General features: G+C 44.7%; 2 protein-coding genes across 2 annotated transcripts in view; both read left to right on the forward strand.

Moving 5' to 3' along the window:
- Nucleotides 1–4837: 4837 nt before the first annotated feature.
- Nucleotides 4838–95990, forward strand: LOC311244091 (helicase ARIP4-like; the record flags this gene model as incomplete). The annotated part of the gene is given in 25 exon segments (XM_084333502.1): nucleotides 4838–4937; nucleotides 40842–41067; nucleotides 43912–44045; nucleotides 46729–46899; nucleotides 59093–59319; nucleotides 60578–60760; nucleotides 62548–62681; nucleotides 65471–65667; nucleotides 66653–66856; nucleotides 67217–67355; nucleotides 67852–68029; nucleotides 70499–70708; nucleotides 73891–74009; nucleotides 77003–77127; nucleotides 77783–77882; nucleotides 83326–83531; nucleotides 84107–84282; nucleotides 89977–90173; nucleotides 93344–93546; nucleotides 94426–94511; nucleotide 94635; nucleotides 94638–94730; nucleotides 94872–95213; nucleotides 95216–95314; nucleotides 95317–95990. Coding segments are annotated over 25 exon segments (4458 nt in total). The 5' UTR covers nucleotides 4838–4903.
- Nucleotides 95991–143082: 47092 nt separating this feature from the next.
- tmem115 (transmembrane protein 115) overlaps nucleotides 143083–144179 on the forward strand; it is a 20212-nt gene continuing 19115 nt past the window's right edge. The window contains exon 1 of the mRNA XM_084333911.1: nucleotides 143083–144179. This exon is cut by the window's right edge and continues 459 nt beyond it. Within this exon, the coding sequence (XP_084190037.1) occupies nucleotides 144147–144179 (33 nt within the window). The 5' untranslated portion in view covers nucleotides 143083–144146.

Genomic DNA, 144179 nt, shown 5'->3' on the forward strand with positions numbered 1-144179 from the left:
GCAGCATTGCAAACCATTTGAGGCCCTGGGACTGTACTGTGCTAATACATTCAGCAGTATAGATCAGTTCTCCGTTGTCTGAGCTCTCTGCTCCTCGTGGTGTATCCTCTACGATATGCACTTTTTTTACTCTACTCATTTTGCCCCCTGCCTGGCATACTTTTGCAAAATGATTTGCAACACCACAGGACCTGCATGCTTTGCCATATGCTGGGCACTGATCTCTGCCTCTCTTGTGATTAATACCACAGTATTTACAGTCAATGAGCAAATTTGTCACCTCATGTCTCGTTGTAGAGCTCTCCTGAGCTCTGTATCGCCGTTGCATTTATTGTGTCCATTTGTATTCCGTCTATCGTCCTCATATTACATACAGACAAATCAATGTTGAATTCAGATGCGTAGTGCATTGTTGATGTTTTTCTATTGATTAAAACCGGGACAATTTGGTAGTGAAAGTTGAAAAACAGGACATATTAGCATTGTACAGATATTTGTCGGGACCATGGACACAAAGCTTGAAACCGTGACAAACCAGGACATTGGTAGGGCTGTCTTAAATACTTCGAAGCTTCGAAGCTTCGTTCGATGGCACAAGCTTCGAACATAAAAAAAAAATCGAAGTTTAAAAAAAAATCAAAAAGATAAAAAAATAAATCTAAATATTTTTTTTTCAATAATTTTTTTTTTTACTTCGATTTGTTTGTGTGTGTGTGTGTGAGAACTACCCATCCCAGTTAGGACAGCCGAATCAAGTCCAATCTTTCGCCGTCGACTAAAGACTCACTTCTTCAACCATTATCTGAAATGATAAAAAAAAAAAAAAAAAAAAGAGGGGGAAAAAAAAATCTAACCGTGACTAACCTTACTGTCATGCACTTTTCCTAATAAACTAACCTACACTGTAACACGCAACACTTTGATAAACATTGTTACTCAGCTGATGGAGTTGTACCCTTCTTGCTGTCTTGTCGTACAGAACTTGTAAGTCGCTTTGGATAAAAGCGTCAGCTAAATGAGTGTGTGTGTGGGTGTGGGGGTGTGGGTGTGTGGGTGTGTGTGTGTGGGTGGGTGGGTGGGGGGCCATTGGGTGGGGCCGGGGGACAAATACACTGGAAGAAAGCTCAGCACTGCCCAAATTATATCATCACTATTGCCTGTTTGAAGGATATCATCCTCAAATACATATACACCTACATGCCTTGTAGAATTCCACACATAAGAAAGAAAGATACTGGGATGAATAAACAAAATAGGAAATAAAATTTAGATAAGGTGCTACTGAGATGTTTTGGTGAGTTCTTTGTTTTTTTGTGGAAGTTGTCCTTCTTAAAAATGCATGAACATTCACTGATAATTGGTCTGTAGTGGAGTCTACAAGGTCTACATTGCCGGACCATGTAGAATCCGGACCTTGTAGACTGACATAATTCTGTGCATAGTTTAATCTACACAGGCCATATTTCAAATAATCAAAATCTTACTTCATTCATCTTAAACATTCTTGATTTGGGGGATTGGTAGTTCCCATGAAATCTGAAGTTCTTCAAACGACAACAGCGATCCACCTTGAATTAAATCACACAGCCGAGTGAAACCTTGTTGGCTCAGTCACGAAAGGGGCTACTTAATTAATTAATCCAACCCACTTTATTTATAGAGCACATTTAAAAACAACAAAGTTTATGAAAGTGCTGTACAAGTCCCACAACATAAGATAAAAAAAAAAAAAAAAAAATCGAAGCTTCGAATTAAAATCGAAGCTCGGCCCCGAAGCTTCGATTGCAAAAAAAAGCTTCAAAGGTCAGCCCTAGACATTGGCCACGTAGGCTAACTGGTGCTAGACTCTTAGCCTTTAGGGCTACAGTAACCGGTGCTAGACTCTTAGCCTTTGGGGCTACAGTAACCGGTGCTAGACTCTTAGCCTTTGGGGCTACAGTAACCGGTGCTAGACTCTTAGCCTTTGGGGCTACAGTAACCGGTGCTAGACTCTTAGACTTTGTGGCTACAGTAACCGGTGCTAGCGGACAGCTGACCAAGCGAATACTGACTCATAACGTTACCCGAGACGTGAGCGATTCGACTCACGCTCACGGCAATGAATCGGCTCTTATGAACGAGTCGCTCGTGACCGACACATCACTAGTTACCCCGTTTCCAACGTTAAGTCGAGTTCATTCATACTACACTAGTACAGTGGTTCCCAAAGTCGGGGTCGCGACCCAAAGGTGGGCCGCGAGCAGCCACGGGTGGGCCGCGAGATGATTTAAATTTTTTTTTTTTTAATTATAAATATATTATTTTTTAAATTTTAAATTTTTTTTATTTAAATTTTTTTTGTCAGGCCACTGAACTTAGAAGCAGGCCAGGACAGTGTTTCTAGTTGTATTCTAAAATTCTATTCTATTGTATTCTAAAATGTGACTATGGTTTTATATTAACTTAAATAAATAAACAAAAACGAAAAATCTACTTATTTCAACGAACATTTCAAACTAAATAACAGATTATGCACATAAAACGCTAAAAACAACCGAAGCAACAATAGTATTTTAATGAGGCTATTATTATTATCATTATTATTTTGCAACAAGTTAGCCCTCTCATAAATAGCACATATAAATGAATAACTAACTTGAACTAACTTAATAGGATTGAAGTGATATTTGGCATAAAAAATCGGTCGCCTGGCAAAAAAAAAAAAAAGCCAGACGATGTGCATTGGGCCGCGGCTCTCTGACGCCTTATTTTCTGGGCCCTGGCCTGAAAAGTTTGGGAACCCCTGCACTAGTACACGTATGATCAATCCAATAATGAACACATATATATCTTGTCATTTTAAACAAGTTACCATTCATTCATTCATCCATTATGCGTCACCTGCGGTGAAATTAAATGTTATAGTTCAGTTAGAGAGAGAGAGAGAGAGAGAGAGAGAGAGAGAGAGAGAGAGAGAGAATTAACTCACTTTGTTTAGTTGAAACGTGGTCCAGGGGGGCTTGATAAAGTGTATATGTCCAGACTGCATCCAGCTAGCCAAATAGCTTCTTGTTAGCCACCACAACACAAGTACTGTGACGACGAGCTGTGTCTTTGCCCATTTCCGCATCGAACAGCCTGCAAACTACCTGGCGTTCTATCGCCCTGCTCTAAGACAAACTCTAACCTTACCCAACTTTGAAAGAGTGCCTAAGCTTAACCGTCGCAAGAACTTGCCTAACCTTAACCAACTTCAAAGAGTAACTAGCCTAACCACTGTAGAATCTGGCGTCGGCCAATCAGAGAGCGTCTCCGAGAAATGCGGCTAGAGCGTCTCCGAGAAATGCAGCTACGGAAAGTATAGACGCTGCTTGCTTAGATGATATAGATCGCTTGAAAACGCGCCCGGCTTCCATCATATTACATCATATTTCAACGCACAGTGCGTTACGTGCGTTGACCTATTTGATTGGCTGCGAGGATACAGCGATGAAACCAGTGCACGCCCTGCTGTGCGCGATATGTCTCGCCCCGGCCTGAGAGGTAGTTACTAGTGACTTCCTGTTAATCCTGTGAATGAAAAACTATTATTTATATTTGATATATTAACGTTATATTGTGCATTGGAAACACAAACATACTTAAAATGAGTAAATATTATTCATTTTAAACATGTTTATTTTATTTCTAGGGCTCAAAAAAAAGATTTTCTTCTTCTCTCTTTTAACCAGGGAGGGCGGCGCTCTAGCGCCCACTATCGGCCGGCCGCCACTGACGTGTGCATTTTTATTTTAATTTAGTTTTTTTTGGGGGTCGCCGATTTACATTTTGTCTCTGCGCTTGACCCATCCTGGGAGCAGACACCAGGACCAATCAGAGTGCTCCTGTCCGTCTTCTTCAGGGACGCAACAGCGGTCTGTTCTGCATGTTTTTCCATTGGGTTTATCTCTTTTTCTGGAGGGGAAACCCTTGCGAGCCACGGGGAGAACATGCAAACTCCACACAGAAAGGCCCGGGAGATACCCCACCTGGGTACCTGGCAACGAACCCAGGACCTTTTTGCTGTGAGGTGACAGTGTTAACCACTACACCACTGAGAATGAGTAATAACAATAACTAATTTCTTAAATTGTTAACAATTACCAATCCTGGGTTTTATTAACTTTTTTTTATTTTTTTATTTGTATCAACATTGTGAGAAGAGTGACTTTCAGAGTTACCATAAATAATCCTTCAGCTTTTCAAGGTCTGTGAGTGAGGAGACCTCTTATCTGCTTGACCCGGCATATCTGTGAACATATTCTTTCCTCCTGCCTTCCCAGAAACGGCCCCCGTCCCAGACTATACCCTTTACATGCACTTCTCTATCTCAAGTCTGCTTTCTGTGTGTGGGTGTCTGTCTGTGTGTTATGGAAGAGGGTTACTGGGGAATGAGAGCGAGCCTCGACGCTGAAAAAGCTCAGTCTGTGGGAGCCCCCCTCAGTGGGCCCCGCCTACAGCATGAGAGGTTATGTAAGATTTTCAGCTGCCAACCCGCCTGTCCGATACCTCTGCCTCTATCCACGTTGTTACTGCTGAGAGAAGCAAGAGTCCACCAGACAGGCAGGCAGTTGGTCAGTGAGGCAGTAGAATATACAACAGCAGATAAAAATTGAGGGAGCGGTTAAGAAGCAAAGGAAAGGATAGATAGAAACAGTTGTTTGTCTTTTTGAAGCTTCGAGAGGAGCTTTATCGGTGGGAGTTCAGTCGAGGTGCCGGCAGGAGCCCCCCCCCCCCCCCCCCCCCTCTCGCAACAGCAACAAATAAAGTGGGATATAGAGCAAGAAACAGAGAGAGAGATAAGAGGGAGAGAGAGAAAACAGGGCAGAAGTGTAGCCTCTCTTCGATCCCCTCGAACGATCCGCAAACGGACGCTGCGGTAACCATGCTTCTCCTGGACGAGTCGGAGACCTTCGCAGGTACGTGACATCTTCACCTGAACCTGGGTTGGCATGAAGACTCCTAGGAGTCACATTTTTACCAGTAGAACAGGGCAGAGAGAGACGGAGAGAGGGAGACGGAGAGATGTTCATAGAGAGATGGGGAGAGAGACGGACATAGACGGGGGAAAAGAGAAAGAGAAAAGACACTAGAAAAATGCTCTCTTTTATTTTGTAAGGGGATTCTAGGAGAGATTGAGGGTAGAGGCTCGTCTTGTTGGTGTATCTGGGATGCCTTGTGGGGAACAGGTAGGCTGCATTCACAAGTTCTTAAGTCGGACATGTGTGTATTGCATCGTGATTCGTGACAGATGATACATTATGCTAACATCTCCTCATTGGAGATAGAAAAAAGATGGAATGAAAGAGAGAGGTATTCAGAGGAATGAAGGGAGAGAGAGAGACTGAACATGGATTGGGTAATAAATGAAAGTATGAATGTTGAGCGGTGATGTTGAACGGCAGTTAAGTTGTTTAATGCCTTGTGTAATGCCCGCTCTCTGCCCAGTTATGTATGCATAGAGTCCACACCAGTCATCTCACTCTCTCTCTCTGTCTTATCGACCTTCTCCCCTCTTTCTCATGCTAATAAGCATGCCGTTTAACCAACCTGTTTTTCATTGATTTATTCGCTTTTTTATCTTTCATCAGTTCTGTCTCTCTCTTTCATGTTCACTCCTTTGCCCCGGCAGCCCCTCTCTCCCCCTGTCTCCCGTTTTTTCATTTGATGTCTCGGCTCTGATTGGCTGTTACTACGGTTACCTAAATCAATGCCTGGGTGTGATTGGTGGTTTACGCGGGATTAGACCGTGCCAGTGGTATGAGTTGTCTGGTCCACAGGGCATGTAGAGGTGGCGGCACTAGACCACTAGGTTACCGGGAAATATGTGTGTAAGAGAGAGAGAGGGGGGGAGAGAGAGAGCTGTCTGTGTGCGGCTTGGATGGATGGTGTACCTCTCTTTCCATCCCTCTAGTATTTCTCTCTCTCTAGTCTTTCTCTCTCTCTCTCTCTCTCTCTCTAGTCTTTCTCTCTCTCTCTCTATCTCTCTCTCTCTCTCTCTCTCTCTCTCTCTCAGTTTGCTTCATAGCATGGTCCATGGTGGTGTACTTCTCTTTCTCTCCCCGTTTCTCGCTCTCTTACTCTGTTTATCTCTGCCCCTCTCTCTCCCCCTCTTTCCCCCCTTTCTCTCCATTTTTTGAAAATGCACTTGATGGTTGCCGTGGTGATCAAAGTGAAATGTGTGTTGCTACTAGTAAGTGTTCCATCACAGTGACATTACCTGCCCTGTCAGAAGAAGAGAGTGGGACATTGTGTTCTCTCCCTCCCTCCATCTCTGTCTCTCCCCCTCCTCTCTCCATCATATGCTGTAGTTTGTGCATGGCTATATGTGTATAATAAGGGCGTACGTGTGTCAGTGTCTTATCAGCTCATTGTCGACCACTTTATGGACAGAACTAGAATTATACTGTATTTCAATAGATCGCCATGGTACACCGCAACGTATCCATTCTATTTGTTGCAATTCTACAAACGGCAGTGGGTCGGAAAAGTTCTATTTTCGCTCTGCTCTGCCCTTCGACCTCCGTGATAACGGTGCACGGTAGTCTGTTCTGCACAGTCTAGTTCAATGAGTGACTGTATATAACCGTCCCACCACAGTGCTGCTCTGTTGACTCTAGCTCTGTGTCCTCGCCACAGTGCTGCTCTGTTGACTCTAGCTCTGTGTCCTCACCACAGTGCTGCTCTGTTGACTAGCTCTGTGTCCTCGCCACAGTGCTGCTCTGTTGACTCTAGCTCTGTGTCCTCGCCACAGTGCTGCTCTGTTGACTAGCTCTGTGTCCTCGCCACAGTGCTGCTCTGTTGACTCTAGCTCTGTGTCCTCGCCACAGTGCTGCTCTGTTGACTCTAGTTCTGTGTCCTCGCCACAGTGCTGCTCTGTTGACTCTAGCTCTGTGTCCTCGCCACAGTGCTGCTCTGTTGACTCTAGCTCTGTGTCCTCGCCACAGTGCTGTTCTGTTGACTCTAGCTCTGTGTCCTCGCCACAGTGCTGCTCTGTTGACTCTAGCTGTGTGTCCTCGCCACAGTGCTGCTCTGTTGACTCTAGTTCTGTGTCCTCGCCACAGTGCTGCTCTGTTGACTCTAGCTCTGTGTCCTCGCCACAGTGCTGCTCTGTTGACTCTAGCTCTGTGTCCTCGCCACAGTGCTGCTCTGTTGACTCTAGCTCTGTGTCCTCGCCGCAGTGCTGCTCTGTTGACTCTAGCTCTGTGTCCTCGCCGCAGTGCTGCTCTGTTGACTCTAGCTCTGTGTCCTCGCCGCAGTGCTGCTCTGTTGACTCTAGCTCTGTGTCCTCGCCACAGTGCTGCTCTGTTGACTCTAGCTCTGTGTCCTCGCCACAGTGCTGCTCTGTTGACTCTAGCTCTGTGTCCTCGCCACAGTGCTGCTCTGTTGACTCTAGCTCTGTGTCCTCGCCACAGTGCTGCTCTGTTGACTCTAGCTCTGTGTCCTCGCCACAGTGCTGCTCTGTTGACTCTAGCTCTGTGTCCTCGCCACAGTGCTGCTCTGTTGACTCTAGCTCTGTGTCCTCGCCACAGTGCTGCTCTGTTGACTCTAGCTCTGTGTCCTCGCCACAGTGCTGCTCTGTTGACTCTAGCTGTGTGTCCTCGCCACAGTGCTGCTCTGTTGACTCTAGCTCTGTGTCCTCGCCACAGTGCTGTTCTGTTGACTCTAGCTCTGTGTCCTCGCCACAGTGCTGTTCTGTTGACTCTAGCTCTGTGTCCTCGCCACAGTGCTGCTCTGTTGACTCTAGCTCTGTGTCCTCGCCACAGTGCTGCTCTGTTGACTCTAGCTCTGTGTCCTCGCCGCAGCGCTACAGGGGCACATGGTTCTGCAGCTGCTTCCGTAAAGGATGCTGGCTCGTGGGCTACAGGAGCCACATGGCTCTCATGCTCTCGCTTCTCTCGCTCTCCATATTTGATTCTCCTTCCCTCTCGGTCTGTCTCTCTTTCTCTCTCTCTCCTTCCCTCTCGGTCTGTCTCTCTTTCTCTCTCTCTCCTTCCCTCTCGGTCTGTCTCTTTCTCTCTCTCTTCTTCCCTCTCGGTCTGTCTCTCTTTCTCTCTCTCTTCTTCCCTCTCGGTCTGTCTCTCTTTCTCTCTATATCATTCCCTCTCTGTCTGTGTCTCTCATTTGCTCTCTTTCTCTCTCAGTTTCCCCCATTATCTCTCCCTCTCTGTCTCTCTCTCTCTCCTTCCCTCTCTGTCTGTCTCTCTCTCCTTCCCTCTCTATCTCTCTTCCCTCTCTGTTTGTCTATCTCTCTCCTTCCCGCATTCTCCCTCTTCCCTCTCTCTCCCTGCCTCCCCATTTCTCTCTCTTCCTCCCTCCCCCTTTATCTCTAGCCCTCTCTCCCCAATATCTTTATCTCTCTCTCCTTCCCTCTCTGTCTCTCTGTCTATCTGTCTCTCTCTCAATTCAATTCAAATGGCTTTATTGGCATGATGCAACTTGTACATCTCTCTATCTCTATCTATATCTCCCTCTCGTCCTCTCATTCCCTCTGTCTCTTTCTCTATCCTTGTATGTCTGTCTGTTTGCCTCTCTTTCTCTCCCTGTTTCCCAGTATAACTACCGTTCTCTCTCCCTCTCTGTCTGTATCTCTCTTTCCATCTATGTCTATCTCTCATTCCCTCATTCTCTCCATCCCTCTCTCCCCTCCGTCTCTCTCTCTCTCTCTCTCTCTCTCTCTCTCTCTCTCTCTCTCTCTCTCTCTCTCTCTCTCTCTCTCTCTCTCTCTCTTCGACTGGTCAATGGAGAGGGGCCGCTTACATAACATCCGCCTCTGGCTGTTACACAACCCGCATGTTCAGGAGAATCATACGTCCCGCACATACACGCAAAATCAATTTCATGCACATCTAATAGCTATATCACCAACGCACATACAGGGAAGACTGTTACACATTCTCAAATTAGTGCAGGTTGGCTATAGGTTGTCTTGGTCATGAGTTTCCAGGTTGGCTATAGATTGTCTTGGTCAGGGGTTCCCACTCACTACCCACTTTCAAAACCTCTCTCAAGGGACACCTACGGGAGACTGCAATTCAACACTGGCCCCTGTAAATATCCTAACCCAATCATTCCAACCCCCTCCAATGTACAGTCATTTACCTAGTATGGTTTTGTCAATAGTTCAATGTACAATTGTGTTTGTTTGTACAGTGTCTCCTCCCCCCCCCCCCCTCAATGTACAGTGTTACTTGTTTATACAGTGTGCCCCCCGCCCCCCCCCCCCCCCCCCCCCCCAACCACCTCCAATGTAAATTACCCAGTATGGTTGTCAATATCCCAATGTACCCAACCCCCCCCACCCAACCTCCAATGTACAGTTTCTACGTCAAATGTATATACTCCCTTTTCTTGACTCCTTCTGTATCACAAACAGTACTGTATTTGCAAATCTGGTATGTCATAAATGTATAGATGTAGCAGTACTGACTATCTGTATGTCATGTATGTCATATATGTCTATATGAATTGAAAATGGGGGACCCTGATGGAAACAAGACAAACGTCTTTCTCAGGTCTGCATCCCCTTAACAATTGTATGTATTGAGCCGTACTGTATTGTACCCATTCTGCAATCTGTTAAATAAAGTTTTCATTCATTCATTCATTCATTCATTCATTCATTCATTCCCTGCTGGGACCCACCGGTTGGCACCCTGAACCATTGTTTGAAAAACATTGAGCTTAGGCTACATAGTAGGCTAATAACAGCCTATTCTAGTCTAGCAGGTGCTGGTATAGACGTATAATATATATGACATATATGACATATAATGACATTTTTTGACTAGATATACGGTATATCTGGACAAAAATGTCATAGATGACTGAAAATCAACATTACTAGTCTATACCAGCACCTGCTAGACTAGAATAGGCTGTTATTAGCCTACTATGTAGCCTAAGCTACTGATTATAAATGCACAACACTGTGCAATATTACACTTACTGTAGACTTCTGTATATTTGTACTGTATTCCTTTTACTGTATATTTAATTCTATCTTATCATTCTCACAACACAACACCCCCTCTAATGCCCCTCTAATGGAACATTCCAGGTGGATGACGCATTGCGTCACACTCCGTGGCCAATCTGCGCATGTGCATGGGGAAATCGATGCTTAAAAACGGTCTTTTTCGCTGCCAATTTAGTTCTGATCGATTAGGAATGTCTCGCGCCGTGTTCAGGAGACTCAGGCGCATACAAGTCTATTCGATCATGTCTCTAGCACCCCCACAGCCGTATCTGCAATCACTTAATGTCAAGGCTCTCATCCACATTCATTCATTTGACCCCCCCGCAATCTCCTCCCCGATTTCAATGTAACGCGGAAGTGTAGTGGTCTATACCTCTGAGCTGTCTCTTCTAACTGTCCTTGAATTTACACCTCTGAGCGAGCGAGCGACAGAAACCACACTGGACTAAACCAAATTATAAGAAAACAAAAAGAAAACTATCTGACACATTGGAAAGAATCAACCTAAAACCAGAGCAAATTGGAATGCTATTTGGCCCTAAACAGAAAATACCTGAGCACTGTGACTGACCCAAAACTAAGGAGATCCTTGACTAGGTAGACTCAGCGAGCACAGCCTAGCCATCGAGAAAGGCCTCCATAGGCAGACCTGGCTCCCAAGAGAAGACAGACTGTGCACCGACCACTGCACACAAGAAGAGGTGGAAACCGAGCTCCACTTCTTAACAACCAGTGCCCACTATACCAATACATTAGAGACATATACTTCCCACAAATTGCAAACACCCAAAAAGACTTCAAAAACATGACAAATAACGCAAAACTCCCATACCTACTGGGTGGAATTGAACAATGTGCAAACACAGCAGCAAGATTTGTGAGCTGCTGTGACAAGAAAAGGATTACAGAATACAACCACCATAAAGACTGTCAATCACACACAAAATTCCTTCTGTACTGATTTCTTCTGATTTCTGTTTGATTGTTTTGTCTTGTTTGTTTTAACACTGACTTTGGCTATGTAAACGTATGTTTCCCATGACAATAAAGCCCCTTTGAATTGAAGGAGAGAGAGAGAGCGAGAGAGATAGCTATTAGAGCTGCTTTATTAGAGCATTGCAGATGTGTTATGAAACTTTGCTCTGTGTGTGTGTGTCTGTCTGCCCACTGTTCTCGAAGTAGAACAGAGCAGAGGGCATAGCAAATAATTAGAGGAGGGTGTGTGGTGGGGGGGGGGAGGGAGAGAGAGAGATAGCATGATGGGGAAATAGCAAAGAGAGAGAACAGGGGAGGTAGAGTGAGAGAACCGTAGAGGTAGAGTGAGAGAGGCGGAGAGGTAGGGATGGCAGGAGAGGTAGATGAGAGGAAAGGTGAAGTGAACAGTCTGTTTCTAGGCCAGTATATCACAGCGGCTGAAGACGGAAGAGAAGAGAAGAGAAGAGAAGAGAAGCGAAGAGAAGAGAAGAGAAGAGAAGAGAAGAGAAGAGAAGAGAAGGAGACACGCCTCCCCATCATAGGGAACGTCTAAGGAACGATCCTTCCACCAGCTATAGTAGTCAGGTTACGTAAGCCAGGCTTGCAGCAGCTCTACATGTTCAGAGTACCGTCCAACTGGCATGTGAACAAGCTCCCAGACACTCCTTCAGAGATTAGCGACTGAACACCCCCACGCAGAAATATCAAACTGTAAATATTGTTGTGGAAAAGGTTCACACCTTCGTCTTCGCTTCATGTCTGGCATGCTTGTTTTGGTTGATGTATTAGTTTATTTCCTTATAGGTTTACAACAAAATTATTTTTGGGCTACAGGGATATGATGAGGGTGGGTCACGGAGGAGGTGAGAGAGTATATATATATAAGAGGTGAGAGAGTATATATAAGAGGTGAGAGAGTATATATAAGAGGTGAGAGTATAAGAGGTGAGAGTATATACACACGAGGTGAGAGTATATATATAAGAGGTGAGAGAGTATATATACGAGGTGAGAGAGTATATATAAGAGGTGAGAGTATAAATATATATGAGGTGAGAGTATATAAGAAGTAAGAGAGTATACAGTATATAAGAGGTGAGAGATAAGAGGTGAGAGTATATATATAAGAGGTGAGAGTATATATATAAGAGGTGAGCGTATATATATAAGAGGTGAGAGTATATATAAGAGGTGAGAGTATATATATAACTCAAAGAAGTAAGAGAGTATACAGTATATAAGAGGTGAGAGATAAGAGGCGAGAGTATATATATATAAGAGGTGAGAGATAAGAGGCGAGAGTATATATATAAGAGGTGAGAGTATATATAAGAGGTGAGAGTATATATATATAAGAAGTAAGAGAGTATACAGTATATAAGAGGTGAGAGATAAGAGGCGAGTATATATATAAGAGGTGAGAGAAACAACGAATCCAAAATGTCAATGTGGTTAGAAGTGGTGGAGAGAATAAAAGCTAGCTTATAATGGTAGTGTCTGGTTAGGAGTGAGGGATAATGGAGGTACTATCCAAGGAGGGGTCCGGGAGGGGGGGGGTTCGAGCTGGAGCATATGTGTGTAGGGTTTTAGATAATAGGTATTAGGGGTATATCCTATATAAGACAATTAACTAAAATGTGATTTCATTGGATGTGCACTGTCAACTAGGGCTGGGCGATATGACGATATTATATAAATATCGGGTACAGTTCATTAACGATACACTTTTTAACATATCGTGGATATCGTGATGTTTTGCCCAAGAGGCTTGTGTCGCGTCGTTATTATCATTTTCGGCCTTTCGGTTTTCGGCCAACTGTTTCCTATTTTCGGTATCGGTTTCGGCCAAGAATTTCCCATTCAGTGCATCCCTACTAAAATGATCAGACATTTAGTTGACTAGAACTAAATAATAAATGAAGATGACTAAATATGATGAAATGAAAAAGGAGCACTTGACACATGACTAAGACTAAAACTAAAATGAAAATAGCTGCCAAAATTAACACTGGTGTGTAAAATGGCTGGTGTGAATCTGGCATTAGCTCTGATGACCACTCTGTTAGCGCAAGACAGGTGGAACATAATACTGTTAGTGTTGGCAGGGAGAGGGAGAGGGAGAGGGAGAGGGAGAGGAGAGAGAGAGAAGAGAGAGAGAGAGAGAGAGAGAGAGAGAGAGAGAGAGAGAGAGAGAGAGAGAGAGAGAGAGAGAGAGAGAGAGAGAGAGAGAGAGAGAGAGAGAGAGAGAGAGAGAGAGAGAGAGAGAGAGAGAGAGAGTGAGAGAGAGAGAGGAGAGAGAGAGAGAGAGAGAGAGAGAGAGAGAGAGAGAGAGGAGAGGAGAGAGAGTGAGAGAGAGAGAGAGAGAGAGAGAGAGAGAGAGAGAGATGCGAGTTTAAACGTTAGCCCTACATGTTTTATTCAGAAACGTCAATGGAATATGGAGGCGCCGAGGTGGATGAACTGGTAGTAGCCTCGCGTTCTAAGGGTTAGCATTGCAGCTAGCGTAATTGAGCTAATAAGGCACTGGATTCATACAGTAGCTAGATAGCTAGCGTCGCGTTGAAGATGACGTTACGGCGCCCCAGCTACACTGACGGGGGGGGGGGGGGGGGGGGGTACCGTCTTTATATCTATCTATGGGGGGTACTACCGAGCCGAGTAAGTACCGTGCAGACTAGGGCTGACCTTTGATTTTTTTTTGGAATTCGAAGCTCCGGGGGCCGAGATTCGATTTTAATTCGATGCTTCGAAAAAGAAAAAAATAATATTCTTTTATTAATATATGCTTTTTTTTCTTTTTTTTATGTTGTGGGACTTGTACAGCACTTTGTTCAACTTAGTCAGTGCTGTAAAGTTTAAACCTTTTTAAATCTTAGACAAACTAAACACTTTGCTTTCATGAAATATTGTAAGCCGTCATTTGAGGCTTTATAAAAGCAGCACAATGAACACAAATCTGTCAGTGCCGAGTCCGACCTCATCTTAAATAACAAACAGCATTGCTTGTTGTAGTTAACAAAGAGAGGCAGAGTTGATTTTACAAAAAAAAATTAAGAAATCATATTTTTTATTTGAATTATTTTTACATAATCAAATTTTATTTTCATAAATCTAAGCTATCAAATCTCCCGTGATTTTATATTACTATATATTAAAAGTATAGGCGGACCATTCCTCGGTTACATGATTATTATTTTCTCACAGTAGTGTGTGTATTTTTGGCTAAAGTGGATAGAAAACAGTACTGTGCAAAAGTCTTAGGCACCCAAGAGTTTTTATATAAATTGTCTTAGATGTTAATAAATGTTTTTCTGTATTACTGTCAGTAGACTACTCTTTTAGAAACGTTTAATTACATTATTTTTTAAAGCATCTTCATGGTTTAATGCAGACATATGTTGCAGGGACTATTTTAATCGTCATGTTGGCGTGACTGTATGCTTCAAAGGGTTAAATTAAGCATTTTTAAGGGCTTTAGAGGAAATGTCAAAATATCGTGATGTACATCGTGTATCGTAACATAGCCAAAAAATATCATGATATCATTTAGAGGCCATATCGCCCAGCCCTAGTTGCTTGCCTGAAACTATTATTTCCAAATCAAAGGTATATACCATATAGATGTGTCTTCACAAAGTCATCGGGGGGGGGGGGGGGGTTTACAAAGCTGCGATCGTTACCAAAAACAAGTTTTAGGTTCGGTAAAATAGACCTAAAAGGCGGCTGGGTGGCGCAGCGGAGATTGCGCTCGTCACCAATGCGAGAGACTCCGGTCTCGAATCCAGGTATCAGCATTGCCTCCGGCTTGGGCCAGCCGTCATACTAACTCGTTTGGCTGAGTTAGTGGGAGGGAAGTCGTGGGTGGTAATCTGGCGTTGTGGACAGCGACTCCTACAGGTCAGGTCTGGGCGCCTGCACAGCAAAAGACAGGAAGTGGTGAAGGCAGCGTGACCTCCCACACGTTACACTTCACCAATGAGAGTCCGCGCTGCCAGGTGAAAAGAGAGCCGATGGCTGTCTCTGCATGTGTCGGAGGAAGCATGTGGTAGACCTCAGGGCTCCCTAGACCGACCAGTAGGGGGCACAACGACCAGGTAGGGGAGGGGGGAATTGGCATAACGACTAAATTGGGATGGGAGGAAAAACATGACTAAATATGATGAAAACGAAAAAGGAGCACTTGACACATGACTAAAACTAAAATGAAAATAGCTGCCAAAATTAACACTGGTGTGTAAAATGGCTGGTGTGAATCTGGCATTAGCTCTGATGACCACTCTGTTAGCGCAAGACAGGTGGAACATAATACTATTAGTGTTGGCAGGGGAAGAGAGAGAGAGAGAGAGAGAGCGAGAGAGAGAGAGCGAGAGAGAGAGCGAGAGAGAGAGAGAGAGCGAGAGAGAGAGAGAGAGAGAGAGCGAGAGCGATGCGAGTTTAAACGTTAGCCCTACATGTTTTATTCAGAAACGTCAATGGAATATGGAGGCGCCGAGGTGGATGAACTGGTAGTAGCCTCGCGTTCTAAGGGTTAGCATTGCAGCTAGCGTAATTGAGCTAATAAGGCACTGGATTCATACAGTGGGTGGTAATCTGGCGTTGTGGACAGCGACTCCTACAGGTCAGGTCTGGGCGCCTGCACAGCAAAAGACAGGAAGTGGTGAAGGCAGCGTGACCTCCCACACGTTACACTTCACCAATGAGAGTCCGCGCTGCCAGGTGAAAAGAGAGCCGATGGCTGTCTCTGCATGTGTCGGAGGAAGCATGTGGTAGACCTCAGGGCTCCCTAGACCGACCAGTAGGGGGCACAACGACCAGGTAGGGGAGGGGGGAATTGGCATAACGACTAAATTGGGATGGGAGGAAAAACATGGAGAAAAAGAGAATCAGGCAGAGAAAAAGAGGATTAAACAAAACAAAAAAATAGACCTAAAATAGAACTTACCTTTGTAAGAAGGTACACCAAAATGAATAATCCCAGTAGTTCCATCGCGATCGTCATTACCGGTGTGCATTGGGTCTGGCTAGAATACGGAAAACAATAGGTTTCAGGCGAGCAAATCTGCGACAGATGGCTGTGTGTACTGCTTCACTTTGAGGGGGAGGGGATTCCTGCAGCCAGAGGCACTGAGACACTTTAGAGACCCAGTTCAAAAGGTAGGTGATACTGCCACCTGTCGAGATTCGATCGCCATTGCAATTTTTACGTAGGCAGCGGTGCCAGGGAGACACAGGCAGGTCCGCGCGAGTGTTTAGAATAGGGAAAATCGAAGAAAGAAAAAAAAAATTATCAAAACCCGAGAAATCTCGCGTTTGGCGCTCACCCGTTGGATTCGAAACACGAGAAATCTCGGGTTTGGCGCAGAAAGAGTTAAAGGCGAATGCCACCCGTTTTCAATACTCTCACCTCACACACCCCCTTACATTGGACAATGTGCATTTACCTTAATTCATTGATCTATTTTACTGCTGTTACCTTTTTTATCAATTAACCTTGTTGTGTGCTGTATTTAGGTCGGAATATATTATAATGTCAGGTTATTTAACAATTGGGTCATGGTTAAAAATAAGCATATAGTTGGACGGTTTCACATGCGCCCTCTGGTATTCTGTTCTGTAAGCGGAGCCGCCTTCATGTCGGTCCGTCAGTCAAATGATAATTACAGAACCTTATCCAGCACTGTGCTGAATGTTCTCATTGTCTAGGAGGCAGAGCCGATGGAGGCTCTCACATAAGCAGAATGTGTACATAACTGTGCAGTATTATGTGTTCCAAGCAGCTCTGTGCCACTCCAGACCACGTGTCATATGATCTCTAGTTGACTCGGGACAGGGCTGATCCCAACGCTCCTGAGCTTCAGCCGCTGCCTAGTCCACGTCACAGTATCTCATCGAACGCTTAGTTTTATTTGTTTTTGGTTGTGTTGTTTTGGGGGGGGGGGTTACATTAGAAATAGCTTCTGGAAATAATAATTACAATAATCCAACATCACGTTATTCCATGAGAATTACTACCAAAGCTTCTGAGCCCTAAATGTGGTAATTGACCTATCGCAAGCTCCGCCCGCTCTCTTTTCTTGATCCTCCAATCACAACTGTCTCTTCCCTCGGACAAGCTTTGTTTGTGATCGAGGAGAGTGAGAGGAGAGGAGCAGATGGAGGAGGAGGAGGAGAGAGGACCAGCAAGGGTGGAGGAGGAGGAGGAGGAAGAGACTGTTAGGAGGAAGGAGAGGAGGGGAAGAGGTGTGATGAAACATGAGGAGGCAGAGGAATAATGGAGAGACAGAAAAGTGAGATTACTGAGATTAGATGGTGGTAAGAGGAGGAGGAGAAGGAGGGAGGGAGGGTGGGTGGATATTTGGAGGCTATTCTCGGCCCTTGCTCCACCATGGTGGAAAGAACTTCCCACCACAGTCAGGACAGCCGAAACCCGCCCAATTTTCGGTTGTCAACTAAAAACGCATTTCTTCAATCAATGTCTGAAATGAGAAAAATAAAAAAAAAGGAATAAATAAATACTAATCTTGTACGGTCTTCCACTAGTATGCACTCTGCTACTAAGGAATCTACCTTGCCTATATTACTACTACTACTATTACCTACTATGCTAATATGCACTCAAGTCTGTAGCACTCAAGTTCGACACTGTTTGACGAACAATCTTACTGACCCTTAGCTGCCAGAGTTGTACCCTTCCTGCTGACCTGTTGTACACAACTTGTAGAGTCGCTTTGGATAAAAGCGTCGGCTAAATGACTAAATGTAAATGGAAGCTGTTAAGAGTCAGCCAGACGTAGAGGTCTGAGCATTGCTGTCAGGAACTGTAATTACGTCCTTCCCTCCAGCGGAGGCTCGTTCCTTTGTCTTCCCCTCCTTCAGTAGTACCGGCAGATAGCTGTGAAAGAGAGAGAAAGAAATTAGAGACTTAACTTGCGGTGCACTGAATGGAGTTGTGTTCTAAGTGTCGTCGGTGCAGAGCTATGTGGCGGAACAGGCACGCCAGTGTTTTGTAGAGACACTGAAGCGCGTGTCTCGCGCTGTGGATGAGGAAGCGCAGGCCGCGGGGCTTTGAGACGGGTCAGCTGTGGATGAGGAAGCGCAGGCCGCGGGGCTTTGAGACGGGTCAGCTGTGGATGAGGAGGGGCTTTGAGACGGGTCAGCTGTGGATGAGGAAGCGCAGGCCGCGGGGCTTTGAGACGGGTCAGCTGTGGATGAGGAAGCGCAGGCCGCGGGGCTTTGAGACGGGTCAGCTGTGGATGAGGAAGCGCAGGCCGCAGGGCTTTGAGACGGGTCAGCTGTGGATGAGGGGAAGCGCAGGCCGCAGGGCTTTGAGACGGGTCAGCTGTGGATGAGGAAGCGCAGGCCGCGGGGCTTTGAGACGGGTCAGCTGTGGATGAGGAAGCGCAGGCCGTGGGGCTTTGAGACGGGTCAGCTGTGGATGAGGAAGCGCAGGCCGCGGGGCTTTGAGACGGGTCAGCTGTGGATGAGGAAGCGCAGGCCGTGGGGCTTTGAGACGGGTCAGCTGTGGATGAGGGGAAGCGCAGGCCGCAGGGCTTTGAGACGGTTCAGTTCCACTGAAGCGCTCTGTAGAGGTGTGTGCTCCATTTCAAGCATCCGATATGTAGAATGGAATAGAATACACATCTGTGTAGAATAGAATGCATACAGATAGATCTATGGATTCGCAAGACACCCCCTCTCGGATTAGGTAATAGTGTGTGACATGGAGTTTTCATCAAAGACCGTAAACACACACTCACACTATCGAGCCTAATTTGTTTAGAGGGAGGGAGAGAGGGAGGAGGGAGAAAGAGGGAGAGAGATGCATTTTCTGCACTTCTTCCAATCTGTAGGTCAGTCACTCGCAGACACTGAAAACAGGAAACCAGGATGAACAGATTAAGAGGATGGAGGTGGAGAAATTGGCATGTCAGTGAAAGACGCACACACAGAGGTGCCTTATTCCAGGTTATATAACAAGGGATCAGCAGGGCAGGGGACAGAATTGTCAACAGCCTGGTATGTGTCTGTGTGTCTGTGTGTCTGTGTGTGTGCGTGTGTGTGTGTGTGTGTGCGTGTGCGCGCGCGTGTGTGTAGCTGCTACCGTACACTGCTCCAGGTATGTAGGTCAGAACCGGAGATCTCGTATTTCCTGTGTGTATAGTGTGTACACGTATTGACCTGGAAAAGAAGTCTGCACTCATTGCTCCCGACTCGCACTCTGTGGTCTTTTGACCTCGGGTGTATTTTTTATCTGTGAGACCCAGTGAAATTTTCCTTTTTATCTTTTTCAAAGTGAACCCTGTAGCCTTGAGTCATATACTACACCAGAGCCTGTTGAACGTAGAGGAAAACACAAGGAGTAGCTGGACAAAGGTCCAGGTCCAAAATAAGTAATTTTTGGTCAGGAGACAATAAGACGGTGGTTTAATACGTGGTGGGGGAGGGTACAGACGTGGCACACCGGGGACCATCTCCTGTTTATTACCAATGGAGGAACTCCACGACGTGTCTCTGGAGGAGAACAATATTCAGATTAGATTAGATTAGTCGAACTCGAATTAGACTGATTTAAAAAAAAAAATCTTGGCAAACTCGTTGTTGAGCTTTCGGAGAGACTTGTTAGTTTCGACTGATCTTTCCCTCCCAAGACCATATACATGTTTAATGTGTGAACATATCCCACATCCCATAAGTGCCCAACCATCAGTCAGTGTCGAATGTACATTTCACAACGTCAGGGAATCATTGCACCAGCGTCGGCCTCGAGGCGAATTGTCTGATGAATGAATTCCAATGTTGTTATCTTTTCAGCAACCGGAAGGGGAAGGTGCAAGGAGAGACTGGCAAGCGCTAGACTGTTCCGCTTTGTCTATTCACCGCCACCTTCCAATTATGATTATTGGATTTTTCTTTCTTTGTCTGTTCACCTTCCAATTCATGGAATGAGAAAGAATAGGCCGCAGCGGATGCTAGAGATGCTTACAGCTGCACTTCTATATCGAGTACTTTAGACTCTCTGTGTTGTATAATTCACTAGACAAGTTCAAGGTTTGTTTTATTTGTCACATAAGGTAGAGGTAGAGACGTAGTCCAAATCTTTTTAGTAATGATGAATAGATCATATATGGTGTGTAGTGTTAAAAATACTTTGTTAGTCGATTTGTATTTTTTTTTTAGTTATTTCCTGAAAGATAATAAGCACATCTCTGGTAAGCACACAATTTATTAAAACAAAAATAAATAGTCCGTCTGCATTATTTTCACGAGGAAAATGTGAAATCAATTAGTCTACACATTTTATTGACTATTCCTCAATTTAAGATTTTCCTTAGCCCTACTTCCTGGCCAAATCTCCAACCAGGTCCCTGACATCAACGCCACCTAATCGTTCCTCTCCTTAATTGGCTGATGGCAGTCCTGGTCTCCTGAGCCTTTCAGCCACTGTATGTGTGTTGTCGTGTACATGGTGCCAGTGAACGGCAGCCTTTGAGCTCACGTAAGACCAAGGTTGGGTGCTGCTACACATGATGATGATGAATAGTTTATTTTCTGTCTTTGTTTACAGATAAATCAAAAACACACATGTGTGGACTTTCAAAAGGAAAATAAAAAAATTAAAAATCACAAATGTACATATTCAAAGTAAGCTCACACACAAAATCCAAACTCAATGACCGAAAAAAGGAATAGGCTGAAGCACATGCTCAGGGGAGGAAACAAACTTTTTGGCTTACCAGCCAACTGGCGAGTACCGTATATGATTTTTTTACCAGCCAAACTGATTTTTTACCAGCCATAAATAAATCGCTAATTGTGATAATTACTTCTTTGTATGTCTTTGTCTAAATTGATTTTCAATCATAGTAATAATCACACGTGTCTCTACTCTTTAAAATATTTATTACCATAAAACATTAATAAGTGTCTCTACTCTTCACAATATTAGCATAAAACATATATTAATCACACCGTCTCTACTCTTCAAAATATTAGGATATCACATATTAACATGAAGAGGGAACTATTCTGGACTGGGTTGGGCTGAACTGGGCAGTGAAAGATGCTGGGCTGGACTGGGTTGGGCAGGGAAAGTTGGGCTGGTCTAGGCTGGACTGGGCTGGGCAGTGAAAGAACCAAGCATTTCACTGGAATGTAATAGCTAAATAAAACAACTTGAACTTGACTTGTTACATTTGCACTCTGGTTGGATGCCAAACGTATTCTGGTTGTACTGTACTTGTGCTGTATGATGACAATACATTGGAATCGAATCTCATGACAACGCTAGGGGTTCAGCAGGTGTATTCTGAATGACAAGTATGACAACATCACCGTTGTGAAGGGCATATGGGCGAGTGGTGATATGGGGGGAAACCCGGTAATAATTCGGTAATAATAAAATGTCACTCGGCTGCATTTAAGCAAAGCCGCTCAGTATAGTCGTCCACTATGTTGAACGCGCGTTATGGTAGCTTGTTATATGCTAGGTAGCTAGCCGGCTAATGCTGGTTGACTTGAGTTAGCCTCACGCCCACTTGTCATTCTCATCCGACTCGAAGGAGACGCGTCGCGTGCTGTTGTTCCCCCCCATGTCAGACAGACCGCACTTATATCCGAAAGCGACGACTACATGCAATTATTTTCATCCACTGATGTGTTTTTGTCTAAGTTTGTCTACGTTGTCAAGCCGGTGACAGGAGTCTGTAGGGCCGCACGCAGTGGTCTATCCACTTCCCCTAGATGGGCGGCATCTTCTAGAAAACGAGTGTTCATTGGAGGAGCTTAGAGCGCAACGATGATCATTGGTTATGGATTATATGAGGCGCAAATGGGAGGAATCATAAGGGGGGAGTCAGAGTTCGGCTTGTGCCAGTGAGCGAATCAGCAGATTGCAGAATGATTTTTTTGGTTTTGTTTACTACTCGCCGTGTGGCGAGTGCTCTTCATGAATCACTCGCCAAACATAAAGAATACTCTCATTTGGCGAGTCAAATGGCCTAATTTCCTCCCCTGCACATGCTTATTTTTGCCTATCCTTTACAATTCTTAAAAACTAAATATACTTTAATATAAGAAAGAAAAACTTAAAATATGCTGCAAGATATAATTCTTTTTTTCTTTTTCTTTAAGAGAAAGAAAAAAAAGAGAGAAAAATAAATGTTTGATGTTTTACTCAAAACTGTACTCCTGAATTATTTTATCCTTCAGGGCCTTTTTAAATCTCCCCTGAGAAGTACACAACTTCAACCCGTCACTAAGACTATTCCACAATTTAACTCTCAAAATGTAAACACATCTAGCTTTTACATTAGTTCTTACCTTTTTATATGTTTTAAGAATACACAACCCTCTTAAATTATACTTTCCTTCTCTTGGTTGAAAGAGACATTGAATACAAGCTGGTATGTTCTTACTCTTACCACGAAAAATTATCTCCATGGTTTTTATGTAAACCATATCTACAAATTTTTATGTGCAGGATTTTATGAATAATGGATTTGTCGATTCAAGGTAACTAGCTTTATTTATTATTCTAATAGCTCTTTTCTGTAGTTTAATAATAGGATCTATATTTGTTTTATAAACATTCCCCCAGACCTCAACACAATATGACATGTATGGCACCACAAGTGAAAAATACAATATAACATTTCTGATTTAACAGCTCCCTTGTTTTGTACAGAATGCCAACAGATTTGGCTAATTTACCTTTGATATATTGTATATGTGGCTTCCAACAGAGTTTGTGATCTATAATCACACCTAAGAATTTTGTTTCATATACTCTTTCAATTTCGGTTCCATTTAAATTCAGTTTAATTTCACAATCGGTAGGAACACCACCAAATACCATACATTTTATTTTGTTTTCATTATTTGAGTGCCAGCCATTTAACATTGGAAACCCTGTTGAATGCCAGCACCCACTTCAATGATAGCGTTGTGAACGCATAATCTCTCTCCTAAATTATGGCTATGTGTCTAATTTGCCTGTCGTTTATCAATGACTTGTTTGCAGTCAACATTGTCGAAACGGATTGTTTTTTTATCGGTTCATTTTCGTTTTATAGCATTTTGAAAAGCCCTCGTTTTCAAGGAAAATTATAGATTCCGTGATAACTTCCGTGATAACTTGGAACTTGGCGCTGCTGTGATGGCTGCCTTTCTGATCGCTCCGACGAGACTGTGCTTTATTTTGTTAATTTTTATAGTATTAGGAGTTTTATTTGCACCAACTGTTGGTGCATTATATGTGTATGACCGTCAGTCAATCATTGACATTGGATTACGGGAAACTTACCAACTGGATTACTCGCTGGATCAACTTTCCGAACCACATCAATGGCCGGAAGAAATCCTCCGGAGACTAGGACCGGATCCTTTGTTCCTAGACCCCAGGAAAAGACGTAGAGGAAAAAGGTCTGGGATCCGAAACAGGCTGAGATCCAGACGACACCGTACACCACTTCCCAGTATATTGCTAGCCAATGTACAATCAATAGACAATAAACTGGATGACATCCGAGCAAGGATTCAATATCAAAGAGACGTTAGGGACTGCAATGTCCTTTGCTTCACCGAAACTTGGCTAACACCGGAGGTTCCAGATCACGCGATTCAACCAACGGATCACTTCTTTATCCATAGGAAGGATCGGACACAATCAGAGTCCGGTAAACAACGTGGTGGAGGTATTGCCTTCATGTTTAACAAAAATTGGAGTGATCCAACGAATGTGAAGGAATTATCCAACTACTGCTCCCCAGAACTGGAATATATAACCATCAAGTGTCGTCCTTTCTTCCTCCCGAGGGAGTTAACGGCGATCGTCCTGGTCGGAGTGTATATTCCACCGCAAGCCAACAACAACGCCGCGCTCTCCAGACTACACGACGAGGTAAATAATATACAAGCGACGAACGTTAACGCCGCCATTTTAGTACTGGGAGATTTCAATAGCGCCAATCTGAGAAAGGTATTGCCTGATTTCTACCAGCATGTGACTTGCAACACCAGAGGCGGTAACATCCTAGATCACTGTTACACGCAATTTAAAGGTGGCTACAAGGCTCATTCTGATAGTGGCTTTGGCAAGTCAGATCACGCATCCATTTTCCTTACACCAAAGTACAGACAAAGAATTAAAAGTACTCCCGTAGTCTCGCGAGAGGTGCAGAAATGGGATGTGACGTCAGAGGATACGATCCGGTCAGTGTTCCACAACACAGACTGGATTGTATTCCGCGACACAGATAACATTAATGCCTACACGGAGACAGTGCTGGACTATGTCTGTACTAGGGTGAAAGAAACAATCCCCACTACCAAAATGAAAGTTTACCCAAATCAAAAACCCTGGGTAGACAAATCCGTCCGTGAAGCCCTGAGAGAGCGCACCAAAGCATACAATGACGGCCTAGTGGCAGGCAACATGAATGACCACAAGGTGGCGCAACACAACGTAAGGAGGACAGTGTCAGAGGCCAAACGGCGCTACAGGGATAAAATTGAACTCCAGTTTGAACAAGCTGACTCTAGAGCTATGTGGCAGGGGCTCAAAACGATGACAGACTACAAAGGCGCCTCCCTCAAACTGAACAATGACATCTCCTTAGCAAACGACCTCAATACCTTCTATGCGAGGTTTGATGCTGGTAATAACAACACCAGCTCACAAGCCTCGGCAATGGGGGGGGGGGGGTCGGCTGCTGATGGAGGCGCAGTGTTCAGGGTAACAGAGCATGAGGTGAGGCGGACCTTTAAAAAAGTGAATATCAGGAAGGCAGCAGGTCCGGACGGCATCCCCGGCCGCGTCCTAAAAGTCTGTGCCGACCAACTGGCCCCAGTATTCACTGACATATTTAACCTGTCCTTAGAACAGGCTGTCATCCCCACCTGCCTGAAGAAGTCCACTATTATCCCTGTACCCAAAAAATCCAAGCCTGCTTGCCTCAACGACTACCGCCCTGTAGCTCTCACCTCCATAGCCATGAAGTGCTTTGAGAAGCTAGTAAAGGGCTACATCTGCTCCTCCCTCCCCATCAACATGGACCCCCTGCAATTTGCATACCGCCCCAACAGGTCCACGGAGGACGCCATATCCCATGTGCTGCACACAGCAGCATCACACCTGGACAAGAGGCAGGGGAACTATGTGAGAATGCTATTCATCGACTACAGCTCGGCATTCAATACCATAGTCCCCTCCATACTCATAGCCAAGCTCAGGGACCTGGGCTTGGGCTATGACCTCTGCCAGTGGGTCTTGGACTTCCTGACTGGCAGACCCCAGGTGGTGAGAGCAGGCAACTGCACCTCCTCATCCATCACCCTCAACATAGGGGCCCCCCAGGGCTGTGTTCTGAGTCCCCTCCTCTACTCCCTGTACACACACGACTGTGTGGCTCAGCGGAGTAGCAATACAATCGTCAAATTTGCTGACGACACAGTGGTGGTGGGCCTGATCTCTGCCAACGACGAGAGGGCCTACCTGGAAGAGGTCAAGGTCCTGGCGGGATGGTGCCAGGAAAACAGCCTCTCCCTGAACGTCAGCAAAACAAAGGAGATGATTGTGGACTTCAGGAGGTCGGGGGTCAAGGACTACAGCCCCCTCAGCATCGACGGGGCACCGGTTGAGAGAGTCAACAGCTTCAAGTACCTCGGAGCCCACATATCCGAGGACTTGAAATGGACCATACACATTAACAGTGTGGTGAAGAAGGCACGACAACGCCTCTACTTCCTCAGGCGCCTAAGGAAGTTCCAAGTCAGCCAGAAGATCCTTAAGAACTTCTACTCATGTACAATAGAGAGCATCTTGACCGGCAACATCACCTCCTGGTTTGGGAATAGCACTGCAAAAGACCAAAGCAGACTACAAAGAGTGACACGTTCAGCCGAACGCACAATTGGAGGGGGGCTCCCCACTCTCCAGAACATTTACAACAAGCGTTGCAAGGGGAAGGCTAAGAGAATTATTAAGGACTCGAGCCACCCGAACAACTGCCTCTTTGAACTGCTGCCGTCAGGCAAGCGACACAGGAGTCTCAAGGCGAGCACAGAAAGACTCAGAAGTAGCTTCTATCCCCAGGCCATCAGGCTGCTAAACGAACAATGAATGAACACTACACAACAACAACCACCAAACACACATAGCACACACATCCACACGCACACACTCACTTTAAACAAACACACTGTAGCACCCACTACACACACTTTATAGCACACACCCACTTTAAACAAACACACTGTAGCACCCACTCCCCACACTTTATATTTATGGATGAAGGATTGCACTACAACTCGTACACCTTACTGTAAATTGTACCTAAAATTGTACCTCATCCCATTTCTGCTTTGCACTAGATAGTACTGTACATTAGTACACTGCATAGTATTGTGTATTGTATATTATATGGTAACTCAGAACATTGTACATATGTCTATACCGAACAACTGTGACCTCATTCTTCTTCTAAATTCATGCTATATTATGTTATTATGTTATTTGATACTATCTTGTCTAGCACAGTCTCTGGAGCGTAACAGTAAGAAGCATTTTGTATGAAAGTATTCTGTACTTCTGTATGACAACTATTAAAGAACTTGAACTTGAACTTGAACTTGATAAACGGCATCTACTGGAATATTCTAGCATACACAAAAAAAATCATTTTTCTGCCTATTTATGAATAGTTTTCAAATAAACGCTAGATTATCCATAGTATATGTGTACTTATGCACGCTATAGAGGCGGGCTGAAAAATCGATTATCTCATTCCTTACCTGAGATCATATGTTATCCAAAAAGATTATTCCAATTCCTGATCGCCATTCCAAATATCGATCACGCTTATTGATTACAGTGCTGGTACTGTAAATACATAATCCACGCTGTTCTGATGGCCGGCGATCACTTGGACTCTTCAGTTGGCCTTGACGGAAAAGTAAAATGAGCAAACTGACCACTCCCCCTGCATAAAAAAAAACGGCAAACGGACGCTATATAGTGTCGGGGGCACTCAAAGGTCGGCATGAACTAACGACAAAAAACGTCCGTGGCATCCAATGTGTTAAGAGACAACTTATTCCTATCAAACCATTTCTTTAACTTTATCAATTCCCTTTCTACTGTTTTCAACAATTATTTTATGTCCTCTCCTGAACAAAGTAAATTGGTATCATCAGCAAACGTAACAATTTTCCAAATATTCTATACTGTAAAAATATCATTTAAATAAATGATGGAGGAGACAATTTCCACTCTATGTTGTCAAAGCACTTGGTGTCTAGAAAGCATGATATAAATGTCATGAATGCATTCAGGACCAATGCTCTGAATGAATGCATGCATAAGTATTATGGTGTGCAAGTCACACCGCCTGCCTTGTCAGTAGAGAGGAAGGAGAAGGGAACACTGTGTCCTGTCACTCCTCCATCTTTCAACACCTCTCTCTCTCCCTCCCTTCCTTACTCTCTCTCCCCCACTCTCCTAGTCTATCCCCCTCTCTCCTTGTCTATCCCCCTATCCTAGTCTCCCTCCCTCTCTCCCTATCTCTCCCACACTCCCTGCCCCTTCTCTCTCTCTACCTCTCCCTCGCTACCCCTCTCTTTCTCTCCATCTCTCCCCCTCTACCCCCTATCTCTCTCTACCCCCTCTCTCTCTACTCCTCTCTCTCTACCCACATCTCTCTCCCTCCCCCCTCTCTCCCTTCATTCTCTCTCTTTCCCTTACTTCTCCCCCCCCTCTATCTCTACTCTCTCTCTACCCACCTCCCTTCATTCTCTATATCTCTCTCCCTTATTTCTCTCCCCCCTCTCTCTTCTGCTATTGAAGAAAAGAGATCTGAGGCTACGTTGTTTTGTTTCCTCTCCATCACACTGGTGGTTTGTAGTACACTGGAGACATGCCACACACACACACACACACACACACACACACACACACACACACACACACACACACACTGCACCACACAGTCTGTCCCGGGCAGGGTGTTCTCTTATAATCGCCTGCCTGTGACGCACACATATATACACAAACTATACATACACACACAAACATACATATACATGTACACACACACCCACACGCTGCTGTCGTAGGCATAGTTGTAGTGACGCTCATCAGCAAAGAGGACTTATATAAACAGTTAAAGGGTACATCCACCCTAAAACAGAATTGACATGTTGCCGGACAGTTAAAGGTGGGGTAGGCAATTATTTTGAACCATGTTGGTGATGTTTGGTGAAAATTATCTTTCAAAAGCACTTATAGGAAAATAACTCCCCCAGGCACTACAATCACACATTCCAAAATCTCAGCATAACAACAAATCAGATATTTTTGGGTCTGCCAAGTGATGTTCCCAGAGTTGCATCAGAAAGACCACCGTTTTCCTCATCAAAAAGTACCCACAGTGCCGATCAGAGACCGGGACATATATTTTCTTTTATTATTTTTGAAAAAATCCTGAAGCTGCCTGTAGAAAACAGGACTAGCCTTGAAAAAAGTTATTCAGGCTACAGAGTCTCATGGCCAGTACAGAGAGAATTAAAAGGAGCTTCTATCCCCAGGCCATCGGGATGCTCAAGGACTCTATACAATACTAACCCATCCATTCTACATCCACATGCACACACTCACTTGTTTATTATATTTATTACTAAAAGATTTGCACTACATCTCTACCTCATTTTCTTTTAAACTGCCTACCCCACCTTTAAGTCAATATCTATGATCATGGAGCTGGAAATCAGAGCAAGACTTGAATCTGTGTGTGATTTGGTGGCTGACGTCCAAATGAGTTATTACTACAGCTCTGAATCAAATGAGTTATTACTACAGCTCTGAATCAAATGAGTTATTACTACAGCTCTGAATCAAATGAGTTATTACTACAGCTATGAATCAAATGAGTTAAGTACTGTGCTCTGAATCAAATGAGTTATTACTACAGCTCTGAATCAAATGAGTTATTACTACTGCTCTGAATCAAATTAGTTATTAAGTACTGCTCTGAATCAAATGAGTTAAGTACTGCTCCGAATCAAATGAGTTACTACTACAGCTCTGAATCAAATGAGTTATTAAGTACTGCTCTGAATCAAATGAGTTATTACTACAGCTCTGAATCAAATGAGTTATTACTACAGCTCTGAATCAAATGAGTTATTACTACAGCTCTGAATCATAAAATGTAGCAGGATTTGACTGACGTTGTCACTCTCTGCTATTCAGCTTAAGGAGAGACTTGTTGATATTCCGAAATTGAAAGTGAGCTCTGTCTACAGTATTATTGAAATAACATATCCAAGTTCTATTTTGGCGTGGACTTTCACTGTAACATACGTCTCTTATGTAACCTTGTTGTTGTTAAAGGTAGACCCCCACTGCATACCCCCAGCTTCAGTCACACACACACACACACACACACACACACACACACACACACACACACACACACACACACACACACACACACACACACACACACACCCTGCTAGGGATATGGACTGAAACCCGGTATTAAACAGGCCCCGGGGCTTTATTATTACAGACTGTGGTATTGATTAACTCCGACATTGCCGGTTCTGCTATCGGTATTGGAGAAGTTAAGCAAATATGTGCGAAGGGTGGGGGTCATCTCTCTCTCTATTAATTAGTTTAGTTGTTTCTCTACAGAACAAAAAGTAGTAGTACCGTTAAAACCGTAACCGTCCCTGTCGTATTCGAAGCTGGTGGGCCTGGCCCCCAGGCAGCCTGGGGCAACAGAGTCTGCTCTAGTACATGATGTTCAGATCTGACTGAAAACATGCTTGGTGTTGCATTCCCCCTGTGTGTGTGTGTGTGCGTAAAGGCTACACATGCACCGTAAATCTGTCTAGCAGAACAAATCAATAGTGAGGAAGAACGGATAAAAGCCGGGTGTCAGGGTTTCAGGGTTTCCGTTAGAAAAAATTTCAATCTACTGGTCAAATGAGAGAAATTCCGGTCAGAGTTTATTGAGCTTAAAAACAATTGATAGGCAAAAGAATGACAACAAAACAAAAGAATGACATCATCAAGGCATGTAGATTTATAATATTTTTACTTAAAACTAGGCTACTTTTGCGTATAGTCATTATATTCCAAATAAAATAAGTCCCGAGACTCTGTGCTGCTGCCGACTTTAAATCAAATAGGTGTCTGTGGGCAGTCGCCCGACATTAATAAACAGCAGTCTGTTATAATCACATTTTTATGAGCTAACGAATTCCGTTATATTGGACATTTGTATTAATTATATCAAGCTGCTCCGGCTCTGCAGCTGCACATGCATTCGCAAACCCAGCACTAAGCTCTCGCTGACAACGTCGTTGTCATTATTAGAAGCAACGATGAAACAAATGTAATGATTGTTTCGTTCATTGCATAGGCTATTTAATTTTAGCCTATTTTAATACAATTCAAATAATCAAGTTGTGCTTAGAGGGAATTATTTTCACCAGACATTAAGACCGGAGAGATTAAATATGTCGGACTTCAACAGATTTTGCCGGTCAAATACCGGTAATTACCGGCTAACGGAAACGCTGGTGTGTGTGTGTGTGTGTGTGTGTGTGTGTGTGATTAATCGGTAGTGTGTGTATGAGTGTGTGTGTATGTATGAGTGTTACCTTACCAGCGGGGTACAGTGTCACTTCCTCTAGAGACTGACTTCCTGTAACTGTAAGCAATAAGCATTTATTTTTGCAATCTCACAAGATGATGATCTGGCTCAGTGTGATAGTTCAGTGTGGTTCTACTCTAGTTTCGTTCAGCGTGGTTCTAGTTTAGTTCAGCCTGGTTCTAGTTTTGTTCAGCCTGGTTCTAGTTTAGTTCAGCCTGGTTCTAGTTTAGGTCAGCCTGGTTCTAGTTTAGTTCAGCCTGGTTCTAGTTTAGTTCAGCCTGGTTCTAGTTTAGTTCAGCCTGGTTCTAGTTTAGTTCAGCCTGGTTCTAGTTTCGTTCAGCCTGGTTCTAGTTTAGTTCAGCCTGGTTCTAGTTTAGTTCAGCCTGGTTCTAGTTTAGTTCAGCCTGGTTCTAGTTTCGTTCAGCCTGGTTCTAGTTTAGTTCAGCCTGGTTCTAGTTTAGTTCAGCGTGGTTCTAGTTTAGTTCAGCCTGGTTCTAGTTTAGTTCAGCGTGGTTCTAGTTTAGTTCAGCCTGGTTCTAGTTTAGTTCAACCTGGTTCTAGTTTAGTTCAGCCTGGTTCTAGTTTAGTTCAGCCTGGTTCTAGTTTAGTTCAGCCTGGTTCTAGTTTCGTTCAGCGTGGTTCTAGTTTAGTTCAGCCTGGTTCTAGTTTAGTTCAGCCTGGTTCTAGTTTAGTTCAGCGTGGTTCTAGTTTAGTTCAGCCTGGTTCTAGTTTAGTTCAGCCTGGTTCTAGTTTCGTTCAGCCTGGTTCTAGTTTCGTTCAGCGTGGTTCTAGTTTCGTTCAGCGTGGTTCTAGTTTAGTTCAGCGTGGTTCTAGTTTAGTTCAGCCTGGTTCTAGTTTAGTTCAGCCTGGTTCTAGTTTCGTTCAGCCTGGTTCTAGTTTCGTTCAGCCTGGTTGTAGTTTAGTCTCTCTCTCTCTAGGGCTGACCTTCGAATTTTTTTTTGGAATTCGAAGCTTCGGGGCCGAGATTCGATTTTAATTCGAAGCTTCGAGATCAAAAAAATAATTATAATTATAATTTTTTTCAATTATTGACTTTTTTAATGTTGGTGGACTTGTACAGCACTTTGTTCAACTTTGTCAGTGCTGTAAAGTTTAAACCTTTTTAAATCTTAGACAAACAAAACACTTTGCTTTCATGAAATATTGTAAGCCGTCATTTGAGGCTTTATAAAAGCAGCACAATGAACACAAATCTGTCAGTGCCGAGTCCGACCTCATCTTAAATAACAAACAGCATTGCTTGTTGTAGTTAACAAAGAGGCAGAGTTGATTTTGCAAAAAAGAAAAAAAAATCATATACCGGTATATATGTTTTTAATAATCGAATTAAATTTTCATATTCGAATCCCATGCCCATCGAACGAAGCTTCGAAGTATTTAAGACAGCCCTATCTCTCTCTCCCCCTTCTCTGTGTTTGTATCATCAACAATGTTATGTATACAGAGAGTGTTGTGAATGAACATGGATTAATTCTCTGTTCAGATGAATGAGAAGGATTAGCCTACATCACAGAGGTGGTTGCTTTTGGATAGATACCGAAAAACAGCCTGCTTGTGTGTGTGTTGGCTCTCACACGTAACATTATGCGGAAGACTAGACTAGAATATTGTCTCGTCTACAAAGAGTTGTGCCAAAGCCAATTGCAGTTCAGTGTGTGATTCTGAAGTGTGACTGATGTCGCTTAGCAGCCAAATTTAGTTCCACAGAGTACAAACAGAGTTGCTGGAAGTTCATGAAAGTGGGCGAGATTACAGGGACTTTGGAATACGGGGTGCGAGGGAGCGGGGTTGTTTTAACCGAGATCCCTGTATTACGTTGCGCTGGCCCATTATGTAACGTCTTTGAGGTGGACTGGAGGCCCGATACAGTGTCACACGGCCAACACGCCTCCCCTTTCATCTGGCGGGCTGTTTTGATTGGACAGCTGCCAAGCCTGTGTTGTAGCGGTTACCACGGAGCCAGATACAAGAGGGTGTGTGTGCGTGTTTGATTTGTTTAGTACCGCTTCCAAAGAGGTTTTAGGCTTCCTGGGACCTCGGTGGGGAGTACGGAACACTTTTCATTAGTTATGTAACACTGTGTGTGTGTTGTGTGTGTGCAGGGCACAAAATTAGAGCCTGCCACCCGCCAATGTTTGGCGTGACACTGAGAGGTCTGCCCGCCACCTGGCGTGTAGTTCATATCGATACTCTTATTTTGAAAATCCTGTGCGTGTCTCATTTCCGCCCCAAGCACAGCTCCAGTCATAATATCGATTGCTCCGGCAGTTAGCAACGTTCGGTTCATATGATACTCTTATTTTGAAAAAACCCGTGGCAACGAGTCATATCCACCCCAGTCCGTGCTTCTCCTCGTATCAACACAGAGGCAGTCTGCTCTAGTCTACTGCGGACCTCCGTGAGCTAACGTTACTGTTTAAACAATGACCCAGTCAACTATTCACTTTTAGTTTAATACATGACGAGGCATTGTCTAACGGTATCTAGCTGGCTAGCTACTGATAGCTGCTGATATCAACAAATGCTCCAGCAATAGTCGAGTGCATAATACCTCCGTTGAAGTCCGTTCGCTCGGTAGGCAACGTTAGCTCACATTAGCTCTATATCTCCCAGTAAACCAAATAGTTCACTGATGCGTTGTCTTAACGTTATCTAGCCGGCTAGCAGTAGCTACAGATAGCTCCTGATATCAATGTCTTATAACATTGATTCGATGCGTATTCGAGCTGCGGGCATGCTGAATGTGATTTGACCAATAGGGTCCAGCTGCAGCGCCGGAGAATTGATTCGATGCATATTCGAGCTGCAGGCATGCTGAATGTGATTTGACCAATAGGGTCCAGCTGCAGAATCCTGGCTGCATCTGGAGGCTACTAAGTATACACACAGACAGTGGAGCTGTTTGCAGATAGCGAGAAGTCACTTCATAGAGAGAGAGAGAGTACAACTTTAACTCTGGCCTCTTTAAGTGTCTATTCTTCAACATAATAGCTTATCTACTTGAAATTTACTGAAAAAATGTATATATGTGACACAAAAATGCGAATTTTTTTTGGCCGGTAAGAAATATGCTTGGCGGGTAGAATTTTCCCATCTACCCACCACTGGCCGGTGAGTCAAAAAGTTCATTTCGTGCCATGTGTGTGTGTGTCTGTGTGTCTGTGTCTGTCATAGTGTCCATTAATTTTGCGTCCCTTGATTGACGGCTCAAAGACCTCTCAGAGTAAGAGGGTATTCTATTGTCTGTTTGTTAGTGTCACCTAAACACCATATAGTCATGACTAATGTGTTCAAATCCCAACTTATTCTACATGGTCACATCTCATTCTGTCTTTACTTTCATGGTTCTATCCACTATAAAATGATATACTGTAATACGTTTTCCCCAGGTATATACTGTACATCTCATTATGCTGTCCTAAACAGACTGTGGCTCACGAGGTAGAGCGGTCGTCGGAAGATTCCCGGCAGCATGTCTGATGTGTCCTCGAGCAAGACACTTAACCCCCTAACCGCTCACGATGAGCAGGCCGGCGCCTTGCATTGGCTCTCTTATCGAAGCTCTCTTTATATGTATATGTTAATGGATCATCTTTATTTCTCTCTCTCTCTCTCTCTCTCTCTCTATCTCTCTCTCTCTCTCTCTCTCTCTCTCTCTCTCTCTCTCTCTCTCTCTCTCTCTCTCTAATGGATCATCTCTCTTAATGGATCATCTCTCTCCTATCTGTCTATATCCGTCTATGTGTTTGTTTGTTTGTGGAGAACACACCCCTGTTTCCCAGTATGTGTATTCTTTGTGTCCGTCCTCACCCCATTCCTGTCTGCGCCCCCAAACCCCCAACTGTCTCTTTGAGTGGCCCCAGTGTGTTGACCGTAACTCGCTGCATTTCACGAATGGTTATGTAACTGTTCTTTAATGTACCTGTGGGGTGGGGGTGGGGCGGTTGGAGGAAAGAGCTACACTCTAGCCGCGGTGGACGGGTGAGTGTGTGTTCTGAATCCTAATAGCTCTTCACTTTCATCCACGCCTGCAGAGAAGTTGTCTTTGTCCCTGGATTGTGTGACTGACTTGCTGTTCTTCCGTATCATTGTGTAGCTCGTCTCATCTAATCTCTTCTCCCCTTTCATGGCGATAAACATAGAGCTAAGTCCTCTCTGAGCTCAGCTCCAGTGTCTTCTGATCAGCCGTCCTGACGAGCAAGGTCTCCCCTACACTTTCAAAAGCCTAAAGAGAAGCCTGTCTTAAATCATCATCATGAGTTATGCATGTGAAATTATTTGTATTTATCGCGTGCATGTACACGCCTTTGGAGACCTATTTCAGAACCAACCCAAGACGCACAGCACGCCCCCCCCCCCTCCCCCCATATCTCCTACGTTACTGCACTAAGAGCAGCCTTCACTTCCAGCCAATTCCAGGAATATGATTTATAGATATAATTTATCCGTTCAAAAGTTGTTTTAATGCAGTTACTGGTAAAGGAGATACTGAATACAAATGTGCATCACAATGCTTTTGTTCTCCAGACACACACCATTCCAAATATTATTACAAATATTTCCACTACTCCAAATCAATAAAGATATATTTATTATCCACTCCTCATTCCTCCTCATGCAAAACAGCCCATGCATGTCATAATTAGGCTATTCATCATTCTAATCTATTAATAATTCATATTAGATGATAGACTTTAGAAACAAAATCTTGAACATGGGCCAATTCGAATTTGTAGGAAACATGTGAACTTTTTTTAAAGATTAGTTTCCTACGCTCATAGGTGAACTTTTTCTGTTCCAACACTGGATTTGTTTTCAGAACATCACACAAACATTAATTAGATTAAACTGTATTGTCGGTGAACAACAGTCTTATGGGCAGCCTAAAGTTTACAGGCGGCAAAAAAAAAAACCTGATTTAGCACGGAGGGAAGGTGGAGTGTACCTCATATGCCGTATGACCTATGGTATTAATTTCATATTCATATGTTATATGTTCTAATAATACCATTGCCAGTTAAATGTCAGGTTACATGCCAACCTGCTTTATGAAAACCTCTTCTGACCATGTCCTACTTCTGATGCTGTAAGCTTGACATTTAACAGGCCATCACGTGTGTTTGCTAGACATATTATGACATAGTTTGTATTGCATCATGGAGACCACCTCCTATGCACAAACGGAACCCACGTGAACAGTGATGGATGGCCTTGACGAAGGTCTCGTACATCAACAGCTCGGGAAACAAATAGATATCTCATTAAGTATGACCTTTCACACTAGAGTTGGGTGACAGGAAACTAGTTGGTCCTTTTTATACCGGCAGCCATCAGGCTCTACTACAAAGGGCCTGGGCGGCCGGATCTGCTGCCAGAACTATCACTGTCACAACTCGGGACTTGAGAACTAGAGACTTGCATCGCCGTACTGACTATCTTGTATTTTGCACTAGAGACTAATATCACTGGACTCTCATCACTGGACTATCTTGTGTTTGTACTTTTTTATATTGTATTTGTATCTATACTTTAAGTGTACCTAGAGTGTATATAGGACTGTGAAGCTGTCTGGTTCTATTAGGGAAAGCTAACAGCATTTACACATTATACACAAATGAGTTCTATCTATGAATACAACATTAAAAAGTATTGTTCTAGAACCAGTGTCTTAATTTGAAGTGTCCGAACCAGTATGAGCGTAGAAATGTGAATTCCAATGTTACACCTAAACCCTAAATTAACGCGTAATATACCGTGTCAGGTAACATTTCAGTGTGTTATTAATTTTTTTATGAACAAACCAGACTAGGAAAAAAAGTTATTTGCAATGTATTATACTTTATACATAAAGCACATGCATGAGTCTGGTCTCCTTTGAAAGGTAACATTCTTACACAATAAAGAAAAATCATCATGCGATAAAAAATGCATCAATCTTTTTTACTTTAAATTCTTTCTGTAGTTAATTAATGTGATAAAGTCCCAGCCCTAAGTACAATATAAAAAAAAAAAAAAAATACAAAATACTTGTCAAAGACTGTCCACAATACCCCGTTCCTCCTCCCCCAGAAAGTACCTAGTCATATTCAATGAAGCCAGAACAGGCCCCAGGCCATCGAAAAAAATAACTGATAATAAAAACAAATAGCCTCTCGCCTCTCCTACTTGGAAGTGATTGTGTACGGGAGAGAGATGAACGCAGTGGGTTTGCAGGCCCAGTGAGGGTATTTACTCTCTCCCGTGTGTGCATGCAACTATGCGTGTTTGAACGTACACCTCCCCCTCTCTTTTGGCTAACATACGAGCCTGCTGCGTTTTATTCTGCCTAAACCCTGAGAACTTGGAGGAAAGTGTTTGGAAACCTGAAGGCAATAACTTTTGATGTTAATTTCTTCAGAATGATCTTGGCGCCGCCCCACTATATTCCTCCCACAACCCACCTCTGGGGCCTGACCCGTTTAGAAGAAAAAAACTGACACTGGGTTAAACTATTCATTCATTCAGGCATTAACTTGTAAATTAGTTGGTTTGATATCACAGTAAGTAGTCAGTCAGTATTTTGAAATGGCTCCAAATGTGTGCATGCACAAACAAACACACACACAGCACTCAGACAATCTGAGTATGTATGTAGTCATTAGGAGTGACATAAAGGAGGTATTTATTCTCTAGTCGCGTTGAAGGGGCGTTTATGTAAGTTGTTTTTCAGCACATACTGTAGCTAACTCATCGCCAGCCTCCACACGCGCATTCTTCCTCCATATCCTCACTTATCCATCCAACCTAGACAGGTCCTTGGCCCATCTAGCCAATAGTGTTGTGTGTGTCTTTGTCTGTCTGTGTGCGTGCGTGCTAGCAAATATGCAGCATGTGTGTACATTTATGCATGTATTAATGTATCCTGTATATGCCAGATTACATGCGAGTGTGTGCACGTGTATGTGTCCGTGTGTCTCTGCATACTGTTTTTGTGTGTGTGTACGTGCGTGAGAGAGCGTGCTTGTGTCCTGTCAGTGTTTCGTAAGACGTCCATATGTATTCAACAGCTCTCTTACATAAGTCTCGGATCTGGTTCAGTGTGTCTCTGGCAAGAGAGAGGGAGGGAGGGAGACCATATATATATTTATTCTCACCACATATATAACTATCCCCACCTGTATTTACAGTACATATTTGTAGATAGTACTATATCTGTAGATACTATATCTGTATATATCCCTACCTACTCTTACTAGTTACGCTGCTGGCCACTGGCCAGTATGACTACTACCATACTGTCTCTATACCTGTATCACTGTACTTATTATACTACAACTCTGACATCTGATTAGCACTACACTCAGTAGTTGTAATCTTTTATATTTTGTACCCAGTTTAATCACCTGTACATTGTATATTTCTGTTGCACTTTACTGCTACATTTGCACTCTGGTTAGATGCCAAACCTCTTTTCATTGTACTGTACAAGCTGTATAATGACCATAACTTTTAATCTAATCTAAATAACAGCCCCAGGAGTGAGGAGCACCAGCCCAAGTAGGACAGTGGTTGTTTACCTTTTTTCATCCAGGATCTTAATGGTGTTGAGCCTCGTCTCGTCTCAAGCTCATTAAAAGTTCTCATTACGGGGCCTCTCTGGACAGAAGACTCTTTTAATATAGACCTCTGGTCAAGACTATTTGTTTAATGAAACCCCATTTAGAGCCAATAGTAGGTTGTGTGTATATTAAAAACGTATCAGACGAGTCTGTGTACTGTCGAGCTTTCCTATTTCTGGGATGGTGGAATCTTCCTGTGCCTGAAATAGACTATAGACCCCCCACGTCTCTACCCCTGTTCCTTTCATCTGCCAGGACTATTCTGAATTTGTGAGTCGTAAAATAGAATCATCTTAATCTGGATGTGTCCTGGTGAGGATGTAGAGTAGACTAACAGAACCTGCACCAGTGCTCACAGCTCTTGTTGCGTGTCATCCATGTCTCTCTCCTCTCCGCCTCGTATAACCTAATTAATGACAGAAACGACCTAATTAGAGTGTCTGGAAATCCCAAAAGCTGTATGTCAACCTATATACTGTACTAGGCTTGGATACCATTCACATTTGAATCCTGGAATTCGGTATCGATACCCAATGGTACCTTTTCGTCAGTACTACGCTCTCTATAATAACAAAAAAATATTATTTCAGTTAATTATAAATTAAAATGATGAATAAATAAAAAAGTCCAAACTTCTCAATTTCCAAATAGTTATTAATTTAGTTATTTATTGTTTTGTTATTTATTGTTGTAACATACCACACATAATAAATCGCATGATCATGTATTATGTTTATAAATGTTTAAATGTCGTGGGCGGCTACGTGGCATAGTGGGCAAGGCGCTCGCCACGAATGCTGGAGACGCTGGGCTCGCCTGTTCGAGCCCAGCGCTCCACATTGCTTTCAGTTTAGCTGGTCGTTCATACTAATACACATTGGCCGTATTAGGGGGTGGGAAACTGATGGGTGGGGATCGGGCGTTGTGGACAGCGACTCCCACAGGTCAGTTGGTGCGCCTGCGCAGTAGAATCAGGAAGTGTCGGGGGCAGCGTGAGCCTCCCACGCGTTACTCCTTGCCACTGAGAGATCGAGCTGCGCAGGTGAAAAGATGCGACTGCTGTTACCTCAAGTACCGGAGGGGACTTGTGCTATGTATGACTTAGTCCACATTGCAGCCGGCTTGTGGGAGGCAAGAAACAGCGTTCGTGACAGGGGAGGGTTGAATTGGATGATACGAAATTGGGATGGGAGAAAATATAGAAAAATGCGAGAAAAAGTGGATTAAAAAAAAAAATTTAAATGTCATTATCTGGCCATCCTTAGTATACTATCAAACGCCTCTGACCTTGTGTGGTCTTAAGACCCAAGAGACGGGACAGTAATATTATTTGTATATAATTTGGTCGGTACTGAGTTCGGTACCCAACCCTACTGTATACATCAGGGTTTCCGTTAGAATTTTTTTTTGCAGGTCTGAGTGTCCGGTAGATTTCAATCTACCGGACAAATGGGATAAATTCCGGTCAGAGTTTATTGAGCTTAAAAACAATTGATAGGCCTATATAAAGAATGACATCATCAAGGCATTTATAATATTTTAACTTAAAACTAGACTACTTTTGCGTATATACAGTCATTAATATATTCCAAATAAAATAAGTCCCTCGAGACTGCGTGCTGCTGCCGACTTGAGGTGTCGGTGGGCAGTCTGCCCGACCTTAATAAACAGCAGTCTGTTATAATCACATTTTTATGAGCTAACGAATTCCGTTATATTGGACATTTGTATTAATTATATCAAGCGAAGAACTGAGAAATTTGGCAGAGAGACGGCAACATTATCGTGGGTTTGCGCCGTGATGTATATCTCCACCTCCCAACGACTTGGTGCTGCTGCTCATAATGTCCGGTGAAAATAATTCCCTCTAAGCACAATTTGATTATTTGAATTGTATTAAAATAGGCTAAAATTAAATAGCCTATGCGATGAACGAAACAATCATTACATTTGTCGTTGCTTCACCAAGCAGCCGGTCAATGACATCCTGTGTCAGCGAGCTGGCAGCTGATATATTTACGTGAAGCATGGAGCAGGAGCAGACAGAGCAGAGCAGCGGTGTCAGCAGCGCCCCCACCCAACAGCTGAATTGCCAATGGCTGAATTGGAGTACTGCACCCTGCCAAGCCATGCTTCACGTAAATATATCAGCTGCCAGCTCGCTGACACAGGATGTCATTGACCGGCTGCTTGGTGAAGCAACGACAAATGTAATGATTGTTTCGTTCATCGCATAGGCTATTTAATTTTAGCCTATTTTAATACAATTCAAATAATCTAATTGTGTTTAGAGGGAATTATTTTCACCGGACATTATGACCGGAGAGATTAGATATGTCGGACTTCACCAGATTTTGCCGGTCAAATACCGGTAATTACCGGCTAACGGAAACGCTGGTATACATGTTCATAATATTCGATTAAGTGTTTTGCCATACAATACGGCGCACTGCCACTGCTCACTGGCCACGGTTGCCATTTAATAAGAATCACCTGCTATTTTATTAAATCACCTGGGATTGAATGCTATGAATATCACAATGTGTGTAACTGATGTCTCGCTTCCTGTCTCTTCTTTTCCCCCCATGTACACAGACCAGCCTCATAGCGCCCCCTTCAGCTCAGAGAATGAGGCGCAGGGAGGTGACTCAGCCGGGTGGCAGTGCACCCCTCCCCCGTCCACCTCGTCCTCGAGGGAGACGCCGGCGCGCACCCCGTCGCACCCCCCCTCCCGCCCGGCCAGCGAGAGCCCCTCGCCGCCCTCCCTGGCGGGAACCAAGAGCAGGGGCTCTAAACCGCCACACATGAGACGCAACATCAGGTGCCGTACTTTAAACTGTGTCTCATCTTGACCTTTGACCCTTGACCCTGAACCAGTGAATCTAACCTTGCCACACCACATACTGACCTTTTGAACTTGGACCCAACACGAGGCACTGAAGAGCATCTTCAGGGAATAGAATAGAATAGAACTTAATTGTCCAACAAGGTTAAAGGATTTCTTTGGCATCACCATAGGCACCACATTGAAATAAATTTGTAACAGCAGTCATCACAATTGACTTACAATTACTTTACAATCACAATTTACGACGGACGGCGTTAGCTGGCTCAGGAAAGTCTGAGGCTTCATCTACGGGTAATCACTCCAAAGTGATTTATGGCCACTAGTTGTGGAAGAGCAACGGGGATCAACAGATACTAATAATAATACTTTGGTGTTGAGACGATCCGTTCAGCAGCACCGCTCGCTAGCTTTCTCCGTTTCTCATCGCGCTCTCTCTACATAGCCTTACGGCAGCGTAAGAGCACCATCTGTTGGAATAGAAGGCACACTGCTTTAGACGAGACGCTGGAAAGCAGATGAGTAAATAGTTTGCGGGGTGAGTGTGTCATCTGCGGTGCTCCCTATTCTGAACTCCATCACGTCGTTACAGTACCGACTTTTAATATCTCACCAGGTTCGACAGCCCTAGCGCACGCATGCACATGCACACACACACACACACACACACACACACACACACACACACATACACACACAAGTGGACCTGAGGTTGTAACGGTAGTAATGGTTAAATATTATGAAAAGAGAAGGGTGCCTTGTTTTTCTATGGAACCCACATGTGGGAAAGACTGGTGTGGTCCTTTAATGAATGGGTGGAAGACATTCTAACTAGGGATGTCCCGATCACGTTTTTTTGCTCCCGATCCGATCCCGATCATGTGATTTTGAGTATCTACCGATACCGATATTTCCCGATCCGATCAAAATAATTTTTTTTATTTTTTTTTATTCAACAAACATGACCATGTTCACGTCTTAAACTCATACTGAGGCCTTAGTTTTGGTTTTAAATTGCATATCATCATTCATTTATTTATTGTCACACAGAGCAGAAGAATTTTGCCAAAACAAACCAATAGTATCCAGCTGCAGAACAGCAGACCAGCCACACTCTCAGACCCAAACGCATTTCCTTTGATTTAATTATACATCAAATGATTTATGAAGTTAACTTTTCACCTGGATAACGTCAACATTCAGGGTGAATGTAATGTGAGAAATTGGGATAAAAAAAATTTAAATACAAATTATTTGGGTCTGAGATTGTGCAATTTAAAACCAAAACTAAGGCCTCAGTATGAGTTTAAGACGTGAACATGGTCATGTTTGTTGAATAAAAAAAAAAAAGTAAAAAAAAAAAAAAAAATTTTTTTTTTTTTTTTTTTTTGCCGATCCCGATCTTCGGAAAATCACGTGATCGGCCCCGATCACGTGATCGGATCGGGACATCCCTAATTCTAACGCCAAACCGTTCTAACACACAGTGGTTTAGACCTGCTGGGACAAACCGTTCTAACACACAGTGGTTTAGACCTGCTGGGACAAACTGTTCTAACACACAGTGGTTTAGACCTGCTGGGACAAACCGTTCTAACACACAGTGGTTTAGACCTGCTGGGACAAACCATTCTAACACACTGATTTAGACCTGCTGGGACAAACCGTTCTAACACACAGTGGTTTAGACCTGCTGGGACAAAATCTGTCTTCTGTTGGCAAGATTCTGTAATGACACTGACCATGACACTGAAAAAAACCCAGCTATATGGGAAACTTAACTCATTCAGTGCCACCGGTTAATCCACGAGATGGCGCTAGTGCGCCACCGATGTAAGTCAATGGGGGGACTGCGAGATTTGCGAGTCCTTAAAATATATCTTTAAGTATAGCTATGGGTCTAATACACTCGTCGATTGTCAGTTAGTTGAATCCAGTCAACATGTACAAAACGGATTGTTTTTTCATCTGTACATTTCCGTTTTATAGCCTTTTGAATATGAGTATAACTTTGGGTGCCTCTGAGTAATTCCAGAGAAAGACGGATAATAGCGGTTTAGTGGAATACACTAAACACGTTGTAATTTTTCGCCTGATTATCGTATCTTCCTGAAATCAACGCTAGATTATCATTATTATCCTTCCTCATGCATACATGAAAAGAGCATTGGACCACGGGGCTCCGCCGCAGTTTCCTCAAACTCAACGGCACACAGCCACACACACAGCCGCGATCGCGGTAGAAAGACATCAGATCAACGATCAAATTTATATATAGTGTTCTTACCTTGTATCTGATGTAATGCAAAAGAAATAATCCAATTATCTCATCGCCATTTGAAGTACTGGGCGCGGAGGTCCGTGCCACGTTCAACAGCATTGCATATTGAGGGGGGGTGGGGAGCAGCTTCGCAGATGTATGTATGAAACAGGTTACCTCGCCTGAGTATTAAAACCCCGCCCGCACGGCTTGGATCGTCCCAGAAAAGAAACTAGACCATTCCCAATGGGGTGCAATACCAACTGGAAGGCGGTAGGCGGCGGTATTTGCCCTTTTGCGAGCTCAGACCCATTCCCAACGATAACATCAGGCTGGATGGATGAAAATGTATGGATATCGCTAATAAAAGAAATAACGATTAAAACCCGACTATACTCGGGTCTGGCGCTCAAGCGATGGCGAGTTAACCCGACTATCATCGTGACTGGCACTGAATGAGTTAAGGGAGCATGAGATAGAGGCACTGACCATTAGTTGTCAAATAATGATCTCTCTCTCTCCCTCTCTCCCTCTCTCTCCCTCTTGCTCTCTCTCTATAGGACGCTGTTAAGGGAGAACCAGTTGGAGGGAGTGACCAAAGCCGCCCAGCAGGAGGAGCTAGAGAGGCGACGTCGTCTGGAGCAGCAGAGGAAACAGGAGCTGCTCACATCACTGCTGCTTGAATACACACCTGGTCAGAAGAACACACACATAATACACACACACATATATACACACGTATAGACACACACACGTATATACACACACATATAAACACACATATAGGGCTGACCCCTATTAGTTGAATAGGCTACTAATCGATCGAAAGGAGCCGTAGTCGACTGCCAACCTCTTAGTTGAATGCAAAAAAAATATTCAATTACTTTTTTTATTCTTATTTTAATTTTTTTTTATCCTTTCCAAAGGAAAAGAGGCCTAGAAGCATGGCTAACGCTAATGGCACGCATACCAGAGGCTAACTGTTTAAGAAAACGCACAGAGGCACTGAAAGAGGATTTCACCCATCTAATGAACACACTAGACTAGACGAATATCAAGATGTATCCATCAGTGGACCAATTGCATGCTTTTGCAGAGGACAAGAAGCCTTCTGTCGACTCCTTCAGACATTAAGCACCCCCATAGCCCAAATGGAATAAAAAAAAAAACTATTAAAAAAATCTCTTTTCCTTCAATATATTCTTTTTCATAGTCGACTATCGGCAAATTTTGGCCAATCAAAGTCGACTATCCAAATCCTTAGTCGGGGACAGCCCTAGTCACAGTATGATGTCACAATCAAACATTCTAGAACATTTGTGTATCTATTCAACAATTCTCTCAGAAGGTCTCAGACCTCAGAAGACAAGTGAAGAGCTCACTTGTTGTTTCCGGCTACTTGTCTGTAAGCTTGAATATATACTGTAGATACAATTTAAAAATCCCCACATGGAAAAGGAAACAATGTCCTTTACAATCCTTAATGAACTGCGTCTGGAGGGAAGGTTCTGTGATGTGGATATTTTAAAGTCAACAGCACTGAGTTTTACGCCCACAAGAACATCCTGTGTGGCTACAGCGCCTATTTCAGGTAAGTTTAACTTGGTTCAGGTTAGCTTGGTTCAGGGTAACTTGGTTAGTAAAAAGATACTAGACAATTCCGCGCGGGGAAAGTGTGGGTGATCCTCTATTATGACATCATACTTTGACATCACAAATGTTCTAGAATGTTCTATTACATAATACTGTGACACACAAATGTTCTAGAATGGTCTATTATGACATACTGTGACATCACAAATGTTCTAGAATGTTCTATTATGACATCATACTGTGACATCACAAATGGTCTAGAATGGTCTATTATGACATCATACTGTGACATCACAAATGTTCTAGAATGTTCTATTACATAATACTGTGACACACAAATGTTCTAGAATGTGCTATTATGACATCATACTGTGACATCACAAATGTTCTAGAATGTTCTATTATGACATCATACTGTGACATCACAAATGGTCTAGAATGTTCTATTATGGCATCATACTGTGACATCACAAATGTTCTAGAATGTTATATTATGACATCATACTATGACATCACAAATGGTCTAGAATGTTCTATTATGACATCATACTGTGACATCACACATTTTCTAGAATGTTCTATTATGACATCATACTGTGACATCACAAATGTTCTAGAATTCTGCCATTCATTCCTTATGGACCAAAAGTTCCTGTTTAAAGTCGATTTGTAGCCAAACGGTGCGGTGAAACTTTCCAAAAAGTAATAGCAACTCGAGTTGGACCAAGCCGGTCGTTTTGATACCTTACTTGTGTGTGGTGTGAAAGCTCTGGCAGGAGTTACTGGACAAAAATCGGCGGAATAAATAATAAATAAATAAATATATAGTATAGATTACAATAGTCACCCACACTAACTATACTGTAAGTTAGGGCTGACCCCTATTAGTCGAATAGTCTACTAATCGATCGAAAGGAGCCGTAGTCGACTGCCAACCTCTTAGTCGAATGCAAAAAAATATATATTATTATTATTTTTATTTTTTTTTATCATTCTTTCCAAAGGAAAAGAGGCCTAGAAGCATGGCTAACGCTAATGGCACGCATACCAGAGGCTAACTGCCTAAGAAAACGCACAGAGGCACTGAAAGAGGATTTCACCCATCTAATGAACACACTAGACTAGACAAATATCAAGATGTATCCATCAGTGGACCAATTGCATGCTTTTGCAGAGGACAAGAAGCCTTCCGTCGACTCCTTCAGACATTAAGCACCCCCACAGCCCAAATGGAATGATAAAAATAATAATAATAATTATACAAATTATATAATTATACTTTTCTTATGTTTTTTTCATAGTCGATTTAGTTGACTCGGCACATTTTGGTGACTACAAGTCGACTATACAAATCCTTAGTCGGGGACAGCCCTACACACATATAATAAACACACACACATATAAACACACGTATAAACACACACATATAAACACGTATAGACACACACACACATAAAAACACGTATAGACACACACACACACATATAAACACACATATAGACACACACACATGTATAGACACACGTATAGACACACGCACACAAACACGTATAGACACATACACACATATATACATACACGCATGCACATACGTAATCCTATTGAGACACATACACTCTCTCTCTCTCTATTTATCGATTGAAACCAAAGTATCTGTTTCATCTCACAAAGTTATATTATGCTGCAGCTAACATTAATATTTGTCTTACCTCCTCCCTCAACCCTCTCTCTCCCCCTCTCTCTGTCTCTCTCTGTCTGTCTGTCTCTCTCTCTCTTTCGTTCAGGCGATGCGTCTCAGCCTGTGTCGGCGGCGGCAGCATCACGACAGGAAGTGACGTTAGCCAGACAGGAAGTGATCTGCCTGGACTCCAGCAGTCCCAACGCCAGCGAGGAGGAGGAGGAGGGTAGCAAGGCTATCGCACCCAGCTCCACCGACACACGCAGATGCAAAGCAGGTGAGATACCAACACACTCGACATACCTGCATCATTTATCCATCTACTTTCCACTGTATTCACCGTCAGATATGAACCCTTTCACTGCCACACTACCTGTAGCTGAGGGGTACAATTCCCTGACTGTATTGTTAGATATGATATTTAATACCACTACCTCATGTACTTTAACTTCTGGCCACCCAGTACAAGATATAAGTATGATGAACACTTTCCCACCTGATGAAACGAACCAACACAAATGGACCAAATCGAATATTTAATACAGCAAAGGGTGTACACAATATTCACTTAATTACATTTATGATTTGAAATGTTAAGTATGCACTTTTATGGCAAATGAGTATTCGTAGGTAAATCAACATTGAATGTCCAATCTCTGGTTGCGCAGGGAGTAAGTATACAACCTGGAATATTTAGGAAACGATAGCGATAGTACTTAAATAATTATAGCTGGATACACTAAGGGGGGGGGGGTCCCGCTGGTGGTAAGACAGTAGGAGGGGGGGGTTAGAGAAGTCGCTGGCGGTATCCCATCTGGCCGACGGTGTCTTGGGAGAATCCAAAGTCTTAGACCCAGTGCCCACAGAACCTCGGGCCGTAGACGAACACAGCTGGACCCTCTGTGGAACGGTATCTGCCGGTCCACAACGGAGAGACGTGGTGCGACCTCACGTGTAGAGCGCCGCCTCACCTGTAGTCCTCTCCGGGGGGTAATTCCAACACTCGACAGTGTTGGCCTTTATCCATGGAATAATCAAAGCACATAAAGCATAATCCAAGAGCCGTGGAAGGCTCGCCGTCGTCGGGTAGAGTAATCCAATATACAGGTCCAGTCGCTCTTGACCCGGAGCTCCTCGGATGCAATCACCACTAGGGGTCTGACCAGCCTGGATAAGCGTCCAGATAACGTCAGGAACGATGGGGGTACTGATAACTGTAGAACTCGAACCGAACGATGCACCATACATAAATAGACTATTATTAGCTTAATAGAATACGTCCAACTCGACGGTATGGTGCCAAACTATGACCATTCAACTATTAATCTACACGATATCTCAATGCCTATTCTGGGCCAAGTAGGCCCTACTACACCGCACGTGCTTCGTGGGGAGGCTTTTGCGTCTGTCACTCTGTTGGAGGGTAAAGAACTGGACTAAAAGGAAAGTTCTACTTTACGAGCGTCATATATATATGCGCTATGAACAAATAGTACCACACGTATTTCGCCCGGCATATTACTGCGCGGAACCGGGGGCTGCCTCGACATGTTAGGCGGCACGATTGAACTTGAACCTAGGGGTATGGCAACCTGGCGCCAGGTTCTAGTCCAATGGTAGAATGAAACTATTTATGGGCTGTTTAGTAGAAACGGGGATATTCAATGCATATTGTACAAGGAATATACAGGGGATATCAAACGATATACAAATACAATTAAATATATATATATAAATAAATATACATATTCGGTTTAATCTGATCCTTCACAACACTACCAAATGGTTAACCCTTTCACTGCGACAATACAGAAGGTTAACCATTTCACTGCCACACGACAAATGGTTAACCCTTTCACTGTGACAATACAGAAGGTTAACCATTTCACTGCCACACGACAAATGGTTAACCCTTTCACAACCACACTACAGAAGGTTAACCTGTAAAGGGTTAACCTTCTGTAGTGTGGTTGTGAAAGGGTTAAGGTACCTGTCGGCTATATGTGCCCAACTGGCAACCAGGTTGAAACATACAGCATAATTAGGCACAATAATTTAACCCTTGCACTGAAGAACCATATAACTCTTGTTTGAAAATTCTTTGGACAGCTCATGTATTTGCGGTCAATCCAAATCACCAGGGAGTGTGAATGTGATCTATCACAAGAAAGTAATCAAACTCTACTGTCTTGAACTATGATTGAACACAACACTGTAACTCTACTATCTTGAACTATGAATGAACACAACACTTTAACTCTACTGTCTTGAACTATGAATGAACACAACACTTTAACTCTACTGTCTTGAACTATGAATGAACACAACACTTTAACTCTGGAAAAAGCAACATCTCTTCAACACTGTGTACCTGCAGTGGTAGCTAGGGATGGGTACCGAATTCGGTACTTTTAAAGGTACTTACCGAAACACGTCGGTACTACCAAGTATCGATTCACATGAGATACCGTTGTCGGTACTTTTTATTTATTTATTTTTTTACTTTTTTCTTGTCATGTCAACGTTCACACGCACATTATACGCATACTTAGGATTTGACTTGATTCAACAACAAAGCAGTCGGGGCAATGGCAAGCCGAAAACGGTCGAAAGTGGTTATTTGAAGTTTTGATTTTTTTGTTCACAACTGAGGTAGGTAGATTACATTTTTAGAGACTAAAGTACAGAAAAAAGGTACCGTTGGGTACCGGTATCGATTCACAGGTACCGGTACCGTATCAGTTCAAATGTGAACGGTACCCATCCCTAGTGGTAGCAGATAGTGAACCAGCCATCTGAAAGCCACACACACACACACACACACACACACACACACACACACACACTGTGTGAGGCTTTCAGATGGCTGGTATAGCAAGTGAGGCCCTCACATACACACCTACACAAACATGGCAGGGCTTATATATCCACTGTAACACGTACACAAATATGTGATATGCACACACACACACACACACACACTTAGACTAGTGAGGCGAAAACACACACACAAAACGAATGTATTCATGGCGACACATACACACAAAGCAGATGACATACAGCAAAGCTAACACTCCTACCTCCACTATGACACGCTATGATACGTATGCAATGTAGGCGAGAAAAGGGACACACAAGACTATTCATGTATTCATGTCAACACATAAACGCGAAGCCAGTGACAGACAGCAAAGCTAACATCCTGCCTCTGATATGACACATACGTATGCAATGTAGGTGAGAAAAGACATGCACACACACGCACACACGCACACACACAAGCACACTGTCAAAAACTCAGCAAGACCCTTATCTCTGCCGTTTACTCAAATGATGTCCTTAACATCTGTACTATGCACACACACGCCCACGCACAAGCCAGGATCTTAAAATATAATGGATTTAATGTACTCATGATTTATTTACCATTTATGATGCAACTTGCTTTAGTTTTGAGCAGTAAAAGAGTGTCTATGAACAGGAAGTAGAATGGTAATAATATTGTGTTTTTATCAAACGGTAATGCCCCCCCTCCCCATCCTGGGACTCCCCATGCCCTCCTTCTCCCTAGCATGAGAATGCCCAGATGCCGTTTGACCTTTGGTTGTGTAAGTGGGCCAGTGTGTCAGATCACTGCTGTAGGGGCATGTAAGGTGATAGGACCACGACACTGCATCGTTTATTTATGACTAGAGTGTCCGGTTTTATTTCCTGGGCTTTCTCGTGCGGCTGGAAGAGGCCTTGCGTAAGTAGACCTCGTTCTTAGGACGCTTTGAGGAGCACTAAGTGTGACCCTCTGGAGTGGCTTTTTACAAGGTTTTCATTTGACAAGGTTTTGACAAGGTTTTTCATTGACATGAATCCTTCAGCGGTCGACGTGGCGTTAGCTGGCGCTGGAATCTTATCGCTCGCCGGCATTCAAGAGTAGCTTTTTGAGAGAGAGAGATATGGTGGAGCACATGGGGGGGGGGGTAGTGCTCGTTCACAAATACTCTTGATGGTCCCCCGGCACACAGGGAGAACATTATGTGAATTCTTGAAATGGTTGGCGTTCTCCTTTTAATGCTCCGTTCCAATAACTCACAGACATTATCTGACTTCAAAATGTCAGCTCTTTTGTGTTCCGGCTTTCCAAAGATTAGGAGAAGCAGCCGTGGGTTTTTATGAAATGATACACTGGGTTTTAAATTGGTTTCGTCTGCCTAGCGGCCAAGAAAACATATTCGGCCTTGTTAACTTCAAAGATCCAGTACAATGATGTTTTAATTCATTTACATTTAGAATCGGAATCAGCAATGTCTTTATTGATCGAGTAAGCTTGCAGATACAAGGAATCTGTCTTGGTCGTTTGGTGCATCAACATTAACCGAGAATTAAAGTAGAATACAATTTTAATGGAATATATAAACTAAATTAGAATAGAAAAATACAATATAATATAATATAGGACAGGGCTGTTGTGCAGGATTGTAGTAGGGTATATACACGGGGCGACCATGGCTCATGTTCCCGGTTCGATTCCCGCTCCGAAGTGTCCTTGACACTTAACCCCTAATTGCTCCCAATGAGCAGGTCGGCACCTTCCATGGTCGCCTCCGCCGTCTGTGTGTAAATGTGTGTCAAAGCGCCTTGGATAAAAGCACTATAGAAATGCAGCCATTTACGGCGGCTGGGGGGCGCAGCGGACACTGTGCTAGTCACCAACGCAAGAGACACCGGGTTCGACTCCGGCTGTCGGCGTTGCCTCCGGCTTGGGCCAGTCGTCATACTAACTCAATTGGCAGAGTCAGCGGGTGGAAGTCGATGGGTGGTAATCTGGACGTTGTGGACAGCGACTCCCACAGGTCGGTTTGGGACGCCTGCACAGCAGAGACAGGAAATGGCGTGGGGTAGTGTGAGCCTCCCACACGTTACACCTTGCCAATGAGAGTCCGCGCTGGCAGGTGAAAAGATGTGACAGGCTGCCTCCTCGTGTATCGGAGGGGACACGTGATGCAAGGCCTCTATCCTCCCTACAACCGGCCAGTGGAGGGCATATGCGAGCAACGTTCAAGACAGGGGAAGGGAGAATTGGCACAGCGGGTAATTGGGATGGGAGAAAAATAGAAAAGAAAAAAGTGGATAAAAAAAAAAATGCAGCCATTTACCAGCCATTTATATACACAAAATGTTATATAAATACAGTGCAGTTTAGGGCTGACCTTCGAATATTTTTTTTTGGAATTCGAAGCTTCGGGGCCGAGATTCGAATTCCAAAAAAATATATAATCATTTTTAAATTCTTTTTTTTTTTCTTTTTTTTATGTTGTGGTACTTGTACAGCACTTTGTTCAACTTTGTCAGTGCTGTAAAGTTTAAACCTTTTTAAATCTTAGACAAACAAAACACTTTGCTTTCATGAAATATTGTAAGCCATCATTTGAGGCTTTATAAAAGCAGCACAATGAACACAAATCTGTCAGTGCCGAGTCCGACCTCATCTTAAATAACAAACAGCATTGCTTGTTGTAGTTAACAAAGAGAGGCAGATATATATATTTTCTTTTTTTTAACACATTGGGCGCCGTGCATTGTACCCATCATTGGGTCCAGTCTGCCACCGCTGTGAGCCTATGGAGATGTTTACCTTCTTTGCAGGGCTATAACCTTTTAAATATTATAGCTATATTGACATTACTATGGCCCATTCAACATCGGGTATCTATCATTCCGGATGTGGGAACGTTATATTTTTTCATTCATACATTGTTGTGTTAATACCGTCGAGAATATAAGTATTTAAGATTTTCTGCTGTAATTCCAAAAACGCGAGTTATAGGCCCTGAAGCATATGATAGATTATCGATTGGCGTTTCTTTCCTATACACGCTATATTAAAAAATTCAAATGTATATGATCGGTATACATTATGCTTCATCATGCGTGAAGGAAAGGGTGGGGGGTCGTTTATAATTCCTTGATCGTCAGTAACTGCTTTATTTAGTATGGGTTGATACATTGATCAGATGGATTGCAAACAAAGAAATGGACAATCAAGCTGAAAATAACGTTAGATTCCTCTTACCCTTCGCCGATGAGACTGGAGGGGGGGGGGGGAAATCTCTGCACCAGCGCCACTTCCGGTTTGGCGTAAATCGCCCGATCATCCACCAGGCGGCGGTGTTGAGGCGTTGCAATATCAGACGGGGTGCAGCTGCAGTCCCGCAGGGAGGCTGGATGAATTATGAATGCCATGGCGAAAAAATGAAATATTGATCCCAACAACGAATTATCACATTATTGGCGTTCAACGCATGGCGGGCAATAACGAATTATGACGTTGTTGGCGACCAATGTGTTAATAATCGAATTTTATTTTCATATTCGAATCCCATGCCCATCGAACGAAGCTTCGAAGTATTTAAGACAGCCCTAGTGCAATTGTGCAAAGAAATATGTTCAGATGCTCACAGTTTTGAGTATATGTGCAAATATATAGTCCAGGAAGGGTGTGTTAATGTAACACATTGTAGCACATTTAATTTAGCTTTTATCCAAAGCGACTTACAAATTGTGAGTTGCTTATTGTAGGATGTTAATGTTAATGTCATGAGTATACTTTTTTAGCTTCAGATGTGTTTTTTTTACATGATGGCATCAAGTAAAATGAGTCATCTTTAGATGATATATATTAAAATATTATTTTAGAACTTTTAGAATTATCACACTTATTACATAGGTATGCTAGTTCAGAAGGAGGGGCCATTTCAAATGTTACTTTGACCCTGGCCTCGCATTGAAACTACTAAACTTCCTCCCTGCTAAAAGTGTGTGCGTGTGTGTTTTTAAATCCAAAAAAGACATTTGGTGGCAGACATTTGAAATTCAATGTGTGTTTTGGACTTCATACGTGTGTGTTGTGTCCTCCGGTTTAGTGAGATTAGCTGCCATCAGCAGAAGAATACATTAAACCCCCTCCTCGGTACATCACGTCCTGTTCCCTATTATCTACAGACGCACACACACACAAACACACACAGAGTACTTTACAGCCCAGCAATCTCCTCACGTCACACTAAAAACATTTTCTTCAAACACAAACACATTGTACTTTATTACCAAGCAATAGCAATATCCTCATACACGTCACAACACAAATTAGAATTTGAATGTATTGGGCTGCAAGACAGAGAGACAATTAGAGACAATAGAATGAAGGAAAGGAGGGGATAGGTGGAGGAGAAGAGAGGAGAGTTGGAGAAGAGAAGAGAGGAGAGGGAGAAGGGGATAGGAGAGGAGAAGAGTGTCTGGGTCAAATGAAAGTGGGTCTATAGAGCAACAGCCTGGTTAATCCTGGTGCAGGAGACACGCACGCTCAGTCGCTCACACACACACACACACACACACACACACACGCCAGACCTATATTGTCCCTCCTTTTTGTTCTCTCGCCGACAAACAGGTTCACAAACCAGAGGCACACACACAGCCTGGCACAGTGACATTTCTAGTTGGGGTTACATAACTAGTCTCCCCCTCCTCTTTAATCCTACTTGTATAACCAGCCATTCACCACTGTTATATAAGCTTTCTCTCTCTTTTTTTCTTTCTTTCTCTCTCTCTTCCTCCCTTTCTCTATCGCTCTCTATTTCCTCCTCTGTCTTTCTTTCTCCCTCTCTCTCTCCCTCTGTCGCTCTCTCTATTTCTTCCTCTTTCTCTCTTTTCTCTTTCCGTCACTCATAAACTCCCCCCCTCCCCTCTCTGTACTCTAGAAAGCAGAGTGCGCTTGTGTAACTTCATCACTTGTTGACGTCGGTTGGCTTTAGATATGGATTTCACCATTCTGCATACGGTGTACTCGGCAAACATGTTCTGACGTGGCCTGCTCCTCACAGTCGGGTCAGACACCTCCAGCTTGTGACGTAAGCAGATTGTTTTGCGTGAGGAAAGTACAGGGTAAATATTCCAAGGCTATCTCCGTATCAACGAGATATGGGCTTTTTGCCATGTTTCGAACCCTGGCCCGCGCCTGGTTCATTGTCCCCTTGACTCTGGAACCCATGGAACCAACTCCAAACCTATTCTATACATTCAGGAACACGTGGTCAGTGGTTGAAGCCTTTAGTTGAGTTGAGTTGAGTTTATCTCGAACAATCAACCATATAAAAAACACAATAAAAAGGATGAACTAAAGATTTTTTTTTTAAATGGAATCTTACATTCTTCATTAAATGATAAACAAATGAGTTTGAACAGGAGCAGAAGGAAGCAAATGCTTATCAAGTCCTGCCCCTTCCTCACAATATCATACATAAAATCTCTTACAAACCTAAAATAACAAACAAAATAGAAATGCTAAGCCTTTAGACAAACAAAAGGAGTCCAGACACTTCTTGAAAAGGATCAAGTGTGTTTAATGTGAGTCTTAGCGTCCTAATTACAGTTATTTTAAGTGGTGGTGAATTACAGGAAAGATAACCCAATAAACCACACTTAATAACTCATAGACCTGTTTTTTTTTTTTTAAACTTTGACCAGTCAGCTGGTTCTTTTAGCGTTTATCGCTTTTTCTGGTCAAGCATGACCGACAGAAACAGGTTGAATGGGGTATAGATCGGGGGAAAGACACTCTTGAGAAAATACGGCGAGTCCGGGAGTCGAACTCGTGTACCCCAGATCCGTGACGCGCACGGTTGTCCCCGACGCCGAAATAGCGTCCGAGGTACGCGGTGAGCTACTGGAGCTCCCCACTCATAGACCTGTTTTAGTTACTTTTATTTGTATTCATTAGATTAGATGAAAATGGGGGTGCTCCAGTAGCACACCATATAGCGCGCTGAGTCGCGAAGCGGTCGTCCCGGGTTCGTTTCCCAGTCCCGGCGACCATTTGCCGCATGTCTTCACTACCTCTCCCGTTCTCTCCTATCGGTCCTGCGTGGCCAGAAAAAGCTGAAAAATGCTAATAAAGATAATAATAAAAAATAAAAAGATTAGATGAAAATGTATTGTCATTATACAGCACAAGTACAGTACAACGAAAAGAGGTGCAAACCAGAGTGCAAATGTACAGTAGCAGTGAAGTGCAACAGCAATATCCAATGTACAGGAGGTTAAACTGTACAAAATATACAAGTACTACGGAGTGTAGTGCTAATCAGATGTGTGTACTGAATTGTAGTATAATGTTTACAGTGGTACACTACAGGTGTGAGTATGGTAGTAGTCATCTATCATACAATATTTAGCAAACAGTGAAGAGAAGGATGCGTTTTATGCCACTGCTTCTTCAGTATTTAAATTTTTTTGCCGCTAAAGTAACTTAATCAAATAAAAAAGTACACACTACTGTCTTTTACATAATGAATACACAGAGCTTTAACACTTTCGCGGCCACTGGGATCCGTCTAATTTCACTATACGGCCAGCTTATCATAACAACATTTCATTGTGCGTGATTCTGTTTGTAGAGCTAAATCTATACTTTATATTATTGCTATCTGTCCATTGTCATTGTCAATTGACACTATAAACCGTCCCTTCAATATGCCTTAAAGAATTTTTTTTTTCATCAATACATTCCAATTTTATAACGTTGTGAATATGAACTATATACCGCAATGTTCTGGGGTATTTCCTGGAAGGCGAGATACAGAGCGCTAAGCTAATAACGTTAAATCGAATGATGTTTCGGCTATACACAAGCTAGAGCTAAAACTCCAAGTGCATATTATCGGTATCATGGTCCACCATGAATGCATGAAAGGGGGGAGGGGGGGGCGGGGGACGTTGTTTCTGATTATTGATTACCAATAACGGCATTAGCCTCATACGCTGACCGGGTGGTTGGCTATGAGAACGAGGCCCGATCGGGCTGTAATTTACGTGAAAAAGCTCTTACTGTGGGCCGGTTGGATCCCAAACAGGATTTCCCAGTTATCGATTGCCATCTGGTAGATCGATATGTCCATTGGCTGATGCTATATTCCTTTACTGCATACTGAATTCAGCATCCCAAAAAGTATTCCAGGCTACATGCTAGAGCAGACCTGGGCATTGTACGGCCCGCGGGCCGGATACGTCCCGCGGGATGATTCTGACCGGCCCGCGAAAGATTACATGATAATAAAAATAAAATAAAATAAATATTTTTTTTTAATATTTTTTTTTTTTTTTTTTTTTACTTTTTTTTTTCATGTCAACGTTCACACGCACAATATACGCTTAGGAGACATGCTCAGAAGATGTTGGTTCTCTTTGGATCCACCTACATATGTGAACAGACATTCTCAGTCATGACGTTTACCAAGTCCAGGTACAGATCCTCTCTCACTGATGAACATCTGGCAGCTGTGCTTCGCATCTCCACCTCAGACATGCAACCTGACTTTGATGGACTTGTTAAAGCTCAACAGAGACTGGATTTCTCACACTGAATGAAAAAAAAGAGCTGAAGAACACTAAAATGTGGAAATATAACAAGTGAAATGGGACACTTGATATATTTTTTTCTTTTTTTTGCACAGTTCTGAAAACATTAAATGTTTAATATAGGCATGTAAAGTAAAAAAGGCTACAAAACTGGGACACTTTTCTTTACACAGTTCAGTGACATGTCTTGTTTATTTTTTCTATAAGATGATGTGATGTCTTTAGAAAGCTAAGAAAATCCTTGTTTTAATAGTATATGAAACTCAAAATGCCCTTTGTTATTAATGTTTCACATTTTGGAAATCATTTTGGAAATCAATTATATTTGAATAAATGATATTTTTGAAAGCTAACCTCACATTTTAATTGTCAAATAATAACATACACTCTTACCAGGGGTCAAAACAATGCCATTTACTGCTTTTTATATAGAAATAAAATGTAGATTATGCATAATTGAGTTTGGAATTTTGGCCCGGCCCCCCAACATATTTTCAGTTGCTCATTCGGCCCCCCGGGAAAAATAATTGCCCACCCCTGTGCTAGAGGCATAGCTTTAGGCTAACAAAAAAGTCCACCCATGATAAAAATAAAAAAAAAACACCGGTCTGTAACAGGGACCACTGCATTATCGAGACAGCGCCCCTACGAGGATCTGGCCGGTAATGCACTTTTCCGAATTCCAAAAGTAGGGTAAATCTGCAGTGCCGCTCGGTGACATTGAGTAGGATGGAATAAAAGCCAAAACAACCTTACCACGTATATATACGTGGTTGGCCCTCAAGCGTTGGATCCGAAACACATATATATACGTGGTTGGCCACGAATGTGTTAAGATAATGACATCTGATAACATCACTCGTGTCAAAGATTTATATGGTTCTTTGTCAGAAGGATCTGTTATTGAAAAGAGGACGTTTACCTTTTTTTTTTTTTTCGTTGACCTTTTCAGTGGCTCCGTCACCCGATAGTACAGTTACGCAAACCCGCATAACTGAGCGAAGGCGGTATCGGTGCCTGAAGCCGTTCGTGTTGGGTTGTCGGAATCAGAATCCCCTTTGTTTGCCAAGTGTAGTACATCACAATCACACAACAGTGACACGTACATCAGCCTACAAGGCACATGCTGCACTGACCCACACATGTTGGAATGAGATGTGCGGCGCCAAGTAGGCCAGTGAATTCAAAGCGTTATGCTGTGCGAAAACGTATACTGTACATAGAAATGCTAAGTAACCTTTTTTATTACTGTATATCTTCACAGTAGAAAATGTACATCAAACATGTGTTTTCTCCTCCAACCCCTTTTCTTACCTTCTTATTTCATCCTAACTCTTATCCTCCTTCCACCATCCCCCTCTCATTCCTCTCCTTTTCCTCCCTCCTCTTCATCTCCCATGTCTTCTCGTCCTCCGTATGCTTCCTGTCTATTCCTCTCCCCTACTCCTCCTTTCTTCTCCCTGCTTCTCTCCATCCTTTCTCTCTACTCCTCCCTGCTTCTCTCCATCCATTCTCTCTACTCCTCCCTGCTTCTCTCCATCCATTATCTCTACTCCTTCCTGCTTCTCTTCATCCCTTCTCTCTACTCCTTCCTCCTTATCACCCCCCTTCTCCATCCCTTCTCTCCCTCCCTGCTTCCTCCTTCTCTGCATCCCTCCTCTCTGTCCCTTCTCTCCATCCCTTTTCTCTACTCTCCCTACTTCCTCCTTCTCTCCCTCCCTGCTTCCTCCTTCTCTCCCTCCCTTCTCTATACTCGTCCCTGCTTCCTCCTTCTCTCCCTCCCTTCTCTACTCCTCCCTGCTTCCTCCTTCTCTCCCTCCCTGCTTCCTCCTTCTCTCCCTCCTCTCCATCCCTTCTCTCACACCCTTCTCTCTACTCCTCCCTGCTTCCTCCTTCTCTCCCTCCTCTCCATCCCTTCTCTCCCTCCCTTCTCTACTCCTCCCTGCTTCCTCCTTCTCTCCATCCCTCCCTCCTCTCCCACCTCCCTGCTTCCTCCTTCTCTCCCTCCCTCCCTCCTCTCCACCTCCCTGCTTCCTCCTTCTCTCCCTCCCTCCTCTCCTCAGATGTGATAGATCTTAGCTCAGGCGAGGACGACTCCTTCACCCACATCGGCACCGGGTCGACCAACGAGGACGAGGAGGAGGACAGCGAACGCAGCGGCGCTCACGCCAACGACGCCTACAACCGAGCGGACAGCCGGGGCAGAGTCCTGGTCAACATCAACCACCCCGACACGGAGGGGGACATCTTCCTGTCTCCCCAGCTGGCGAAGGCCGTCAAGCCCCACCAGGTACAAGTGGTTTCAATTTGACATTAACAATAACAAAACGCAAACCTTGCATTCTAGAACCGACTACTACAGATCCAGCACTTACCGCTACTGCAAGGGCACAGTATCGTTAACGCCTCGTGAACAGCACTGCCAGGTTAATGGTGCCTGATTACTGCAGTAGCAGAGCAGAGCTCAGAGGCCTGAGAGCTGCATCTGTAGCTGATTTACAGGTAGTTGTTAAAGGAGAAAGTTACATCTTGACTGACTGTTGGTGATGGAAAAAGCCATAAACTAGTCGATTGAACTCATTGACTTGCCGAGACGATATTATTTGTGACTTCTAGATTGAGAAAAGGTTTCTCTCTTGTGTTTTGTTCTTACACACAGCTAGTTGGGACTGTATTTGAAGGTGTTGTCTTGCAGTGGACATTCCACTGAAACCTATCTATATTAATCTTAGTGTGGATATTAACTTTAATGTCGATAACTTTGACTACTGTAATTGTATCAAAATGCTCTTAAAGGAAGACGCTAACATCTTCTCCAGAAGAAGATGGATACCAATTTCCTCTCTGTGCGTTCAGTTGAAAGCTATCCGGGCCACAAGCTAGCCTAGCTTAGCACAAATGAATGGACCAGCTAGCCTAGCTGTTGGCCAAAAACACCTCTCCCGGAGTTTTAAGCTACGCTAGTGGTCCGTATCCGCTTCCATTAATTTGTGCTAAGCTTTCTACTGAACACACAGGAAGGAAATCGGCGTCCATCTTCTTGTCCGACTCCGGAGAAGACGGTAAGTGCATTTCCCATAAAGTTGGCGTGTTTCTTTAAAATAAATATTTTGCGGGCGGCTGGGTGGCTCGTCACCAACGCAAGAGACACCGGGTTCAAATCCGGCTGTCGGTGTTGCCTCCGGCTTGGGCCGGCCGTCATACTGGCTCAATTGGCAGAGTCAGCGGGTGGAAGTCGATGGGTGGACAGCGACTCCTACAGGTTGGTTAGGGCGCCTGCACAGCAGAGACAGGAAATGGCGGGGGTAGTGTGAGCTTCCCACACGTTACACCTCGCCAATGAGAGTCCACGCCGGCAGGTGAAAAGATGTGACAGGCTGCCTCCTCGTGTACCGGAGGGGAAATTGGGATGGGAGAAAAATAGAAAATAAGGAGAAAAAGTGGATAAAAAATATATATATATATATATTTTACATACTTGTACAAAACTACGAACAAATGAATGATGTTGCCTCTTGTTTTTTGCCCCCCCCCCCCCCCCCCCCCAGATCGGTGGTATCCGCTTCCTGTACGACAACCTGGTGGAGTCCGTGGAGCGCTTCAGCAGCAGCAGTGGCTTCGGCTGCATCCTGGCCCATAGCATGGGGCTGGGCAAGACGCTGCAGGTCATCGCCTTCATCGACGTGCTGCTGAGGAACACACAGGCGCACACCGTGCTCACTATCGTCCCCGTGAGTCTGAGTCCGGGGGGGGGGGGGGGGCACACCGTGCTCACCATCGTCCCCGTGAGTCTGAGTCCGGCGGGGTGGGGGGGGGGGGGCACCGTGCTCACCATTGTCCCCGTGAGTCTGAGTCCGGGGGGGGGGGGGGGGGGGCACGCCGTGCTCACCATCGTCCCCGTGAGTCTGAGTCCGGGGGGGGGGGGGGGGGGGGGGGCACGCCGTGCTCACTATCGTCCCCGTGAGTCTGAGTCCAGGGGGGGGGGTTAACCTTCTGTGTACTGTCGCCGCAGTGTAAGGGTTAACCGTTTTGGTAGTGCGGCGGTGAAAGGGCTAATTCGTTCAATCTTTATTTATTTATTTTTTATATATTTTTTATTCAATCTGACTAGGATCACTGGAAGGATCACTGAGAGCGAACTCTCGTTTACAATGACGTCGAGAAATACAAGTCATGTTAAATACAAAGAAAAATTTTATAACGATATAGAAACAAAGTAAATCAATTAAACATTTAAAATGATTCGAAACAACTGCAGACTGGTGAAGTGGTTTGCTATTAAAGATTTAAACTGACCAATAGATGCTAATGAATTGAGTTTTAAAGTGCATCGCAAGACGTTCCATGTTTCTGGGGCACAGAAGCTACTGTAAAAGCAGATTTTCCTAATTCAGTGCGAACTCTAGGAACCTTAAGTGTAAAGGTCAACCACCAGAGAGAGTATGATAAGGTCCAGAGCTCCAATCCAGCAACGAGGTGATGTAGGGTGGGAGATCACCAATAATGGACTTGTACAAAAACAGATGCCAATAATGAATTATTATGATAGCTTCATGTGTTATGACCGAATGCGTGAATGAACAGATTAGTTATTTGGTGACAGTGGCTCAGGAGGTAGAGCGGTCGTCTGGTAATCTGAAGGTTCCTGGTTAGATTCCGGCTCCTCACGGCAGTGTGTCCTCGAGCGAGACACTGCTCCTGATGACTACTGATGCTTGGCACCTTGCATGGCTGCCTCCACCATCTGTGTTTAAATGTGTGAGTGAATGGGTGAATGTGAGGCATAAGTTGTAAAGCTCTTTGGATAAAATCGCTATATAAATGCAGTCCAATTGGCATCCATTTGGTGAGTAAACCTTTGAAAAGATAAAAAAAAATTAGAGAAGGAAAAAAATACAGAAATACTGTTCTGACGCATTCACTCATTTGTAGAGCCTCTCATTGGGTGTCGCAAGCCCACAATGGAACGGCCGCCAATCAGTGCTGCACTTAACACTTGAATGGGACAGTTAATGAGTCATAACAACATGTGATAAGAGACTAGTGCATGAATGGTATCCAAGAAAGAAAATGTTCTTTGTTTTATATATACAGTATATATATATATATATTTATAAATCAAATTATACGTTTTCCAGTCCTGTATTCATAATCTGCTTTAGTAATTACATCAGTAATTGAGTTCTTGTATAGTCCTCTTTCTTCCAACATGGCTGAATGTAACCATTGGTAACCACTTAAAAAGGTGGTAGACTACCGGTAGGTAAAACACTGGAAAAGCATGATGTTACTGTTCCACTTGGCCTTGATTACAAGATCCAGTAATAAACACCAGATTATTGCATTTTTGTTGATATATTTCTCAAATACCAACACACATAGCAACCATTGATTTGCACATAGCAACCGTTGTTTCTTCCAACATGGTGGACCAATGGGGATTCTAAGCATTCTGTGAAAGGCCTGCGTTATACCTCAGGCTAGTCAACTGACGAACACTCTCCCTCCCTCTCCCCAGGTGAACACGTTACAGAACTGGCTGGCAGAGTTCAACATGTGGGTCCCACCCCCCGAGGCGGTGCCCCCGGATACAGACCCCGCCCTCTTGGCGCCTCGTCTCTTCAAGGTGCACATCCTCAACGACGAGCACAAGTGAGTGGCGTGAGACGAGACAAAGAGACGCCTTAACCCTCTGAGACCCGTGGGATCCTCTGCGACCTCGGCCGACATGACTCGTCTTTCAGAGGCTGTGGACGCTCCTGGTCTAACCCGAGCCGATCCAAGCCTAGGGGCATTTAGCTCAACTAAACGCCGGCCCAGTCGGGTTCTGGCAGAAAACCCAAGAACTAGATTGTGGCTGCGCCCCTTAAGCCTAACTTCACAACATCACCTACTGTAAAGAATGCCTTGAGACATGGTCCTTTTCCTCCAGAATAAAAGCCTTAACAGAGTGGCAGTGAAAAGATCTTTCCCCTGTTCTTTTATCCCTGTCCCCATCTGTCTCTCCTCTCCTCTCTCATCCCCCTCTTCTCTGCTTTTCTCTCGCTCTCTCTCTTCCGTCCCCCCGGACAGCTGCCTGCTCTGTCAATGAAAAGCTTTTGTAAGGCTATTGAAAGGCTTTGCTGAGTCGTACATGTGTCGGGGATCAGGGCCGGAGGGACAGAGAGGGTGTTACTGCAGTAAACACCCAGCAGGGGGCACTTCACCACATGCTGCTCAGTACGAGCTGCGGCCGAGGCCCAAAAGGTCTTGCATCTCCCTCTTTTAAACATCCGCCCATCTCCTCTCTTCATTTATCTCTTTTGCTCTCTTCTTTTCTGACTGTCCTGAGCCATGGCCACTAGAACCCAGGGAAACTATAAAAGAAGGAAGGGTCATTGCGTCAGAATACCAGCGTTCTATGCTCTGCTTGGCGTCAGACTCTATTGCCAGTTCTATTGAAGCATGTATTAAAATTCTAAATATACCAGCTATTTAAGGAAATATACATCAAATGTTAGCTAGTTAACAAAGCAACAGATTGCTGATGATTCTGAAGTCCAAGGTAATATAACCTGTTTAAATGTCATAAATCGAGATGATGATCCCATTCAACTCAATGTCGACCGAACTGAAAGTTTCAACACTTTCAGCACCAATCTGCGTTCACGTGATGACCCTTCCTTATTTTATAGCTTCCTTGCTAGAACCCAGGTAGTACAGAACATGGTGCATGATGGGAGATTTCCCGCTGAACTCCTGATTCTCGAAGTCAACTTCCTGTCTGTTGTTGCTACGCTAAACCAGACAAATAGTAGCTACATGCTATGCTAACGTTAATTATATCATATCGAACCGATAGGAGCTTATCTTATCTAATCTTACGTGGATGTTTGATCAGGTAGTGGTACCATGTGTCATCATCATTAGGTGGCTTCTTCGTTCCGAAGGTTGCCTATCACTCTCCAACCCATTCTGTCCCCACTTCTTCTCTCCAACTCCGTGACTCCGCCTCTCACTCCACTCCAATCACAGACATCGTCTACCCAGCCTCTTCTTGGTCTTCCACTTCCTCTCTTTCCATCCACCTTCCCCATCACCACCTTCTTGAACATCTCCCCGCTGGATCCTCTCAGAACATGCCCGCACAACTCCATCTTTCTCTTTTTCAACCTCTCCAGCAGCTGTCCCCCTTGCATATCCGCTCTTCTCAGTACCTCCTCATTCTTGATCTTATCCTTCCATGTTATCTTCAGCATCTTCCTCAGTGTCCACATTTCAAAAGAGTCTATCATCCTCTTTGCCTCTTCATTCAGCGTCCATGCTTCTGCTCCGTATGAAAAGACTGACATAACATACGTTTCCAAAATCCTGGTCTTCGTTTTCCAACTTATGTTTCTTCTCAATAATTCTTTATGGTTCCAGAATGCGCCCTTTGCAATTCCGGTTCTTCTCTTAATGTCCATGTTAGCTCTTCCACCTTCACTGATCCAGCTTCCAAGGTACATGTACTCCTTCACTTGTTCAAGTTTTTCTCCATCCACCTGTATTTTACAAACAGTTCCTGGTGTTTTTTCAATGATCCAGTGTACCATGTGTTTAACGTTAGCTACGTTAAACCAGACAAATAGTAGCTACATGCTAAGCTAACGTTAATTATATCATATCGAACCGATAGGAGCTTATCTTATCTAATCTTACATGGATGTTTGATCAGGTAGTGGCACACATGGTACCACTACCTGATCAAACATCCACGTAAGATTAGATGAGATAAGATAAGCTCCTATCGGTTCGATATGATGTAATTAACGTTAGCTTAACATGTAGCTACTATTTGTCTGGTTTAACATAGCTAACGTTAGCCACCAGACACTTTTTCCTCTGTGATGCCTCTGCTGGTATTATATAAAACTTGCGATTTGGATTTCTGTTTTTGTTATTAGTACAAAACGTAACACAGCAGCTTCAATTTGGGTATTCGAGAGATGGCCATGTCTTTGGGTTGTTCTCCCAATGGTCTGCAGGTGTCTTGTATGGACATGATGTCAAGTCAATCAGGACGAGCTTTGACTCATATCTCGCCTTAGAATCACCAGAAAGGCTTTCGAAATAGTGAAATGCCATGTTGGCCTCAATATTTTCAAAACAAATGACATGAAAAGGTTATGAAATGAACAAGAATATGATAAAACATGTAATAAAAACGGAGCTCAATGCATACATTTGATCGTCGAAATCCGTTTGTTTCCCCAATACCAAGATGACGGCGGTCTCATGACGTCAGCGTGTCTTCGAGAATAAAGGGTTGATAAGAGGGGATGATATTTTGTGTCATTATTTTCATGTTCATTGGGGGGGGGGGGGGGGGGGCATATCAAAATATGTTTTTGATCAATCTTGAATCAATTGTTCATCCCTTCTGATGAAGTATACTAATAAACATGTCTTTTGTCCTCCAGGACGATGGCCTCCAGGGCGAGAGTGGTGGGAGACTGGACTCGGGAGGGAGGCGTGCTCCTGATGGGCTACGAGATGTACCGCCTGCTGTCGCTGAAGAAGGGCTATGCCGCTGGGAGGAAGAAGAAGAGCAAGAAGGCGGCGGGGCCAGTCATCATCGACCTGGACGAAGACGACAGGCAGCAGGAACTGCTCAAAGGTAAGAGGTAGGGCTGGGCATCGATTTTCGAATAGTCGTTAAATTATACAAATAAATAGATTAATTTATGCAAATATAGTTTTGTCTGAAACCTTTTGCAATGTTTTGTACGTTTGCTGTGTTATTTCACTAAGTTCACAAATTTCAAGCATCAGGGACTTAACGTTCAGAATGAATGCTTTTCTTCCCGGAAATATGCTAGCTTGGTGCACTAGTGTTAGCAGTTAGCAACGATAGCAGCTGGTTGGATTATCTCCCGTTCGCTATTAACTAAAAACAAAACCATACGTTAACGTGGAAGCACAGACATTTCAAGCATCAACAATGTAACTTTCGGAATGAATGCTTTTGTTCCAGGAAATAGCGTTAGCCTGTTTACGTTCAAATTAAGTACGGTAAAAACTAAATCATTTGCAATTAGTAATCAAATAGTTCCCAGTGACCATCGAATAGTCATTTAGTGAGTTTTGTCCATCCTTAGTTAGAGGGAAGGAGAGAGCGAGGCCACACCCAGCTTCACACTCACACAGTTACACACATTCACACCTGGGAGCCTCTCTGTTCAACCACAGTCCGACACTGTTGGCCCGACCCCAGATTTCTCCTGCCAGTCTAGGGGATCGAACCGGCAAACTTTCGGTCAGAAGTCCACTTCTCTAACCTTTAGGCCACTGCTGCTGTTTACTATTAGGTTACTGTTAAAGTAAAAAATAATCTGTTACAAGCTGCAAGGTTTTCAGAGCGAGAGTCTAAGAACTGAAGAATAGAAAGATTAATAAAAGGCCAAACGAAGCAGAATGAAACCAGATCCTCGTGAAATTCTTGATTCTTTATTTTATTTATGGAGATCTTATATGGGTGAATCTGTGGTGAACATAAACACTTAATGGTTTTTAATTATTTTTACAGTATGTTGCACTCACTCTATGAATTAATACTAATACTACTGTATTACCACTCTGTCCCGCCCCCCCCCCCCCCCCAGGTATGGAGAAAGCCCTGGCCCGGCCCGGCCCAGACGTGGTGATCTGCGACGAGGGCCACCGGATCAAGAACTGCCAGGCCAGCACCTCCCAGGCCCTGAAGAACGTCCGGACACGACGGCGCGTGGTTCTGACTGGCTACCCGCTCCAGAACAACCTGACAGAGTACTGGTGCATGGTGGACTTTGTCCGGCCCAACTTCCTAGGTACCGTTCATGATCATGTTTATTCATACTTAGTGATGCTTTATGATATGACGGGCAATATTGTCAATACCTAATGTATTAGTCACGCATGGTGCGTGTTCATATTTATTGATATGAGCTAATGATTTTCAATAATATTTAGTCAGTGATGGAACTGTGTCCCGGCCATCATCATTAAGAATCTGATTTAGGATCAGATTTGCCTCAGATTAGATGGTCTAAGTTGCCTATAGAAACTGTTTCATGTACTGGAAAAAAGTTAAAACAGAATTACCTAAAAGTATGTTATTTTTTCACGTTTGACTGCCAACCAACCATCTCGCTCTCCCTCACACACTCTGTCTCTCGCTCTCGCCCCAGGTTCACGTCAAGAGTTCAGTAACATGTTTGAGCGCCCCATGCTGAACGGCCAGTGTGTCGACAGCACGCCACACGACATGCAGCTGATGAGGTACAGGAGCCACGTTCTACACAGCCTTCTGGAGGGCTTCGTACAGAGGTGAGGCTCAACAACATCTATCATATTCTGTTCCCTAAGCCTAATACATGCACAGAGAAGAAAAGGGTATGTATCTGCTTGTCTAACTCCAGGGTAGATGGCAAATAAGCAAATTTCCCGAAAAGTTGGCGTGTTCCTGTAACAACATATCATACTAACATATTGTAACTTTAATAGTCTAATAACATATTGTAACTTTTAAAATAGAATAACATGATGTAACTTCAATAGTCTCTATCGGGGGAACTTTCCTCGTACAAACAAGTTGTTATTGATATGACATGACAAAGAGCACAACACATGCATTGTTATCAATAAAACTCATTTGTTTGTGTGTACATGTGTGGAGGTCCTTCACTGCATATATGTACAGTTGAACTATTGCTGTATCGTTATTCTCGTTTTGCTGTGAAGCACTGTGGGTTTCCCGCTAGACGGATACAATTGGACTTGACGCTTTAAACCAAACCCTTACGTTGAGTGTCCTTTCTTCCAGACGCGGCCACGAACTCCTGAAGGACCAGCTGCCTTCTAAAGAGGAGCATGTGATCCTGGTGCGTCTGTCTCCTCTGCAGAGGGCCCTCTACACCGAGTTCATGAACCGCTTCAGAGAAGCTGGGAACAGCGGCTGGCTCAGCCTCAACCCACTCAAGGCCTTCTGCGTCTGCTGCAAGGTGATTGATTGATTGATTGAAAACTTTATTAACAGATTGCAGAATGGGTACAATACAGTACGGCTCAATACAAAACAAACTGCTAAGAGGATGCAGACCAGAAAAATACTTTTGTCTTGTTTACATCGGGGTCCCCCATTTTCAATTCATCATGACATTTATGACATACATGACAAACATATACAGAACTGTGTAGTAAAAATAGATCATAAAAAAGATATACATCCGAGGGGGAAGAAACTGTACATTGGGGGGGGGGGGGGGGGGGGGATTTGGACCTTTACAGGGGCCAGTTTCTAATTGCATTGAGAGCGGTTTTGAAGGAGGGTAGGGATTCACATTGTTGTTGCATAATTGCGAAACGTGTTTAGTCCCTTGTTTGAGCCGAATCTGGGTTGAACATGATTTGTGGAACTCCCTCTGGTGTTGTGGGCGTGGAATTCACTGACCTTTGGGAAGTATTTCGACATGTACATGGGTACCTTAGTGGTGTAGTGTATCTTGTAGACCAGGATCATTGCAAGTTGCTGTACTCTGTCGTCTACTCTAAGCCATCCTAGGTTGTCAAAATGTGCAGGGGTAAGGTGGGTTTTGTGAGTAAGGCCAAGCAGTAGTCTGACCAGTTTGTTTTGTGATGTTTGTAGGCCGTGTCTGTGTCTGTCTGTGTGTGTGTTTCTGACTTAGCCTAAATTGTGGCTGCATTACAGACTAAAGACCAGTTGGAACAAAACCTTGTCCTCACTTTTAGTCGATGGTTAACACATTGACTGCCAGTCAGCAGGGGGCACTGTGGGCCATCAGTGCCATCAATATGTTCAATGAGGAGAATGCTGTGTTTGCAGTGCTAAAAACTATATTAAATATTATAGCTATGGATCTAATAACGTTGTCGATTGTCAGTGAGTTTCTTCCAGTCAACATGCAAGAAACAGATAATTTTTTCATCCGTACATTTTAGTTTTATACCATGGTGAATATGAGTATAGTTTGAGTGATTCTGAGTAATCCCAGGAAAAGACGCGAAAACACATTCAGAACGGCATGCACAAGGTGCCTCGATGGATTATGAATGGCAATAGCGAATAAAAGAAATAACGAAACAGAAACGTAGATCTACGTTTTTTGGCACTCAACGGTCGGGCCACAGAAACGTAGAACTACGTGAACGGCACAGAAAGTGTTAACACTTTGGTTGCCTAAGGTTAAATTAATGATATACCATAGATTGCCAGCGCTATTTGTCTATGGAGAAAGTCCCCTTCTTTGCAGGGCTATAACTTTTTAAATTCTATTGCTACATTGCCATTATTAGGGCCCATTCAAAGTCCTATATGTATTGTTCATTGTGTAGCAACGTTAAACTTTTTCATTCACATATTCATAGTAAAGTATGGTCTAATGTATAAGTATGTTTTCATCTCTTTCTGCAGCTTTCTCCAGAACGTGATATATAGCCCCAAATGCATTATATTGATGATGAAATACAGTTTGATGGCAATCAGCGCGATATAAAAAATTCCAACTAGACGTACTTCTAGAAGTTACTACACGTCATCTGATGTTGACCGGATGGGCGAGGGGGCGTTTATAATTCCGTGGGCAGCGTTATACCAATCATCTAATGTGGGTCAAATGTTGATAATATCAGTTATTATCGAAGACGGTAACGTTACACGCTGAAACTCACCCCAGTCTCCGCGCGCCGTTGGGCGATCATCGTCGAGTAGAAATTTTATCATTATGGGATATATTATTACCCGGTCCATCTCCAGCTTGTATAATGGTATATACGTCCAAATCATGTTGTTTATCGAGTTATTGGCAATCGATCGCTATGTAGTGTGACTAGCTAGAGTGCCGGAACCTATACCGAGTGCCCGGAAGTAATATGGCCGACCAGCAAAACCTCTACTGCGCTTCCTGTTAAGCGGTTGCGCCGATCGGCCACCAGATGACGCTCCTGAACCGCCAGAGAGCTCAGTGGGTCCTGCTGGTGGATCTCAGGCCAGCGGAGGGACATTATGAATCCGATCGCAGATTTTTGAAATATTGATATAAGGACGACGTACAGCGTCCCCCGGCAACTTTAGCATGGCCAGCAAAGACGTCTAAAGACGTGTCCCGGCAGTCAAAGTGTTAAGACTAGGTTTAGGTTAGAATTAGAATGTTCTTTTTATAGTTAGGTTTAGGGTTAGGAAGGTAGTGTAGGTCAATGTAATGTCGCCAAAACTGTTTCCAGATATATGCAATATGTAGAAGCTCTTTCCTACTGCACCGAGGTCTAAGTCAGCAGCGACTCCAAAATGGCTAAAATGCACCCAATTCGGACGCTGGAGTCTCCGAGTCGACTTGGCTCAACTCCAGTAGTAGGAGTCTGAATCGGGGGCGATTCCAGAAATCCCAGATTGGGGCACTGTTATGTTTCACTGTTGCATCATTAACTATTTTCCTCTATACATTTCTCTATAGATCTGGAACCACCCAGACGTGCTGTATGAGACCTTACTACAGAAGAACCTGGCCAATGAGCAAGACCTGGACGTCGATGACATCACTTCCTCGGGGCACGCCCGCTGCCCAACTGTGCCCAATCAAAAGGCCAAGGGCCTGGAGAACCCCGGTGGGCTGAGTCTCAACCAGCTCCAGGAGAAAGCCAATCAGGTCATCACATATGAATGGGTATGTTTAAACAACATAATAGCATGTGCTTTAAGTGGTACTGAAAGGCATTTATGAATGGGTATGTTTAAACGACATAATAGCATGTGCTTTAAGTGGTACTGAAAGGCATTTATGAATGGGTATGTTTAAATGACATAATATCATGTGCTTTAATTGTTATGCTGATGATACTCAGCTCTATATCAGCACCTCACCATCCTCCCAGCTCCCCCCACAGTCTGTAGTCAACTGCCTCCACGCCATAAAAACCTGGATGTCAACCAAATTACTGAAACTCAACAGCAAAAAGACAGAGCTCATGGTTGTGGCCCCCAAGGCACTGCTCGGGAAGGTTGGAGATCTCCTCCACGTTGACGGCTGTTCCATCTCCCCGTCTCTCGAAGTCCGTAACCTGGGCGTCACCCTTGACTCCACACTTTCATTTCACTCCCACATCAAATCCGTCACCAAGTCTGCCTTCTACCACCTCAAAAACATCTCCCGTCTCCGACCCTCACTCTCAGACTCTGTGGCTGAGACCCTGATCCACTAATTCATCACCTCCCGGTTGGACTACTGTAATGGAGTCCTGTTCGGGGTACCCAGCAACGCCCTGGACAGGCTCCAGTATGTTCAGAACTCAGCTGCCAGGGTTCTCACTCACACCAAGCCCTGGCAGCACATCACCCCCACCCTCATCCACCTCCACTGGCTCCCAGTCAAGTTCTGCATCACCTTCAAACTCCTGCTCCTCAAGTCCTACAAGTCCCTCCATGCCCTCGCCCCCCGATACCTGTCTGATCTCCTCCACCAGTACACTCCATCCCGGAACCTACGATCCTCTGATCTAGGTCTCTCCATCCCTCGCACCAGGTTACAGACTTTTGGGGACAGAGCCTTCAGCATGGCGTCCCCTACCCTCTGGAACTCTCTCCCCCCCCCGAAATCCGCAACGCCCCAACCCTGGACACCTTCAAATCCGCTCTAAAAACACACCTCTTCACCAAGGCTTTTCCCCATCAGTTAGTTTAGATGGGTATGTTTAAATAACATATCATGTGCTTTAAGTGGTACTGAAAGGCATTTATGAATGGGTATGTTTAAATTACATACTATCATGTGCTTTAATTGGTACTGAAAGGCATTTTTGAATGGGTATATTTTAATTACGTCATAGCATGTGCATTAATCGTTACTGAAAGGCATTTTAAAACACAATATATTTTTTAGAACTGGTACTGAATATGACAATATCGGTATTGATTCCCCAACAATAGCCAACAAAAGTGACCAAGTGACTGACTTCAGGGTTGGCACAGTTGTTATCACTGTTGCCTCACAGCAAGAAAGCATTGGGTTCCAACCCGAGCAGGAGGCCTTGCTGTGTTTGCATGTTCTCCTCCACGTCTCCTCCCACACCATGACAGACATGCATACTGGGTACACACTCTTGACCACGGTACCGGCATCAGAACTGGAGTTGGTCCCCGGGCGCCGCACTGTGGTTGCCCACCGCTCCTAAATAGTTAGGATGAGTTAAACGCAGAGGACTGATTTTTCCATTTGAACACTCCGTGCCACGGGTCCGGTGCCCCGGAAGCGCCTGCCTTCTACAACGCTGTTCGGTTTCCGGATTCCTCTGATTGGCCACTAAGCCCACGTGACCCAACGCTAGCACGCCCCCCTTATCGCCGCCAGTTATCGCTTACCCCCGCGCATGCGCATGAGCCGCGACAAGTGCCTTCAATGACAGAGCTCTCATATTTGCGAATGCATAAACTATATCTTAAATTATGGCTATGTGTCTAATATGGCCGTCGCTTATCAATTGACAGAGCTCTCATATTTGCAAATGCAACAGCGTTCACCCTGATGTAAACAAAACAAGTCATTGTTTGCAGTCAACATTGTCGAAACGGATTGTTTTTTAATCGGTTCATTTCCGTTTTATACCGTTTTGAAAAACACTTGTTTTATGAAAGTTCCAGAAAATTTCAGAAGATTCTGTGATAATCGCCCTTTACTGGAATATACTGGAATACACAAAAAAAAATCATTTTTCGGCCTATTTATGAATCGTTTTCAAATAAACGCTAGATTATCGAGAGTATGGTGGCTAGGTGGCGCAGTGGGCAAGGCGCTCGCCACCAACGCAGGAGATGCTGGGTTCGAGCCCAGCTCTCGGCGTTGCTACCAGCTTGGCTGGTTGTTCATACTAATACAATTGGCAGTATTAGGGGGTGGGAAGCTGGTGGGTGGGGATCGGACATTGTGGACAGCGACTCCTACAGGTTGGTTGGTGCACCTGCACAGTAGAATCAGGAAGCAACGAGGGCGGCGTGTCCCTCCCACGCAGACCCTCGCCGCTGAGAGATCGCGCTGTGCAGGTGAAAAGATGCGACGGCTGCCTCCTCGAGTACCGGAGGGGACACGTGATGCAAGGCCTCGTCCACATTGCAGCCGGCTTGTGGGAGGCATGGCCTAACAACGTTCGAGACAGGGGAGGGTAGAATTGGACAATACGAAATTGGGGACGGGAGAAAAAATAGAAAAACGGGGAGAAAAAGTAGATAAAAAAACGCTATAGAAGCGGGCTGAAAAATCGATGATCCATTTCCTGATCAGCACACACACGCACACACACACATAGGGCCCACGTTGATATATAGGTGAAAAAAGCTCTGATTATCCCAAGACTGGTCAAATAGATTCCTTACCTCAGATCAGATGTTCTCCAAAAAGATTATTCCAATTCCTGATCGCCATTCCAAATATCGATCGCGTTTATTGATCGCTGGGTACTGTAAACACACATTCTCCGCTGTTCTGCGGCTCGGAAATGACTTCGATCGTCTCGGGTTACTTGTCTGACAAGTAAAATGTGGAAGCAGGATTTTTTTTATTCATTCAATCCAATCCAAAGGGGTGCAGTACCATCCGGAGAGACGATAGGGGGCGGTATTTTCCCAATGGAGCTCAGACAGAGTCCCAGTGGTAACGTGAGGCTAGATTGATGAAATATGAATGGAAATCGCTAATAAATAAAAAAAAAAATGATCAAAAACGAGATCTCTCGTCTCGTTGGCACTGAACGGTTGGCATGAACTAACGAGAAATCTCGTTGTTGGCACTCAAAGTGTTACATTTTTTATATTTTTTTATATATATATAATAATATTCTGTATCCTCTTGTTGCGCAGGCGAGGGACATCATGTGCGACTATAAGACGGGGGTCCTGGAGAACTCTTCTAAGATGGTGCTGCTTTTCCACATCATAGAGGAGAGTGTCAGGAAGGGAGACAAGATCCTGGTGTTCAGGTAAGGCCTGAGAATCAGCCATTTGGAACTATTGATTTTGGGGGTATTTCGGAGTGTGTTTTCCGGTCAGTTCTCTTAAGCCATGAGTCCTCGGCCCGCTCGTGGAAAGGAAGGCAGCTTTGAAGTAATTGATTTCTGTCATTGATTTTCATCTGTGGTTAGTCGGAACACAAGCGTATAAAGCCCCAAGAAAAGCTTGGCGCTGCTACGACCGGCTGCCTATCTGTGCGCTCCGTCAAGACTGTGGACAAATCCGTCCGTGAGGCTCGGAAAGCGTGCACCTCAGCATACAACGCCGGGCTTGTGGCAGGCAACATGAATGACCACAAGGTGGCGAGATACAACATCAGGAGAGTAGTAATAGAAGCAAAGAGGCGCTACAGGGATACAATTTAACTCCAATATGAACAGGCTGACTCTAGAGCTATGTGGCAGGGCCTCAGAACGATGACAGATTACAAAGGCACCTCCCTCAAGCTGAACAGTGACATCTCCTTAGCAAATGATCTCTCAATACCTTCTATGCAAGGTTTGAGGCTGGGAATAACAACACCAGTCTACGAACCACTGCAATGGAGGGGGGGGGGGGACACTGCTGATGGAGACTCAATCTTCAGGGTAACAGAACATGAGGTCAGGAGGACCTTTAAGAAAGTGAATATCAGGAAGGCAGCAGGACCGGACAGTATCCCCGGCTGCGTCCTAAAAGTCTGTGGCGACCAACTGGCCCCGGTATTCACTGACATATTTAACCTGTCCTTGGAACAGGCTGTCATCCCCACCTGTCTGAAGAAGTCTACTATTATCCCTGTACCCAAAAAATCCAAGCCTGCTTGCCTCAATGACTACCGCCCTGTAGCTCTCACCTCCATAGCCATGAAGTGCTTTGAGAAGCTAGTAAAGGGCTACATCTGCTCCTCCCTCCCCATCAACCTGGACCCCCTGCAATTTGCATACCGCCCCAACAGGTCCACGGAGGACGCCATAGCCCATGTGCTGCACACAGCAGCATTACACCTGGACAAGAGGCAGGGGAACTATGTGAGAATGCTGTTCATCGACTACAGCTCAGCATTCAATACCATAGTCCCCTCCAAACTCATAGCCAAGCTCAGGGACCTGGGCTTGAACTATGACCTCTGCCAGTGGGTCTTGGACTTCCTGACGGACAGACCCCCAGGTGGTGAGCGCAGGCAACTGCACCTCCTCATCCATCACTCTCAACATAGGGTCCCCCCAGGGCTGTGTTCTGAGTCCCCTCCTCTACTCCCTGTACACACATGACTGTGTGGCACAGCGGAACAACAACACAATCATCAAATTTGCTGACGACACAGTAGTGGTGGGCCTGATCTCTGCAAACGACGAGAGGGCCTACCTGGAAGAGGTCAAGGTCCTAGCGGGATGGTGTCAAGAGAACAGCCTCTCCCTGAACGTCAGCAAAACAAAGGAGATGATTGTGGACTTTAGGAGGTCGGGGGTCAGGGACTACAGCCCCCTCAGCATCGACGGGTCACCGGTTGAGAGTGAACAGTTTTAAGTACCTCAGAGTCCACATATCCGAGGACTTGACATGGACCACACACATTGACAGTGTTGTGAAGAAGGCACGGCAACGCCTCTACTTCCTCAGGCGCCTAAGGAAGTTCCAAGTCAGTCAGAAGATCCTTAAGAACTTCTACTCATGTACAATAGAGAGCATCCTGACTGGCAATATCACCTCCTGGTTTGGGAATAGCACCGCACAAGACCGTAGCAGACTACAGGGAGTGGCCCGTTCAGCCGAACGCACAATTGGAGGGGGCTTCCCACTCTCCAGAACATTTACAACAAGCGGTGCATGGGTAAGGCTAAGAGAATTATCAAAGACTCCAGCCACCCAAACAACTGCCTCTTTGAACTGCTGCAGTCAGGCAAGCGATACCGGAGTCTCATGGCAAGCACAGAAAGACTCAGAAGAAGCTTCTATCCCCAGGCCATCAGGATGCTCAACGAACAATAACACTGTAACAACCATCAAATGCACTCACAGCACACACATCCACACGCACACACTCACTTTAAACAAACAACTCACTGCAGCACCCACTTTACACACTTTAGAACACCTAAACACACTTTATATTTATTGTTAAAGAATTTGCACTAGAACCCATACCTCATTATACCTTACTGTAAATTGTACCTAAATTGTACCTCATCCCATTTATGCTTTGCACTGTATAGTATATTGTATATTAGTATATTGTATAGTATATTGTATGGTAACTCAGTTACTTCTACTCTGCATTGAACATTGTACATATGTACATACTGAACACTTGTGTCTACGTACTTGACTTCTATTTTATACTTGCTATACTTATTTTATTTTATACTTATCTATTTTTGTCTAGCACAGTCTCTGGAGCGTAACAGAAAGAAGAATTTTGTATAAAAGTATTCTATACTTCTGTATGACAACTAATAAAGAAACTTGAACTTGAACTTGAGATTGAACAGTGACTGAGATTCATTACATGTCATTGCTCAAGGGACGCTAGAATTTGACTGAACATGTCTCTCTCCCCCCCCTCTCTCTCTCGCACTCTCTCCCCTCTCTCTCTCTCTCCTGTCTGTCACTGACTGCTGTTTCTTCCCTACTGGCTGTAATTACTGATACTTATTTGCTTATAAATTTAATCGAACATGTATGTATTCTCTATCTCTCTCCCTCTCTTTCTCCATCTCTCTCTCTCCCCCCTCCCCTTGTCTCTCTTCCATCTCTCTCTCTCTATCCCCCTCTCTCTCTCTCCCATCTCTCTCTCTCTCCCTCCCTCTCTCTCTCCCCCCTCCCCTTGTCTCTCTTCCATCTCTCTCTCCCCCTCCCCCCTCTCTCTCTCTCTCTCTCTCTCTCTCTCTCTCTCTCTCTCTCTCTCTCTCTCTCTCTCTCTCTCTCTCTCTCTCTCTCTCTCTCTCTCTCTCTCTCTCTCTCTCTCTCTCCTCATCACCAGTCAGAGTCTGTCCACGCTCACATGGATTGAGGAGTTTCTGGCCAAGAGACCGGTACCTCCCTCGCCCAAAACCACAGGTCGGGACCGACCCAACCAGAACTGGGTCCGCAACCTCAACTACTACAGTAAGACGCCTATGACTGATTTTCACCAAAGAAAGGCATTTCACCAAAGAAAGCAATACAACAAATACATGGGGAGCTTGACGGGTGACCTTTCACCTGAAGGCCGTGACCAGAGAGGGGTGTTAAGTAGGGTGATGGGAGTCAGATGGCATTCTGTTTGGAAGCACATATTAAAGCTGCTGTATGCAAGATTTTTGGAATGAGGACCATGGTACACTCAACCACACAGAAATCCGGTTCAATAAGAACGTAATAAAATGTTGCCGGTCATACAAAATTACATTCTAATTGAGCTTCTCTGATTGGTTAGAACTGGTTGGTTAGAACTGGTCAATGAACCTCACAGTGAGTCAGTGAGTGTGTCCACATTAATTTGTATTTGAGAATTGTATATTTAAATGTTTCTGGACTTTGATGTTTTTAAATCAAAGCTAAGTTGGCACTTTGCAGTGGGTTTTGGGGAATGATTGCTTGTCGACCATTGAACTACATTGACTACCGCCATCTGCTGGTGATTTTGATATTGCACCAATATAGTGACATTACTTCACCTGAGGAAAGGTGTCAGTAGCAATAGCCGAAATGCATTTTTCCTTTTATTGGTGTGGGGGGTGAGAGCACCCCGATTCTCAATGTGTTATCTGCTGTGTTGCAGGACTAGATGGTAGTACAACAGTATCAGAGAGAGAGAGGCTCATCAACCATTTCAATGACCCCGCCAACATCTCCACCTGGGTGTTCTTGCTCTCCACCAGGTAACACACACACACACACACACACACACAAATAAAATAATACCATATTGTACACTTAAAGGGTAAAGTTCAGAATTGTCCATATCTATCCGTATTTCCTACTCACTGATGATGTGTGTGATCTGTAATTCCTCATCTCAACCCTGCTGTTCTTCACACAGGATACCAAGTTATTTCTAGTTCGCCACAAAACTCGTGTTGAAGGAACCATGAAATCAAAATAGATGTTTGTCATTTTCCTGGAAAATTCAAACAAAAATGTGTCATCCAGCACACAGGGGCGTATACTAATTTAGCGTCCACTGAAATGCTTTCTAGAATGACATTTACAGCACACTGTAACTGAGCTAGCGCTCTGCCTCTTTAACTAAATTGAGCGAATGTTCAAGGTTAGCTTGCTAGCTATCGTTACTAATGTTGCGTAATGTTGCTAACCTATGTTGCTAAATGCTAACATTAGCTTGCTAACTAATGGGTTGACCGTAATGCACATTCAGCATATATAAATGCCAATCAATATCCACGACAAGTCCCTCCCTAGCTTCCTGTTTTTACAGGAAACAAATAAATATGTGGAATCAAATAGCATTCTGCTAGCTGTTTCATTGGGACTTTTAAGTAATGTGGCCACTTTTCAGTGGGTACAAAAAGCACATGAACCAGAAACTCGAAGTTCTTCTTCCCTCTTCAAAGTCCCACATGTTCATCTAGCTACCAGCTTAGCAACTGGCGTTTCTCGATAGTATTGTACGGCGCCTACTGTACTCTACAAAGTATCACTCCGCCGCTGCGACCACTTCCTGATACTCTTGACAGAAAATAGTTCCAGTGCAAAGTAAAGGAATTGAGCGATGGATCAAAGATCGCTCCAATAGACGGTCATGGCCTTTTGTCTGCTTTGTGTGCACTATGGAGTATGTTCACCTAATTGATGCAAATGACATGTCGTCAGCTTGTGACTGCAATTTGTTCCTGTTCGCAGATGACTCAGCCCTGCTGGTCTCTGACAAGAACAAGTTGCAGTTTGAAAAAGCCCTCAGCTCTGAACTCCGCAGAATCTGCACCTGGCTCGCTGATAACAAACCATCATTACACCTGGGTAAAACAGAGTCCATTCTCTTCGGATCAAATAACAAACTCAGCAAGACAAACGACTTCTCTGTTACAGTGGGTGACAATATTGTCACAAGGAAAGATGAAATTACATACCTGGGGTCCATCCTAGAGGAAAATCTTTCCTGTGACAAAATGACAAACAATGTAATCAAAAAAGTCAACCAACAAACAAGATTCTTGTACCGGATCTCCTCCCTGGTAAACAAGAATACCCTGAAGACTCTAGCAGGAGCACTCATTCAAGGGTACTACGACTATGCTTTCACCTCATGGTACAAAAGCACCTCAAAGGCACAAAAAACAAGATTACAAACATCACAAAACAAACTGGTCAGACTACTGCTTGACCTTACTCTTAACCCTTTCTCTGCCACGCTTATGTACATCCTTATACCATCCTCTGCCAGCTCTATTTGTCTATGGAGAAGTTCCCCTTCTTTGCAGGGCTATAACTTTTTCAATTGTATTGCTAAATTGACATTACTATGGCCCATTCAACGTCAATTATCTATCGTTTAGGATGTAGCAACGTTCTACTTTTTCATTCACATATTCATACAAAAATACGGTCTAAAGCAGGGGTCAGCAACCTTTTTGACATGGAGTGCCTGGTTGAAATATAGTTGTAACTAGTGTGCCTCAACAATATTCCATGCATCGTAATTTTTTTCTTCTAATAATCAGGTATTTTTAATGATCATTTTTACATTATTACATCATTATTGTTATTGTTATTATTAACAATATTATTATGATGGTTGTATCAACCCTAAATCTGAGTTGGGGGGGGGGGGTGAATGCAATGCAGACAAACAGCTGCATACAGTGCGACCATTTCACTCACATTTGCCCATTCATTTGTGGACACATCACACACCATGGTGTGTGTACTGTACGTGTGCTGTCATAGCTCCACCTACAGGCCTAATGGAGAACACCAGGAGAACCAGTTTTCAATCCATAATAAGTTAACAGAAAAATAAGTACACAACCACATTATTTCAACCTAATAAAACTATGTTTATTGTCATTGTTTTAAGAACACAAGTTGACTTGGTAATACTCACATTTTGAGTAAAAAAAATGGCTTTTAACATGTGCAATGTTCAATGAAATAATAGAAAAATGAATAATAAAATGTCACAATGTCACAATGGTGACCTTAATAATGTTTTTGTTATAAGGCTCTGCAAATGTTACTGAATGATGTAGCAATGTATTTCCAGCTAAATTGAAATAAACAAATAAAGGGTCTCAATTAAATATGTGTAGTGTCACATGACACAGCACACAGATCAGAACACAGATCAGCACACAGGACACCTCAGAAGAACACAGCTTCATCTAACGAGGCGTCGCAAGGTTTAACTGAGGCTAACATGATGGCACACACACAGTGCACTGCACACCCTCCTCCTCCTCCTCCAATCTCTCCACCAGATCTCTCTCTCTCAGCTATAGAGAGAGAGAGAGAGAGAGAGAGAGAGAGAGAGAGAGCGAGAGAGACATGACGCAAGGTTCAGCACCACACACAGTGGACAGCTCCCCTAGCCCTACACATACGCATGCATAATAATAATAATATATGCGCGATTGTGCGTAAGCTCTATTATGCGTAGAGCCCTGCATATGCACGTTCAAGTTAACAAGCAAACCGATGTATAGGAAAATAAATAAATAGCAGCCTACCTGTCGCGACAGTGAGATCCCTGGCCCTGTTTTGCCTGGCTGAGCTCCGTTATTTGGGGGGTGTAATTAGTCACTTTAAGCTGGCTGCTGGACACATGCTTCGGAGTGGTCGGTTGTCAATCGACTCCGGGATGTTTTCTGACATTTCATTGATGCGTCGCTCGACACTTCGAGCTGACACATGGGATATCTTTTATCCTTGCTTTTATTTTCTCTTTATTTGGCAAGCCTTCAAACAAAACATCTGAGGTACAGATAAAAGCCTCCTTAATATACTCGCCATCCGTGAATGGCTTTCCACGTTTTGCAATGCAATGAGCAATGCGAAAGCTTGCTTCAGTTGCGTGGTTTTGAGCGAGCGTGAACACTTTGAGGGTGCTGGCTTGCTTCCCATACCTGGCGACGGCACGTTTAATAGATTCTGCCTTATCCGCCTGATCCTTGAAACTTGTTTTATGCTTAGTCTCGAAATGGCGTTTCACAGATGACGTTTGGCAAACTACATTTTCCAAACAGAAAGAACACATAGCACGGTCCTTCTGAAGGTCCACAAACCCGTAATCGTCTGTCCACGAGGGCTGGAATGTCCGAATTTGATTTCTTAGCGGGGGTTGCCATCATGACACTGCACAGAATGCAACCTCAGCACTGTGTGTTACCTGGCGCGACTGCTGCGGGAGGCCGGCGGGAGGCCGGCTACAGCGGAGCACATGGGAACAGCTGATTGCTGTCATAATATAGGGGTGTGCAGAACAGTCGACTTACAAAAAAGAACCTGTGGGAGGATTTCAACAAGAGATATGCGACAACAGTGCAAAACATTTCACTATAATATTTCAAAGTGAAGTAAAAAAAAAAAAAATAATAATAATAATAATAATAATAATAATAATAATTTTTTTTCTTTTTTTTTATGCTGCCCCCCCCGCGTGCCTATGGAAATGGTCCCGCGTGCCTAAGCAGGCACGCGTGCCTAGGGTTGCCGACCCCTGGTCTAAAGTATAAATATGTTTTTATCGTTTTCTGCAGCATTCTGCAGAACGTGTTTTATAGCCCTAAATGCATTATATTGATGATCAAATACAGTTTGATAGCGATCGGCGCCAGATAAAAAATTTCAAATGTACGTGCTTCTAGAAGTTACTACTCATCATCTGATGTTGACCGGATGGGGGGGGGGGGGGGGTCGTTTATAATTCCGTGGCCAACGTTAGATGATTCATGTAGTGTGGGTGATATGATCATCCGAGCAGTTTGTATCGAACATGGTAATAATAAACGCTGAAACTTACCCCAGTCTCCTCGGGCCGTTGGGCGATGAGCGTGGAGCAAAAAGATTGCTATTATGGGATGTTGAAATATGCGATCCATTTCCAGGTTGTATAATAGTATATACGTCCAAATCATGTTGTTTATCGAGTTATTGGCAACGGATCGCTATCCATTGTGTCGAGCTCGAGTCCCGCGAGCGATAGCGAGTGGCCGGACCGAATATGGATGAGCACCAGTTTCCGGTTTGCTGTTTGGGCGATCCGCCGATCCGCCACCAGATGGCGCTCTTGAACCGTTGGAGAGTTGAGAGGAGATCAAGAGGGGATCTCAAGACTCCGCGGGTGAAATATGATTGCCATCACAGATTTTTGAAATATTGATCTCAATGACGTGTTACGGCATCATTGGCAGATTACGCATGGCGGAGAATGACGTGTTAACTCGTCCTTGGCGATTAAAGGGTTAAAACACACCTCACCCCAGCCCATAGACGACAGAGTACAGCAACTTGCAATGGGCCTGGTCTACAAGATACACTACACCACTAAGGTACCCATGTACATGTTGAGGTACTTCCCAAAGGTCAGTGAATACCACGACCACAACACCAGAGGGAGCTCCACAAATCATGTGCAACCCAGATTCGGTACAAACAAGGGACTAAACACGTTTCGCAATTATGCAACATCAATGTGGAACGCCCTATCCACAGCCGTAAAAAAAATGTGAATCCATATCCACCTTCAAAACCGCTCTAAAAGAGCACCTACGGGAGGCTGCAATTCAAAACTGGTCCCTGTAAATGTCCAAACACCCTCCCACCCCCTCCTAATGTACATTTCCCTCCCCCTCGTATGTATATATTTACTGTTAGGATCTCTGTTTAACAGTACTGTATATTTGCATATCTTGTATGTCGCAAATGTAACAGTACTGTATATCTGTATGTCATGAATGTCATGATTAGATTAGATTTTTATATCTGAATAGCTGTATGTTGATTGTTGAGTATGTCGTAAATGTCATTATGAATTGAAAATGGGGGACCCTGGTGTAAACGAGACGAAAGTCTTTCTTTGGTCTGCATCCCCAATTGTGTGTATTGAGTTGTACTGTACTGTACCCATTCTGCAGTCTGTTTAATAAAAGTTTTCAATCAATCAAACCTGCTTGTTTACAGACTGAAAAGTGTATGAACACAGCATTGGATGGTCTGTAATTCTGAACTTACCCTTTGAAATTAGTACTATAGTATGTTATGATACCGTTACTGCTTTACAGTATGTCCTACTATGTATTTTCATATTGTACATTTAAAACAATATGAAAAAAAGTCCCACTCCTGATGATGGCTCTCTATCGTCAGGGCTGGGTGTCTGGGTGTCAACCTGATCGGGGCTAACCGCGTGGTGGTGTTCGACGCCTCGTGGAACCCGTGCCACGACGCCCAGGCGGTGTGCCGCGTCTACCGCTACGGCCAGAGGAAGCCGTGCCACATCTACCGGCTGGTTTGCGACTTCACCCTGGAGAAGAAGATCTACGACCGCCAGATCTCCAAACGGGGCATGTCTGGTGAGTTGTTGGGAGACATCCATTCAGCTGCTGCACTCACTGGACTCGGAGGCCATTCTTTATTCATCTCTAATCTCTATCTCTCTATCTCGCTCTCTCTCTCTCTCTATCTCGCTCTCTATTCCATTCATTGTATATATCCATCTATCCTTGGATAATGATGAGGATCATTCAAGACATTTAGTTAATTGTAGTATTTTATACATCCCTGATAATATACTCCACATTTTTTGCTGCAAAATAACGTGCTCTGTTCCTCATACCAGTCGGCATGTCTGACCGAAACTGACTGAAATCTGCTTTGACTCTGTGCACCGTGGAGTACGTTTCAGTGAGCTTCAGTCGGCTTGTACAGACCGGAGCTTGGCCCCCCGTTGACTTTGCATTCGTTTGTGGCTACCTAGCCAGAGCTAGTATGAGGAACGGCACGGATTGTGCTGAGAGAAAAAAAGGATTCTACCAATCGACAACATAATTAGTAAATAGGGAATAGGGACAGGGTTCCAAAAATCTGAACGATCCCTTTAACCAACCTGTCCCGTCTCTCCACCTGGCCCTTCCCTCCTCCTGCGCAGACCGCGTGGTGGACGACCTGAACCCGGTGCTGTCGTTCACGCGCCGGGAGGTGGACTCTCTGCTTCACTTTGGGGAGGAGGAGCCGGACCCCTCGCAGGTCCAGCTGAAGCCCCAAGACAAGGTGGAGGGGGTGCTCAGGAAGGCCCTGCACCTCTACCCCCATCTCATTACCAAGGTAGGGATACCCAGACGGCCGACACACACACACACAAATGGTCCCATGGTAAATGTTTTTTTATCCAAAACGCTTTACAATTTTGTTCCTCACATTCACCCGTTCACTCACACATTCACACCGACGGTCGGAGGTGACCATGCAAGGTGCCGACCTGCTCATCGGGAGCAATTAAGGGTTAAGTGTCTTGCTCAAGGACACTTGGACACGCTGCCTGGGAGGAGTGGGAATCGAACCGGGAACCTTCCGATTACCAGACAACCACTCTACCCCCACACGGAGTTGGAGATCATTTGATCATTCCCATTCCTACGCACCACACACACACTTGCACAGAGACGTAAAGACACGCACAGAGACGTAAAGACACACACACGCACAGCGACGTAAAGACACACTTGCACAGAGACGTAAAGACACGCATGTACAGAGACGTAAAGACACACACGCAGAGATGTAAAGACACACGCACAGCGACGTAAAGACACACGCACAGCGACGTAAAGACACACACTTGCACAGAGACGTAAAGACACACACACACATAAAAAGATCCACCGCACAGAGAAATAAAGCAGACGGTGGCATGGCATTTCCAGATTTTTTCCACTATTTTAAGGCATACACATTAAGACCATTGACAACATGGTTTGATCCCCAAGCATTAGTATCCTGGAGAAAATTAGAAGAAAACATAGTAGCCCCACATAGACTGAAGGACATAGCATACACTAAACTACCAATCAAGCACTGTGAACGGAAATTTGGCCCCATAATTACTCATGCGATCCGGATATGGCGTGAAACACAAAAAAAATATCCTAACCCACATAAATGGCACAATCATACTCCCTTATTCAATAACAAGGCACTCTTAATTGAAAAACGACCTATAAGATTCCCTATATGGGAAGAGCAAGGCATACACTCATTAGGGGATGTTTTTAACAAACAGGGTTTTTGTAGTTATGGAGAAATATGCAAAAAATGTAATCTCACCAAGTCCACATGGCTTTTTTACATACAGTTACGGCTATGTTTGAAGTCTCACGGTGTTCCATTAGACATACCAATTGAACACCACAGATACCACAAATTCTTCTATGAAAGAGAGACATCGAGAGGTTTTGTTTCAGATTTTTATCATCAATTACTAACGTCCTCGTATGAAACCCTCCAACTAGACTCTGCCTGGAGGAGGGATATACCAGACCTGGAAAGTGACTTTGATTGGCAAGGAGCCTGGGCAAATGTCCGACTTACATAAAGGAACCCGGACCATCAACAAATCAATCTTAACTATATTCACAGGACATACTTGACTCCTATAAGACTGAACAGAATGGGTCTTAAACAAGACTCCAAATGCTCCCAATGTACAAATGGGGACGAAGGGACATTTATGCACATGTATTGGGACTGCCCACCAGTTAAGACATTCTGGAAAGATGTGACCCAACAATTATCAAAACTCGTATCTTGGAATATACCTGTACACCCCTCTGTATTACTATTGAATGATGTTTTTGAGTTTGCAGTAAATCCACAGCTAAAGAGATTGGTTTTATCTGGTATCACAGTAGCTAAAAAGCTGATCGCATCACGCTGGTTTCAACCGGAAAAGATGTGCCGGAAAGTTTGGTTTCTTACATATCTCGATGTGATTTATCAAGAAATATCTACAGCAAGAATTCTGGGTCTCAATGAATCAAAAATGTCAATGTGGTTAGAAGTGGTGGAGAGAATAAAAGCTAGCTTATAATGGTAGTGTCTGGTTAGGAGCGAGGGATAATGGAGGTACTATCCAAGGAGGGGTCCGGGAGGGGGGGGTTCGAGCTGGAGCATATGTGTGTAGGTTTTTAGATAACAGGTATTAGGGGTATATCCTATATAAGACAATTAACTAAAATGTGATTTCATTGGATGTGCACTGACAACTAATGCTTGTATATCTTATCGTGTGTTGTCATGTTTGTATATGTGTTTGTTTAAAAAATAATAAAAAAATAAAATACAAAGACACACACACACACAGAGACGTAAAGACACACACACGCACAGAGACGTAAAGACACACACATGCACAGAGACATAAAGACACACACAGGCACAGAGACGTAAAGACACACACACGCACAGCGACGTAAAGACACACACATGCACAGCGACGTAAAGACACACATTTGCACAGAGACATAAAGACACACACAGGCACAGAGACGTAAAGACACACACACGCACAGCGACGTAAAGACACACACATGCACAGAGACATAAAGACACACATGCACAGAGACATAAAGACACACACATGCACAGAGACGTAAAGACACACATGCACAGAGACGTAAAGACACACACACAGCGACGTAAAGACACACATGCACAGAGACATAAAGACACACACATGCACAGAGACGTAAAGACACACACATGCACAGAGACGTAAAGACACACACGCAGAGACATAAAGACACACACATGCACAGAGACGTAAAGACACACACGCAGAGACATAAAGACATGCATGCACAGAGACGTAAAGACACACACATGCACAGAGACAAAGACACACACAGAGACGTAAAGACACACACATGCACAGAGACGTAAAGACACACACGCAGAGACATAAAGACACATGCACAGAGACGTAAAGACACACACACACAGCGACGTAAAGACACACATGCACAGAGACGTAAAGACACACACATGCACAGAGACGTAAAGACACACACGCACAGAGACGTAAAGACACACACACGCACAGCGACGTAAAGACACACTTGCACAGAGACGTAAAGACACGCATGTACAGAGACGTAAAGACACACACGCAGAGATGTAAAGACACACGCACAGCGACGTAAAGACACACGCACAGCGACGTAAAGACACACACTTGCACAGAGACGTAAAGACACACACACACATAAAAAGATCCACCGCACAGAGAAATAAAGCAGACGGTGGCATGGCATTTCCAGATTTTTTCCACTATTTTAAGGCATACACATTAAGACCATTGACAACATGGTTTGATCCCCAAGCATTAGTATCCTGGAGAAAATTAGAAGAAAACATAGTAGCCCCACATAGACTGAAGGACATAGCATACACTAAACTACCAATCAAGCACTGTGAACGGAAATTTGGCCCCATAATTACTCATGCGATCCGGATATGGCGTGAAACACAAAAAAAATATCCTAACCCACATAAATGGCACAATCATACTCCCTTATTCAATAACAAGGCACTCTTAATTGAAAAACGACCTATAAGATTCCCTATATGGGAAGAGCAAGGCATACACTCATTAGGGGATGTTTTTAACAAACAGGGTTTTTGTAGTTATGGAGAAATATGCAAAAAATGTAATCTCACCAAGTCCACATGGCTTTTTTACATACAGTTACGGCTATGTTTGAAGTCTCACGGTGTTCCATTAGACATACCAATTGAACACCACAGATACCACAAATTCTTCTATGAAAGAGAGACATCGAGAGGTTTTGTTTCAGATTTTTATCATCAATTACTAACGTCCTCGTATGAAACCCTCCAACTAGACTCTGCCTGGAGGAGGGATATACCAGACCTGGAAAGTGACTTTGATTGGCAAGGAGCCTGGGCAAATGTCCGACTTACATCAAGGAACCCGGACCATCAACAAATCAATCTTAACTATATTCACAGGACATACTTGACTCCTATAAGACTGAACAGAATGGGTCTTAAACAAGACTCCAAATGCTCCCAATGTACAAATGGGGACGAAGGGACATTTATGCACATGTATTGGGACTGCCCACCAGTTAAGACATTCTGGAAAGATGTGACCCAACAATTATCAAAACTCGTATCTTGGAATATACCTGTACACCCCTCTGTATTACTATTGAATGATGTTTTTGAGTTTGCAGTAAATCCACAGCTAAAGAGATTGGTTTTATCTGGTATCACAGTAGCTAAAAAGCTGATCGCATCACGCTGGTTTCAACCGGAAAAGATGTGCCGGAAAGTTTGGTTTCTTACATATCTCGATGTGATTTATCAAGAAATATCTACAGCAAGAATTCTGGGTCTCAATGAATCAAAAATGTCAATGTGGTTAGAAGTGGTGGAGAGAATAAAAGCTAGCTTATAATGGTAGTGTCTGGTTAGGAGCGAGGGATAATGGAGGTACTATCCAAGGAGGGGTCCGGGAGGGGGGGGTTCGAGCTGGAGCATATGTGTGTAGGTTTTTAGATAACAGGTATTAGGGGTATATCCTATATAAGACAATTAACTAAAATGTGATTTCATTGGATGTGCACTGACAACTAATGCTTGTATATCTTATCGTGTGTTGTCATGTTTGTATATGTGTTTGTTTAAAAAATAATAAAAAAATAAAATACAAAGACACACACACACACAGAGACGTAAAGACACACACACGCACAGAGACGTAAAGACACACACATGCACAGAGACATAAAGACACACACAGGCACAGAGACGTAAAGACACACACACGCACAGCGACGTAAAGACACACACATGCACAGCGACGTAAAGACACACATTTGCACAGAGACATAAAGACACACACAGGCACAGAGACGTAAAGACACACACACGCACAGCGACGTAAAGACACACACATGCACAGAGACATAAAGACACACATGCACAGAGACATAAAGACACACACATGCACAGAGACGTAAAGACACACATGCACAGAGACGTAAAGACACACACACAGCGACGTAAAGACACACATGCACAGAGACATAAAGACACACACATGCACAGAGACGTAAAGACACACACATGCACAGAGACGTAAAGACACACACGCAGAGACATAAAGACACACACATGCACAGAGACGTAAAGACACACACGCAGAGACATAAAGACATGCATGCACAGAGACGTAAAGACACACACATGCACAGAGACAAAGACACACACAGAGACGTAAAGACACACACATGCACAGAGACGTAAAGACACACACGCAGAGACATAAAGACACATGCACAGAGACGTAAAGACACACACACACAGCGACGTAAAGACACACATGCACAGAGACGTAAAGACACACACATGCACAGAGACGTAAAGACACACATGCACAGAGACGTAAAGACACACACATGCACAGAGACGTAAAGACACACACGCAGAGACATAAAGACACACATGCACAGAGACGTAAAGACACACACATGCACAGAGACAAAGACACACAGAGACGTAAAGACACACATGCACAGAGACGTAAAGACACACACGCAGAGACATAAAGACACACATGCACAGAGACGTAAAGACACACATGCACAGGGACGTAAAGACACACATGCACAGAGACGTAAAGACACACACATGCACAGAGAAGTAAAGACACACACATGCACAGAGACGTAAAGACACACACATGCACAGAGACGTAAAGACACACATGCACAGAGACGTAAAGACACACACATGCACAGAGACATAAAGACACACACATGCACAGAGAAAGACACACATGCACAGAGACTTAAATACACACACATGCACAGAGACGTAAAGACACACACGCACAGAGACGTAAAGACACACACACGCACTGCAATGCCGACAGTCGAATGAAAAGCAAAAAGGCAAACTTTCACTGAACCGGTCTTCCTCCCTCTCTCCCTGTAGCAACCCTTCCCCCATGAGTCTCTTCTGATGGACCGCAAGGAGATGAAGCTGAGCAAGGAAGAGAGGAAAGACGCTAAGAAGGGCTACGAGGCTGAGAAGAGGGCGTCGGTGCCCTATACCCGCCCGTCCTACGCCCACTACTACCCTGCCAGCGACCAGAGCCTCAGCAACATACCCGCCTTCAGCGAGCGCAACTGGTCAGTCCCTCAGTGAGGAAATATCAGATGTTAATACTTTAAAAAAATTAAACATTTATATTGTTTGAACTCCATGTAGGCTGCTACTTCTTTTTCTTCTGTCAAATCAGTATCTCTCATACTAATCAATGGGGTCAAACTCATGTTGTTACAAGCTGACTGAAACCTGCTTTGACTCAGTGCAATGTGAATGAATGAATGATCATTGCATTTATATTTTTACAATGTAGGGTAAGGAAATTCCCTCCTTCACCACCACTGGTAGCGCCCAACCTTGGGCTATGCAGGCTCAATGGCTGCCATACACTGGTACCACACTCCACAATGGATGAAAGCCAATTAAGGGGGGGGGGGGGGGGGGGGGGGCGGCAGGCATGCGTTGTTAATTTTTTTTTTTTTTTTCATTTCAACCTTTATTTAAAATCGTAAGCATCTGAGGTTTCCCTCATTTACAGAAACGACGATTGTACAGTACATAATAAAAACAATATTCACAGAAATTTTAACACCAGAGTAAAACAAATTAAAAACATTTAAAAAGAATTTTAAAATATCAACTAAAACAGTTACAGGTAGTCACACAATGGTCTGAAATCATACATTTAAACATTCCAAGGGAAGGGAGAACCTCCAATTTTAGCGTGAGTTGAAGGACATTCCATGAGTTAGAGGCATCAAAGGAAAAGGCTGACTTCCCTAGATCAGAACAAATCTGAGGAACCCTAAGAACCATCCAGTCATTCGATCAAGTTGAATAGGTTCCAATATTCCAATCTAACAGTGAGGAGATATAAACAGGTTGTTTACCAATAAGGGCTTTAAAAATAAATAAATACCAGTGTTTGTTGCGCCTTTCTGCAAGAGAAGGCCAACCCACCCATACAGGACACAATGGTGAGTCATATCTGTCACCAGTTATAAATCTGAGAGCTGAGTGATATGCAGAATCCAGAGGTTTAAGAGTTGATGCCGCAGCATGCCTATAAATTACATCACCATAGTCCAAAACTGATAAGAAGACTGATTCCACAATTCTTTTTCTACTAAATAGAGGAAAATTGGATCTGTTTCTGTACAGGAAACCAATTTTCTGTCGCAGTTTAGTGGCAAGATTTTCCACATAGAACTTAAATGTTAATTTCTCGTCGAGCCACAGGCCAAGATATTTATACTCAGTGACGACTCTCTATACACGAGCCACTGACAGTAGATATCCTCACATCATCAAAGTTAATATTCCTTGCTCTTGAAAATAACATAAACTTTGTCTTACTAGCATTAAGAACCAATTTAAGACTAGTAAGGGCATCCTGTAGAGCATAAAAGGAAAGTTGCAATTTCTCAAAGGCCAGCTGTACAGAGTCTGCAATACAGTACACAATTGTGTCATCAGCATACAAATGGGCATGACATCCATACAAAGAAGAAACAATATCATTAATATAAATTGTAAAAAGGACAGGACCCAAAACTGAACCTTGTGGCACACCTTTAGTCATGGCCAAGAATTCAGATTGTGCTTGACCTAACTTCACACACTGCCGCCTAGAAGATAGATAATCCTGAAACCAGACACAGGCATTATCATCCAACCCAATGTTAGATAGTTTCTTTAGAAGTAAGTAGTGATCAACTGTATCAAATGCTTTTGATAAGTCAACAAAGAGGGCAGCACAATGTTTCTTCTTATCTAATGCTGAAATAATGCCATTTGTAACCAAAGTGATGGCCGATGTTGTACTATGTTTGGCTCTAAAACCAGATTGTTGAGAGCTAAGTATGGAGTTAGTTGAAAGGTCAAATTTAAGTTGTTTACTTACTAGTGTTTCCAGGACTTTAGCTAAGCAAGGTAGCCTGGAGATAGGACGATAATTATCTAAGTTATCCCTATCACCTCCCTTATGTAAAGGAATCACCCGTGCAGATTTCCAAACTAGAGGAAATCTACCTGATGAGATAGAGAGATTCAAAATATAAGTAATCTGTTCAGCGATAACTGGTGCAGCCAACTTAATAAAAAAAGACTCTAAGTTATCCTCACCTGTAGAACACTTTGCATCGATTGATTGCAAAGCATCAAATACAGCTGACTGTGTAAAAGGTTGAAAGGAGAAATGGGAAGTGACGCCCACAGGGTACAAACAATCAGAATCAACAGGACAAGGTCCATTATAGTTCCTATTAAATAAATTACCAGCCTCTGCAAAATGCCTATTGAAGGCAACACAAATTTCACTCTGCTCAGAGATCACACAGTTTTCAACTTTAATATGAGAGGGTAAAGAATTAGATGATTTTATTTTGTTCACCTTCACCGCACTCCAACATTTTGCCGGATTAGAGTATGAGTTTGTAACCAACTCCAGATAGTAATCAGTTTTAGATTTTCTTACTACTGCAGTACATTTGTTCCTAATTTGCCTAAAAGAAAATGGGACGACTGGTTGCACTATGTTTTAATGACGCCACGTGCACGTGCGCATAAATGTTCCCTCGCATAGCACAGACTAAAGACTGCGCCTAATTTCCTCTACGAATGGAATGTAACACATTTCATTCACAAGTTTGTGTGAATGTATCTGAGAACGTATTTGAACACACCTGACGACCATCCATGCATGTGCGTGCGCGTGCTTCTGCTCACAGACTGCTCACAGAAAGAACACCCTGAGTTCTTTAACGACCAAATTCAGTCTGGATCTCGGTTTAACATCTCATCCGAAGGACGTCACTCGCAGCTGTACGGTGTCTCTATCACCGTAAACAGGAACATTGTTACTGCCAAGTCTCTACTGGACAACAACACCACTTTCTGAAAACGGCCTGGCCCGGGGCTCGAACCGGTGATCTTCCGATCATGAGTCCGGAGCTCTACCCATGTAGCCACACTGCCGGGCTGTGGAGTGAGTTTCAGTGAGCTTCAGTCGGCTTGTACAGAGAGGAGCTTGACCCCATTGACTTTGCATGAGTTTGTGGCCAACTAGCCAGAGTTAGTATGAGGAACAGCATGGATTGTGCTGGAAAAAAGGATTCAACAACGTAACTAGTCAGTAGGAAGTAGAGCTAGGGTTCCAGAAATCTGAATTATCCCTACTCTCTCTTCTTCTTCTCCTTCTTTGTCAAATCAACAAACAAACCATAACAAAGCCTATCTGCTCTCCCCACCCCAGGCGTCCTCCACCTCGTGTAGCAGAAGAGAAGCCGGCGGCCGGTGTCAGGCCTGTCCTGTCAACTCCAGTTCCCATGACGCCCCGCCAGGCATCCGCAGGCTCCGCCCCTAGCAACGAGTCGCCAGAGTCCAGCCTGGGAGGCTTCCCTATCAGCTACCTTCAGAAAGCTGGGGTTTTCGTACAGAAGATAGTTACCACTACTGGTGGGTTAACTGTATGCTATATACTCTGTATCTCTTTTCTTCATTCTCTTGTGTTTTCTAGGCCTCTTAGTCGAGTAATCGGTCGGTTTGGTCTTTTAGTCGACCAAGATTTTGTTTAGTCGGTTAATGTTTTTTTGTTTTTTCCTATTCATTTGAAAAATGATAAGCTCATATCTGGTAAGCACTAGATTTAAAGAGGCCCTTCTGCATGCTCGCACCTGGGGAACACAATTTTCACAGATTTCAAACTAAACAATGGTCAATAGATTCTATGATTTATTAGTCAATGAAGAATCTCTTCAGTCGGGGAGGACGCCCCTAATATCGACTGTCTTCTACTTTAATATCTACTGTCCTACTTTAATATCTACTGTCTCCTACTTTCTTTCTCCATTCCTTTATGTTGTCATTCTGTTGCCTGCCCCCCCCCCCCCCCCCCCCCCCCACACACACAAAATTAATTGCTTTATGTTTTTGCTGCAATACAAATTATTGGATTGAGGTTTTATCTTATTAGATAAAACAGATAGTCATGTGTATATATATTTCTATTGCAAATGTTTGACAATAGATTTGCAGTGAAAAAAGGTAATGAATTGCAGTATTGCGATGTTAGTGTCGTGACTCCACCCCTAATTAACACACATGCACTCTAAATACCATCTGTACAGGCCTGTCAAATGTCATCCTTGAATCTCATACACAGATGTAGTTATTACGGGTGTGAACAGTTTAGTAGTACCATGTTCTTGTTGAAGTCACTTACCCATAACATCCTTAATGTCTTGTCCAGATACACACACCCAACAGTCCAGCAGTACCATGTTCTTGTCCAGACAGTGATCGATAACACGCTGTCCTTCTCGCCTCCCCGTCCAGACATTGTGATTCCCGGCACCAGCTCGACCGACGTCCAGGCCAGGGTCAGCGCTGGAGAGAGCATCCACGTCATCAGAGGCACCAAAGTAACCAGGAAGTGCTGCGCGTTGCTCCATCCTGTCCACTCCTGTTGAAACTCAATTGGACCCGTCTGGTGAAAGGAGGTTCTTCTAGTTGTTTATCAGTTATTCCTTGTCTTTCTCCCTCAGGGACCTACATTAGGACATCTGATGGACGCATCTTTGCCATCAGAGCTGCTAACAAGGCCAAGCAAGGGGACAATAACCCTACAGTGCCACCCAAAGGTAAGCTAACATATATAATAATAATAACTTGGTTTTATATAGCGCCTTTCATAAAACCCAAGGCCGCTTTATTCCTGATGGCCTACGTCCTCAATGTGTTTGACTTGGACCCGTTTCTAAGCTCCCGTTTCATATCCTCAGACTCCCAGGCACCACGAGAGGTTTCAACCAATGGCAGCATTGGTTGTGTGTCACCTGAGAGGAAGCCGAAGCAGATGCCCTCTGAGGCTGTGACCCGCCCCCTTTCACCCTACAGCCCTGAGATCATCGACGAGCTACAGCGCTACACCGTCGGCGCTGGGAACAATGCTCCGAAACCAGCTAGAGTTATCGGAGGTCAAACGGAGAGGGCGCCAGAGAGCATCACCACTACTAGCAACCTGTCCAATGCCAATGGCAGTTTGGCAAGCAGCAACGTTAGCCTGGCTAATAATCACCACGATACCTCCATGGCCACCACAGCCCAACCTAGCATGGATGCAACCACAGCCAAGACCTGAGAATGAGCAACAAGCGCAAGGCCTCCACCCCATCCATGGATGAGCGTGCCAGCAAGCAGCCTGCCCCAGGCAAGCGTACTTCAGCCCTCTGGCCTCACAAGGATTCCCCTACACAGGGGGCTATGGCCTACCTCCTCTGGGCCTTAACCCAGCCATGTTGGGCTCTCTGGGCGGGTCACTGGGGCACCCTCTTTTCATGGGGGCGGGGTCGCCCTATTTCCAACCCCCACACGGCCAACTAGGGGACCCTCGCTTGATGTTCCCCGACCCCTACAGCCTCTGCGGGGGTGGAGTGGTCCAAACCTCTTCCTCCTCAACCGCCTCTGCCACTGGTACTGCCATCTCCTCTTCGTCATCAGCACCATCCTCTTCAACAGCGGTTAAAGCTTCCAGCACCGTTTCTGGGGCCATGCCTCCGTTCATGTTGAATACCAGCATGGCCGGCATAGCTGGGATGCTTCCTCCAGGTTTCCCCCTGTCTTCCTACAGCCAGTCTCTGGCCGGCCTCTACCCAGGATCGATGCTCCCCGGTGGGCGCTCAGGCCAGGCTGCAACCCCTGGCCCCGCTGGAGCCAGTTTCCTCTCCCACTACCCCTCCTCCACAGCCTCCTCCTCCCTTTCCTCCTCCTCCATCTCCCCCTCCATCCGATCCAAGAGCCACCGCAGGCCCTTCCTGGTGGAGACCCGCGGGAATATCAGCGGTACGGGCAGCTCAGAAGATGACGACGATGACGATATCATCGAGGTGATGGGACTTTGACTGATTGAATGATGGAGTTTGGTTTTCACTGAAGCATCGTCAAAATATGGCCTCATGTTTCTGTCATTAAGGCTTCGTGGGGTCCGTGGCCAGGACTGTCGGAGATCTGGGATGAAACTGTTTTTAAAAAGAAACACGGTTTAAGACGTGACAACTAAGCCTCTTCTACTTATAACTGGTTCCTCTCTTCAAAACGCCTGCCTTGGAGAAAGAAAATAGTCTTGATGGGGATTGAACAGAGACTGGACAAAAAGCAACAAGAAAATCCTTGCTGAATACCTTATTTTAAAGAAAGTCGAGCATCTGAAAGAAGAATAAAAAGAGAGAAACCTTGGGCTTCCGAAATTCTGTCCTGTATTGACATTTAAATACAAATCACTGGACTTGAGTACTGTGGACTTGAGTGTGGACCTGCAGTGAACACATATGGCCACTAGCAGTGCTGTTGGCTTAGATTATTCTAGTTCCACAGTTTCGCTATAGACCTCTCACGTGTGACATGTTTCGGCTGCTTTCTCACTAGCCAAAAATTGCCTGGAACTGTTAGCATTGCATATCAGCTATCAGGTCAATGACATCCGGTAATTTAGTGTTAGCAATAGGGATGTCCCGATCAAGTTTTTTTGCTCCCGATCCGATCCCGATCATGTGATTTTGAGTATCTACCGATACCGATATTTCCTGATCAAATAATAATAATAATAATTTAAAAAAAAAAAACGTTTTTTTTTTTCCTTTTTCTTTTTTATTCAACAAACATGACCATGTTCACGTCTTAAACTCATACTGAGGCCTTAGTTTTGGTTTTAAATTGCATATCATCATTCATTTATTTATTGTCACACAGAGCAGAAGAATTTTGCCAAAACAAACGAATAGTATCCAGCTGCAGAACGGCAGACCAGCCACACTCTCAAACGCATTTCCTTTGATTTAATTATACATCAAATGATTTATGTCAAGGATTGCAATGCCTCGCTTGAATGAAGTTAACTTTTCACCTGGATAACGTCAACATTCAGGGTGAATGTAATGTGAGAAATTGGGATAAAAAAAAAATGTAAATGTTTAATTTGGGTATGAGAGTGTGGCTGGTCTGCCGTTCTGCAGCTGGATACTATTGGTTTGTTTTGGCAAAATTCTTCTGCTCTGTGTGACAATAAATAAATGAATGATGATATGCAATTTAAAACCAAAACTAAGGCCTCAGTATGAGTTTAAGACGTGAACATGGTCATGTTTGTTGAATAATAAAAAAAATAATCCGATTTTTCTCTTTTTTTTCTTTTTTTTTCCGATCCCGATCTTCGGAAAATCACGTGATCGGCCCCGATCACGTGATCGGATCGGGACATCCCTAGTTAGCAATGTGGTTCTTAAAATCAAGCTGGTTAGCAAATCATATAATCCGCCTGTAAAACGTTGTTTTACCTCTCACCCCACATTCAGTTTAACACTATGATCGCCGGGAACAAGTTTCCACGTCATTCAGAGCCATGCTCATTCTGCCGAAGACGCCGTAACTCGTCTTTGATGTCAATATTTCAAAAATCTGTCATCGAAATCGAATCATATTTCCTTTCCGGAGCCCTGAGACACAGTGCTGATCTCCTCTCAACTCTCTAGCGGTTCAAGAGCGCCATCTGGTGGCAGATCGGCAGATCGCCAACCGGATATTAACCTTTGAACCGGTAGTACTCATCCAAATGTGGTCCGGCCACTCTCTATAGCTCCCGCGACTCCATCTTGAAACACTGGATAATAGATCGCTCGCCCTAACTCAATAAACAACGTTATTTGGACGTATATACTATTATACAGCCTGGAAATGGATCAGGCATTTCTACATCCCATAATAGAAAAAAATCTGTTCCACGCTCATCTGCCAGCGGCGCGAGGAAGCCACGGTAAGATTCAGCGTTATATTCTAACGTATTCTATACTAACTGATCTGATGAACATATGACCCACTCTGGATGAATCATCTAACGCTGCCCACGGAATTATAAACGATCCCCCGCCCATCCGGTCATCATCAGATGATGCGTAGAAACGTCTAGAACCACGTCCAGTTGAAACTTTTTATCTCGCACAGATTCCTACCAAACTGTATTTGATCATCAATATAATGCATTTAGGGCTATAAATCACGTTCTGAAGAAAGCTGCAGAAAACGATAAAAACATACTTATACTTTAGACCATATTTTAGTATGAATATGTGAATGAAAAAGTTTAACGTTGCTACACCCTGAACAATACATATAGGACATTGAATGGGCCATAATAATGGCAATGTAGCAATAGAATTTAAAAAGTTATAGCCCTGCAAAGAAGGGGAACTTCTCCATAGACAAATAGAGCTGGCGAGGGATGGTAAATTATGAATTTAACCCATGGCGATTAAAGTGTTAACGGACAAAATTACTGGCTAACAGGAAAGGAAAACACTTCATTTTCACCATAGGCGGAAAGGGGGAGGAGCCTGGGTTTGTCAAAATGGCGACAGCGTGTGAGAGGTCTATTGTCAAGAACCTTTCGCTTTTTTTAATCAACTAATAACTGATGGTAGACTAGAGTTGATGAAACAGATTTCATTATATTAGTTATATTAGCTGGTAGGAACGTCTGTTTAGTGGGAAATATCAGCAATTTACATGGTATTGTTTGATTTGATTGTCTGATATTGCTACTGAATTTGTCTGAAATGTATAAGACAAGTCTGAATAAGAATCGATGATGACTTTTGAATCCCATTTGAATTACCCTTTGAATTCACTGCCAGGACAGGTGTATTGTGTGATTTTGTTGTTTGGGGGGGGGGGGGGGGGGGATCTTGAGAGGACTTCAAGACTATTGAGAGAACTTTTCGAGACTATTGAGAGAACTTTCCACGACAACTTCAGTTAAGGGGACAGTTGAGGCTAGCTGCAGCTGGGGTTAAAGAAGAACATTACTGAAACCTTAAAAACGAATGTACACTTATTTAAAACGCCTTTAAACCAGGCCTTTTGAAAACAGCTTTTACTACAGGCATCAGACTTGGGAAGATCTGATTTGTTTTTGCATATATTTTGTATTTATGTCATCTCTTCTACATTGTTTTCAAAGAAACAAACATCATTGCCTAATATTAACAGCCAGGTGACAACAAGGAAAAAAACTGTGTTCTGGTGAGGGGTCCACCTGTGTAGTGGACACTACCAACGGAAAATGCCTTTTCGCCTCCCATCTCTCTGAATGTTACCCACGTGAGAGAGAGAGGGAGAGAGCGGGGACAAGAGAGACCGTCATTAAGGCTCTCTGAGTCTCACCCATAGTCTTACTGTAGCCTAGTGAAAGCGATGCAAGCGGCGTGCATACAAGCCTAACGTACAAACCCCAGAGGACCCGGAACTCAGCCCTGAGGTTTCCCCTGTGTCGTCTCCCTGTCCGTATCCGTGGGCCGTGTTCCCACCGTGTGTGTGTGTGTAAAAAAAGAACTCCGGTTCATGTGATTCGCTCTGACGACATCATTCTGCTCCTGTTGCGTTCTTATTTTATTTTTTTGCTCATCTAATTTCTGAAGATGTCAGTGTAAAACCAAATAATTTGGGGAGAAGAAGAAGCTGTGCCAAAACAAAAGAGTTAATCTAAAAGCTCTTTCAAAGATAGTTGTCTTAGAGACAAAATAACTGGCAACAGTTTGTGATATAACGACAAAAGCAACATATATCGCAGCAATGCCATATAAAATGCACACAGCCACAGTTGATTTAAAAAATTAAATACAAATAAAAATAGATGACTCCTTGTGACCTCACAGTAAACATTGTATAATACTGTATCAGGCATCACCTTCTGTAAAAACCTCACTGTAGAAAAGAGACACACGACAGTAAACACAAGTTAAAGAAAATAAACTGATGAACAGAATGGGGGTGAATGGGATAACTGTTCTGTTTAGAACCGTATACTTTATTTTAATTTTTTTTGCAACAGAGCCAGTGTTCCAGCTCCGTTCACACACCACTGATACAGCCAGTGTTCCAGCGCCGTTCACGCACCACTGATACAGCCAGTGTTCCAGCGCCGTTCACACACCACTGATACAGCCTACCAGTACTGCCTCGGCTCCGTTTTAAGGTAGTTGGACATAATTATTAACACATGGCCATTTTGCTCTCATGCTCAGGTTGGGTTCCTTTCCGGAACCCAACCTGAGCAATGGCATACAAGCAAAATTGCCAGTGTGAATATGGTGAATTGGGGATGGTTACCCACTTTGGCTCATCTCAAAGACCTTTTCCTCAACTCCTTACAGTAAGAGTGCTTTAAGACCGAACAGCTCTTTTTTTGTACACTAACCATAACATGTTGGAGCAAAAAGACTAAAGCATTTCCTGTTTTTTTTTTCTTCCATTCACTCTTTGTACTTTCATACTTAAATTGTTTTTATTTTTTTCTTGTTTTTTTTCTTCTTTACACAATGTTTGAATTTACCAAGTTAATTTATTCATGACAGTTCATATTTATTCATTTGTATTTGTATTTTTGTACAATTTGTTTCGTTTTTCTTTTTTTCTTTATTTAATTTTTTGGGGTTTGTAAGATGTTCATTATAATTGTTATTATTTATTTTTGTTATTACAACATGGAACTCTTGGGTTTGCCTGTGTTCAGCGACTATGATAAGTAGCGAGGGTCATCCTCCAAGCGCACGTTAACTTTTCAGGACCAACCGACCGATGGCTAGCGGCGGCAGTCCAACCACTCGTCAGCAGGAAAGAATGACGGATAAAGTAAAAGAGAGTCGTCGAGTGCCTTTTGTCTTTGTGGTTCTCATCCATATCATCCAAATGTCCCATATCTTTATCCTGATGATGATGATGATGATGATGATGACAAACAACTAAACAATAGTGTGTTTTCTCCAGTGTCCACTGTTTGGTTTTCTTTTTCTGTTGCCGTCGACTCGTTCCGTTTGCCGTCGACTAACTTAGTTCTCGGTCATTGTCGACCCGAGTGGTGGTTGTACCAACTGCTCTCTTTATTTTTATTTCATAGCTCTCTACTTGAATTTACGTATTTATTTATAAGAATCGATTCAGTCAGGTCTTAATTCCATTTAGCTGAGAAGAAGATTGAAGCTGCTGTCTGTAATGGTGACTGACTAGATGAAGCCTGGTGACTAGTTTATCAGTGGATAATGTGTATGATGACGTTGGATGACTTTAACATCCTTTTTACTTGTTTTGGTTTTTTTGGAAGTTTGTAAATAAAAGGAATTGTGTTCTTAATGCCATTTTCATTTCATTTATTTTGATAAATACAAATTAGATGAGAAAAGCTAAGATGATAACATAATGACTAATAGCTTTATTAATAAAAAGGTACTCTTACTGTTTCTCACACGCCACATAATTCATACATGCATACATATTAACAGCTGTCTCTCTTGTGTTCTAGGCAAAAGTAAGGATAACGATCCATTAAAACACGTAGGCTACATCTTGATTGACAAAGATTGGAGATCAAGGTTTTAAACTGCAACAGAGGGGAGAATCTCAAGCTTTAAAGACTGTTGGATGATGAGCTAGGGGCATCATAGAAAAATGCAGATTTACCCTGTTCTGAGCAAACTCGAGGGACCTTAAGCACCAGCCAGTCACTAGAACAGATTCCATTCCGATAATGATGTAGTAACAAATGGTAAATGGCTGCATTTATGTAGCGCTTTTATCCAAAGCGCTTTACAATTTGTTCCTCACATTTTACCCATTCACACAATGATGGCGGAGGCAACCAAGGTGCCAACCTGCTCATCGGGAGCAGTTAGGGGTTAAGTGTCTTGCTCAAGGACATTTTGACACGCTGCCCGGGAGTGGGAATCAAACCGTGAACCTCCACATTACCAGACGACTGCTCTACCTACCGAGCCACTGCGCCCCCAAATACCAGTGTTTGTTGCGCCTCTTCCTCAGAGAGGATGGAGAGGCGCAGATGAGTGCACATCTGCACTACTGCTATTAAAATGGAGCATCTTTCCTATCAACGAGTGCTTATACATGTCACAGTCTAATGATAATTTAATGGAATTAGAGAATTCTAAGAATGAATCCATCTTATGTGGTCTTAAATCAAAACAGGATATTTATTTGGCAGTTTGATCTAAACACAAGCCTAAAAGATACATGAAAACGATACTGAAACGGCGTTGTGGAAACCGGAGAGGTAAGAATGCACTTGGGTCAGAACATGGTAACTTGGTTGTTACAAATGTATTAGGTAAAACGGTAAATCTTAATACAATTTAATTCAGGAGTTAGGTAGAAGACTCAACGGATCTCTGGCCAGGAGAACCCAATTTAAGCTCCCAAAAGGTCTTGTGAGTAGACTTTTATACACGTTGGGAGGGGACAGGAAAAGGTGACCAGGTATACTCAAAGGGAGAGGGCAGGGGAACGATGAGGTTGGATGACCGGAAGGGGGGGGCGGGGGGTGTTGGACAGGAAAACAGAAAGGGGGTATCTGAACTGAGGATGGTAGGTGTTACAGAGGTAGATACACAAAGGATGGGTATTGGAATGGGAAGACAGTTTCTATCACAACGGTAACATTTTAGGTACTATAGTTGAATCAAATAATGCTTTCTTGTTTCAGTGTTCCACTGATGCAATTTTCCACTGAATCAGAATCAGAAAAGTCTTTATTGCCAAGTAAGCTCACACATACAAGGAATTTGGTGCATCAACATTAACAGACGAGATCAACACTTACAAAGCAAGTAGGCGTAAATAAAAAGATTGTAAATTAAAGTAAAATAAAATGGAATATAGGACAGGGCTGTACAATTGTGCAGGATTGCTGTAGAATAATAAACGGATAGTTTATTGACAATGTTTTCTTACTTTTATGAAATCTCAAATTCCCCTCAAAACTACATGGTGACTGGGAAGTTGTTGGAATAATCGAGTTTGCTTCTAAAAAAAAAAGGAAAACATTAAAGATGTTTCAAACGTTTGTAAATAATACCATTCCACATTAGTGTTTTTCTCCTACAGTGGATAAAGTGTCACTATAGTGCAGAAAGCCATATCTGCATATATACTGTAGTTCTACTATATCTACTGTATAGCTCTGATGGTTTCTATGGTATGTTTTTCATCATCTGTTCCATGGTGTATTCATGCGTTCAATTACATTTATCATCTTGAGACATATTTGCAGGCAAACCAACATAATGACTGTAATCATATGACCGGCGATTGTCATTAAATGACTGGGGCTGATGAGCTGTGTTGATGGCATCGCGTCGTATCGGTATATAGGAAAAGCATGGCGCGTCATGAGAACACTATGAATAGCACCAAGGTCTACGGAATGTGCAAAGATGGAAGTAGAGATCTGGGTCTGAACCTGACCGCTCTGGTTTCCATGCCCTAGTTTAACCCTTTCACTGCCACACCCCTTTACTATCACACAACCGACGGTCGCCATCGGTTGTGTGATAGTAAAGGGTTAACCTGTCGTGTGGCAGTGAAAGGGTTAACCTGTGTATTGTCGCAGTGAAAGGGTTAACCGTTTGGTGGTGCGGCAGTGAAAGGGTTAATGCAAGGCCTCTTACAGTATGTATAAGGAAAGGTATGTGTGTGTGTGTGCATATGAGTGTGTGAGTGAAGCTCTTGAATCCCCTGTTTTAATGAGAATAATGCCAATTTAACTGGATAACCTTAGAAGACTAGTCACCAACTTGTTGATACGTTAGCAACTAATTTGAGCCACGCCCTTTTCTTGGACAATTATTTTTGTTACAGAAGCTCAGAATAAAGGCAGGTCAATTAAGAACAAATTATTATTTACATTGATGGCCCGGCGAGAGGACAAAAGGACCTCTAGAAGGGTAACAGGGAAAGGGGACAACATTTTTTATAAAATAAAGTAGAAAAGAGACAGACGATGCATACATCACAGAGGTAAGGGAAATCATTAATACCACATCAAACAAACAACCAAATAAAATTACAAGATATGTAATACATGACGCAGAACAGTCAAATTACAGTTAAAAGGCTGGAAGAAGTCATTGAACTGAATTGAATGAGGTCTCTGCTAAAAATGGCAAATCAAATGTAGGCTAACCTACATCTTGATAATAATCTTCATAATCAAAGTTAGGCTGAGGCAGGATAGGTCTGTACATGACTACACCATCTAATATAGGTCAACGGTTGCTCATAGGTGAGTATGCTCTCTATTGTGCCCACATACATCATTCTGTACCTGCCTTATTCTGTAATGAGGTTACTGATCCGCCTCACCCTTTCCACTGGCAGTAATGTTCCAACCACCCCTGAATCGCAAAATGAAGAAGAAGCAGTGTAGAAAACAGGTTGAGTTTATGGCGTGGTAGTAGTGGGAACACTTTGGCTGTACTGTGTGAAGTGCACACTCTAGCTTTGATATTTGTGGCTGTACTGTGGAGTGAACCATCCAAAACCAAAGTAATGCGTATCAACAGCAAGAACAACACACCCATAACCATGGAACAAAACCCATTAGACTAGAGCAGGGGTCAGCAACCTTTTTGACATGGAGTGCCTGTTTGAAATATAGTTGTAACTAGTGTGCCTCAACAATATTCCATGCATCGTAATATTTTGTTCTCATAATCAGGTATTTTTAATGATAATTTTTACATTATTACATCATTATTGTTATTGTTATTATTAACAATATTATTATGATGGTTGTATCAACCCTAAATCTGAGTTGGGGGGGGTGGGGTGCAATGCAGACAAACAGCTGCATACAGTGCGACCATTTCACTCACATTTGCCCATTCATTTTTGGACACATCACACACCATCGGTGTGTGTACTGTACGTGTGCTGTCATAGCTCCACCTACAGGCCTAATGGAGAACACCAGGTGAACACCAGGATGTGAATGGAGGGTGAATGTGAGGTATATCGTGTAAATAAGTTTTGATTGATCGCAAGACTACACTGTAAAAAAATAAATAATAATAAGTTACCAGAACTTAAAAATATTGAGTTCAGTTACTGTGCATTAAGGTTTTCAGTTTTCAATCCATAATAAGTTAACAGAAAAATAAGTACACAACCACATTATTTCAACCTAATAAAACTATGTTTATTGTCATTGTTTTAAGAACACAAGTTGACTTGGTAATACTCACATTTTGAGTAAAGAAAATGGCTTTTAACATGTGCAATGTTCAATGAAATAGAAAAATAAATAATAAAAATTGTTGATTAATCCCACTGGTCACAATGGTGACCGTAATAATGTTTTTCTTATAAGGCTCTGCAAATGTTACTGAATGATGTAGCAATGTATTTCCAGCTAAATTGAAATAATAAACAAATAAAGGGTCTCAATTAAATATGTGGTAGTAAAAAGAACCTGTGGGAGGATTTCAACAAGATAAATGCGACAACAGTGCAAAATATTTCACTATAATATTTCAGAGCAAAAAAAAAAATTATATATATATATATATATTTTTTTTTTACTGCTGCCCCCTGTGCCTATGCAAATGCCCCCGCGTGCCTATGCAGGCACGCGTGCCTAGGGTTGCCGACCCCTGGACTAGAGGATGTAAACAGCTTCACTTACCTTGGAACCATCATTTCTGTGGAAGGGGGTACGGAAGACGATGTCCAAGCCAGGATTCGAAAGGCAAGGACATCATTGATTGATTGATTGATTGATTGATTGATTGATTGATTGATTGATTGATTGATTGAAAACTGTATTAACAGATTGCAGAATGGGTACAGTACAGTACAGCTCAATACATACAATTGTTAAGGGGATGCAGACCAGAGAAAGACTTTTGTCTTGTTTACATCAGGGTCCCCCATATTCAATTCATCATAACATATATGACACACACGACATACAGATAGACAGTACTGCTACATCTATACATTTATGACATACCAGATTTGCAAATACAGTACTGTTTGTGATACAAAAAGAGTCCAGAAAAGAGAGTATATACATTTGACGTAGAAACTGTACATTGGAGGAGGTTGGGTAGGTGGGGTGGGGGGGGGGGGGGGAACTGTACATTGGAGGTGGTTTGGTAGGGGGTGGGTGGGGGACACTGTACACTGTACAAGCAAAACTGTACATTGGAATATTGACAAAGCCATACTTGGTAATTTACTGTACATTGGAGGGGGTTGGGTTAGGACATTTGCAGGGGCCAGTTTCGAATTGCAGTCTCCCGTAGGTGTTCTTTGAGAGTGGTTTTGAAAGTGGGTAGTGATTCACATTCCTTTACAGCTTTGGGTAGGGCGTTCCACATTGATGTGGCATAATTGCTAAACGTGTTTAGTCCCTTGTTTGAGCCGAATCTGGGTTTAACATGATTTGTGGAGCTCCCTCTGGTGTTGTGATCGTGGTATTCACTGACCTTTGGGAAGTATTTTGACATGTACATTCAACATGCTAAACATTATCTGGAAGGCAAAAAACCTGTCACTCAAGACCAAGCTACAGATCTTCAACTCAAACGTAAAGACCACTCTACTATATGGCTCAGAATCCTGGAAAACCACCACCACTTATAAGCTGCAGACCTTCACCAACCGGTGCCTCAGATGCCTCCTGGGAATATACTGGCCCAACACCATCTCTAACGCCAAACTGTGGGAACTCACCAAACAGGACACAATAGAGATTCAAATCCGGAGGAGCAAGTGGAAGTGGATAGGTCACACACTCAGAAGAAAGAAATCAATCACAACGCGGGCGCTGACATGGAACCCACAGGGCAGGAGGAAAAGAGGCAGACCAAAAACCACCTGGAGAAGAACCACAGAACAGGAGATGAAGAAAGAAGGGCTGTCCTGGCAAGATCTGGAGCGGAGGGCACAAGACCGAAGAGGATGGAGGAGCTTCGTTGATGGCCTATGTTCCTTTGGGAATTTAAAGGCCTAAGTAAGTAAGTAAGTGCACATAGCTTTGATTTTTTTGGCTGTACTGTGAAGTGCACACTCTAGCGTTGATCTCTTTGGCTGTACTGTGTAAAGTGCACACTCTAGCTTTAATCGTTACGCTTTATCTCTAATGGTTTTGCTTTAACTGTCGTCTAAGTGACAGAAGCGCTGCCTCATTGAAATGCAATGAGGAAGGATGTGCGTCAGTTAGGATTTTAATCAATTAAGGCTGGCAGTGGGGTCGCATGCACATGAAAAAACAAAGACAGACACACACACGCTTATGGAATGTGTCAATCAACTCAGTACAGACTTTTACATTCATTGGTCTATGTTAACCCTTTCACTGCCACACTACCAAATTGTTTAACCCTTTCACTGCGACAATACAGAAGGTTAACCCTTTTCACTGCCACACGGCAAAGGGTTAACCCTTTCACTACCACACTACAGAATGTTAACCCTTTACTATCGCACTACAGATGGTTAACCTTCTGTAGTGTGGCAGTGAACGGGTTAACCACGCCCCTTTCTTGAGCCACGCCCCCATGCACAGCCTGTGCAGCACAGGCCTCACTCCTTTCATACCTCAAGAACTGCTTGTCATAGAGACTTAAGGGAGGTACAGTACAGACTTCTACATTCATTGGTTTAGGTTAACTGTTAAGCCTTAAGCTTTTCTTTATCATAAATCGATCAATAGAGACCGTATTAGATCCCCAATTATCATATCATGGGGTATCATTGGAAAGCCACACTCATTGGCTACAATCCTGTGCACAGATTTTCAAGATCGCCAAATGATTGACTGAGCGAGAGCTCCGGGAGTCGGGGGTGGTAATGTGTACTTTTGCGTACTTTGGGGCACGCCTCACATATCGGCATGTAACTCGAGAACCACTGAACGGATTTTGTCACCTGAAAGGGCAATCGACAGGCAACAAATAGGGCTTTAATTCCATCTATATATTGTATTAAAAGAAATGCACACCCGAGCCACTAGAGGTCGGCAAAGAATCGTCCACATGTGGGCCCTTGGATGTTAACACATTCCCTGCCACGCTATTTTGAGCATCTTATACCATTCTCTGCCAGCACTGTAAGTCTATGGAGATGTTCACCTTTTTTGCAGGGCTATAACTTTTTAAATTGTATTGCTAAATTAACATTACTATGGCCTATTCAACATTGATTATCTATCGTTCAGGATGTAGGAACGTTTTACTTTTTCATTCAAACATTCATACGAAAATACCGTCTAGAATATAAATATGTTTTTATCGTTTTCTGCAGTAATTCCTAGAATGTGAGATATAGGCATAAACGCATATAGATTATCAAATGCCGTTTGTTGCCGATCCACGCTATATTAAAAATTTCAACTGTACATGATCCTAAACGTTATGACTGTTTATAATTCCGTGATCGTCGTTAAATGCTTTATGTAGTATGGGTGATATATTGATCAGAGCAGTTTGCATGGATAATAATAAACAAACAGGCTGAAAGTAACGTCAGCTTCCTCTTACCGTTGGCCGGTGAGACTGGAGCAAAAAGATTGATTGAACATTTTATTAACAGATTGCAGAATGGGTACAGTACAGTACAGCTCAATACATACAATTGTTAAGGGGATGCAGACCAGAGAAAGACTTTCGTCTTGTTTACATCAGGGTCCCCCATTTTCAATTCATCATAACATATATGACATACATGACATACAGATAGACAGATCCCACTTATTTGACGGCGATCGACTAAATCCATTTCCGGTTTGTATAATCATAATACACGGCCAAATCGTATAGATTATTGCGTTATGGCAGCGATCGCTACACACGGACGTGTGTCTCCAGTCCCGCAACAATATGCGAGTGGCCGGACGCATTTCGGAGACGCACCGAGATCGACTCGGCCATTTCCGGTTTGGTAACTCGCCGATCATCCACCAGGGGGCAGTATTGAAGCGTTGCAGAGTTGTGCCGGCTCACACTGCATCAGACCAGGCTCCGTGAGGGAAATATGAATAACATGGCGAAAAAATGTAATATTATCTCAATAACGTTGTACGCCGTGGATTGGCAGAATTAGCATGAACTTGAAACACGTCGTACAACGTGAATGGCGCAGGATGTGTTAACACTTTGAATGCCCAGCAGGGGGCGCACATTTAGTGCTTGAATGCCCACATCCACTTCAATGTTAGCATTAATATCGCCTAATCTATGTTTTAAATTATGGCTATGTGTCTAATCTGCCCGTCGCATTATCAATGACCTATTTCCAGTCAACATTGTCGAAGCAGATTGTTTTTTTATCGGTTCATTTCCGTTTCATAGCATTTAGAAAACCCCTCGTTTTCACGAAAAAAAGAGGATTCCATGATAATCGCCCCGTACTGTAATATTCTAGAACGTTGTCATTTGTCGGCCTATTTATGAATCGTTTTCAAATAAACGCTAGATTATCGATAGTATATGTGTACGTGTGCACGCTAGTGCAACGCGCTGAAAATCGATTCTCTCAGTTCCTGATCGCTCTTAGAGTCAAACATATCATATCACAAAAAAAATAAAAATAAATATATCATAATTTAGGACCTGCTCAGAGGTCATCAATCGGCACGCATGCGATGCATGCATGCGATTCGTATCTGCGATTAACCCATCCCGTCGTCCTTCCCCCCCAAGGGCAGCCGGGAGCAGACAGGCGTCAACGTGAGCTGCGCCAGGGGACCAATCCAAGTGCTCCTGTCCGTCTTCGTCAAGGACGCCACAGCGTTAGCGATCTATTGTTGTGCATGTTTTTCCATTGGGTTTATCTTATCAGGGGGGAAACCCTTGCGAGCACGGGGAGAACATGCAAACTCCACACAGAAAGGCCTGGGAGATACCCCACCTGGGTAACTGGCATCATGGAAACCTGGTCCCCAAGCGGGAATCGAACCCTGGACCTTCTTGCTGTGAGGCGACAGTGTTAACCACTACACCACCGTGCCGCACAAAGCCATATCACAAAAAAAAGAAAAAGCGTATATCTCCGTGAAAACGGGTCTGATTATCCTAATACTGGTAAAAATAGATTCCTTGCCATTGGCGGTGGAAGTGGGTAGATTCCAGGGTAAACCTGAGGAGGAGCGGTTGTGTGTTCTGTGTGATCTGGGAGTGGTGGAGGATGAATATCATTTTGTTTTTTATTGCCCTTTGTACACCACTTTGAGGAGGGCTTTATTTGAAAAAATTCAAATTGTAAACCCAGATTTGTTTTGGCAGTCTGAGAGTTGTATGTTGAGTTGTTTTTTTGTGGAGGACATCTTCGGTTTTGCAGGATTTTTGGAGAAGGCATGGCACCTGAGACAAAACACACTGTATCCTATATAATTGTATTTGAATTCACCTTGTTTTTCTGTTTATTTACATTGAGTACAGCTTGTGTTATATTACGTTTTATTGTATTTTCTTGTATTTTTTTTTATTATGGCCATCTTGGTCTATGTCATTTGTTAAGTAATTGGTAAAGTATATTATTATATACTGATTGTTATGTGTCTTGTAAGCCCATATGGGCTGGGCATACATCTGTATGTAAGACACGAAAATAAAAAATATCAAATCAAATCAAACCTTACCTGAGATCAGATGGTATCCAAATGGCGCCATTCCAAAAATCGATCCTTTTATTGATCCACCGCGTATACTGTAAAAACACATAATCCCCGCTGCTCTGAGGGTCCAGCATGAAGCTGATCGACCCCGGTTACATGAGTGAGAAGTAAAATGTCGAGTCCGGGTCTTTTTTTCTCATGCCTTTTCATTGAGTCCAATCCAAAAGGGTGAATTACCATCTGTGAGACGATAGGGGGCGCTTTTTTCACATCTGAGCGCCTGGGGTGGCTGATTTTCCAACGGTAGACTCGGTTGATGAAATATGAATTCAGATCGCTAATTTAAAAAAAAATAAAAAATAATAATATTCTCGTTATGGGCATATCGGAGGGTAAACCCGAGAAAACTCGGGTTGGGCATCCAAAGTGTTAAGAGGTTAATGTTTACATTTTTTTAAATATGTGTAGCCAAGAGTAAAGGCCATAACCCTATCAAAAACAGTAGTCAAAGTGTATATTTTTTATTTATCGGAAAATGCTAATTATCGTAAAAACTGCAAGGAAATTACTAAATCCAGATTCAACCCTGCCATTGGAAAGAGGAGCATTTTCCCTATCCATAGATGTATGATTTGGCCATAATAAGGTCAAGGTCAATTCAAGGTCAAATATGAATTTATAATTAAAATCGATTATCATTAATTACTGTATCTACAAATCCTTCTGTTTAATCATCTTCCCGCGGTTCATTTGCTTAGATTTTTTACACATGATCTCAATAAGGTGGTGAATGAGCTCAGTGAGCATTTTCTCGTGCCCGCATCAATTTTTGATCATCATCATCAAAATCATAAATCATAATTAATCATAATTAATTTATTCATTACAATTTACTCAGCCTAGTAACAGACACAATATTTCTGACACTGGAAATACATACCCCCAGGTCCCTAGATGTTCCTAGATACCAAGAACATGCTAATTGACCTTGCAGAAGTGGAGCAATCTTCCATTTACTTAGACATGTACCTTTAGGCGAAAACGGTCTACAGATAGATTGCAGAATGGGTACAGTACAGTACGGCTCAATACACACAATTGTTAAGGGGATGCAGACCAGAGAAAGGCTTTTGTCTTGTTTACATCAGGGTCCCCCATTTTCAATTCATCATATTTATGACATACACAACATACAGATATAAGAATCAAATCTAATCATTCTAAACTAATCTAATTATGACATTTAAGACATGCATGACATACAGATATATATATATCTCTGAGCACCAGACTGTGCTATTAAACCAGGAAGTGCAGCACTATGAATGAATGAATTTATTTGACAATCAAAATTACATACAATACCGGTACACACATGTACAGCCATCACATATAATCTAAAATCGTCGAGGATTAAAACACAATAAAACCTTACGGTTTATTTCCATTGTGGTCCTCACAATGGATAATGGACAAGATGACTAGTATCCACCATGCACAAATAAGACATATAAATTAGGGCTGTCAGTTTATCGCGTTAATTAGATTAATTAATTACACAGCAAATCATCGCGTTATGAAAATTAACTCAAAATTAATTACATTTTTTTTTTTTTTTTTTAAATAACGTTTTTGTTTTATCTCATTCATTCCATAAGAACGTAGAATACACATTACAGACTTTTTTTTATATGGTCCATTTGCATGTTCTTGGTATCTGATTCTAGGGACATCTATGGATCTCAGGGAATGTATTCCCAGTGTCCGAAATACTGTGTCTGTTACTAGGCTTGAGTAAATTGTAATGAACCAAATGAGAATATCAATACAAATTTTTTTTATCTTTGACTGTGAATAACACTATGCTCAAATTGACCAGACCTGAAAAATCTAAGCAAATTAATAGATGGAAGATGATTAAACAGAAAGTTTTGTAGATACTGTACTGAATTCTGCCATCCGGACACATGCAATTTGAAATATGATTATAGAATATAGAATATCAGGCATAAAATGGTTATGCGATTAAAATGTGATTAATTAGATTAATTAATTACAAATCCTGTAATTAATTAGATTAATTTTTTTAATTGCCTGACAGCACTAATATAAATACAATACAAAATAAATGCAATAACACAAAGTCTACAGCACACCCCCATATATCATCATCCTAAGCCATTTCTTCATCTCTTTTTTTTTTAAATTCCTTCTGAGACAATAATTTTTATGGACACTGGCAGTTTGTTCCACTCATAGGCTGCAGAGTACGAAAGGCATTTTTCCCCATTGAGCTACTAAAAATGCACAGTTTGATATCAGTTAAACTGCCCCTCGTTGCATAGGAGTGGGTGTCCCTAAAGCACATAAAATAATTTGAGAGATATGAGGGGACCCTATTATACATTATTTTATGGGTAAGGCCCAACTTGATTTGAATAACCCGTTTTTCCACTGGGAGCCAATTAAGTTGATTAAATATGGCTACATCCAGGTGAGTGCTGGTAGGAAGCTTTAACACTACTCTAATCAATTTGTTTTGGGCAGTCTGAAATGTATTTTTAATTTTCTGGGGTGCACTACTGTACCAGAAGGAGGCAGCGTAGTCAAAATGACTCTGTATCAGGGCACCTGACAACATCCTAAGTGTTGTTTCTATCCAACATATCCGACTTACGTGCTAGGAATTTGGTCCTTTGGCTTATCCTAGCCAGGGCTTTCAAGGCCATAGCCTCCCCTGTGAGACATTCGTCCAAGGTGCATCCTAAATATATTACTGAATCATTACCAGCAATGACCGACTCTCCTGCCTGGATCTTCAGCCCTGGGGACCTTCGCAGCTTTATTTTGGATCCAAAAAGTATGGCCTCAGTTTTACCAAGGTGGAGAGACAGCTTATTGTCGGCCAGCCATGTTCCCACACTCTGAAGCTCCTTACTTAAGGTCTTCTCTACCTCTCCTAGGTCTTTGTGAGACACAAGAATGGCGGAATCATCTGCGTATAAAAACAGGTCAGACATACAGGCAGATTTCATGTCATTAATATATAATTAAAAAAATAGTGGCCCTAGCACACTCCCTTGAGGCACCCCACAGCTAACATTCTTGGGGGAGGAAAAGGTACCATTTATATCGACCATTTGGGTCCTTCCCGAAAGGTAGGAGTTTACCCATTCAATTGACAACCTGCTGAAGCCTATGGCCTTTAATTTCATTAGCAGGATGCCATGGTCGACCGTATCAAAGGCCTTTTGGAGGTCGAGCAAGACCATTCCACAAAAGTGGCCCGTGTCAACCTCTTTTCTGATGCGGTCCGTGAAATAGAGGAGGCATGTTTCCGTAGAGTGGGATCGTCTAAAACCTGACTGAAGTTCAAATAAAATATTGTGACCTGTTAAAGATGCATTAATCTGCTCGTGAATAATCTTTTCCATGACCTTGGATAGAACACTTAAAACTGAAATTGGTCTGTAGTTACCCTTTTCAGATGTTTTTCCCTTCTTATGGAGGGGGATGACTCTAGCACTTTTAAAATCAGAAGGTACCTTGCCCTGTTCTATGGAGAGATTAATGATATGAGTTACCACGGGTGAAATACACTCAGCTGCATCCCTTAAGAACCTGGCCGGTATATTATCGAGACCTGTGGCTTTGTTGTCTTTTAATTCATTTAGCCTCTTGAGAACTATGTTTTTTCTTTTTTTTTTTATTATTATCTTTTCCCCCCCTCCTTTTTCCGATTTTTCTCCCATCCCACTGTTAGTCGTTATGCCAATTCCCAACCCCCTTCCTGGTTGTTGCGCACTCCCCCCTACTGTTGGTCCGGGAGGCCGGAGACTGTCACATGCTTTCCTCCGACGCATGTGCAGCCAGCCGGCAGCCAGCCTGGCAGCGCAGATTCTCACCGGGAGAGTGTAACGCGTGGAAGGTCACACTACCTCCTTCCAGATCCTACCCTCGCTGTGCAGGCGCCCCGACCGAACTGTAGGGGTCGCTGTCCACAACGCCCAGGACCCACCCATCAGCTTTCCCACCCCTAACACTGCCAATTGTGTTAGTATGAACGACCAGCCAAGCTGATAGCAACACCGAGAGCTGGATTCGAACCCAGCATCTCCAGCGTTGATGGCGAGCGCCTTGCCCACTACACCACCTAGCCGCTCCTTGAGAACTATGTTGATAAGGCTGTCAGCAGTAGAGCCACTACTGCAGTGCCCTGCGCTGCAACACAACAAGAGTGAACAAAAAACGCTCATGGACCCGCAGTCTGTCGTTGACTGCTCGCTTGTGTTGTTCGTTGGATTCGTTTTGGATTATTTGGGCTCGCCAAACAAACTATCAAAACGTACACTACACGGACCCGCGGTCTCACGCTGACTGAGGCGGCGGTTACACCTTTCGTATCATCTTCGTATTGTTTTCATATGCGTATCGCCGCGACGTCGTGCGCCTCGAGTCACACTTTCGTTTTTTTTTTGTTTTTGTCACCCGAGCACACTGATGTAGTACACTGCCAAAGCAGTAGGTGGCAGTAGGTGGCAAACATGAAGGCAATTTCAACCAATCAGAACGAATGTGCCAATACACTTCCTGGAAGCTCCAGCAAAGAAAATGTCAATAGACCACCGTAACACTTCCGGGATTCTGAAATCAGGGAGGAGATTGCGGGGGGGTCAAATGAATGAATGTGGACGAGAGCCGTGATGTAAGTGGTTGCCGATACGGCTGTGGGGGTGCTAGAGGAATGATCGAATAGACGTTTATGCGCCTTGCTCTCCTGAACACGGCGTGACCCATAACTAATCGATCAGAACTAAATCGGCAGAGAAAAAGCCCATTTTAAAGTACCTATTCCGCATGGACATGCGCAGAGTGCCCATGGAGTCTGGACGACGCGAGATGACGCTCGAATGAATGTGGACTGTTCCATCAGAGGGGGGAGCTTCGGTGGTCATGTAAGTGGCTACAGACCGCTGCACTTAAATATAAACATTAGTCTACCTGGAGACTCAATGCGGTAATTGTAGATGTCGCCATAAGACGCGTCTGGCCATTTAGTGGGATCATTTTTTCATTATCCTGTTCGGCTGGCCACCTGATAGAACAGTCCACATTCATTCGAGCGTCATCTCGCGTCGTCCAGACTCCATGGGCACTCTGCGCATGTCCATGCGGAATAGGTACTTTAAAATGGGCTTTTTCTCTGCCGATTTAGTTCTGATCGATTAGTTTTTTTTTTTTTTATCCACTTTTTCTCCCATTTTTTCTATATTTTCTCCCATCCCAATTTCGTATCATCCAATTCAACCCTCCCCTGTCACGAACGCTGTTTCTTGCCTCCCACAAGCCGGCTGCAATGTGGACTAAGTCATACATAGCACAAGTCCCCTCCGGTACTTGAGGTAACAGCAGTCGCATCTTTTCACCTGCGCAGCTCGATCTCTCAGTGTCGAGGAGTAACGCGTGGGAGGCTCACGCTGCCCCCGACACTTCCTGATTCTACTGCGCAGGCGCACCAACCGACTTGTAGGAGTCGCTTGTTCACAACGTTCGATCCCCACCCTTCAGTTTTCCCTCCCCGTAATACGGCCAATGTGTATTACTGCGGACGACCAGCTAAACTGAAAACAATGTGGAGAGCTGGATTCGAACATGCGAATCCTAGCGTCTCCACACTGGTGGCGAGTGCCTTGCCCACTACACCACCTAGCCGCCCTTCTGATCGATTAGTTATGGGTCACGCCGTGTTCAGGAGAGCGAGGCGCATAAACGTCTATTCGATCATGTCTCTAGCACCCCCACAGCCGTATCGGCAACCACTTCCATCACGGCTCTCGTCCACATCCATTCATTTGACCCCCCCGCAATCTCCTCCTTGATTTCAATGTAACGCGGAAGTGTAGTGGTCTATAAGGCAGGCGCCTATGCCGCGCCACCATCTTGCCTATTTACTCAATGCAGCAATTCTTTTTCAGCAAAGCCTAATAAAAGTGCAATAAACAAAACGGATACATTCACTGTGTGTTCTGCCTGTCATTTGTTGATGAAACAAAACTAACATCAACACAAGTGACCACCAAGAGCGGATAGTTTAGTCTAAAAAACGATCGGTAGCATTGTTAGCTGCATGCTAACGTCAATGGAGTATGCCATTATAACAATATAGCATTGTGGCTAGAAGCTAACGTTAGCTCACGCTACTTAGCCAGCACCAAAACTGATGATATCGCGAGCTATCAGTAGTTAGATAACATTAGAGACAACGCTGTGTGTATTAAACAAAGGTGAATAGATGACTGGGCCATTTTGTTTAATGCTTGTTAAGTTGAAAGAGGAGCTCTGAGCTAACAGGGTCTGAATCCTGATAGCTCACGTTAGCCAGCTGCTCATGCAATCGGTAATGCTAGCAGAATGAATGGATGTAAACTTTATTTAACATATTGCATATGGGTACAATACAATACGGCTCAATACAAACAATTGTTAAGGGAATGCAGACTGTTGTAGCTTGGACTGGGGTCCTTATAACAATAACTTGACAACACATGGTAGCTGAAGCTATTTGGGACACTGAGTTATGTCCCAAACACACACACTGTTGTCACCGGAAGGGCACGCGATGGTATCTACTGCGCATGGGCGTTTTCGCAACAACGGCTAGCGTGCTGACTACACGCTGTTGTCGATTCGTTTTTTTTGCGTATCTCCAAACGCAAACACAATTTTGCGTTTCAGCCGTATCCACAAAAAAACGCCAAAAAACGCATTTCTGTGTAATAGGGACATCAAACGTCGTCAAAAACGTATAAAAAAACGCCAGGAATACACTAGTCTAACCATGGCCTGAGTTGTGTTGTGGCGCTGTGTGTCAGGTGTGATTTCTTTCCGTAGCCTATGTTTGCGGAGACGCTCTCTGATTGGCTAGCCGCGTACAGCGAAGACCCTCTCTGATTGGTTGAGGGAAGACCCTCTCTGATTGGTTTAGCTCCTCACGCGCCAAGAGGCGAGAGCGTAATCGTGCCTTGCCTTAAGTCAAGAAGATAAGAAGATGCCGGAAATGTAATGTTATGTTCGAATCCATGTATATATATAATGTAGAATACATATTTATCAAAACAACTACCAGATTCACTCATAACGTTATTAAGATTCACTCATAACGTTATATAACATAACGTTATATAATGTTATTTCGCGTTTTATTCATAACGTTATTTCGCGTGACAACACAGCCCAGCTGTCAGACGCTCTGTGCAGATGTTGGCATCTTCCAAAACTTTTCCATGGCTCTTTGTGCATCAATGTGCAGAAACTGTACATTGAGGGGGTTTGAATCAAAGCCCTATAGAAAGTACTCAAGCTCTACTGTCTTTAACTATAAATGTTTACACTCCCCACTTACCATGTTCTACATACTGTATAGAGAACGTTAGGTTATGGCTATAACCAAGTTCTGTTAGTTAGGGGTGACGCTTGGCATCACACTGCACTCCCTCGCGTACGTGCACGCGCACTGAATAAATTCCACAAAAATATACCTTTAATACCAGTATTAGTCTGACCACACCCCTCATCAGCTTACCTTCATAAGCAGGTGTGTGGTCACCTGCTCTCCTCCTTCCCAAGCTTTCACCACAAGGTGAGGTCAAGGGCTGCAGCGGCCGTCTGATGCCAAGCGTCACCCCTAACTAACAGAACTTGGTTATAGCCATAACCTAACGTTCTGTTCCGTTAGGGGCTCTGCTTGGCATCACACTGCACAAAGGGAGGCCAAGCGGAGCCGCTGGCTGACAAATACACCCCGCTGAAGGCCCCCCACAACCAACAGAACAGGGAGGGCCGAGCCCCCCCGACCCCCCCTAATGGAGGGCACCCTCCCTATTAGAGGTCTACCGAGAGGGCGACGGACCCGACCGCGCGAAGAGGCACTCAAGCAACTCAACGCACAGGGTGAGCAGACCGTGGCTTGACCCCACGACTACACCCACGCACAACCCGCATGCCACCCGGGAATGAACGTAGGAAACAACCTCGTTACTGCCCCCAAGCTCAACAAGCTGGTGAGGAAGGCTAGCTCCGTGGTGGGAGTCGAGCTACCTAGACTTGAGGTGATGGTAGAGAGGGGGATGATAAGGAAGCTGGATGCCATCATGGAGAACCCCTACCACCCCCTCTACGACGAGCTAGTCAATATGAGAAGCTCGTTCAGCCACAGACTCATCCCCCCCCGACACTCAACTAACCGCCTCGGACAGTCCTTCATACCAGCGGCCATCAGGCTCCACAACAGTGGGCAGCGACTAGCAGCCTCCAGGCCCCACAACAGGGGGCAGCGACAGCGACTGCTACCAGACATTGACCTGGGACTTATAGGAACCCAAGGGGGACAAAGTAGACTACCCTGGTACTTTGATTAATGTATACTCAGTAGATAGTAAATTATTATAACACTACCTCTTGCATACTGCACCTCATGTGACACTGTGAATAATGTGAATATTCCTCAGCTAGTCAGATAGTAAATTATATTGACCATATTGATCAAATTGTTTACACTGCCTGTGTTGTCTTTTACTACCTGTATACTGTGTTGTTTTACTACCTGTACCCCTCCCCCCATGCTGCTATGATGCCTGAATTTCCCCAAGGGGATCAATAAAGGAATATCTTATCTTATCTTATCTTAATCACGGGATCAAGGGCAAACCCAACCCCGTGGCAAGGCCGTAGCAGCGGAGCGCGAAGGAAGACCCAGACCCACCAAAAGGACTGGACTCCCTGGAATGGGGGCCCGGAGAAGTCCATGATGCCAGCATCAAGACCCCACCAGGTGGGCACCTAGTGACCCCGCCCCCCACATCGCCAGCGTATTCGGACAAAGGCCCCTCAGCCGAGCGGGCCCTGTCCTCCCCAACAGTACACCGCCTGGAACACAGGCCCTGCAAAAAGCAGACATCATGGTCGTAACACACAAGAGTTAACCAACGGAAGCAGGCAGTGCACTGGGAAAAAGGACCAGGCAACAGGCCGTCAACCCAAGCCTGGAGACTGCGGACGAGGCAGGCGCCAGAAGGACAGCTGAACACAGCCGCGCCCGGCGGAAGGGGCGTATGCTGGCGTTGTCGCATAACCAAGCCTTTAAACAGCATGTCAGAAGTGGGATTCAACCCATGCCTCTAATCAGAGACCAGAAGCCCCATTGCTATGGAAGGTTCACCTTGAGTCTGGCTCCTTAGACCACTCGGCCATCCTGACAGCTGCCCACAGAAAAGGCCCATACGATCGGCAGACGTCATGAACGTACAGGGGCACCCTCAACCGGAGAACCGGGAGTTGACACTGCAGCAACACACCAGAGAACCAACCACCTAGGCATTACCCCATGCAATGGTTGGTCCCATAACCCCTCAGGAAAGAAACCCCAAAACACACCTGCGGCACCGCCGCAGCCCGCGCTCTGGTTTCCAACAGGGCTATCCCGGGCCTACGGGTCAACGAACATTACCCCGGACCGGGCCCGGTGATACGGGGGGCACAGGGTCCCCCGAGGAGGTTAAAACCACCCCAACAGGCCCCTCAGCGCCAAGCGCAAGAGAAGAGCGTAAAAATGGAAGACCAGCCCCAGCACCCCGCACTCGGTATTCCCAGGAGGTCACCCAACCAAGTACCAACCAAGACCAACCCGCACAGCGGCCGAGATCCGACGAGATCGGGCGCGTACAGGTCGGCATGGCCGTAAGCCATTACGACAGTGCAGAATACAATGCACCTAACAAGGGTTCCATAACGCTCAACCCTGTGACACCCGGACCGACCTAGCATTTTTCCCCCTGAAAAAACCCCAAGTCCCTCAGGGTACCAGAACAGCAGATCTGCATCCCCAGCGGACAACGGGTGCAACTGATCTGGACCAGCCCGACCAGAACCAGTCCCGTGCCCTAATCACGCCGACCTGCCAACCCCAGGAGAAGGGGCAGATATGCGTGTTGATCCCAACATAAAAAGAAGGCGCCACCCAGACGTGTCGGTATGAACCGCGCCCGGTGGCCCACCCCTAGGGCGTGAGACCCTTCCCCATATGTCCAGACCCATTCCGTCATCATCCCCTGACATGAACGGGAACCCATCGACAACCACACAGGGTGTCGGAAGAGGAAAAAACCCCCATCCCAATTGCTTCATAAAAACGCTGTTTCACCCAAGCAATCAAGGCGCGCAGTCAGCCAATGCCCCAAAAGCACATCCTGAGCTAGCACTATGTGTGCATTTGGACATACCCACATCAACAATAGGCCGTTTAGACCACCATATTGAATCCCCAAGACGCCCAGGGAAACGACAAGAGGGGCGAGATGCAATCAACTCCATGAATGAATGAATGAAAAAGTTTACCCAACAGACTGCAGAAAGGGTACAACCCAGTACGGCAATACACACAATAGGTTAAGGGGAGGCAGACCTGAGAAAGACGTTAGTCTTGTTTCCATCAGGGACCCCCATTTCCAATCCATCATAGACACATTCAACTCTTTATAAAAATAAAGAAAAGGCATCACCCGTATGACCCAACTGCACAGCTGGGAGTAAAAACCCTGTTTTTCACATGATTTCAATCCAGTCACTCTTTTTAATCAGAGTGTAAGACCAGACCCTCCCAGAAACACCTTCCCACATGAGACTATGGTCAAGAAAAAGATATGTAAACTGTGAGTCACGTGACCAATTGACTCAAGTTTGACACATAAACCGGGCGCAGCAGAACTGTGAGCCCTACGCCCAACCTCGACATCTTTAAGACACCAGCTCATGGAAGGCGTCGCCATAGCAACACCGCTACAACGGGCGGGGAAAACCTACCGGATCCTGTCATGTAACAGGAGTCGGTAGAATACCCCCCCCCCCCTTGCCAAGCACTGGCTTGGCCCTGACTGGCTCAGCAGAAGAGATCAAAAATCCCCTAAACCAATCAAGTGGGAAAGGAGGGGTTTATTCGACACCCCCTCCCGAAAACACACCCATAATCCCTACACACAGAAAAACAACCGTAGCCATCTTGAAAAACCTCCGGTAGAAAGCAAAGCATAGCGAAGCTAATACAATGTCCGCTACCCACAAAATGTGTAAAAGGTTTTACAACAAAACACAAGTCGCCTGTGCGTGAATCCTATACCCGTTGCCTATGTCGTACATAGGAAAAAACGCTGATCGAGAGTAAACGGCTAGGCCGTGAAATGTGTGCGTACGAGTATTACTGCAACTAAACAACACAGCATTGTGAAACACATATACTTAGTTAAAGCAATGGAATAACACCAGTTCTAACTGCATGTGGAGCATCAAGCTAAATAGAACCTATTACCGAGTGTACGTTGCAGACCTTGCTTAACCTCGTAACACAACACAACTCATCCCACAACGTAAAAAAGGGCAGATTCATATATACACAACCCCACCATATGATTTGTTTGAAGAAACACACAGTTTGTTCGGCCAAAACACAGTCCCCCTCCATCGGGGAACTTTTTTATTTAATAACTAAATCGTGTCAAGGCACAAAATCATAGAGGGGCCGGGGAGGGTGTAGGAGAGGGGACACAGAGGGGAAAAAGTCACTCTTAACGGCGTCTGCCACCTCGCGCCGCTCGAGTCTTGCCACCCCGAGGAGCCCCGGAGGGACGGTAGGTTACAGTCTGCTGGACACGACGTTCCCTACCGTCTCCTCCGGTCTGGGATGGGCCGGCGGTGGCCGAAGCGCCATGTCGTCCCCTGGCCCTCTTGGCAGGGCCAGCAGCGGCGGCAGAGGCAGTGGTAGCGGCGACGGAGACAGCTCGACGTCGCGGAAGCCTTCTGACTCCACCGGCAAGGACGGGAGGCGAAAAATGGGGTTGGAGAATGGACCTCTCCTCTGCCATCTCTCTGCATGTTGAGGTCATCAACCGCAGGGCCTTCCCGAACAGGCCAGCGTCGGAGAGGGCGGCCGTCAGAAGAGGAGCTCTCTTCTTCTCTGGCACACGGGCCTGCTCCAGCCAAAGGTGACGCTGGCCCAGGGTGGCCAGGGCGCGCACTTTCCCCATGGCTATGGCCAGCACCTGGGAAAGGTGCAGGACAGCTCCCGCAGCCTGGGTGATCTGATCGCATTTCACCTCGGTCAGATCCGTGCCGCCCGTCATTATCCCCGATACAAATCTAGCCAGGTGGGCGATGTTAGACGCCGCAGCCAGCGATTGTGTACCAGCGATAAATGACTGGTCACCCCAATAAGCCAATCGCCTAGCCGATTTCCCCTGGAGGACCGGCTTGCATAGTGGTTCCCACACCATATCCGGACAGAGGAGCGCGGCCATCGGACTGTCAAGCCGAGGCACGCCCTCCCCCATACCTTTGACCAACCCCGCTACCCGCGTAACTGGTACGTAGGTAGGAGTTAGTCCCATGATGTTGGTCACCGCCTGACCCCGACGAACATAGGCCCCCATCGATGGGAAAAATGGGTAGACAACGTCCACCCCTCTCACTGGGGGACGCTGCCAGGGATGGCCTATGAGGTCATCAGGGACAGGTGCAGGCAATGGCAGCGGCAGCGGCACGCCGTTTGCGGCGGCGGCTACCGCCATGAGCTCGGGAAACAAGGCCCGCAGTTCCCCCTGCGAACCTTCCTCCACCGACCCCGCATCCCTCACATACAGCAGGCTGCGACTGGTCAAGGAGCCACAGTCTGATGTGGCCGACAGTAGGGCATCCTGCCGATGAGGCCAAGGTGGTTCCTCGACATCCTGGAACAGGGCGCCCCATGGAGCCATTTCCCCCCCCTCCGGGGTCTCCTGAGGAGGGATACTCTCCTCCACGGGGCCCTCATACAAAAATCCGTCCGCCTCGTCCATGAAGTCCTCAGTCTCCATTGGAAATCCCGAGCCGGACGCATCTTCGCTGGTCTCCAGCAGCTCCCCAAACCCAGGCCGTTCGCGTCTGCACGCCACCATCTTGCGACGCGAGCGAGCAGACGCGAAAAGTTTGCGTCGCAAATCCCCTGGCTCCAAAACAACCCCCCGTTCACCAACGGGCGATTCCCCAGAACCAGAGGAACCAGAGTCGAGATCAGGCCATCGCCGGAGCGACGGCACCGAACCCTCAGCTCTTCGGTGAGGCAAACTATCCACCGGCAGTCTCCCGGGCTGGGTCGGCAACCACGAGAGTGGCAACAGCCCAGCACCGAGGCGCACGACGGAGGCGGGAATGGAGAACCGGTGGTGAAGAGTAGGTCTAGCGGGTCTACTCTCCTCGGAATACATTATGACCCAACCTTTTCTTGTACAACAGATGTGAAAGAAGAAAAAATTAAGCACAATGTAAACCAGTCACAACTCTTTTCAACTAACAACACGTCAAGTGGGGTACTACCGAGGCACTTCCTTGTGGTGAAAGCGAGAAGGAGGAGAGCAGGTGACCACACACCTGCTTATGAAGGTAAGCTGATGAGGGGTGTGGTCAGACTAATACTGGTATTAAAGGTATATTTTTGTGGAATTTATTCAGTGCGCGTGCACGTACGCGAGGGAGTGCAGTGTGATGCCAAGCAGAGCCCCTAACGGAACAGAACTAACAGCTGCAGAACCTGAGAACTATTAGGACCAGTCTGACCACTAAGACCAACCTGCACGGACTACAACACATGACCTTGTTGTGTATCCTGTTTATTTTTCCTCATTATTATATTCAGAGTTAATTATATTGTTTCTTCTATTATTACCCTGCCCATTTGATGTTCCCAAACATTTTGGGAACATCATATTCAGAAAGTATCACAGAGACTTCTATTGACCAAGGAATTAGTTATTATTAGTAAGACACAACATTTCAATCAAACATATAATAAAATGTGTTTCATCATACCAACTGATCCTGGTGTGACAATACCAAAATATAACATTTAGATTAACCCAGTTAATGCCTTAACTAGACAGTTACAATGTAACATTTAGATTAACACAGTTAATGCCTAACTAGACAGTTACAATATAACATTTATATTAATTAACCCAGTTAATGCCTTAACTAGACAGTTACAGATAAAGAGAGAGAGGCTGACTGTGAAGGCATAGAATAGCCACAGCCGGTTGTTGCCTAGCGTACTTCATTCAATACTTACGTAGCCTAGTAATACCACTTAAGACACAACATTTCAATCAAACAAATAAATGAATGTGTTTCAAATATGTATTCTACATTCAATATATACATGGATTCGAACATAACATTACATTTCCGGTATCTTCTTATCTTCTTGACTTAAGCGCGAGAAGCTAAACCAATCAGAGAGGGTCTTCGCTGTTCGCGGCTAGCCAATCAGATAGCGTCTCCGCAAACATAGGTTACAGGGACAAAATGCTTTAATGCTGGATGCTTTAGACACCCGCCCACCTCTACCTCTGATTGGCTTACCATGACATTTTACTCAACCTCAGCCAATCGCGCACTGCCCACTAACCACGAAGAACAGTATGCCTCTCGGCGCAGAGATCTGTCTGATGAAAGAAACAGGTTCAATCATAGTAACGCGCCAGATTTTTTGGCAGTAACGGTAACGGCGTTATTAAGATTGGAATCCGTTAGATTACTCGTTACTGAAAAAACAAACGCTGTTAGTAACGCCGTTACTTATAACGCTTTACAATTTGTTCCTCACATTTGACCCATTCACTCACATACCGACGGCGGAGGCAACACTTTGACAGGCTGCCCGGGAGGAGCAGGAATCGAACCGGGAACCTCCGGATTACCAGACGACTGCTCTACCTCCTGAGCCACTGTCGTGATCCCCCTTTCTTTTTTACCAACAATAATAACCTTTAGTTATATATCAACTGGCTATCGCATCCTGCTCTGCCTACTGAGATAGAACTCATCATCTCTAGCACCTAGTGTGCTCCAGGAAACAAAACAAATGCACCCACTTGCAGGTGACCACGCCACTCCCATGCACCCTATATTACGCCGGAAGTGGTCACGCCTCACCCTTCCTCATTCGTTTCCAACGCGGAAGCAGCTAGATGCACTTCGGAACTGGAGATTGTTATTTGATTTGATTTTTGATTTTGATTTGAAGTCTCTATTTCGAACATGCAATGAATACAACAAACAATAACAAAAAAGAAAAACAACTCAATCTGCATGTTCGAAAAGGAGTAGGAAGAAGTATACACTTATTTAATCCTACCCCTTTTCCACTACTCAAATGAGTGTACTATTTTAAACATAAAAAAGAAAAGAAAAGAAAAGAAAAAAAAATATATATATATATATATATATTTATGCAAAACAAAAAACAAAAACTATATATGTATAAAATAAAATAAAATAGAAAACAAAATAAAAATGTAAACACCCGTGAATATCAAGTCCCTTCTTCATCCCTGTACCTTGTGAACATAATTTCCTTATACATCAGTTTGAATTGTCTCATGTTTGGACATTGCTTTAGCACCACATTTAGACTGTTCCACAGTTTCACTCCACATATTGAGATGCAGTGTTTTCTCATGGTAGTGCGTACGTTTAGCACCTTTAAATTGTGTTCTCCCCTGGCGGCTAGGTGGTGTAGTGGTCTAAGGCACTCGCCACCAGTGTGGAGACGCTAGGATTCGCGTGTTCGAATCCAGCTCTCCGCATTGTTTTTCAGTTTGGCTGGTCGTCCGCAGTAATACACATTGGCCGTATTACGGGGAGGGAAAACTGAAGGGTGGGGATCGAACGTTGTGAACAAGCGACTCCTACAAGTCGGTTGGTGCGCCTGCGCAGTAGAATCAGGAAGTGTCGGGGGCAGCGTGAGCCTCCCACGCGTTACTCCTCGACACTAAGAGATCGAGCTGCGCAGGTGAAAAGATGCGACTGCTGTTACCTCAAGTACCGGAGGGGACTTGTGCTATGTATGACTTAGTCCACATTGCAGCCGGCTTGTGGGAGGCAAGAAACAGCGTTCGTGACAGGGGAGGGTTGAATTGGATGATACGAAATTGGGATGGGAGAAAATATAGAAAAATGGGAGAAAAAGTGGATCAAAAAAAATTGTGTTCTCCCCTCAGATTATAATCCCCCTCCCTATCAAAGAACAATTCTTGAATGTTTCTTGGAAGTGCATGACTTTTTGCTTTATACATTAATTGTGCCGTTTTAAATTCCACAAGATCATTTAACTTCAATGTCTTTGACTCCAGAAACAATATGTTAGTGTGATCACGATAACCTGCAATGTGAACTATCCTTATGGCCCTTTTTTGGAGTATAAAAAGTGGTTGTAGTGTAGACTTATAATTGTTTCCCCAGACTTCAGCACAGTAATTTAAATATGGTAAAACTAGTGAACAGAATTATGAAGCAGAAGGAGACATTACACAATGTTGGGAATTCGCCAGAAGTTCGCCAGCCCCCGGAACCTTCTCGGAACGTCCGGACAGCACGACGGCCCTATCCTGTTTGTTCATCGTCGCATGACAGCAGACCGAGGGACTTCGCGCGACGGTTAGCAGTCGAGCTATGTCGCGCCCAGGTAGGGCCTGCACTAGCAGGCATTGGTATATGTAATACTGCTCGTTGTCTCGTGAGACAGCCGGGTGATCTATTGGCGTGGGGGGCGGGATATTTGGATAAACGTGGTCTTCATGACTCACTTTTGGATGTTTTTTCCAAGTATCCTAGCGCACGCAGCTAATGCTAATGCTACAGTGTTGGGGCGCCGTTCCCATGTACCCCACAGAGGGCTGTCTTTCTTGTCTTCCGTCCTCTTAACCATTCATGCTGACGGTCAATCGGTGTTGGGGGTTTAGCGGAGGCTTATTTACCCTTTACATGGGTGGATGGGCTGACGACAGGGCTCAGGGCAGGTGTGTTTTTTATGAATCTAGGAATTGAAAATGGGGGTCCCTGATGTAGACAGGACTAACGTTTTCTCTGGTCTGCATCCCCTTAACAATTGTGTGTATTGGGCTAGCCCATTCTGCAATATGTTAATAGAGTTTTCGTTCATTCATTCATTTATCCCTTCACGGGTGCACACCGCAGTGGAGGTTGTTACATGACTACTAGTGGAGCAGTGCTTCACTAGTAGTAGACTTTGGTCAGCAGCCACCTCTGGTGTTCCGTGCTTAGTGAAGCAGGTGGCATCAGTCCTTTGCCCTGACATGGTGGAACCGTGTCCCGCCCGGCCGACGCCATGAGGTGAGTCGGCCCGGCAGGTGGCTGGTGGGCTGATGAAGCTTATACAGAATTTAGCAGCAACTGACAACATTGCTCAATTGGCTGCTTTTCTGTAAAAAATGGTGTCGGGTGGTGGGGCCTTAGGGCCAGCCGACGTCTAAACCATTGCGCGAGGTTTTGAGGTTATTCAGCTTTTGACCTAGCCGCAAGCTATAACCGCAGGGAGGGCTAGGATGCTGTCAACGGTTGTTCACAGGCATCTTTGGTTGGAGAAATCTCCCCTTGAGGAGGTGAGCGGTCTCCTCCTCAGGGCTCCCCTCTCCATGGGTGGACCTTGGTCTGTCCACGGAGGCGCGGGCGGTATTTGACCTGGGCTCCACGCCGGGCTCAGCCAGAGGTGAGAGCACGGCCTCGCCAGCGGCTGCGGTGAGGCCCCCGGCCAGTGGCCATGTTTCCCCCGCCTGAGATACCCTGGACACAAAGAAAACAGGTGATCACAAGGCCGACAGCCTCGGCGGCCCGAGGGATCAGCTATATTAGATCGGCACGCCCTAAAAAACCGTTGCCATCTAGCTGTGTCTAGCACGCTCTCCGGTTACTCCCCCCCACTACACTACGGGACACAGAGCTCTGATTTGTTCCCTTTGGCTGCGGGCTGCGTTCTTCCAGTGAAGCGCAAGCGGCCCCACATTTCGCTTCTCATGGAGACAGGGGCTGACACCCAGTTGCTAGCTAGGCCTGGGTCTGTCTATGAGAATGCTGTGCTGTCAAGCGGCTCCCACCCCACACGTCCTGCATCTGTGTTGGTGAGCCTGGTGTTGTATCTGTCGACGGAGCAGGGTTCCCTGTATCAAAAAAATGGGGGGGAACTCTAGGCCCAGGATGTCGCAGCGTGGGTTCCTCCCAGCCCCGCCCTCGCCAGGCCGGGTATTACGTTAGTGCCTCCCCCGTCTGGACTTCCGATCCCGCGGTGGTCAGCAGGCATGCGTAATTTGGGTGGTAGTAATATCACTACAGGGCTACGGTGTGTAGAGACCCACCCTATAGGGCAGTGTGAGGACCACACACCATGCATGTCCAGCTGCAGAGCAGGCTGTCCTCAGCAAGCTAAGCCGGGAAGATGCTCAGCGGGGGAGCCTATGTCACCAGGGGTGATGGCCGCTCCCCCCGTATCAGACCGCACCTTCTGTCGGGGTCCCCCCCCTTGGGTGCAATTGCCTCGTTGGTAGAGTCAGGGTGTGATATCCCGGCTCCACGAGACACCCTGCTTGCGCGGTTGGCGAGACTAGGGTTGACAACGCACAGCGGGAGGGACCGGGCCACCTATCTACGATTCCTAGCGGACCAGCGGCAGTTGGCGGCGGGGGCGCTTTGGAATCTTTACCACGTGTGGCTGCAGTGGTAGCCATATGTCGGTGTGGATGGAGAGAACCCCCGCCCTCCGTTTTTGGGTTTGGTACAGACTCTTATTATCAGAGTCCGCGGCAGTGACAGCCCTGGCCGAGGAGATTTGTTCTCTGGCGGCGAAACAGGCCGTCGTCGTGGTCCCATGGGAGGACGCGATGAGTGGCGGTTCCTCCCGATATTCTCTGATGCCCGGGAAATTGGGGGGGGGGGTGTCAGACCCATACTGGACCTGGCCCATGGAAGGTTCAGAATGTTGACCGTCACCCACCTGTTAAGCGCTGTCAGGTGGGGGACTGGTTCACCTCCATAGACCTGAAGGATGCGTATTCGCATCCCGATCTTCCCTCCTAGGACATACCTGCACTTCCTTTTTCAGGGCTTAGCATACGAGTACCAGAGGCTGCCGTTCGGCTACTCTCTGGCTCCTCGCATCTTCACCAAGTGCGTGGAGACCACGCTGGGGCCTCTGCGTCGTCAGGGGATACGAATTGTATTCTACCCTGGACGACGTTCTGGTCCTTGGCCGGTCAGAGAAGATCGCCAGGTCTCATACCAGGCAGGTGGTGGGATTGCTCACCAGCCTGGGTTTTTCTGTAGACTGGAACAAGGGTACTGCTCTTCCCAGTCAACGGGTGGAGTACTTGGGCTTATTTCTCAAGGTCTCAAGGTCTATATGGGCATCCCTCTCAGAGCGGCGGCGAGTGGGTGTTCTTGGCACACTCGGGAGGTTCCGTCCTGGCAGGATGGTTACGGCGCTGACCGTGATACGCCTGCGCGGTATTATGGCATCTGCTCAAGCTGTGGTCCCTCTTGGCCTTCTCTTCATGAGGAGGATACAGAGGTGGGTTTTTCAGTGTGAAAATAGACCCTGTGAGAGTCAAGTGGAAGCTGCTGAAGGTTCCCATGTCAGTACTGGGGGACCTTGCCCTCTGGGGGGGCCTGGGCCCTCACCAGCGGGGTCCCCATGGGTGGCAGGCTGTCACACGTCATGGTCTTCACCGACGCCTCCCTCACGGGATGGGGGGGGACGTGTCGGGCCGACGCAGTAGGGGGCAGCTGGCAAGGACCATGCTGCCCGGTCTGCACTACATATCAATGTGTTGGAATTGAAGGCAGTGCTTCTAGTCCTCGGACGGCTCGGCCATCATGTGATGGGCGAGCATGTTCTGATCAGGACGGACTGCACAACGTCGGCGTTGTATGTCATCAGACAGGGAGGAGTACGCTCCTCCCGTCTCCACCGGGCGGCGGCCGATTCGGTCCGTGGCCGCCCGGGATTCTGAAAATGGGGGTCCCTGATGTAGACAGGACTAACGTTTTCTCTGGTCTGCATCCCCTTAACAATTGTGTGTATTGGGCTAGCCCATTCTGCAATATGTTAATAGAGTTTTCGTTCATTCATTCATTTATCCCTTCACGGGTGCACACCGCAGTGGAGGTTGTTACATGACTACTAGTGGAGCAGTGCTTCACTAGTAGTAGACTTTGGTCAGCAGCCACCTCTGGTGTTCCGTGCTTAGTGAAGCAGGTGGCATCAGTCCTTTGCCCTGACATGGTGGAACCGTGTCCCGCCCGGCCGACGCCATGAGGTGAGTCGGCCCGGCAGGTGGCTGGTGGGCTGATGAAGCTTATACAGAATTTAGCAGCAACTGACAACATTGCTCAATTGGCTGCTTTTCTGTAAAAAATGGTGTCGGGTGGTGGGGCCTTAGGGCCAGCCGACGTCTAAACCATTGCGCGAGGTTTTGAGGTTATTCAGCTTTTGACCTAGCCGCAAGCTATAACCGCAGGGAGGGCTAGGATGCTGTCAACGGTTGTTCACAGGCATCTTTGGTTGGAGAAATCTCCCCTTGAGGAGGTGAGCGGTCTCCTCCTCAGGGCTCCCCTCTCCATGGGTGGACCTTGGTCTGTCCACGGAGGCGCGGGCGGTATTTGACCTGGGCTCCACGCCGGGCTCAGCCAGAGGTGAGAGCACGGCCTCGCCAGCGGCTGCGGTGAGGCCCCCGGCCAGTGGCCATGTTTCCCCCGCCTGAGATACCCTGGACACAAAGAAAACAGGTGATCACAAGGCCGACAGCCTCGGCGGCCCGAGGGATCAGCTATATTAGATCGGCACGCCCTAAAAAACCGTTGCCATCTAGCTGTGTCTAGCACGCTCTCCGGTTACTCCCCCCCACTACACTACGGGACACAGAGCTCTGATTTGTTCCCTTTGGCTGCGGGCTGCGTTCTTCCAGTGAAGCGCAAGCGGCCCCACATTTCGCTTCTCATGGAGACAGGGGCTGACACCCAGTTGCTAGCTAGGCCTGGGTCTGTCTATGAGAATGCTGTGCTGTCAAGCGGCTCCCACCCCACACGTCCTGCATCTGTGTTGGTGAGCCTGGTGTTGTATCTGTCGACGGAGCAGGGTTCCCTGTATCAAAAAAATGGGGGGGAACTCTAGGCCCAGGATGTCGCAGCGTGGGTTCCTCCCAGCCCCGCCCTCGCCAGGCCGGGTATTACGTTAGTGCCTCCCCCGTCTGGACTTCCGATCCCGCGGTGGTCAGCAGGCATGCGTAATTTGGGTGGTAGTAATATCACTACAGGGCTACGGTGTGTAGAGACCCACCCTATAGGGCAGTGTGAGGACCACACACCATGCATGTCCAGCTGCAGAGCAGGCTGTCCTCAGCAAGCTAAGCCGGGAAGATGCTCAGCGGGGGAGCCTATGTCACCAGGGGTGATGGCCGCTCCCCCCGTATCAGACCGCACCTTCTGTCGGGGTCCCCCCCCTTGGGTGCAATTGCCTCGTTGGTAGAGTCAGGGTGTGATATCCCGGCTCCACGAGACACCCTGCTTGCGCGGTTGGCGAGACTAGGGTTGACAACGCACAGCGGGAGGGACCGGGCCACCTATCTACGATTCCTAGCGGACCAGCGGCAGTTGGCGGCGGGGGCGCTTTGGAATCTTTACCACGTGTGGCTGCAGTGGTAGCCATATGTCGGTGTGGATGGAGAGAACCCCCGCCCTCCGTTTTTGGGTTTGGTACAGACTCTTATTATCAGAGTCCGCGGCAGTGACAGCCCTGGCCGAGGAGATTTGTTCTCTGGCGGCGAAACAGGCCGTCGTCGTGGTCCCATGGGAGGACGCGATGAGTGGCGGTTCCTCCCGATATTCTCTGATGCCCGGGAAATTGGGGGGGGGGGTGTCAGACCCATACTGGACCTGGCCCATGGAAGGTTCAGAATGTTGACCGTCACCCACCTGTTAAGCGCTGTTGGGGGACTGGTTCACCTCCATAGACCTGAAGGATGCGTATTCGCATCCCGATCTTCCCTCCTAGGACATACCTGCACTTCCTTTTTCAGGGCTTAGCATACGAGTACCAGAGGCTGCCGTTCGGCTACTCTCTGGCTCCTCGCATCTTCACCAAGTGCGTGGAGACCACGCTGGGGCCTCTGCGTCGTCAGGGGATACGAATTGTATTCTACCCTGGACGACGTTCTGGTCCTTGGCCGGTCAGAGAAGATCGCCAGGTCTCATACCAGGCAGGTGGTGGGATTGCTCACCAGCCTGGGTTTTTCTGTAGACTGGAACAAGGGTACTGCTCTTCCCAGTCAACGGGTGGAGTACTTGGGCTTATTTCTCAAGGTCTCAAGGTCTATATGGGCATCCCTCTCAGAGCGGCGGCGAGTGGGTGTTCTTGGCACACTCGGGAGGTTCCGTCCTGGCAGGATGGTTACGGCGCTGACCGTGATACGCCTGCGCGGTATTATGGCATCTGCTCAAGCTGTGGTCCCTCTTGGCCTTCTCTTCATGAGGAGGATACAGAGGTGGGTTTTTCAGTGTGAAAATAGACCCTGTGAGAGTCAAGTGGAAGCTGCTGAAGGTTCCCATGTCAGTACTGGGGGACCTTGCCCTCTGGGGGGGCCTGGGCCCTCACCAGCGGGGTCCCCATGGGTGGCAGGCTGTCACACGTCATGGTCTTCACCGACGCCTCCCTCACGGGATGGGGGGGGACGTGTCGGGCCGACGCAGTAGGGGGCAGCTGGCAAGGACCATGCTGCCCGGTCTGCACTACATATCAATGTGTTGGAATTGAAGGCAGTGCTTCTAGTCCTCGGACGGCTCGGCCATCATGTGATGGGCGAGCATGTTCTGATCAGGACGGACTGCACAACGTCGGCGTTGTATGTCATCAGACAGGGAGGAGTACGCTCCTCCCGTCTCCACCGGGCGGCGGCCGATTCGGTCCGTGGCCGCCCGGGATTCTGTACGTGTTCCCCCCCATACACCTGATAGCTCAGCTGTTGGGGCGGGTACGTCAGGAGCTCGGGACTTTGATCCTGGTCGCGCCGAGCCAGGGCACGGCTGTGTGGTTCCCGGCCCTGATTCAGCTCTTGGTGGCCCAGCCGTGGCCTGTTCCATGGTCACCGCGGGCCCTCTTTTCAGGCACGTGGAACTCTGTTCTGCCTCCTGTTCTGGGGCAGCCCCTGATGGCATGGCTGCTGGAAGGGTGAATCTGGTGGGGATGCGTCTTAACTTTCTGTGGTTAACGCCATCCGGAACGCGCGCACTCCGACCACTACCGCGGCTTACACAGGAAAGTGGCGTATGGTTCGAGAGTGGTGTGAGGTTGGGGGCTTGGACCTGATGTCATGCCCCCTGGACTCGGTTCTGTCCTTCTCCAGTCTATCCTGGATGGGCGGTCGGCCTCGACAGTGAAGGTATATGCCGCAGCTATATCTTCTTGTCATGTGGGCTTTGCGGGCAGAACACTGTTCAGCCACCCTCTCGTGGGACGTTCTTGCTTGGCGCATGGCGTCTCAAGCCTGTGGAACGTTCTCTGTCTCCGAGTCGGGACCTCCAACTGTTCTGAAACGTTACTATAGGAACACCTATATTTTGATTGTTAACATCTTTTTACCTTTATTTAGCCAAATAAAACATTAAGAACAGGTTTCTTATTTGCAATGTCGATCTGGTAAACATCTGTTGTTTGATAACAAATACCAGTTATCTGCCTACCAGGATCGTAACAACAGTGGCTGAATACAGTGAATAGTTGTGTAACAATAGTGTGGCTGTCCTCAAACTAAAGAACTTCTTAGCAGAATAAAAGTCGTCGGATTTGTAGAATAATTGATTCGCTGATTTCACCGACAAATCTGTCAAATTTAGTTTGACCTGCCTAGAATCACGCCGAGGGGCTTCTTTAAATGTAGTGTTTGTCAGAGATGTGCTCATAATTTTTCATGAAATAACTCATTCAGCATGGAAAAAGCATAGAAAATGGACATAACCGATTAATCAATGAATGGACTTACAGGGGGCAGCCCTGTGAAGAGGGATGAATACGGATCTAGAACTGCCCTCATCACATTTTAAGAGTGAGTGAGTCGACATGTGAGTGAGTGTTCCATATTATGCTTAGGCGGCCTTAGCTACGTTTTAACTGAAACAGTGTAACTAGTAGTGTAGGAGTAGGATATATACAGATATATACTACAGATAGCACAAATATTGGTTTCAACAGGTATGGGACAACAGTGGCTCAGGAGGTAGAGCAGTCATCTGGTAATCAGGAGCTTCCTGGTTCGATTCCCGCTTCTCCCGGTCAGCGTGTCGAAGTGTCCTTGAGTAAGACAAGAAGAGCAAGAAGTCTGCATTGGTTGCTTCTGCCGTCGGTGTGTGAGAAAATGGGTAAAATGTTAGGAACAAATTGTAAAGTGATTTGGATGAAAGCACTATATAAATGCACCATTTAGGTATGGACTACATAAAAGCCTATTCAAGAGGGTGGCTGAATATCGGTTTGCCCTCGAAGCCTATATGACATGAAGATATAGCCGCAGCATACACCTTCACTGTCGAAGCCGAGAGCCTATCCAAGATAGACTGAAGGAAGGACAGAACCGAGTTTAGAGGACATGACATCGGGTCCAAACCCTGACACCACTCTTGAAAATATACGCCACTTCCCTGCAAACACCACGGTAGTGGACGGAGCGAGCGTGCTCCGGATGGTATCAATCACATCAGCGTTAACACTATCCTTTCCAAATTCAACCTCTCAGCAGCAGGACAGATGGCCGAAACACGCGCGTGTGCCTGAGAGAGGGCTCCCGAGACCATGGGATAGGCCATGGTGGAGCCACTAAGAGTTGAATTAGAACTGGGAACCAACAGGCCGATCCCCGGTCCGGTGCAACCAGGATAAGAGTCCTGTGTTCCCGACATACCTGCTCCAACAACTGGTGTATCAGATGTATGGGGGAAACGTATACAGTATTCTGTGTGCCCACGGGTATACAGCGAAGGCATCCATTCCTAGAGGAGGGTTGTCCTTCCGACCGTCTACGAACCACAGGGGGCATTGGTGGGACTGAATGCTCGCAAACAGGTCCACGGTGGCCTACCCGAACTGATTGCAGATTAGTCTGACTATGTCCGGGTCCCGTCCCCACTCGTCTGGGTGGGGACCTCCTTGTGACATTAAGTCTGCCCCCATTTTTTTTTACCCGAAAATGTGGAGAGCCCTAAGGCTGCGCAGATAGCGAGATGCCCATAGCCAGAGCTCGACTGCCGCCTGGTGGAGACAGGGGAACGCACTCCTCCCTGTCTGCTCACATAAGCCGCTGTTATGCTGTCTGTCCTGACCAGGATGTGCTGGTTCCTCACGAGAGTGATAAGCTCCCTGAGGACAAAATGCACTGCCTTCAGTTCCAATACATTGATATGTAGGGTACATATCGACTGCCCCCTACTGCGTCCATCCGACATACCCCCCTCCCCCTTGTGAGGGAGGCGTCGATGAGGGTCCCCGTCTTTCTCCAGTGGTCGAACTCCCCTATCACTGATATAGGGACTCTCAGGCGCTTCCACTTGACCCTTACTTACAGGGTCGATTCTTATGCCGGAAAAACAACCTCTGTATTTTCCTCATAAAGAGGAGGCCAAGCGGGACCACGGAGTGGGCAGACGCCATCCTGCCGAGCAGGTGCATTACGACCACGCTGTAACCGACCTGCGAGGATGAAACTCCCTGAGCGCACTGAGAATATCTTCCCGGCACCGCCCCGAGAGAGTTGCCCTCATAGACCTTGCGTTTAGGATTAAACCCAAATATTCCACCTGCTGGCTGGGAAGAGTAGTACTCTTCTCCAGTTCCCAGCGAAGCCCAGACTGGACAGATGCTCCACCACCCACCTGGTCTGGGACCTGGCGGATTCCTCCAACTGGCTAAGGACCAGTACTGTATGTCATCTAAGTAAAATAAGATTCCTATTCCCTGACGACGTAGAGGTCCTAGCGCGGTCTCCAAGCACTTGGTGAAAGTGCGAGGGGCCAGAGAATAGCCGAACGGCACTCTCCGGTATCCGTACGCTACTCCGTGAAAGAGAAGACGCAGGAATATCGCTGAAATGTGAGGAGGAAAAATCGGGATGTGAAAATATGCATCCTTCAGGTCTATGGAAGTGAACCAGTCTCCCACCCTTGCAGTAGGTGTTTAGACGGTCAACATTCTGAATGGTCTCACCACAATCGACAGATTGAACGGAGATAGGTCCAGTATGGGTCTGATTCCCCCCGTTTTCTTGGGTACCAGAAAATATCGGGGGTAGACACCTCTCATCACATCCCTTTCGAGAGGGAGAGAGAAAATGACCTGCTTTGCCAACAGAGATCTTTTCATTCGAATCTCGTCGGCCAGGGCTGTCGCTGCCGCGGCATCTGACAACAGAGCAGGGTTCAAAACCCGTGAACGGAGGGTGGGGCTGGGCAAATTGCAATACTAGCCCTAACCCAGCGTCTTCTCTATCTATCCCAACACCGAAACCATAATGTGGTAAAAGTCGCAAAGCGGTTGCGGGCCCTTTAATTAACTGGCGCTGACCTGCTAAGAACTGTAGATTAGAGATCCCGGTCCCATCCACTGTGCGCTGTTGCCAGCTGCACCCATGGGGGGACCCCGACAGAACGGGAGGGTTTTTAGAACCTGGGAAACACACGTCATATCACTCAGAGAGGAGACAACGCTGTTCCCCATGAGCTAGGTCCCTACACCCAGGTTACACGAGGGGAAAACAGCAACGTTGTATTTTCGAATGATTTCGTTTGAATGTCCAAGTTAAATGGCAATGGCGTTTTAGCTGGCATTTTTGTTCTCCTAGCATCACCGCTCCAAGGGGGTTTTCGTTCTCAAAGTCCCTTGGAACGGTGCCATGTAACCTTGCGCGAGCCGGAGCCGTTCACGTCCAACGCCCATGCGCACTAGACACCGACGTCCGCGTGCCCTCACCAACGTCCCGTGAGAACGTTGTAGAGAACAGGATCCAGACATATTTTTCCAGCACTGGATTAGTCAACATGAACGACCAAGTAGCTCAGGTGTTCGCGGCCTTTATTCGTTTTAACTTCTTTAATTCACATTTTCGTTTGTTTGCAATAATGGAGCCTCTAATAAATATTATTGCTCGAGACATAAAATACGCCATAAAAGATAGCCACTTATACTATTCTGAGATGATAATTCATCTGTATCTGGATAACCGAGGCACGGATTTTGTTGAGGCAGGTAGCATTATGTCGGGAAATTTGAGATTGGTGTATTTTTCGTCCACGAAAATAAATATTATTGCTCAAGACGTAAAAGACGCCATAAAAGATAGGCACTTATACTTGCCCTGACGCCTGGCAGTGTATAGGCAGTGTAAAAAGGTCATGGTGCAAGATGATGGTATATGCCCTATTATGTCAGTTATATTTGCCCTATAAATATATATATATATATATATATATATATATATATATATATATATATATATATATATATATATATATATATATATATATATATATATATATATATATATATATATATATATATATATATATATATATATGCGGTAAATATAAATATATAAATGTAAATATAAATATTATTATTAACATAAAATATATATTTAATTAAACTGAAGCATTTAATTTAAAAATTCAAATGGCTAGGCTATTTAAACACAAATCGTTATGGAAATCCTAATTTAATTCTTTGCTTATTTAATGCTTCAATTCATTCAGAAACGTTGCAGCAAACAATCCATATGTGCATTTGTTTACATAATGATAACGTACATAAATAACATATTATTGAGGGAGGAAAAAAAGGAAACTGATAGCCTAATGTTTCACCCTGTTAGTCAAGTTGAACAAGTTGAGTTCCTGTCTTCCCTTTGTGTAACTTCAGCCTATAAGTGCAATAGGGTCCAGCTGCAGCCGCGGAGATTGTTCCAGATTGGACAACTTCCGCCCGCTCCCACGACATTTCTCCCGGGACAGGACAATGTGCGCTGATTGGCGGAAAGTACGGAAGTATCTCGAAGTACGTCTGACGTTGAACGTCAAAATCAAAAGCAAGTACGTCTGCGCTGACGAGATGGGGGGGGGGGGGGGGCTTGTATTGATCAGGTTAGTAGATATTGTACCGATCAGGTATTACAGATCATATCCGCATGAAATAAACTAAAATGTTAAAACCCATTTAGACTGTTTCTCATTCCTGTACTGTTGTTTATACTCTGCTCCTGTGTTGTAACCCAACCCCCTCCAATGTACAGTAAATGACCAAGTATGGTTTTGTCAATATTCCAATGTACAGTTTTGCTTGTACAGTTGTACAGTGTCCCCCACCCACCCACCCTACCCGACCCCCCCCCCAACCACCTCCAATGTACAGTCCCCCCCCCCACCTACCCAACCTCCTACAATGTACAGTTTCTACGTCAAATGTATATACTCTCTTTTCTGGACTCTTTTTGTATCACAAACAATACTGTATTTGCAAATCTGGTATGTCATAAATGTATAGATGTAGCAGTACTGTCTATCTGTATGTCGTGTATGTCATATGTTATGATGAATTGAAAATGGGGGACCCTGATGTAAACAAGACGAAAGTCTTTCTCTGGTCTGCATACCCTTAACAATTGTGTGTATTGAGCCGTACTGTATTGTACCCATTCTGCAATCTGTTAATACAATTTTCATCCAATCAATCACTTGCGCGGTTCCTACATTGTATAGGACAGTGGTTCTCAAACTTTTTACACCAAGTACCACCTGAGAACGTAGCTGGCTCTCCAAGTACCACCATATGACCGGCGTTAAAATACAGTCTATTCAGCTATGCGCAGTTCACCCAGGAGGCAAATGTATTCCTAATACCATTATTTATTGTTAACTTTTGTCAGACAGCCACAATGTACAAAGGGATAGCACTAGAACTAGCAAACGCTTCCACACAAAGTTCTCATACAATGCAAGGGGCATTGAGAACATAATAACTAACATTCTCACATAGCAAGTGAGAAAATTAAGAACAACTGTATTTCAGCAAATGTACTTAATTCTCTCTCTATCTCTCTCTCTCTCTCTCTCTCTCTCTCTCTCACACAGCAAGCGATTGTCCATCATTCTCTCTCTCACTCACACACACACACACACACACACACACGCACACACACACACACACACACACACACACACACACACACACACACACACACACACACACACACACACACACACAATTATTTTGTTACAAAAACTTAATTTCCTGCATTCTGGTGCAGGAATCTTTGAATTTTTACCCTTTAAATGCCAGTGTTTGTGATGGGCATCACAAATTATTGTAAAAAAGAAAAGAAAACACATATTTAATAATTTTTTTAATGTTTACCCTTTAAATGCCAGTTTGTGTGATGGCATCACAAATTATTGTTAAAAAAAACACACAAAAAGTAAAATATTTTCAATATATCAAATGCAAAGTACATTTTTCTGGGGGGGATTGTTACAGGCTAGGCATGTGTCAATGATTAGCAGCAACACAGATTTTGATGGATTTTTTGTAATGTCAGATTTTTTATCTGACATTACAAAAAAATCTAAAAATAAATGGTTATGATCAGGGCTGAAGTTGAATTAAAGATGTATGACTGTTTAGACTGCATTACTCTCTGTCACAGTGATCTCCTGGTTGTTCCCCACTTAGGTTATCTAACTATAGCGCCACCGCAACCAGAAACACTGGCCTGGCCTGCTTCTAAGTTCAGTGGCCTGACTGCAAAAAAAATGTTTACTGGATGTTTACTGTTAATGCCTGTGTGTCTAATTTGATGTTATGTTTAAAATTTTATTTTTTTTTTCTTCTTTTTTTTTGTGCTTTTTTGTAAATGTTTTCAAGTACCACCAGCAGTACCACCAAGTACCACTAGTGGTACGCATACCACAGTTTGAGAACCACTGGTATAGGAAATTAAATTAAGAAAATAAACATTTAAACAACTGTGTCTTTATTGTATTATTATCAACTGAAAATAAACAAACATGTCAAACAAAAAAAAGTTACAACTGACACTTATTCATATCAATAGTTAAGATGGACGTCCTACCTACTGTAGAATCAACTTCTTCAGACGGAGGTATGGCATTTCCAGATTTCTACCACTACTTTAAGGCGTACACTTTAAGACCACTAACAACATGGTTTGATCCCCAAGCATTAGTATCCTGGAGAAATTTAGAAGAAAATATAGTAGCTCCACATAGGCTGAAGGGCATAATATACACCAAATTATCAATTAAGCAATGCGAACGGAAATTTGGCCCCATAATCACAAGAAAGAAAACAACATGCAATGAATACAACAGGGAATACCTTTGTGCTGCACTGCTTGCCTTTTGTGTCTGTCCAGATGTGTTAAGACCCTGCTCCTAAACGTTGGCTTAAACCAGGCTTGCAGAACGGGCAATGGTATGCTGTGCAGCAGTTGACACATCGTTCCAGCTGAGGAATGATTCCCCTCCTCTGAACTGTAATGTGTTGTCCTAACTAGAGTACATTACAGTACAGTGCGGGAGGGGATATTTTGGTTAATTAAGAATTGTGATAATTAATCACCAACTAGCCATGTAGCAACCAGTAGTAATCACCAATAATCCCCTTAGAAACCACACAGGCTCTGCCATACCTAAACGTAATCTCACAAGTTGCAAAAACACTTCTCAAGAACAGATAATCACCCAGACACAACACTGCGTGTTACTGTTAACTAACTGCATCGGCTTTTGACGTTCAATTAACGTTCGCTAACGTAGAGATACGTCAGATGTACTTCGAGATACGTCAGACGTACTTCGAGATACTTCCGTACTTTCCGCCAATCAGCGCACATTGTCCTGTCCCGGGAGAAATGTCGTGGGAGCGGGCGGAAGTTGTCCAATCTGGAACAATCTCCAAGGCTGCAGCTGGACCCTACTCTATAAGTGAGGAGCCTGCCCTGTTAAAACACACCCACACTATTCAGCTTGGTTGTTGCTACATGTACCCAGTGGTGGAAGGTAACTAAGTATTTCTACTCAAGTACGTGCATCCTCTGGTGGCCTTAAAACTAACTAACAAACTTTCATTGTGGGTAGCATTATAGTCATCAACAATGGGAAAAGTCTGCGGCTGGGTGGCGCAGCAGACATTGCGCTCGTCACCAACGCAAGAGACACGGAGTTCGACTCCGGCTGTCGGCGTTGCCTCCGGCTTGGGCCGGCCGTCATACTAACTCATTGGCAGAGTTAGCGGGTGGAAGTCGATGGGTGGTAATCTGGACGTTGTGGACAGCGACTCCTACAGGTCGGTTGGGGGACGCCTGCACAGCAGAGACAGGAAATGGCGGGGGTAGTGTGAGCCTCCCACACGTTACACCTCGCCAATGAGAGTCCACGCTGGCAGGTGAAAAGATGTGACAGGCTGCCTCCTCGTGTACCAGAGGGGACACGTCAGTGGTGCAGTCGTAATATGGGCCAAGGCCAAACGCCACGTGCACGCGCATACATGTCTCTCTCTCCTCTTTCATGAGGCGGAGCTGGGGACGAGACGGGCGGTCTTTTGTCACATAACACACGCCCAACACTCCACACACACACACGCACACACACACACACGTCACACACACACACACACACACACACAGTCTAGGTGATAAGTGCCGGTGTTGTGCCAAAATTCTACCCCTTGCCATAATTTTACCCCACCCACTCAGTCAGCGTTGGTTAATACTGCTGGAGCATTGGTTCATTTTGGTCCGATTTCCTTGGCCGGGGTGCATATACGGCGCGACGAGTCATTTTTGTGTCGTCGCGCCGTATACCCCGGCCGGCACTTATCACCTAGACTTTGCATAATAATAGGATGCGCGCACTTCTGCCTCAGTGACGTAGCCTAAATGGCGTTTAACCGCGTTTGACCACCACTGCATGCCTGGGACACGTGATGCAAGGCTTCTACAACCGACCAGTGGGGGGCATATGCTAGAAACGTTCAAGACAGGGGAGGGAGAATTGGCACGAGAGGTAAATTGGAATGGGTAGAAAAATCACAGAAAAAAGGAGGAGAAAAAGTAGAAAAACACCACGTTTTTGTTTTGTCTTTCAGTTTCAAAGTCTCTGCAATGGTTCTCAAGCGCGAAGATGGCCAACTTATTCCTTATTCCCCAAATGTGAAGAAAAAAAAGTGGTCCATTTCTAGAGCCTTAAGTCTTTGTCAGTACTAAATACCTGTATGTCATGTATGTCCCTATGCCATAAATGTCATGTATGTTGTGTATGTCATAAATGTCACTATATGAAATGAAAATGGGGGACCCTGATGTAAACAAGACAAACGTCTTTCTCTGGTCTGCATCCCCTTAACAATTGTGTGTATTGAGCCGTACTGTATTGTACCCATTCTGCAATCTGTTAAATAAAGTGTTCATTCATCATTCATTCAGTCTTTGTGTCTGTCTAAGGCAACGGGAACTCAGTTCCCCAGCATGCAGCTCGGCTGCTCTACGTCGCGTGACTTGACGTTTTTTGACCGATGGTTGATGACGGTACCAGGCAGGCAAGTGAGTTGCTGCCCAGTGCTGTTTGTGTGTGAGGAGGAGTGCCACCACAACAGATAACAACACAATTCACAACCAGTGTGTGATCTATTATCGGAACTCGGAATAACGCTAAACTAAACGGAGAGAATGTGTGTGATCAATCACACGAAGAGACTGTGAATTCCGCGTGAGTCAACGGTCGTGTTGATCCTCGACAACATTGTTTTGGAGGCCTGTTGCTACTGTAGCTACGGGGACTCCTGGTACCAGCCCGGTGCACGTCGGGCCGACGGACCGTCCGCAGATGTTCAAGAGAGGAGTGTATTTCCCCGGCGGTAACGTTACTAAAGGTCGTTGGAGTTTATTGACGAACTCTCCTACTACTCCGTTAATCAAACGAAGGCGTAGTCTATTGTAAATCCTTAATGGCGGACGTAAAACAGCGCAACTGTCAAAAGAGACTGCCCGTTTGACAGCTAGCTTGACGCTAGCTAGCTTGTTGTGTTTACAAGCTAACCCAGCTCATCGGTTGGAGAAGTTGGGTTGAGATTTGTTTCCAGCTCAGATTTGTTCGGTCGCTCGTCCCAGCCTCTGGCCTGCTGACCGATGGTGACTTCTTCTTCGGAGTGGATGGAGTTCACGTTCGCTCTGTCCACCTCGAGTGAAGGTCGCAAGCTAGGCGTCTAAAACCAGGTGTGCTTGCTAAGGTTAACACACTAAAGCGTATCTGCTTGTTATCTAGTTCCTCTTGTTCATTTGTAGCTTAGAATCAAACTTGTGATTAATCTCCTCACACTTTATTGCTTTGGGATAGTGAACAAACAAACAAAATTTGACCTTTGTTTTCAACACTGATATGGATTAATTGATTTGAATAGAAATGCTAAACCTTGACTGAGCTCATCATCAAACTTGTTGTTACTTCATTGATTGGTCAATTGATTGAGTGCTTTATCCCGGATGAGGCCCTATATCATATGTTGGATGTTGTTGCCAGGAGCCAGAGGCTTAATCTGTTCTGCTTGGCGCTGTTGATCACATGCCGGCAAAACCACATCTGCCATACAATAAAGCAACTGACTAGCAGTTAGAGATCATTAGCGATGAACCGCTACCTGCCGGTGGCACGGCAGCAC

Source organism: Notolepis coatsorum (genome assembly GCF_963971535.1).
Source record: "Notolepis coatsorum genome assembly, chromosome: 17".
Taxonomy (NCBI): domain Eukaryota; kingdom Metazoa; phylum Chordata; class Actinopteri; order Aulopiformes; family Paralepididae; genus Notolepis; species Notolepis coatsorum.